This window comes from Tachypleus tridentatus, chromosome 2 (assembly GCF_004210375.1).
Source record: "Tachypleus tridentatus isolate NWPU-2018 chromosome 2, ASM421037v1, whole genome shotgun sequence".
Lineage (NCBI taxonomy): Eukaryota > Metazoa > Arthropoda > Merostomata > Xiphosura > Limulidae > Tachypleus > Tachypleus tridentatus.
Genome location: NC_134826.1, coordinates 133,351,001 through 133,470,621, shown reverse-complemented (window position 1 = coordinate 133,470,621; position 119,621 = coordinate 133,351,001). Strand labels below are relative to the sequence as shown.

Sequence of the window (119,621 nt, the reverse complement as noted above, 5' to 3'; positions counted from 1 at the left end):
TGTGTTATGTGAAAATTGCAACTACTTAGAATAAACAAAAAATTGAAAAATCCTACATTAATATGAAGAAATAAAGCCTACAAGGTATACCTCCTTACCACAGCTATGTAAAACAACGGTCGATGGGGAACTGTAACAATATTTTAGGATAACTGAAAGGTTATGAACAAAACTCCGAGAAGGAATATACGATTACATAGAAAAACTGGTGTAGTACAAGAAAATATTTCGTGTATTTTTACCTCTTACATGATATTCAAAATCTTTAATCTTGAGAAGGACGCTCAGTCGTATGAGCAACACATTCTTCTAGACAGTGCATTAGTTTGCGTTACTCTGTTTTTGACAGGTCATGTTTTGAGTTTGAGGCCTTCATGGACGCATGTAGATTGTCCATTGAGGAATTGCTAGTTTGTTTTTTTAAAAAGATATTCAGCATATCAAGTGCTTTCGCTTTATGAGTGAAAACTTTTACTATTTGTGAGATATGGATGGCAACGTAACTGTATAATGCAGCTCATTGGAATAGACGAAATACCCATAACATTTGGATTTAATATGCGTGTTTGTTTGATGCAGTTGGTTTTTCAGTGATACGGTTTGTTCTGACACTACAGATGTTCTAGTTAAAATCTACTACTTTTAATGTTAAAAGATAAACTTTCAGTTTTGACGTTTTATTTAGCTTTTTCTCCTTTTAAACTAATATTTTCTGTTTCCAGTTTAACTGCAAACCTGAACCGTTAAAAGTTCATTGTTATGAAGTAGGCTAGTGTTTCTATTAAATCAGATGGTTCTTCGTGTTACACAATTAGTAGAAGATATAGAAAATTATTTTAATTCAAAGCTTCCCATGAGGCTATCTATAATCTGTCCATCACATGGAACCAAACTCCGAGTCTTATCAATGTAAGTCTGTGAACTTTACCACAAACACACACAAACTGACGGTATAGATAATGTGTTGATGCTTCATGGAACAGCTTTTACAATGTTTAATTTAACGTAAATTTGTTTCTATTTAAAGTATAATTTGAATATTTACATCTTGCTTGACCTCTTTTTTTTCATTAATTTGCACATTTTATTTCAGAGCTTAATTAGGAATCTGAACTGTTATGAGGTACGTAATTATATATATAAAGGTACTTCCGTCTCTTCAGTTATTCACAGCACCCCAGAAACACTGGCTTATGTTTAATTGTTTCACTTAGCTTCGTTTTGTGTTTGTTTAGCTGTGCTCTGTGTATGTTTTCTTTGTGTAACGTATCGGCCCAGCATGGCCAGGTGGGTTAAGGCGTTCGACTCGTAATCCGAGGGTCGCGGGTTCGAATCCCCGTCGCACCAATCATGCTCGCCCTTTCAACCGTGGGGGCGATATAATATTACGGTCAATCCCACTATTCATTGGTAAAAGAGTAGCCCAAGAGTTGGCGGTGGGTGGTAATGACTAGCTGCCTTCCCTCTAATTTTACACTACTAAATTAGGGACAACTAGTGCAGGTAGCCCTCGTGTAGCTTTGAGCGAAATTTTAAAAAAACAAACAAACAAACAGAACATATGTAACGTATCTTGTCGTTCTCTATATCCAATTCAGTTGCAGCAAGTCGAAAAAGAAATCCATATTCTGTAATAAAGTATTTGTAGAATCTTCATTGTTGTAGGTCTTACTCATTCACTCAAAGGGAAGTCAGTGTAACTGAGAATACGACGATGGTCTTCATTTTGAAAGACTGAAATTGCAGCAAATTATCCTGCATAATATATGGTAGGCCTGGGAGCAATGGGTCTAGTGACCCTGTTACTTTGTCAGCAAAGTCATCCAAGGTCGCATGATTCTGGTTGTCGTCAGGAGTCTAATGTATATTGTATATATTCAATAACATTCTGTAAGGGATTTTTCATTTTTTAAGACATCTAACAGGAATGACCTAGGACTTCAGACACGAGAACCGCTCGAGATTTCCACTTTGACCATAAGTTTATCATTTAACCTTTTAGTTTCAGTTTAATTAAGGTATCTGTGATCTTAAAGTATATTTTAAATATAAAAAAGAAGTACATGTATTTACGCATTGTTCACGTTAACTTTGTACTATTTACCGTTTTTTTTTGTTTTTTTTTAAACCTCTGACTTTTTTTTGGTTCATTGAGAAAATAAACTTTTAACTATTTGTTGAATTTTGCTCTGATATACTCAAGGGCTATCTGCGCTAGCAATTCTTAAGTTTGAAATAGAAGACTAGAGAAAAAGCAGCTAGTCATCACCACCCTCCGTTATCTCTTGGATTAGTCTTTAGTATCGAAAAGTCGAAATGATCCTCACATTATAAAACATTGCAAAAGCTGAAAGAACGAGTACGTTCGGTAAGAACATTCGAACTATGACCCACAGATTCCGAATCGTGTGCCATAATCAACAGATTATGCCAGGCTCTATAAACTCTTCAATGCAAATATCACACATATTGCACTACAAGTAGTACTGATATGTCGTATCGTTTTTATAACTAAGTCAAAAGGAAATATTTCCTAAATAATATTTTATCAAGGTTTATTTTATCACTATTTATTTTTATTTGTGTTTTGGACCAGCCTCTGTTTCTTTATTAATATCATTTTGGATATGAAAAGAAAATCGAGAAAGTAACAATGAAATTTAATGTTTAACATTATTTGTAATAAGTGGTTTAATTTGTGACATCCCAACGCTACATACAGTTATATACAAAAAACCCTTCTCTTGGTTAGTAGCCTACATAATCACGTAAGCCTAATTAATAACCAAGTAATATTTCTATCATTATTATTATTAAATACTTATTAACATTACGTCTGATTAAATGTTTTAAACAGCGAGATACAAAACGGCATCGTCGGTTTAAAAGCAATATAAAAATCTTCTGTTAAACTAATATTAAATCTAAGAAACGTTTATAAAGTTCTGAACCGAAGCGTAAGTATAGTAAAGCCATTAAAGAAGACAGTTTGATTTTTGAATAATTTTAAACATGGCAGTAAAGGAGTTGACTACATGATACTCTCGTAATTAGTGTTACTAACATTACGACATAATAAAATATGTAAGTCGTTGAGACACCATATGTTGATTTTTTTAAAAAACTGATAAACTTGATAATACAGGAAGTGAAAAGTAAAAGTTGAGAAGAATATAAAAATATTTGCATAAGTATCCTGTTACGACGTTGGGAAATGACTGTGAGTCTGCGTAAAGCGGAAAACAACGTCACGAAGATAAGCCTAAACAACGTTATCTAACTCATTGTTCGTCATACCTGTATTATCAGTAACAAACCAAAATACTCGTTAACCCAACGATGTTATTTTAGTTTTGCCTAATAAATAATATCATTTTTTTAATAAAAATGATTACAAGTAAATAACTCTCTCATTATGTAAAACTCTGAAATGCTTTTGTCGAAAATTAATGGTAAATGTATTTAATATCAATTTTTTTTTAAGATACCTATATGTGTAACTTATGAGCAGTCCTGGATTTCCAATTCATACACACGAAATACATTGATGTATATAATCTATAGGAGAAGGAGTGTTGTTATCAAAGGACATGACTAACAATGTAAGTTTGAAGTAAACACGGTGAAACTTATTCTACATTGGTTAGCGAAAAGTGCTTGTTTGATATGTTGCATAATCTTATCGTATACAAGTCAATGCAGAACTCAGGAGTCTGCTTATAAAAGATATTAGTTTACTGGCACAAACAGTGATATTCTGTGGGAACTTAGCTTTTCTCACAACATGGCCGCTGTTATTGAAGGAGTCGAAATTAATCTAGAGGACTTCCAGCCCAATGCCAAGTTCAATAAATCCGCATTTCGCGACAGAAATGACTACAGTAAAGTTGATATCCACACGATAGATTTTGACAGTATCTATAGGACGGGAAACTTCGGAATTTCCCTTGGAAAAATCAATCAGCCTCGAGCTAAAAGATGGATCGTTTTTTATTTAGTTGTGTCCGCGTTATTTATCGCGTTGTCTGTATCCGGACTTTTTTATATTGATCACTACAAGAAAGAAACTCTAGTTCTTGTTATCAAGGTCTACACCTTAACGGGTTCTTCGTTGTGCATCCTGGCAGCTTGCCTTGGAACTTATGTTTTTTGGAGATATCCGAGTATAGAAAAACCATATCGAATGTTGATGATATTCAGAGTACTTTGTATTTTGGCTTTTATTATATGTGTGATGTTTGGTTGGTTGTTTCCGCTCGTAGTTGCACTGGCATCAGAGGACAAATTTGAGGGACTGAACGCAATTCAAGTACTTGGTATTAGAATTGTGTACGGAATCGTAGCTCTGTTCATGGTCGTTGAATCCGTTGTCAGTTATGCTTTTCTTTTCCATTGGTGGAGCGGATGTATGTGGCGAGGTAAAACCTATTCCGACAGGTGTAAATGCTGTGCTGGTTGTTGTGTGTACGATCAAGGTGAAGAGCTCGCGCCTGGCATCAGAGATCCACCGTCAACAGCCAAATGGCTCAAATTCGCTAAGACTATGAACACTGTTGGTAAAGTGTCGAATGCCGTCTCTTAACGCATTTTTAGAAACACATATGATAGAATATCCGGAATAATAAGGAAGTATACTCGAACGTAGTTAGACGAATTATTTTGAAAAATCTCAAACAAAATGGTGAGATTACTACAATCCGGTTGATATTTTCATGACATTATTTGGACGGTATAAAATATTTTGTCATTGTTTTGCGTAATATATTGAATTTTAATTAACAAATATTGAGCATTTTACAAAGAAATGAGTGTGAAAAGTGTTGGTATTTGTTGTAGTTTCGACATAACGAATTAGGTAAACAAAATTATTGTTTGTTTTATTTGTTTTTTTGGAATTTCGCACAAAGCTACTCGAGGGCTATCTGTGCTAGCCGTCCCTAATTTAGCAGTTGACTAAAGTAGTCATCACCACTCACCGCCAACTCTTGGGCTACTACCAACGAAAAGTGGATTGACCGTCACATTATAACGTAAATGTTTAGCAAAATTATTGATTTCAATAGACGACACTTAAAAATCAATTTATCGTTCTTGTCTTTAATGAAAATCAACTTTCCTTTGCTTTCCTGTAACTTAGAGAAATTTCGATTTAAAATGAACTATAAAAAAACAATTTATCCACCTTATATATTCTAATCTAAAGTGTTTTTTACTATTCATCAAAATGTACATTATTTGCAACTTTTTTTTCAAGTCAGGAGTGATTCATTTATCCGTAACGTAGAAAGCTTTTCCTTTCGAAAGCGCTAGAAATTAAATGTTCCATATTTTGTCATATTCTGAGTAACCCTACCTATTTATATATAAAATAAATTTTAGTGAATTTATTTACTTGTTAATAAAAATTGTAAGAATAATAAAAATAATTACTTAAATTGTTCTGTTACCAAGCAAAATATTTTATTGTATAAAATAGCTCTTTTAGAGGCTACCATTCTAAGACTGGCAATATTTCTGATTGATTTCTCGTAGGTGTAAATATACTTTATTATAGAAGGCCTTTGAAAGAATTTATTAAATGTTAAACATTTTATAAAATGTCAGTTACCAATGGAACGTTTTCCCCATTTGGAAACCAATCGTTTGTGTTCACGAATTATAAATTAACAGTGGTAGCTGTCGTTCCCATAGTTACTGTTAGATAATATTCTACGTAATAACATGTAAGATATGTTTCGAAAACGCCGTATTAAATCATTTTTTATAATATAATATGTAGAGGTGTTGAAATAAACATGACGTATTACAACTGTACTTTAAGCACAGTATGTTTCCTTACTTTATAACACCGTACATACTTTAAAAAGAAGATGAAGGTACGTGATGTACAGGGTGGCCCGTAAGTCCCTACCCATCCATATATCTTATGTATCCAGTGTATCTGTGTGCTGTCCTTCATTCTCACTGCATAATATTATGCGACGCCATGTTTTGTGAGACATTTTCCTCAACATAGCAGGGGTTATTGTTCCAAATGTCGCGGTAACAGCTGCCTTCAACTCATCATTAGTATTATAACGTTGTTTATAATAACATATGGATGGGTAGGGGACTTACAGGGCACCCTGTAGTTATGGAATATAGTGCACAACGAGATGTAAGCGTGTGACATTGTTCAGTAATGCATATTGTACTTTGCGTGTTTCCAGTGCGGACAACACAGGCCAACTGATACGTACTAGGCCTATCAAAAGTAAGTCTGATTTATAAATGTCCTACTACATTCGTTGGAAACAAAAATTACACTAGAGTACAAATTTGTAATAGTTATTTAATTCTTAATCCATTCATTATTTCTGAACACAAAACAACAACAAAATATCTTAAGTAAATTTTATCACAAATATTGAGCCATATTTATTTTCAAAGTTTCACCAGATTTCAGCGTCCAAACAGTAACTTCCTGTATTAGCATGAATAGTGTTTCGGATACGCTTGTCTCTCACCTTACCTTATTTAGAAGTGACAGGTTAATTAGAGGAAAGACATCTAGCTAACAAATCACTTTTGAACAACTCCTGTCAAACTGATAAGTGGTATTTGACTGTCACTCTTATGATGCACCCCATGACCTCAAAATGCTGAGCACGTATTTCTCGTAGTAACAGGACGCGAATCACGAATCGCAGGCCGGCACGTTAACAAGTGGTTTGTTTTCAACTGCAGCAGTCAAAAATATATCTGAAATACCATTTTACAGATCTGTGATCTGAAATTTTTAATGGGCAAATTAAGTTAATGATAAAAATAACAAATCTGTATTACAACATTACTTTATGACGCATATTACACTGGATTGATTTATAATTCTTTGCCAGCTTTTGGCATTCGAATTGTAATATTATTACTAACTCGTGTAATGCTACAGTGGAACCCCTCAGATTCGGTCACCCCTTGAAAGAGGTCATTCAATCTAAGTCCATTTTTTTTTGTTTACATAATCCCTAATTATGTACAGTGGAACCCCTCTAATCAGGCCAGTTTGTCTCAGTTCCGAAGGTGGCTGCTTTAAAGTGGTTCCACTGTAGTTGGATTTCTATTTCCTCATTTGACTCGCTTTCCAACAATGTTTCCACACCTCAATAAAAACTATGCAAAATAAAATTAAACGTACGCACAAATGCTAAAAGGTAAGAAGATAGATAAACAGGAAGAACAAAGTAATTATTACACAAGAAAACAACACCCCAATACATACACAAAAATCACAAGAAAACAATATCCCGTTCCCAGAAATAAACGCTAACACACGTGACTACCATAGTCAAAAACATAATCACAGAACTTATAACAGTATACACAAAACTAAACCAAACAACCAACTGTATTGATATGTTAATCAACATTCTGAAAAAATACATTATGCCTCATATATCACACATAATAACAACACTTAGGGGGCACCTGTTGACAACATGAGCAGTAACAACGAACATGTTACTGTGGATATCCTGCTAATAAATAGAAAAGTGACAATAGCAGGAACGTACTATTCACCAAACAAGCAACTAGACATAACATTACTCAATAGCATATTTTCCCACAACCAAAACTCTATAGTCATTGGAGACTTAAACGGTAAAAGTGTTAACTTTGGATGCAACTATACAAACAATAATGGAAGTCTCTTACAGTTTATAGCCATACTAAATGATAACACCCAAACACATACAGTGTATGCCACTAACACTAGTGACGTACTCGACTTGTGTCTTAGCACATACAATATGAGCCAAAAGCTAATAAAACTTCAGGTGGGAAAAGATGTTGATAACGACCATCTACCAAAAAGCTTCGTCTTCGATTCCCCCCCCCCATTAAAATACAACTGATAGAAAAGAAAAATTTGATTACAATAAAACAAATTGGTAAGACTATCAAAAAGAATTAGACAATCAATTGCCTAATAAAATTTTAGAAGTAAAAAACCATATTGGATTGGATAACTACTGTCAAACAATGGAGTGCCTTCAAAAAGCGACCAATAAAACAATACCAAAACAAAACCCACAAAACAACAAATAACACACGGAAACCAAACACACAAATAATAACCATAATCAAAAAACGAAGACAATTCATGATAACAAGAGACAGAGAACGCAAATAAACAATACAAGAACTCACATTAGAGTACAAATAAAACTACTAAAACAAAATAAATGGGACAATTTTTGTTCAAAATTAAACGATAAAACTGACCCGAGAAAATTCTAGACACATCTTAAACGACTCACCAACGACATTTCAGCCACAAAGAAATATCCTACACTTGTGTACAGTAATACAATAGCTTACACAAAGAAAAAGCTGAAGCTTACAAAAACCAACTACAGAACACATTTAAAACACATACTGATCCAGATATGAATGCTTATTTTTATAACAAAGTCACAAATTATATACTAAACAATAAAGAACAATTTGAACCAATTTTCCCAATAAGTATATCTGAGACAAATACAAGACATATAACAAACTATGAAGATATGATGCTAACGAAAGAAATACCCATACATGAACTTCTTGAAGCAATAAAAAACAAAAAACAAATCTCCAGGTGAAAATGAGATACAAGCCACCCTCCTAGGAAAGGGTACTCCAAAACTGTTTGACCACCTAAAAGCACTTTTTAACTTATCACTATCCTCTAGATACATACCAGTGTCTTGGAAGCTTGCTAATATATTAATGTTCCATAAGGAAGGAAAGCTAGCCAATAAACCTAATAGCTTACCGACCAATCAACCTGACAAGCTGCGTAGGCAAAATTCTTGAAAGAATAATCAGTAACAGACTCTCCACATACTTGGAGATATCTTTTAAATTGCCTTATGAACAAACTGGCTTAAGAAAATTTAGAACAAACAACTGAACACTTAGTCAGACTGAAGAGATAATAGATAACTTTAACAAAATCAATGCATTGTTGCCTACTTTCTTGACACTGTATGGCACAATGGTTTACGGTTCTGTATGCACGAAATGGGACTACCACGTGGAGTTATTTGCTGGTTATCTAACTTTTTGGAAAACAGAAAATGTGGAATAAATGTGGAGGGAATTTCTCTGAGTACTTCACTCCAGAAGCTGGTATCTCTCAGGGAGGGGTGGTTAACCCCATTTATGTAAACAAACTGTTATTGAATGATGCTAATCATGGATTCTCCTCACAGTTCCCTGATGATGTGGCAGTCTTGAAAAGTGCTTCAACACCAGCAATAGCAGCCACAAACATACAACCACAATTAAATAGAATAAGTGAATACTGTCAAAAATAGAAAATAAAAATAAATACAGCAAAGACACAACTTGTCGACCTTTGACTCTAAAGTAACATGGATTAACCACCTAAATAAAATCAAATGTAAAGTCTGGCAAAGAACCAACTATACTAGAAGTCTAACTGGCAAGTACAGTAGAGCATCAATAGACAATATACTAAAAATTTACAAAACATATATTAGACCAGTACTTGACTGTGCAGCTCCAGCTTGGATTAATGTACATGACAAGATACTAAAAACCAAGCTACAAACAATACAAAACACATTCATCACAACAGTATATAGAGTTACCAGAACATCATCATCAAAATTCATACACAAATATTCAAACATACCAAAAGTCAAGGATGGGTTTGAGGTTAAATTGTTCACACTTTTAAATATACATCCCAACTGAAATTAAGTTAATTACAAAATCCACACACGTGTGCATGTATATATATCTAAGCAGTTGACTTGCTACACTCTACTGTGAATAAATCATCCACAAAAATTGAAAAAGGTAATAAACACACAGCAAAGACAAACTGCAGATTTATATAAGGTCTACATATTTAATTTTCTATTAACAACACACATTACTCACCCAGAACTGGTATGATACTTCACTCTAGCCTCATAAACAAATCCTCTCTTGAGTGGCAGTAGTTTTCTAACTGGCCACCATGGTGGTGCTCAATGTATTCGAGCTTTAATTTTGGTAAGATTAGGAATTATTCTGATATTTTGAAGAAGTTGATCACAAAATCAGGCAAGTCCAAAGAAACTGTAGAATTCTCGGTTACAAGTTGAGACGAGTTTTTATTATTGTTACCTTATCAGGATCTATAGAGATGCCATCTTTACCAATAATATGACCAAAAAATTCACTTTTGTCCACATGACTGCATAATTTCCTGCATCCCGCGGTGTTTTTGCGGGATGAAAAAAGATGCTTCAAATTACCATTAGTGATAGAGGTTTGTTTTGTGTTGTTTTTTTAGAAGTTTAGTCTGAGTGACCGTTTCATACACATTTTCTGTTTCGAATTGAACAGAGTTTTTGAACCTAGATATTAACCGAAGATTCTCCGTTTTATAAAATTATTAGCTTTGTGTTTAGTACTCTTAAAAACTAGTAAATTTAGATTCAAATATTAGTCTTAACTTTTGTAAACCTTGTGCTTTTGATAACTTTTGAAAACAACTTAGAAAATATCAACAACTTTGGTCCAACAGTTGAATTTTGTAACTGTACATCTAGCGTGAATTTCAACCTTGAATTCACAACGTAAAGTTGAATTTCGGGATACTATATTTGAAACTATTATCTTGATTGTTTGTTTGTTTGTTTTAATTTCGCACAAAGCTACCTGAGGGCTATCTACGCTAGCCGTCCCTAACTTAGCAGTGTAAGACAAAAGGAAATTGAGCTAGTAATCACCACCCACCACCAACTCTTGGGCTAACAAATAGTGAGATTTACCATCATATTAATAACGCTCCCACAGCTGAAAGGTCAAGCATGTTTGGTGTGACGAGGATTTGAACCCGCGACTCTCATATTACGAGTCTAGTGCCTAAACCACCTATTCATGTTGGGCCACAAAAGCAAGCAAGCAAACCTGTTTCATTAAAAACCTGTACAGAAACAAATATTTCAAATAACTAATAAACTGTTTTGCAGCACTGTCCTATATTTTTTTTAGCGTTTTGAAAACGACGATTTTGTAACTTATGTTTAACTTTAATGTTTTTCTGAAGAAGAGGTAAAGGATTCGCTGAGAATCAACCTTTTTTATGCAATATATATTTTAATTACATCAGTTTTACATTCTGCCTTCTTTTTGGTATACTTATGTATACATACTTTAAAGAAAAGCAAGACAAGTCTTTGATAAAAATTTTTTTTATTAAATTCATGGAAGATCTGAGGTTACATTTCATGCAACTAGTTTACCAGCTATCTCTCTATCAGTCAGCAAGCACAGCATTTATACTTCTGAGTTCAGAATAAGAGGTCACAAACATACAGACTTGTTTTAAAGCAGTGAGTTCTTCCAATCTCTTTTAAGAAATGAAAGTTCTAATTTAACACAAATAAAATACTGAACAAAGTTCTAAAAAAATTACGCGTATTATTAAGCAAATAAAAAGTAAGTGTGCTATATGTAATATCTGGTTCTTAGCACAAGTATCTTCAATTCAAATTCATAATTTTCATGTATCACCAGAGTGGAATCATCTACCTCAGTTTAATATTGTAAAAGCATACCATATTTGAAAGGTTAAACTCATTTTGCAGCCTCAGAAATAAATACAATAACCTTTTGTATTAACTATTTAACTGTAGACATTAATATTTTCAGTATCACATTACTTCAGAAAAAACAAACATATTTTAACATGACTGGAGAAAGCTCAGTGTGATCAAAGCTTGTGAAAACTAGGAATTCCATTTGTTGTATTTTTAACAGCCCTCTACAGGCCATATTTTTATTGACTTTGTCTTCTGCAGCTTAAAAATTATCTTCAATTTTTAACTTATTTTTTCAGTTTTGCATAATACTAACCTGTCTAACGAACTTAACAAATGTTAAGTGTTTTGGTTTGAAAATATCTATATTCATAAACTATTTGGTAAAATAACTATTAGAATACTTCACAAGTTTTCAATTTTTCTCATTGATCTACACAATAAAAGTAAGATTTGCCTTGGATATGCAAGTAAGCCTAAACAATTCTTATTTGGTCATTTATACAAGCTCCACCTACTTTTTTAATATTTATATAAGAAAATCTCTCATACTGAGAGTCATACTGTTATAAGAATTAAAATATAATTTTTTGACAATAATTGTCTGTCTTTGATAAGTTAGTATAAAGCCAATTTTTTTTAGTTGATGAAAGATATTATAAATATAATTTTTTGACAATAATTTTATTAATAGAAATAAGAAAATGCTATATGCATTCAATTATTCAATTAATTCCAGCCTCAATAATAATAATAATAAACCAACTTCATTAATAACAATAATAAAAATCAACATTGTTAAAAATCAAAACGCCTTCCATCTTAAAATACTTGAAAGTAACTGTACAGTTTCACAAGTCTTCTAACAGAATAAGAGAAATATGAACGTCACTTCCTGTTCTAACAAATAGATGAGAAAGCTGGTAAACTAGGTAAACCAACATCACGTATACCTGGTTTCTGTCAATAACTTACAAACTCTGTACAAGATTAACTTCAGAATATATTATTCTACTTGATAAAACACTTTTCATACATGTATACATATTTTCATATTTTTGATGGGGTTTTAAAATACAAACTGCTGAGACTTTTCACAACAAGTCTTTCAAACTGACCAATAGAAAGTCGTAATCATAATGAGCAAGTGTTCTGAAGGCCACTCTGTTCAAATGACAAGTGAAACTGGTAAGGATGCTATCTTTATGTAAGAAGGACCACCATGTGGCAAGAAAACAGATTTGAAACATTAAGTTTTTAGAAATTAAAGTTTTATTACAAAAAAAAGTATGGATAGAGTTTATAAACCAAGTACTACTTACTTCACCAAGACAATCATTTGAGAAGACCAGAAAATAACTTGGAAGAAAAATATGAGTACTCTAATTCTGGAGAAAAACTAATAGCTTCTATGTAATAAATACTGAATGGAAGACTAAATAAAAATAATTAATCTACGAAAGTCACGAGTAAGTTTAATGTAAGGGTCACAGGATGCTACGAACTTTATAAATTCAACGAGCCCTTAAGTTACAGCAAAATGCATTGAAGAATTTCATCAAAGCTCCCGATCACACATTACATGTAAAAAAAAAAAAAAGCCAATAAAAGAAAACAAGTGGCATCCAATTTAACAGGCAGAAAATTTCAAAACAGCTTATAACATCTTGACAAGCTTGTCTAAAGTTCAACTCAAAAACTATCAATACTGAAATTTACAACATGAACTTAGCAATGTAGACATACTTTTGTTAAGACTACACAACGAATACACCTAAAATTCTACTCATAAACTTGAGTTGATAAAATTAATAGTTTATAATGATGAGGTTTCTCACTCAAAATTTCAATGTAGGATACTGCCTATGACATCCAAGTCTTTTAAAACTCCAGAATATTAAATATCTTCACTATTTATAAGATCGGCAAGCCTTCCTTCACCTTCTCTTTGTTTTTCTCTTCTTAATCTAGCCTATAAAAGAAAAAAAAAATATTTTTGAGATTTGCAACTTATAATTATCATTGAAATTTCTTCATTTAGGAAAATAATTTGCACATAAATCAAATAACCAACAAAATGCACATGAACCAGCACAATACCAAGATATCAGACAATTTATTTCATCTTGATTAATACCTCTTCAGCATCTGGAAAATAAGCCTATATTAGTAAAAACACCTAACCTAATGCAAAAACTAAGTACATAATCAACCCATGTTGGTCATCAAAGGGTTAAGAAACTGTATATAGTGAGCCAATGTGTATCATCAAATGGTTAAGAAACCATACAAAAATGTGTTGAGCCTTTTATATTATTTGTTACATTAGGCACACATACCAAATAATGTATCATGTACACAAAACAGAACATAATACTATTCTCCAGTGCAGAACAGAACAAATAATCTAACACTTAAGACTACAATTATGCAAATCACCATTTTATGTATGTAAAATATTTATTTTTAAAATCCACTGGATTATTAGTACTGATACATTCAAAGTTGGTAAAAAATTATGAATAATGATTTTATTTTCTATTTACTGATTTTGTAGGAACTTAGAAGACAGTGAATACAATACCTTTTCTAAAAAATTATGAACATTGTAATTATAAGATTTATGGCAGAAGAGGAGAAATGTTAATATAACCAAACTCCATGAAACAGTATAAAACGTTTCATAAACATTTGTTCAGAAAAACATAGAATACTATGTACCCATTATAATTTGCTTTTTTTAACTAAACCATTCACACCCTACTAATACCAAATTGTCCAAAGAATATAATACTAATAACAACTAAAAGTCTTTCAAACCTGTCTTTATGTTCCTCTGACGTCTTGAGAAACTTGGCTGTCCTTCCATTGCCAAATAGGAAAGAATCAGGATGAGGCTGTTCAATCACTGTTTCAGGATCTTTTGTAACTTCTCTAACAAAAAAATTTTGACTAGGCAACTTTGGCCAGTTTTTAAAGTCAACAGACTCACAGCCAGAGGGCTTCAGTTCATTACTTATCAATATACTTTTTCTACGATGGTTGATGGTAAATGTTGGGTCATCCTCTGCAACAGCATCTCTTTCATACACACTCAATTCTTCTAAACTAGATTCCACATTATTTCTCACATTTAGCAACACCATTTCTGTTGCCTGCTGTGAACAAGGGACACTACAGTAACAGCCAGAGTCATCTGAGTGATAGGAAGATGGCCTTTTCCTTCCCAGAGCTGCTTGACTAGAATCCTTCTCAGAATTGAAACAACTTTCTGACCTTCCTTCCTCTTCAAAGCAACAAGAGTACTGCTCACTGGCCTCCCATGATCCACTTGACTTGAAATGTGTACAGGAACTATGTACTTTGGCACTGGAAAAAACCTGACTGTGCTGCAAGAGTGGTATTAAAGTGGAACCTGAACTGAACGGCACAAACCCAACATCCTCATTTTCTTCCTCACTCTTCTCACAGCACGTTGAATTGTTCTGGACGGAACTCGACACTACAAGTCTGGCCTCAGCTGGTGGTTCTGGAGAAAGAGAGTTAGGTGATTCAGGTATGTGGCTATCTGACTTACAGCTGGAAATATGTCTTAATGTCTGCTGCAGTAATGTCGGAGAAGGAGCATGAGAATGGACAGAAAGCCTTTGAAGCCCTGTGGACAGAGATACTTTTGCAGATGACAAAGCCTCTTCTGGACTGATTGGGCTTGAAGGGGGAGTTGGTGCTCCTGATGGAGATGGAAGGTCATAAGAACAGCTGGGGGACAATATTGCTGGCTGTTCCACAATCTTCTTTTGTCCCTTGAAGAGAAAATGTGTATTGAAGGGATTCTGAGAGTTGCTATTGGGGACATAATGAGGGTCATCTTTTGACATTACTTCTCCAATGTCTTTTGGAGTCACACGAGGGGGTTTGATTTTACGAGGAGTTTCAACCGGTATTAGCTGTTGGCTGTCTTCACACCAGCTTCTTCGGTTACTAACTAAATAAAATAACCAGAACAGGAAAGAAATAAACACCTCTTAAAACAAAGTTTTCTTAGTATTCATCTCATAAACTCAATACTTGAAGGACAAAAATAATCCTCTGAAACTAAAGTTACTTATCTTAATATCAAAACATTCACATGTCTAATCAGTAGCTTTGTATTTTGTCTAACTATATAAACAAAAATGTTATACATTAATCTTTTTCATTCTTTATTTAAAACAAGAAAGGAATAACTTTTACATTGTTACATAGACAATACACTGTTAAATAGAAAACAAGTTATAAGAGTATCTTGTTAAACTGAAAAAAATAGTCTTTTTTTTTCTTTTATAAAGCAAGGAAATATAAAGGGCATATATTACGCAGAGAAAGTACATTTTTATCTTGTACAAAGAAAAATAAAAGAACACCTAGTAAACCAAAAAGTGACATTTTTTAACTTGTTACAGTGTGAAAAATAAAATCCAAACTTCTTCCTCGTATATAAAAAGGACACAGGAGTAACTTGTTACAAAAACAAGAATTGCTGCACCGAAGGAGAAATTCATTTCTTTTTCATCTTGTTACAAAAATATGGACATCACGTTATTCATAAAAAAGATTAATCTTAATGTTCACATAATTTTGAGATAAGAGAGGTTTTACTATCACCTGTTGATAGGTAGTCCAAGATTTGTACATCTCTTTCCAATTAATGAACTACAACTGCTAGACCTAACTTGGTTTCAAAGCTTTTTTTCTGTTTTACACATTTTCTAGTAAAGATTGGTTGGTTGATTTAGTGTTTTATGGCACAAAGCAGCTAGGCTATCTGTGCAAAATGTACAGTAAAAAGGTGAAAATAAAGTAAATGTAGTAAAATTCATAAAAGAAAATGAAAATAAACCAAAACAGCATGTAAAAACATAAATAGCATAAAACCAATGTTGACATCCAGTCCACAATGTTAAGAGAGAAACTACAGTAAGAGAACTTGTAAAGAACTTTCTGCAGCATAATGGTAATTATCACAACCTGCAAGGAAGACTAACAAGTAAGTACAAGAACCACCGTAAGTCACCTGAGTTGGTCTTTCCAGTCCTGGTTCTGGGTTATGTGTCATTATGGCCATTATGAAAAAGTAAAATAATAAAAGTTTTAAAAGACATGCAGCAAAATTGTAATAATAACTTGTCAGGATGACTAATGGGTAGTTCAAAGGGATAGTTCAAACAGCAGCGTTAGTCACCTGAAGTTCGCCTTTCCAGTCCTGGTGTTGAGATATTTAATGTTACGGCCTTTTTCTAATTTCAAATAGAATAAGAGAGATTGTGATTCTTAAAAGGGAGCCACAATAAAAAAGGTTTAATAAATAAATATCCAACACTTAAATGAGATTAAAAAGATCAATGGCCTTTAAAAAACTAAAAACTTTATCAAGGTGAACAGTGTCACTGTCACCAATAATACTGTCTAATGTTATGGGTAAACAAACCTTGGGACAGAACATGTTGAAAATGATGCCATCATTGAGAGTCATAACCATGGCAAAAAAGTAAAATGTGGCTTATTGTGATTTGAGTGTTACATAGACTACACACTGGTGCATCAGAACAACTTCCTCCTTCCGATCCTTACGGAAGCAAGACAGCCAAAGTCCAATATAGAGTTTTATTTGGAAAAGCTTGTTTTCGCAATGCTCACTCCAAGTCGACTGCCAGCTGGCACGGAGCTGAGCCTTGAATACAGGACCATAGTCCATGTATGGAATAGGCACTGCAGTGATAGTGCCAGAGCAGATAGATTTAGCTGCCGTGTCTGTAAGCTCGTTTCCCCGAATACCGACATGGCCTGGTATCTAGAAAAACTGGATATAAGTAGATGTTAATGAGAAATGGGCCAGTCGGTTTTAAATATCAGCAAGAACAGGGTGTGAACTAACGTAAAGCAATTCCAGAGCAAGAAGAGAACTAAGCGAGTCAGTATAAATAGTGCAGTTGGAGTACTGCTTAGCTTCAACATGATCCAAGGCAAGAGAAATGGTGTACAGTTCAGCAGCAAACAAAGAAGCTGTAGGGCTTCTGCGTGCAACCACCAAACCACAACAAACCATGGCAGAGCCCACAGAGTCACCTGATTTGGAACCATCCGTATAAATTGGAATGGAAAGATTGTTTGAAAAATGTTCAGTAAATAAAAGACAGTACTTCCAATTGGGAGTATCTGCTCTTTTCTGATGACTTAAAGAAAGGTCACATTTGGGGACTATAATAAGCCATGATGGGATGGACTGACCAGTGGATACTGCAATGTTATCCAAGGACAGACCCAATTCATCCAACTGTGCCTGGATGCAAAGGCTAAAAGGAGCAATGACAGATCGTCTGTTCTGAATAAGTATGGCCCACCAAGGAAGGAAAACGCATCCCCAAGTAGGATGCTTTGGTAAGGAATGAAGTTTTGAAGAATATAGTAAAGACAGTTGCAGACAGTAAAGGTGCAAAGAAGGTTTGTGAAACTCTATGTGCAAGCTCTGAACTGTGGAGGCGCATAAAGCCCCGGTGCAAAACCAAAGTCCTTGATGATGAATGGGGTCCAGCATCTTTAAGGCTAAGGGTCTGGTAGAGTCATAGACCAGTTATCCAGTCGAGTTTCGATTGAATAAGAGGACGATATCTTTAATGTAGAACATCGATCAGCTCCCCAACTGGTGGTAAAGAGGATACGGAGGATGTTCAGTGCTCTTGTACATTTGACCCGTAACTGCTTTAAGTGTGGTATAAAGGTCAGTTTATGGTCAAAGATAAGCCCCAAGAACTTGGTCTCAGAGACCATAGGCAGTGAAACTTTACTGATACGGAGTTCAGGTCAGGGTGAATACCCCGTTGGTGGCAAAAGTGCATGCAAACGGTTTTAGAGAGAGAGAAATTAAAGCTGTTTGCCGTGATCCACTTCAGTACATGATCGAGGGCAGTTTGTAGTTGCCGCTCAATATATCTCATGTTTGACAGCTGACATGAGATGTGAAAGTCGTTGGCATAGAGCCCGTTTGCAACAGTAGGAGGGAGTTGTTCAGTGATGGCATTTATTTTTATACTGAAAAGTGTGACACTCAAAACACAGCCCTGAGGGACTCCAAGTTCCTGCAGAAAAGTGCTTAAAAGTGTCGAACCGAAACAAACTTGGAATTTCCTGTCCATTAAAAATTTTTTAATAAAAATGGGTAAATGGCCCTGTAACCCATATATATGGAGGTTCCGCAAAATGCCATACCTCCATGTTGTGTCATAAGCCTTCTCAGTGTCAAAGAATATTGATACAAGATGTTGTCATTTGAGGAAAGCTTCTCTGATTGACATTTCAAGTTGAATCAAGTGGTCCATGGTGGAGTGCTGTCGTCAAAACCCACATTGGGTGGGCAAGAGAAGGTTGTATGATTCAAGGAACCAAACAAGACGAGTATTAACCATCCTCTCTAAGGTCTTACAGAGACAGCTCGTCAAAGCAACTGGACAGTAGTTTGAAAGAATCTTCAAATCCTTCCCAAGCTTAGAAAAAGGTAAGATACTAGCCTGGTGCCAGGCATTATGAAAAACATTCTCCTGCCAGATCTGATTACAAACAATTACAAGAGTATCAAGAGAAGCAATAGATAGATGGTGCAGCATGTCTTAGTGTACATCATGTGGTCCAACAGATGTACTGCCAGACCAATGAAGGGCCAGTTTTAGTTCCACCAGTGAAAAGGGAGGATTATAGTCAGTTCAAGAAAGACAATCACTTCAAAAGGAAAGAGGTGATTGCTCTGCCCGAGTCTTGATGGCCAATAAGGTGGAGGAACAAGCAGAAGTGCTAGATACCCACCAAAAGCTTTCACCTAGGGTATCAGTGATGCTCCAGATATCAGCCACTTCTTGGCCATCAGAGAGTAAGATCAAGAGGGGGACAGAATTGCAGTGCCCACAGACCTTTTGAACCCTGTCCCATATGACTTTGGAACTGGTGGTAAAAGATATGCTAGTTGTGAACTTAATCCAAGATTCCTTCTGGCTTTGACGTCTTACCCACCTAGCATGTGCACAGGCCAGTTAAAAAGAGATGTGGTCTGAAAGTGTGAAATATCTGAGGAAAGTATCCCAGGCCTGTTTTTGAGCCTCCCATGCCATGTGGCAGATAGGATTCCACCACGGACAAGAATATAGTGGAAAACGTGTTGAGGTTTTAGGAATACATTGAGCAGCTGCTTGTATAATACAGTCAGTTACTCCTGCCACACAGATGTCTACTGATGGCTGACAGACGAAGGGTGGATCAAGTACCATGAGAGTAATGAAAGTAGACCAGTCTGCTTGATCAAGCTTCCACCGGGGTATGCAGACGGGGTGGCTTCGACCACGGCGTCTCTCTCAAAAATATAGGAAAATGATCACTGCCTCATGAAAAATGGGAGAATAATGAAGGGGAGAAAACAGAAAAATCAATAGCAGAAAAGGACTGACTTGGTGCATGAAGATAAGTGGAAGAACCAGTATTGAAAAGAGAGAGGTTGTGATCAGAGAGCATATGCTCTACAGAGTGACCCCTCCCATCAATAACAGCACTTTCCCAGAGAGGATGATGACCATTAAAGTCCCCCAGGATTAGAAAGAGAGACGGCAATTGTTCAACGAGAACATCAAGGTCTGATTGATCATATGACTCTCCAGGCGACAGGTAGATAAAACTAACTGTGATGGTATGACCCAAGGAAACACAGATGGCTACAGCCTCCAAGGGTGTGTTGAGTGACAAAGACAGGGTAGGCACATGCTGATCAACCAATAGTGCCACCCCTTCATGTACTCATCCATCACACAGCCTGTCATTTCTGTACAGAGAAAACTGCCAAATGGTGACTGTATTAGCAGGTTTTAGAAATGTTTCTTGTAAAGAAAGACAAACAGGATGGTTGGAAGCAATCAGCGTTTTGATATCATCCAGATTAGATCATAAATCTCGACAGTTTCATTGTATCAAGGTGGCCATTTTTAATGGTATGTTGGTGAATTGGCTGGAGAACCCTTCTGTATATGACCACGTCTTTTTTCCTTACTGTCTTTATTCAGGGGAGGTCTATCAACCTCCATGGATCCTGCCCTGGGTCGATTGGGTAGGTCTTTGTTGTTGGAAGGGGATTCCAGTGACTGAGAATGTGAGCGAATGACTGTTTTGCATCTTGGGGTGAGAGAAAAAAGATGCATCCAAAGAAATGTCTATACCTGGAACCAAAGAATGTGAATCTTGGGGTTTGTTGGAATGCATAGGAGGAACAGAAATGAGTGTAGAAGTTGATTCATCAACTTTTTTAACCATGGAAATCAGAAGGATTTTCATTTGTTTTGAGAACAATTCTCTTGGAGGCACAGAGAGATCTGTTTGCACTCCCACTGTAATTGTGGAACGAAGTGCAGCAGCACATGTCCGAGATGAAGTGGTGGACAGCAATTTCCAAGCCACAGGATAAGTAATGTTATGAGTCATTTTCAAACACTGCACCTCTTTTTCCTCCAACCATTTAGGGCAAGAACGAAAGTAGAAAGGGTGAGAACTATTGCAGTTAACACAATAGGCATCGTGGTCCTTGCCACCACATCGAGCACATGTCAAGGAACCATGACATGAAGTCTTTGAGTGACCGAACCTCTGACACTGGAAACATCGGAGAGGGTTTGGAATGTACTGCCATATCTTACAATAAAGATAACCTGCCTTGATGGTGGCAGGTGCACATGGTGATGTAAATGTCAAAACGAGGATATTTATTGGCAATGTAACTCCATCTTTGTGGGTGAAGATGTGCTTCACTGCAGAAACTCCTTGAGTAGAGAAATCAGCAAGAAACTTCAAATACCTCTCAACAATAACTCCTCGGGATGAATTCAAAGTAGCATGAGGTGTAACCTCAATAGGTATATCCCCAATTGCCTTTGAATTCAAGAGGAGTTCACTGTGTTGGGATGTCAATGTTTCAACCAATTTGTCTCCAGATTGAAGCTTCTTTATTGACTTTGAAGAGCCAGCAAGTCCCTCCAGTCCCTTCTGAATAAAAAAGGGGAACATTTGCCCTAAAGGTTTCTCTGAAAGAGAATGTGGGATGAGAAAATGAGATACAACTGGTGGTACAGATGTTGATGATTGATTACTGATCAGAGTCTTCAAGACATTTACCTACTGACTGTTTTTTCACTATTTTATTTAAATTTTTATTAGGAAGATCCATAGGAAAAAAAGAAAATTTCAGTGCTCACTGACCCCACCCACCATGGAGCCCCAGGAGGGGACGCACTACAACATCAAGCATGGACAATGCAGCAATGCCACGGTTTCATGAGCACTATACCCAAACACCAGCATCAGACAAAATGTACTCAACACCCATTGAGAACTTCCAACACTGGTACCTGGTTGACTCTAGCCCAAGTGGACCAGCCGATTGACCCAAGGGGGGCCACCCAAAGGCTGCCCGTCCACAGGAATTCAAACCCAAAGTGGTGTGTTATGGTGGAATCCCTCAACCACAAGGATCATCTCCTCCCCTTTACAGGTCGCCATGCACGTGGGTGGATGTTTAGATCCCAGAGGAGGTAACCTGAAAGAACAGAACCTTCCCTGGGAGGTCCCCTCACCATGTTCAGGAATCCACACCGAGGGGTTCTATTAAAGAACTGTTTAGACACACTATCAACCATGTTTCTGAGTCTATCAATATTTTCAAGACTATCTACAAACAAATCATCCAATCTTCTGTTACTGCAAGTTGGTTCTAAATGAGTAACTCTGACCTCTTCACTCTGAAGAGTTCTCATATCAATCCAAATATGATTTACTAACAATTTTATTCATATTCAGTTATATCCTACAAAATAACACCATACCATTACAAAAACAAAATAAAAATTTTCTTTGTTTGTTTACTGCTGATAAAACCCCAAGTTGAACCCTTTACTCTAAGCCTAAGAAGTGGATTTAGGTCTTTATATTTTTTTTCTCGCTTCTGGTTTTAAAAAAAAATCATAATATTTGGCTAATTAGAGAAATGTCTCCTATAATATTTGAAAATATTTGTAATTATTAAGTAATTATTTGGACAAGACCATTAGTCTAACACCACTGAGCAAATTTGTTTGGTAACTAAAAATATCTGAACTGATGGTTTCATTGTTACGTGAAACTTATTTCAAACTACAACTTTATTACATGGTAAGAGTCTAGAGATGCAACTTCATTTCAATGTTAGACAACAATGAATGTCTAAGTGTATGATCTAATTAAATAAGCTAGTATTTTCTGCTCTTTTTAATTCTCTGTATATGGATTCAATCATTTTTACTGATCTTGTAACCACAAATCTATATATACTGCAGCTCTGAAGTAACTGGATGTATCTTCAGAAAATATGACCAGCTTTTAGTAAGCGTTAAAAATAATGTTATACACAATATATATGACTTTTTAAATAAGTACAATTACTAAATATTTTTTTGTGGATTGCCCTAGTGAAAGGTGGTTTTCAATACTTCTTTTCATTGTAAACTTTTCATATTTCGTTTTCAAAACCTCTATAACCTCTTAAATATTTTTTTCTGCTAAAACTAAATGTAGAAAAATAATTTTTATCAGAAGTTGAAAAATATGGAATAAATGTTTTTTAATTATTTTCAATAATTATTACAGACTTTTAAAAAAGATTAGTAATTTTTCATAATTACCTCAAGCTTGTAATAACAGTTAACATCTTTTTTTATTTAACTGTTTTTAACTCTTTTAACTATTTCTAACTAGCATGACAAAGCAATAAATTACTTGGCAAGAGCTTAGTGCAAATCATATTCACAAAAGTATCAAGTTGCATCATATGCTGGCTATCACGCACACGCTTGCCTCGAGAAGTTTTTTTTAATAATTTCTTATTTACATTTTCTTATTAAACCTAACATGTATCTCACTTTTACCTTTTAGTTAGTTTGTTTAAAAATATAGCAATAGATAGAAATATGAATAAAAATGCAAAGTGTTTAGTACATATTTTAAGAGATTTTGCACTCACAGGTACTGGTTTAGTGAGCTTTTTTTTTCCCCATGATGTTAGTTGTCAAAATTAATTCTTGTAGCTTTAAATTTTCATTTTAGTATGCAATAAATACATCAAACACTAATGTCTGGCTTTTTAATTAACCTACATAGATTTTTTTTTAAATTCATCACTTCTCAGAGCGGTGGCTTTAGTCCACAACTATTTAGTCATTAAAGTGAATTATCAGCTTTTACAATTACAACAAAATAGAGAATCATATAATTTAACTACTGTAAAAATTATTCCTCACACTGATTATAAAGACATCCAATAACCTTCCCACCAAAGAGAGAATTATAGACATTTATTTGAAATGTTGGACAAACAGTGATAAAGTTTGAAAGTTTGTATTTTGACTTATCAATATCTATAGCAATATGTTTGTTATTGGTTCTACAATCTAAAGTCCTTGTAACGGAAGAGAAAAAAAATCTACAAATGAAAAGTAACAGTACCACCAAATCATGTTAATCTGACTGGTGCAGGCTGGGAAGTTATTTCAATAAATTCTTTAAAACTGAATAAATTAAAACTCAGATAATATAAAAATTTATAAACTATAATTTGTTGTTAAATTTATTAATGTATGTAGATAGTAAAAAAGTAGTTTTAACTAAATTTTAATTGTTTCTCAATAAAAAAGTTATGATATGTGAACTTTGACCTGCACATATCCAGATTTAATAGTGTAAATCATTCTGCAAAATATATTTTTTCTCAAAAAATTCATAAACAATGAACATACTAAGAAATAAAAAAAGATTATGAACAAATGTATATATAGTGATGTCTTCATTATTATACACAAATTACTCAAAATTAAAAATAATACAAAACTAAGATTAAGCAGTTCTCACAGATGGCTTGAACACTTCTGTAGTTTTCTGTTTCATCTTCATCCCATTCACCATCAGAAGGAGCCTGCTTGGCTCTATAAGATACACCATTGAGTTGAGGTTTCTCAGAATAAACCATGGTTTCTAACTCTTCAACTATTGCTTTGAATGATGGACGATATTTAGGGTCAATCTATGCATAAAACAAGTTCAAAAATATAATTAAACCTAGTTCTTTACCAATTAATAATGACCAAGTAAATTAAAACTAAATACAATAGTTTTTACGAGCCACATAGTTCCTTCGATTTAAAAGACACAAAAACAATTTTTGTAACAAATAATGAAAATCAAGAAACAGTATTTTTCACAGTTCTTAATTCTAGTTCCACCAAACTATTCACTGAACTAGGAAATAACAAACACAGGCTTTTAAGAAATAAACCAAAACAGTACAAAGGTCATACAGGAATAATAAATACTCACCCTACAACAGTGTAATGCTAATTTTAAAAAATCTGGAGGACAGTCTGGACACGTCTTGCTGAAGGCCTTATAGTCTACACCAAAGTTCTAAATTAGTAGATTAAAAAACAGGTAATGATGGAGGATCCTTACCTAATACATATGTATATGCATGTCTTTTAAAAAAAATAGAAATAAGTTTAAAAATGTGTGTGTGTCTCACTAAAACATAGCCTTTTATCATCCACTTCCTTTCTCACGTTATTGTTTCATCCTATGATATGATGTTGTGGAAAAGACGCCCTCTACCAACAATGAGGTTTTTTTTCAATATTTTATATATGATTTAAAATAATTATTACAAATCTCTAACATTAGACAAATTAATATTCAACTGATAATAGTTTTCAGTCTGTAAGCTTAATCTCAACCATTTGCAGCTTTTATATACAAGTTAACTAGTTTAATGGTAGGTTTTTAAAACAGTTTGTAAACATTTACAATATAAAATAGATATTGCTAAACAAAGTATGAACATTATGTATGCATGCCATAATTAATAAACTTTTCTTATGTAATGAAAATATATTTATCTTCCTCTCTGTAAGCACAAATTTTCTTTAAAAATACTTCAATCAAAATAATAAACAGGCATTTATTGTCACTCTGAACAAGCAAAACAAAAACATTAGTTACATCTTGAATACTGTCCTGATATTTGACACAATTTAGGCACATTTGATTTCTATATTCCTCTTTTCCTTTACGCACACAAGTTTGGTTTATTTTTGAATTTCACGCAAAGCTACATGAGGGATATCTGCACTAGCTGTCACTAATTTAGCAGTGTAAGACAAGAGGGAAGGCAGTTAGTCACCACTGCCCAACTGCCAACTCATGAGCTATCTTTTACCAATGAGTAGTGGGATTGACTAACATGATAGTGCCTTCACGACTGAAAGGGCAAGCATGTTTGGTGTGACAGGGATTCAAACCTGTGACCCTCGAATCACAAGTTGAGTGCCTTAACCACCTGGCCATTCCAGGTCTTGCATACACATGCTTTTAAATTACAGTACAAAACTACTACACAAGTCTTAGATAAAACTATGATTTGCAACATTTAGTATGACTGATTGTTCAGGATGTTTAGTATGTCATAATATTATTGGTTTTTAAAATAATAATTCAAACACATAAACAATTTATGCAATACAGAACAGAAACAGATTAATAAATCAAAAGCAGCACAACATATATTAGCATGGCTGACTGTTCTGATAATGTTACGGATTTGCACAACTGATTTAGTCATAATGTTGTTGCAGATTCACACAACTGATTTAGTTACGATGTTGTTGCAGATTCACACAACTGATTTAGTTACGAAGTTGTTGCAGATTCACACAACTGATTTAGTTACGAAGTTGTTGCAGATTCACACAACTGATTTAGTTACGAAGTTGTTTCAGATTCACACAACTGATTTAGTTACGAAGTTGTTACAGATTCACACGACTGATTTAGTCACAATGTTGTTACAGATTCATGATTTAGTCCTGATGTTAGATATACAAGGCTGATTTAGTTCTGCTTGTGACACATTAACATGACTAACTTAGCTCTGATAATTAATGAATCATATTTTACAAACTAATTTCATACAATAATCACCAATAATGCCCATTAATTTGTAAACATCTGGCATAAAATTTTCCAAAAAATTAATTTTTCTTTAAACTTTAGATGCATAAGAACCTGGTGTCAATATGTCAAATTAATGTATAACACAAACATACATATTAAAAACTGTTCAGACAAGAGTATCTTATTTAGGTGAATAAATAAATTGAAAAATCTCTAGAACAATAAATTGAAAAAATACCAACATGTGTAAATAATTAAAATCACAAAACAAACTTTACAAATATATCTTATTAAAATGATTAAACTCTCAGCAACAATTAATAACACTCCACACATTACTTGAAAACAAAAATTTAGTTACCTCTGTTCTTGGCAAAATATCAGGGTCTGCTTCGATTCTAGCAATTAACTCACACAAAATGATTCCATAGGAGAATATATCAGCCTGTAGAAAACACAACCATTTTAGTGTTAGTTCAAAACAAACAGATAATAATAATAATATGACCCAGTGACTACAAAGAAAGAAAGATGTATTCAAACACAATGTAACTTCAAATTTTACTCATTTAAAGTGTTTTTCCCTGATATTGCATAAACATGGCTGGAAATAAAAAACTATTATAGCTACTATGATTTGATTTGCATCACCTGAAAAGTATTGAGAGCAACCTTTTGATATTAAAGTGGCTGAACTAAAAAGAATCAAAGCAGTAGATTCAAGATATAGTACTTTAACTTTGCTTTGTTTCAAAAGGTGTGATGTTAAAGTGACGGAAATCTAAGTAGTTTCAAGATACAGTACTTTAACTTTGCTTTGTTTCAAAAGGTGTGATGTTAAAGTGACGGAAATCTAAGTAGTTTCAAGATACAGTACTTTAACTTTGCTTTCATTGTTTCAAAGATGTGTTGTATAAACCTCACAATAGCCTATGATGAGCCTTTAATTTTTTCAGAACGGTTAGAGTAGCATAAACAAATCTTTTGCTAAATACAATTAAACTACAGAAATTATACACAAATTATTTTACTACAAATACATCTTCTGTTTTTTTCTAGATTATTTTTACTATTTTATGTACCCTTTTGTCTCATCTGACAATGATGTGAAAAGACAGTAAGAAGAAGACATCAATGTCAAATCTCCTTCGGTAGATTTAGTTTCAATGTATACTTCTGGCAGATGTGGAAACAGTTATGTGTTTAAACTAATATTTTGTACTTTTCTGTTCAATGATTGTTGCTAATATAATGCAAATTTAATTTCTTTCACTAAGTTAAGAATGGTAATTATTAGGCCTACATATTTATCTGCTCTAATGTAATACTACAGCAAATTTGGGGTCTGCTTTTGGGGAATCCCTGGAAAAGTGTTTTCATGAAATATCCAGCTTCCCTTAGGGATTGAATGAAACATTTTACCTTTGTGCAAAACCTCATGGCCAAGACAATTTCTTTGGCCCCATTTATAAGTCAGTGCAACCAGTGACTCAGGAGTTGTGCGATGCAGACACACACTGAACCTTATTATATACCCATATAATGTTTCTCTCCGACATTGTATTAGAGGAACTTTAATATGAACTTTAGTAAATAGTAGCAGCACATTTTAAACTATTACTTCAGTTCAAGTTAATCTATATTTATAAAAGTATTGTGATAAATTACTGTTCACTAAGTCTTTCTAAAAATGGTTTGAAGAGAGGGAACAGGAAAAATCTTGAGAATAAAATCTTATATTTACAACTGAACACAGAGCTCTCTGCATTAAAGAATGTGTCACAACAGACTCATATTTTTATAATAATACCCTACTTCTAAATCAGCTCAACAGACTACTACTAGCATCTTCAATTTGTTTCACACCATCTTTATTATTTATCAGCTACTTAGCTTTTTAAACAATGAATATTTTTAAAAAGAGTTGATTACAAATACTTTCCACTAATAACCTGAATTAATAAACATGATTACATCAGTCAAAGTTATTTCACAAAATCGATTTATAGTCTACCAATGCTATATTTCAATATCTTAATAAACTTGTGCATTCATTCTTCCAACTGACATTTCATATTTTACATACATATATATATAAACCCAAGTGACATTTTATGCAACATACAGACTAAATGGTCAGATATAACACTATGTAACACGTGAACTATACAGTCAGGTTAACACCTTACACGACTGATAAGCTACATGGTCATCTTTAACACCTTACACAAAACACAGGGTAAAAGGTCAGGTCAGGTGGACATTATAGTACATGAACTTGCCCAAAATTCTTGGTGTAGCATATTCAAATAATACTTTCTATTGGACTTTTGGTGTAATTACAGTAACACTGAGTTAACTTATGGTGCAATTATTATTTCATGAAACATGTCTTATTTTCCATAGTTTTAGACTTCAGACAACTCATTCTGTTGTAACAAGTTTTTCTTACCAGAATTCACTAAAGTTGTTATAAATTTACATTTAAAAAACAAAATCCATCACTTTGTTGCTGCATAATAAATTTTATTTTTGTGTTTGCTTAATTTATATATATGTTAATTGTGATAAATCTCACCTTTTCATTGTACCATTCCCCCTTTAAGCACTCTGGTGCCATCCAGTAAGGCGAACCAACAATTGGAAGTCTGTGGGCTTGATCACTGAAAGAAACAAACATATAAAAAAAACTTAACATGAATTTAAATAACAGCACGCATATCTCTGTCGTAAACTTCATCTCTGATGCCTTCATCGTTTACACCATTTAACTCCATGTTCTACACTCTATTCTGACACCTCACAGTTTCTCTCTTACATACTTATTAGAAACAAGAAAAGATAAATTATACTCCAGGATGCATTTATTGCTCCAAAGTACAGCACAATATTTCATAAGATGCTAGTTCTTGGAAACTGAAATAGAACTTCATCAACACACACACTCATCATGTGGTTAGATCAACATAAATTCATTTCTTTGGGTTGGTCATAGATGGTATAGCACTATCGACATAGTGATTTGTTTGTAGCTTCAGTTATTCACATTTCCTTTTTCTAGTTCTCATCAATGAAAAGTGATAGTTAAACTAATAGTTGAAGTCATAAATCACAAACTGATTTTATTTGTACACAAGTGTTGTTTGTACACAAGTCTTAAAGTGTTAAATGCTGTGTTTATAGTTCTTCAATTTTTAAAACACACAAATCGCAACAGAAATTAATATATTATGTTTAAAATATTCATGAATTATTATACAAAGTATTATAAGTTACCTTCAATTACGTGAAACTTTGCCTTAAAACTGTTACAAAATTATACGAGAACAACTTCATAAAACTGACTTGACATTGCATTACAACATTATTTTCGTATTTTAAGACCCTATACATTTTTCGTCACTTACTGTAATTTACAAGAAATATTAAATATTTAGCTACCTTATGCTCAACAAATCAGAAAACGACATAAACATCACAACATTTTTTTTTTTTCTGTACATAGAAATACAAAAAGAAAAACAAGATAACTGTAAACAACTATTTGAAATGAAAGAATTGTTTGCAACAAAAACTTAAGAATCAGTTAGAAAACAGATTTTCTTCTTTCACTTCAAAGACCCACCTTGTTCCATCTGGTATTCTTTCTGCTAAACCAAAGTCTCCTACAACAGCAGTCAGATTGGTAGCTTCTCTCTTAATAAGAACATTCTGCAAAAAATTCACAAATCAAAAGACTAAATTTAAATCACTCGTTTTCGGTTTCAAAACAATACACAGTCTTGAAGCAACTGATTTGATTTAATTTTCTTAAATGACAGAATAAATTATTAATCTGTATAATTATTCAAATAATTTTTTTAAAGTTCATGATAACGTAAAAGTTGGCTCTTGTAACAAGATATGCTCAGCTGTAGTATGCTGCCATCTAGTGGGTTAACATGATACCGCTTTTAATGCATTCCAAAATAGGCTTGGTCATGTTTACACGCTGACACAGTAATCACGCAAAGGTTGGCCTGATTTATTTTTTTTAACAGATGTTAAATGTTTAACTCCTTGGTAAGACGGATAAAGAAGTGGTTGTTACAAGTTAACAAAACATTCCAAACTGATAACATCCAGGTTTTTCACTTTCATGAAAATGGAGCAAAAAGTGTTCGAATGTTTTATACTTTCGTAAATCCAGCCACATCAACCCTTTAATTACACTACATATTTTTTTAGCCATTTCCATTCTGTGCTAAGTAGTACTACGTTCAACATTAATAGAATTTTCAGTACAAGTCCGGGACGTTCGTAGTAAGGCCACAATCACGAGAATCTTATTGGGAAGTACGCCCACCCGGTGTTTTAGTCATAATCTATAATAAGTTTGTAAATGGATAACCCTAGAAACTGGCACGTAAATCGCCAGACTCCATTGATTGTTATTATTACTATTTATTTACATCTGCTACATCCAAAACGAACTTATCCAGTATCTGATCTATTTTCAGAGCATGTTACCACACTTCTCTCATTACTTCAGAGATATTTAACAGTAACTGTTGATCATGAGTGAAACCTGTTGTAAACATACATTTTATTACCATTATTCAAGCTTCACTTAACCTTCTTAACTCAATGATAAATTACATGTTGAGTTTCACCAATAATTGTTTGTTTCTTTGAATTTTGCACAAAGCTACACGAGGGCTATCTGCGCTAGCCGTCCCTAATTTAGCAGTGTAAGACTAGAGAGAAAGCAGCTAGTCATTTTACCAATGAATAGTGGGATTGGCCGTCACATTACAACGCCCTCACGATTGAAATGTCGAGCATGTTTGGTGCGACCTCTCAAAAATTGATCAAAGACAGTTAATAATCGAGATCTTCCTTACTCCGTATTCGGAAGTCTTGACATTACAGGCCTACTAACAGTTTGTCTGGAATTAAGCACAAAGCTACACAATGGGCTGTGTCCGTTATGCCTACCATGAGTATCGAAACCTAGTTTCTAGCAGTGAGTCCACAGACTGAGGGCTTTACTTAAAAAGGACAGTTTCAATTACCAATCTGTATTACTTGTGTCATAACCATTTCCAGACCCTCAGATTACGAGTTAAGCGCCCTTACCACATGGCCATACCGGGCCTTTACGAATGAATTACATTTACAATAATCAGTTTAAGACTTCAACATACCTTGGACGTCAGGTCACGATGGAAGACGCCTCTTGAGTGAAGATAGGCCATCCCACGGGCAATGTCCAACGCAAGTTTCAACCTGACTGCCCATGGTAGAGTTTCATTCTTGTTAAGGTTTAACTGCTCTAGACTGCCTCCGTTGATATACTATAGAAAAAAACACCAAAAAATATTCAATCGTTGACGTAGTAATAATCAAATTTAATCACAGTTTTACAACTCTTAGATAAGAAAACAATAATTTTATCTACGCTTCACCGGACATTAGTGAGAATGTGAAAAAAGGCCGTATAAAAAAGGGAAATGTTTTACTTCTGTATAGTAACAATTACATTATGTAACAAACTTTATTCAGACCTTCTGTAAATGAAAACGTGCAAATTTGCCCGTTTTTACATAGAAAATAGGTTAATTTCTAAATTTCATTATCCAGGTCACAAAAGCAAAGTTTGAAGGGAATAATGGCCATTTGCTGTACTTTTACAACATAAGCAATTAAGAAATAACACATATTATCCAGGAACAAAATCTGTGTTACATAGTGTTATGTTTCAACACATCATGCTCGCCATCGACCCCCCAGCTAAAACGAAAAAATATTTTATTTAGTTGGTACATTAAATATACTATTGGTACACGCCCTTGATAGCTTGACTAGTTCTCCACACGGTTACAATGTGTTATAGACACCTTATGTCACCTACACTATGTACGTCTGGTGTTAAGAAAAATGGATATATTCTACTTTCTCCAGCACTGAAATCTGGAAAACTGTCTCAGGAGTGTTAAAGTATACTGAATTTTGGTACCAAAAAACACGATGTCTTAATCCATCTGCAACTCATTTGGTCTCATCCTGGAAGATGTGAACCTTGTGGACCCAATGTATGTGTGCTTGAGAGAGTAGGTGTGTAGAAACATAGTGGGAAATTATACGCGTCAGTGGAGAAACACGTATTCTAATATCGGAAAGCTACTATGACACGCTTCACGTTCCTTTTAACTTCCCATACAGTAACAGTTCGCAGCGACATCACACCTGTACTACAGCCATTTTGAATGTGCATACCGGTGTTTCCGCCTGTGGACGCGAGACCACAGTACCTTTTGTTTGTTTAGAATTTCGCGCAAAGCTACACGAGGGCTAATTTAGCAATGTAAGACTAGAAGGAAAGCAGCTAGTCACCACCAACCACCGCCAACTCTTGGGCTACTCTCTTTCCAACGAACGGCGCGATTGAACGATACATATAACGCCCTCACGGCTGAAAGGGTGTGACAGGGATTCAAAGTTGCGACCCTCAGATTACGAGTCAAGTGCCTTAACCACCTGGGCATGCCGAGCCTTGTACGTTTTACACATGCCAATAAGCACTAGTTAACGACAACGGTTCCTATTCGGAATAATCACGTATAATAAGAAAATAAGATTCTATAACGACAGGAAGAACCGATATATACAGAACTTAGTGGTACAGAAAGTTTGAACGCTACAAAAAGTATTTAAAAAGAAAGTTAAAACTAGAATTAAAATAATTTTTATCCCTACTTTCCCAAATCACTATAATAATGTTTGTCTGAAACAAAGTATGAATAACGTAGTCTTTATAAAATGTACTGTTTTTTATTCTACTTGTTTCATTTTTAATAGCTATATTTTAGTACGTGGTTAATACCAGGCGTGGGGCGCACTTATTCCCAATTCAACTTTTACTCATCAGAATTTCTACCAACCTACCCTCGAATCTAATTATGTGCCCAAGGAAGCGTATTTAATGATTCTGTAAAAGACAGGTGTATAATGAACGTAATTTTGTAACAAAGTTTGTTTTAAAAATAAAATTTGCAAAGCTGTTTCTCATTTAAGAAATATGCTTTTACGTACGCAATAGTTAAACAGTATTTTATAGAATTATACAATTTATATAATATTATAATTATTGGTGAAAATGAAATACGGTTAGAACCAACAGTACGTTCCCTTCTATTCACAAGTGCATGAGCATACTGAAAAACACCAATAATTTACCTTAGGTGCGCCCCCCGCTAGTCCAGCGGTAAGTCTACGGATTTACAACGCTAAAATCAGGGGTTCGATACCCCTCGGTGGGCTCAGCAGATAGCCCGATGTGACTTTGCTATAAGAAAACACAGACACAAACACACACTTTAAGTGATCTTGAAGTTCATTTTAGAATTTTTGGAAAGCTAAACGTCAGGTTATCTGCGTATAGTTGTTCCTAATTATGAACTGAGGTCTAAGGAAAATAAGCGAGTCAACAACACCATCGGAAACGTTTAGACCGAATAGTAGTAATTTTACCATTGGATTGGGTTGTTTGTTGTGTGTGTTTGATATGTCGTTTGCAGTTGTTGTTTTGAATTGAGCACAAAGCTACAAAATGGGCTATCTGTGCTCTGCCCACCATGGGTATCGAAACCCGGATTTTAGCGTTGTAAGTCCACAGACATACCGCTGAGCAACTGGGGGGCATGTCGTTTGCCTTCAGCGTTCTAATAAAAAGATGGCGTAAGTTGGTTCTTAAATATTTAAGGAAAAACTTCACTGGTACAGACGTCACTGCTTGTTAATATTAAAAACTTCACTGGTACAGACGTCACTGCTTGTTAATATTAAGACAAATCTGTATGTACTCTCCTTCATATTCTTTGAAGAGAAATCTCAAATTTAATTATGTCACGTAAAAGTACTCTGTAGTGAAAATGTGTAATAATGATAAGAGTTAAAGCAGCGTATAAAACGGTGATTATAACTACTGAGTAAAAGTAAGGATGCAGAATATTTCATCACCACCACATCAATTAAACAAGTAATAATGGGGTCTTTCGTTCCACGCCAGGGATCTTCAGGCCGGCTGGGATACAGTAGTGATTGAAACACCTTCTATACTACCAAATCGCTTATAAACAACTGTTACGATATGAAATGGATTAAGAATTATATTTATGTAACACATTAGAATTATGCAAAAGTTTAACAATATATTACTTGTTTTTTCGCCACATTTTATTATTATTTTAAATTAAATATTTCATCATTCACAAGAACAAGCGAGATAGTTGTCTTAATCCCGTAGCTGGTAGTCACTTATATGACCCCCCCCCCTCCGCTGATACAGCGGTAAGTCTACGGATTAACGACGCTAAAATCAGAAATTCGATTCCCCTCGATGGGCTCAGCAGATAGCACAATATAGTTTTGCTCTATGGAAGCGCACAGTTATATGAAATATACGTTCAAAATTTCGTAACTATCACCTATCGTCAGATATATTAATTAAAAATTGGCCACATAAAATTCGTTTTATTTAAATAAAATAAAAACTAATTACTTATCTGACCAATCAGAACTTTACAAATCGTTGGCGTGGTTGAAAATACACCAACTACAATCGCGCAAAACTTGTATTCGAATTAAACGATCAAGAAAACTTGTAACATTTACACGTTGTTTCAATAAATCTGTCCTAACAGTATCAATTATTTTCAGCTCTGTATGTAGTGCTGCATAATATGTACTAATACGCTGCTGGCCAAAATCTTAAGGCCAAAGAACAAAGAAAAAATATGCATTTTGTGTTGTTAGACTCAACGTTGGAAGTTGTCTAAACCATCCAGGTTAAAAATTTTCTCATCAGAGAACAAAACCGTCGTCCACTTTTCTACGTCCCATGTTTGGTGCTTCTCAGCAAAGTTTAACTGAGCTGTTTCGTGGTGTGGAAGGAGGCGTGATCTTTGAAGACGTTTACGGTTTTTAAAGCCTTTCCCTCGTAGATGCCGTCTTATTGTTCTTGATCTGCATTCTGTGTGTCCACAAGGGCCTCAATCTATTTCAACGATGGGCTGGTGTCTTGCCGGACAACCCGTCGAATCCTCCTGCTCAACGCCGGCAAAATTTTCTTGGGCCGACCACTTGAAATTCTCGTTCCGTATCCCTCAGGGTCTTTTGGAAATTTACAACAGCAGTTTTACAACGCCCAATCTCACCAGCGATGGCACGTTGAGAGAGACCTTGCTTTTGAAGCTCGACAATTTTGCCACGTTCAAACTCTGCCAACTTTTTAGCCTTTGCCATGTTTTTACCCAATGCAACACAGGAGATGTCAGTGGGAGATGACAACGCTAATGCTTGAACACACATGACTAAATTTCGTTAAGTGTTTACCGATTAACGCTTCGTTTCAGTATGGTCTTAAACTTTTGACCAGCTAGTATTTAGGCTAGTTTCATGGTGTTCACATTTTCCCTATTAAATGCTAAAAAAAGTCTTTTTTTTATTTTCCCTTTTCTTATTTTCATCTTTCAAAGCTCGACTCAAATAAGTGGTTGAGTCTAACAACGCAAAATGCATATTTTTTCTTTATGTTCATTGGCCTTAGGATTTTGGCCAGTAGTGTATTACAAACACTTTTTAGGATTACTGGAGCCTAAAATTAAACTGAAAACGACAGTTTTAAAAAAAAAGATAGAAGTAAAAACCAAATGGCCAAACTCTTTAATACGCCAGTATTCCAAATCAGATACAAGATGTTGCTCCAGTTTAAGTCCCCAAATAACGACACGCAGGCTATATGCCATTAGCACGAATCTGTACAAAACAAAATCACTGACTAACCTTATCTTCTCTACATGTAAAAAAAAAATTAATTCGAAAATAATTTTTCAAGTCTCCTTTACCGGTAAAAAATTGCATTTTTTTTCGCCCGTGTGCAATGTACGAAAAAGCGAAAACTATACAAACAAACTGCATATTACATAAATAATTACATTTATATTCTGATGACAAGTGGTAGATTTTAATATACGTTATGAACTCATGAGCTTAAGTTTTATTATAGCCAGTCATATTAACACTAATGTTAGAAAGGCAAGAATCATATTTTAACTAATTAATCTTGCTAGAAAAGCGAGAATCATAACTAATTTATCATGTTAGAAGGGCAAGAATCATAAACTAATTGATCATTCTAGAAGGGCAAAAATCATAAACTAATTGATCTTGCTAGAATGGTAAGAATCATAAACTAATTTATCATTCTAGAAGGGTAAGATTCATAAACTAATTTATCATTTTAGAAGGGTAAGATTCATAAACTAATTGATCATGCTAGAAGGGTAAGAATCATATCTGCAAAAATATTTTCTGAAACTAATAAGTGTGAATGTAACTGACTACATTGAAATTATCAAGCCAGATATCAGATATGAATATAACCAATGAACACTGATTATCAAGCCAGATATGAATATAACCAATGAACACTGATTATCAAGCCAGAGGTGAATATAACCAATAAACACTGATTATTAAACCACATGTGAAATTTGAATATAACCCACGACCTGATTATTAAAGACAAGTGTCTGATTCGAATATAACCAATGACACTGATTATTAAGCCACGTGTGAAATTTGAATATAACCCACGACCTGATTATTAGAGACAAGTGTCAGATTCGAATATAACCAATGACACTGATTATTAAGGCAAGTGTCTGATTTGATTTTATCGAGTGTACATGCCAATAAACTTAACTTTAAAAATGGGTCAACTTTCATATAATTCCCTTTGTTTTTTAATATACAATTCAGCTGTACGAACCTTATCTTCATATATTCCAAGAATTATAAAAGAATTGGAGACTAATTCACTGTGTGGAGCATGTATCTTGAATAACACAGTACATTTAGAACTACTTCAATGTGTTAAAAGATCATAACTCCATACAAAAAAACAACAACGGAATAAACAAGTTTGATGTCTTTAATGGTAACACTGTGTTTTTGAGGAAAACGGACATACATGGTAATCGCACGTACACGCGGGTTGTTCTCATCCAAATCACGGTAAAGTGTAATGACTTGTGGAGTTGACGCACGTGGTGTGCCAGCACGCTGACCAGGTGACAGAAAGAACTAGTACGTGTCTATACATAACACGATAATGAATTAACAGAAGTGAGAAAATCAGTTAGGTGTTTTACTCGCAATTTATTCATGGAATGATATTGTAATTTCTAATTCTACCTCAAAGGCACGTGGGCTAGACGACCAGATGAGATGTCAATTACAGTCTTCAACGGCCGATAGGTGGATATGTTTTTGGTTTCAAAAATTCTTAATGGTAGACATTTTACTGTTTCTCGATTATACAGTGGAACCCCTCAAAAGCAGCTACCTTCGGGACTGAGACAAACTGGCCTGATTAGAGGGGTTCCACTGTACATAATTAGGAATTATGTAAACAAAAAACGGACTGTGATTGAATGACCGCTTTCAGGGGTGGCCGCTTAGAGGGGTTCCACTATAAATATATTTTATTGTTATTCTCAGTGTTTTTAGCACTTTTTGACAATTGCTATCTGAAACATCACTTCTATATACATATCCAGTATTGTATATAATACAATACCATTATACATATGCAAGTAATGCTTTACACGTTTATATACAAACCCAGTATTATACATATTGTGAACTGTCGTGTTCGTTCTAGCGTTCGTCTTCTTCACTATTTGAAAAGCTGTGCACGCAGACAAAGCTCAACATTCACTTGTGAAAGACAGGAGAATAGACATGAATAATATTTATGCCAAATGTTATTTCACGAGCAGGATATTATATACTAAAGTATTAGAAATTAATAACACTATTATTGTTCACATTTCAAAATGTGACGTAACTAAAAAAAAAACTTAGATTTACTGTATGTTGTTGTTCAGTGGCTCTTAGCATGACTGAAATACTCAACAATTGCACTTCGTGGTGGGTGGTATAAGTAACTCTGAACTTTGACTCTGAGTGAAACCAAGAGGGCAAACATGATTAACGTTTTCAATGTTCATGAAATCATTTAAATTGATAGATTAACACAGAGCTTTTCCCGTCACTGGGGGCGGGTACTTTTGCTTGTTATACATATGATACAATATCTTCCTATATAAGTAACTAATACATAATATGTACATATACAAACCCAAAACTGTACCTAATACATTACGTTACTGAATACGTAAGCAATGCATGACTTGTACATAAAATCCAGTACTGCAGACATAATACACTATACTGCATTTGTAAATAATGCAAGAAACCTTTAAAATCAATCTACTCGCATTTAAATATTTTTTATGTATTACAGAAAACCAGTATACCAGCCACTCCTCTACACTCTGTGTATAACATCTCTGAAGTGTGATCTATACAATATAATACATTGTTTATTTACACCTTATAATAAACAATGCACTAATAGTCTAATTTTTTTTAAAGGCGTTGTATATTTGAAGTAACCTATGCAGTAACGCCTGCCCCCACTGCGTATAATATATGTATTCTTTGTAACCCGTGTATCCTACTTTTTCAAGCCTAAAAAATCTTAAATTCACAGAAATTTCCACCAATCGCAAAATTCTTCTCGATCTGAACACGTGAAACAATTTTGGTGTTTTAAAATTATCACATAAAATGTGTGTATGTGTAATTACTTTTGTAAATAAGCTCATGAAATCTTGTCCAACTGACCTAAATATTAAATTTTGGAACAAAGTAAATGCAACGTATTGGTGAAAGGTTACCTAAAACAATACGTTCTTGGCAATCGACCAAGTGCTAGTGCTTAGCAAGTAACTCTTGCATCGAGCGAGAAAATTTAAATTTCGAATAAAAAATATTTTTATATAACTGTACAAGTACATCATGACTTGATTCAGTAACGCACTCGGATATATAGTAAGGCTTACTTAATATGAATAATTTCTTTAAAAACCGCACGATTAATAATTTATGTTTATTTCCCCTATGCCTTCCTACATCTACCCTGTAAGAAGGTGAATCTAAAATAACCCAAGCTCGTGGGCTGTGGAGCACGTGAACATACCGTGGATTCTCTAGTACGAGGAGCTAACACACTTTAATAACCCCTTCTGCTCCAAAACTTCGACAAATCAATAAAGAACGGAAACGGCCAGATGCCAACTGGATCAGAAAGAGGTCAAAGAACTCTTAACATCTCGTTGTTGATGCAGGTTCGTCTCAATGATGCTCAAGATATTTATCGAATCAATACAACCCAGAAATTCGTTCAATGATTAGTTTTAAACACATAACATCACGACACAAGAAATGGCAGATAAATCATGTCTCATCACATAAATAAATAACAATCACATAGTTTAACAGACACATAAAAACGTACACATCTAGAAGTCCTAGATCTAATGATAACTGACCATCGTAACAATGCAAAAAAAATATCTCCGGGGTTCACAATCGAGGTTCGTAATCCGATATACATAATAATAATAAATATTTTGTTTTAAACCTCTTTGAGACTCTTTGGCGTCGTCGTAAATATAGAAGAAAAAAATTTGTTTAGTGTGAGCCAACATATACAAAAACTTGGCATGCATACATGTCTCTGAAAACCATGAAAATGTGCGTTTTTCCTTCGAGCACAAAGCTGCAACATGGGCTTTATTCGTTGTGCCCACTGCAAGGTTCGAAATTTGAAATAAATATATAGAATAAAACTTGAACTTAACAAAACATCTTTAAACATTAGTTAAATATTACAAATAATTAACTTTTTGAATGGTTAAAACTTAAACTTTTTATTATTTATTTTGAGCCTGGTTAGCTGGTTAGATGAAAGTACTTAATTTTAATTGGTAAGACTGTTTAAAACTTTGTTTTTTCGTTTTTAAAAGAATACCCATTACTAAAATCTTGCTATAAAACTTCCATAGCGTTTGAAACTTAGTAATGGCTAATGACGACGCGACATCTTTACTTTCATCAAGTCTCGAACAAACCAATTTCTGAACGTTGGTTCTGGTACAAAAATAATAATTCATGGCTAGATAAATAAGGAAAGATGTAATGGTTGTATAACAAATGAATGGATATCAACCATTTTCAAACCTGTGATGTATTGAGGTTACGTGTACACTGGTCAAGTGGAAGGCAGTTGGTTAATTAATTTACAAAGCACGAGATCAAGTACATTCTATTGTTTGAGTTCCTTTAAATATGTTAACCATCCCACGATCTAGGTTGGTCTTGTTACTTAACGAAACAAGAGTGTTCAGTACGTTTATTTTCTAGTAAATCTTACTGGAAAAAATTTGTTATCAATGCATATTGAATCTCCTTCGGAATCGTTTTTTTTTTTTTTCAATTAGTTCGTCTTTTACTGATGTCTGACTAAATTACCATATTGCTTGCAAGACGACTTACGTCTATTGCGTAATCTTAACGTCTTCCATATGCTTCATATTTCTCAACAATGTTCAGTACAGAATGAACGTTGCATCTAAACTGAGCCATGCGCAGCGCCCACACAAATTCATCACTTCGAAAAAAACAAATAAACAAGAAATATATATTATAGTACCTTACACAGAACAGCATGTTATTTTAAGTACATAATTTATTACACAAACGTCAAAGGCTTTAGCGTAAAGTATCATATTTCACTCAGTTAAATTCGACCATTTCTGTGTCACAGTCTCTTCATCTGTGGATACGTTGAAAGAACCAATTACCGAACCCCACACTTAAAAACGTACGTTTTTTTATATCTTCTTAAAAATACATGCAAGATGGTACGTAGAAAACATGGTACAAGTTAATTTACGATAAGATGACTAAGTCGTAATATAATGTACAATGTATGAGATCTCTCACTGGTACATCACAATGCAGAGCGGACATGTTATAACCAAATGTATGGTGTTACACAATTGTTCTCCATTTTTAACCTTTGCAATAAAAAAATAACCGAAATTAGTCATTACCCCCCCCCAATCAAACCTGGAAGACAAACGGTTTCCAAATAACTTTTATAAAAACGATGAAACTTAAAGCTTTATATTATTACAATAAAAACAATATTATTGTGTTACCCTTTAAAATGGTTCGGAACAGAAAACATTATCCATTGAAGTATCAGTAATCAAATTTTTTTTCAAAACTATATACACATGTATACATGTGAAACTAACATCAGGCAGTATCTACGTGTAGTGTTGTAAAAAAATGTTCATACTAAAAACCAGTTCGTATCCGATACTGTTTCTGTGGTTAAACGTACATCTCTTAAGATATTCGACCGCTGGTACCAACGATAAACCGAATAACCTTCAATTCTATAAAAACACTTTTGTCTAATTTCTATACATATGTTTCTCATTTTATGATGACAACCAACATCTGTTTATAGGAAACCACTGATCAGTTGGATCACATAGTGGCTTTTGTTTGTTTGTTTCTGAATTTCGCGCAAAGCTACATGAGGGCTATCTGCTCTAGCCGTCCCTAATTTAGCAGTGTAAGAGTAGAGGTAAGGTAGCTAGTCATCACCACCCACCACCAACTCTTGGGCTACTCTTTTACCAACGAATAGTTGGATTGCTTGTCACATTATAACGCCCTCACGGCTGAAAGGGTGAGCATGTTTGTTGCGACGGGGATTCGAACTCGCGACCCTCGGATTACGAGTCGAGCGCCCTAACCACCTGGTCATGCCAGGTCTCATACAGTGGCTAGCCCTGATAATTTTCAAGGTATAATTATGAAAGCCGTAAAAAATAATGGTTTTAAAAAAGTTTCATCCAAGCGCTCACACTTAACCTTTTGGGAAAGTGTTATTTCACGTGCTTTCTAAACACGTGCATTCCAAGAATCTGATTATTATGTATTATGTATCAAATTGTACCGACTTTTTTAGTAGTTACGAACATATTCCAAATTTTATGCTAAAGTAATTAAATTTATTTGTTGTGAAACATAAAAAAACGCAGTGGGTATCGAAACCCAGTTTTTAGCGTCAGAGTTTCCGCTGAACCGATGGGAGTGGGGATTACAAACTATATTAAACTGAAACATGCAGTGGTGGTAAAAAAAATCAATTATATACAATGAGTTGTGTGTGCATTACCAAACCAATACGTGAAGATAACAAAAGTTAAAAGCACAAATCAATCCACGCATGACCACAAATAGTATCTTATACAATTACGTATATGTAAGGACAACAGTTTCTGCTGTCTTAGTGGTAAAAGCAACGTCATGGGCGTTATAATGTGACAAGCAACGTCATGCGACACAACTAAATAGACACACAAGACTCTGTCGCTCTTTTTACTTCTCACGCGAGCATCGTTGGCTCCGTCAAGTAAAAGGCAGTTTATTTTAACCCATCCTTTACGACGCACATGTAACCACAAACTGAAAACCGTATATTTTAACCCATCCTTTACGACGCACATGTAACCACAAACTGAAAACCGTATATTTTAACCCATCCTTTACGACGCACATGTAACCACAAACTGAAAACCGTATATTTTAACCCATCCTTTACGACGCACATGTAACCACAAACTGAAAACCGTATATTTTAACCCATCCTTTACGACGCACATGTAACCACAAACTGAAAACCGTATATTTTAACCCATCCTTTACGACGCACATGTAACCATAAACTGAAAACTGTATATTTTAACCCATCCTTTACGACGCACATGTAACCACAAACTGAAAACCGTATATTTTAACCCATCCTTTACGACGTACATGTAACCATAAACTGAAAATGCAAGGTTGATTTATGAAAAATTGTCCTGATAACAATTTAAAATTACATTATCACTTACCTTCGTAATAATGATAATGAAACGTTGGCTCGAGTTTCTCTTACCTTTCTGTCCACCCGCTTCTGCATTACCTCAAACCATGGCTAAAAAATAAGTGTACCAGTCAAGTCAGGCCAGTTTAAATCGGCTCAAATAATGCAAGAGGTGTTTCTTCGTGGAACTACATAAACGCCCATCAAATCCTTGCAAGACTGTCGCTCTGTGTCAGTTTTGTTTTTCCCACACACCACACAATGATACAACAAAAACATACATTTTCGCACTATTATATCAATGAAAACCAACGAGAATTTTTAAAATGCCCATCTAACGCCCTCTGTTATCCTCCCCCACCGAAAGTATTACCCGTTCAATGCCTCTCTGTTCCGCTCCCCCAAACGTATATATTTAAAGTCGCATGAAGTATGCGTATAAATAGATCTTTGTCATGTCGTTGTTGCACAATAAAAATTTCCTCAATTTTTCTATCATTACTACTTTCTAAGTTAACTGAAGGATTTATTTTTTTGCTTTTAGAGAAGAACTTAGAAGCTTTGAAATGACAAAAACTAGACAATTGGAATAACTTTTCCTTATCCAAAGAATTAACCTAATCGTAGTATAGTGAGAGCCCACCATTCCTGGAACCATCAAGCCCAAAAATACAACGGGACAATTATTACGTCTCATTGATTGAATAAAAGGAACTGGTCAGAATCAAATAAAAACTGCTACAACAGGCTTGGCAAATATACCAAATCGTGTTACAACAGGCTTGGCAAATATACCAAATCGTGTTACAACAGGCTTGGCTACTCCACCAAATCGTGTTACAACAGGCTTGGCTACTTCACCAAATAGTGTTACAACAGGCTTGGCTACTTCACCAAATCGTGTTACAACAGGCTTGGCTACTTCACCAAATCGTGTTACAACAGGCTTGGCTACTTCACCAAATAGTGTTACAACAGGCTTGGCTACTTCACCAAATAGTGTTACAACAGGCTTGGCTACTTCACCAAATAGTGTTACAACAGGCTTGGCTACTTCACCAAATAGTGTTACAACAGGCTTGGCTACTTCACCAAATCGTGTTACAACAGGCTTGGCTACTCAACCAAATCGTGTTACAACAGGCTTGGCTACTCACCCAAATCGTGTTACAACAGGCTTGGCTACTCAACCAAATCGTGTTACAACAGGCTTGGCTACTCAACCAAATCGTGTTACAACAGGCTTGGCTACTTCACCAAATCGTGTTACAACAGGCTTGGCTACTTCACCAAATAGTGTTACAACAGGCTTGGCTACTTCACCAAATCGTGTTACAACAGGCTTTATTACTTCACCAAATAGTGTTACAACAGGCTTGGCTACTTCACCAAATCGTGTTACAACAGGCTTGGCTACTTCACCAAATAGTGTTACAACAGGCTTATTACTTCACCAAATAGTGTTACAACAGGCTTTGGCTACTTCACCAAATAGTGTTACAACAGGCTTGGCTACTTCACCAAATCGTGTTACAACAGGCTTGGCTACTTCACCAAATAGTGTTACAACAGGCTTGGCTACTTCACCAAATAGTGTTACAACAGGCTTGGCTACTTCACCAAATAGTGTTACAACAGGCTTGGCTACTTCACCAAATAGTGTTACAACAGGCTTGGCTACTTCACCAAATAGTGTTACAACAGGCTTGGCTACTCTACCAAATCGTGTTACAACAGGCTTGGCTACTCTACCAAATCGTGTTACAACAGGCTTGGCTACTCTACCAAATCGTGTTACAACAGGCTTGGCTACTCTACCAAATCGTGTTACAACAGGCTTGGCTACTCTACCAAATCGTGTTACAACAGGCTTGGCTACTCTACCAAATCGTGTTACAACAGGCTTGGCTACTCCACCAAATCGTGTTACAACAGGCTTGGCTACTCCACCAAATCGTGTTACAACAGGCTTGGCTACTCTACCAAATCGTGCTACGTGTACTTGAGACTAAATTCACAAGACTTACCTCAGTCAAAGCATGTAGCTGGCCTTCATGAACACATACTCCCATGAACCTATAGAAGAAAGAGAAACAACAGTTCATAACTTTTATTGATCTATATAAGAGCTTTAAGCATTCCTTAAAACATGTTCTTTTGCTAAGAGAATAAAGGCTGTGTAAACTTTACAATACGTGTACAGTAAACTAAATATTCATAGGCAGTTAATCTTCTAGAATCTAGAAGAACCAAGTTTATAAGCAGATATACGGAATAACCAAAATAAAACCTTTGGTGCAGTCCACACAAACCAATAGTGAGGTATTCCATAAAAATAATTATACTAAAACGTAAACCACATGATAACAATTACTATAGTAACCAAAGCAGGAAAGACATCAAAATACGTACAGAAGAGAAATACTCATTACAGACGCTTCAATATTCACTGTAATAACCAATGGAAAATCACGCTACAACACTGTCCACAAAAGAAATACAGCCATAAACAACATAACTACAGATAATAACATAAACCATTCTCGAGCAATGGAATGTTCGTTACAAAGAACAATGAGTTTCAACGAACTACAGCTACCATTCCAAAGCCCACTACCATTTGTTGGGGACAATTCTGAAAAACTGATTTCAGCGCAAAGCTGCACAATAGTCTATCTGCCTTACGTCAGCAGTGGGGATTGAGCCCCTTATTCTATCGTTCTTAGTCATCGAGTTTATCGACGAATCACCAAGGGACATGAGTATGTTTGGTTTGGTTTTTTTGAATTTCGCACAAAGCTACTCGAGGGCTATCTGTGCTAGCCGTCCCTAATTTAGCAGTGTAAGACTAGAGGGAAGGCGGCTAGTCATTACCACCCACCGCCAACTCTTGGGCTACTCTTTTACCAACGAATAGTGGGATTGACCGTCACATTATAACACCCCCACGGCTGAAAGAGCGAGCATGTTTGGCGCGAAGAGAATGCGAACCCGCGACCCTCAGATTACGAATCGCACGCCTTAACACGCTTGGCCATGCAGGGCTTTGGGACAGAAGTATCAGAAGGATATAAAATACACCTGAAAAGCATAAACGATCACAAGAACATGGAAACTTGATTCCATCTAGATTTGGAAAGCTGCATCTCTTGGTTAAAAGTGCAATGAGCAAACTGATCGTAACGTGCACTTACTATGTTCAAACATTTGAAACCTGCCGATCAATAGTTCGTTTTCACCAATTTTTTTTTTTTTTTATCTAGATCTGACAAATAATGGATAAAAACTTAAAATCGACGTTCAACCCCCCTTTTTCGATACTTCCTAAATTACAAACTGCAGAAGTCAACAGTGCACGTTACTGGATTATTTAATAAAGTCACCGTTACCCGTGTGGACAAAGTAACGGTAAACGGTTGTTTGTTTTGAATTTCGCGGAAAAATTGCACGAGGGCTACACCTGCACTCGCTGTCCCTAACTTAGCACCACCAATTCTTGGGCTACTCTTTTGCCAACGAATAGTAGGATCGTCCGACACTTGTAATGCCCCCAAGTCTGAAAGGGCAAACAAGTTCAGTAGGACGGAGATTCGAAGCCTCAGATTGCGAGTCGATCGTCTTAACCACTTGACTATGCCAGACCAACGGTTGACGTAAATATATCTCTTGCTGACTAGCCTCTAAACCCCGCTAAAGTGTACATAAATTGTCCTCTCTTTTTGTCGTTCGTGTAACAAATGCAAGAAAGAAGCTACTATTTACAGATTATTTAACAAATTTAATTTTGTGTTTACTTAATTAATACTGCATATATACGAAAAAAATTCTGGAAAATCGACCCGAAATAAAAATCTTCAAATCTCAAACATCACAAAACAAGAACGACAAAACTGTAACAGAAATTAAATCAACTATCTTTTTTGTGTTTTTTTTTAAGCGTCAGACGTATAAAAATAAAATGATACATCGAAACTTTGGCCTGAAACTGAACACCAACCCTCCTTCAGATGTAGGTGTCGTTCCAACCTTGCTTATTTATCGGCATATAAAATGTATTTAGTTAAAAATATACATTTATTAACGATATTATTTATATTAAATCAAACTCTTAAACTGAAACGCAGTCGTAATGAAAATACAACGTTTGCATCATGTTCCTAATCTAAACTACATCAACAGAAAATAGCAAATATCGAAACCGAAAACTACGACCGTGAGACGACCTTTGTATACCTATTCCGTAAACAACACGAGCTGCCTCCTGGCGACGATCCAACAATAGTATTCCAAGGGCAACATAGCAAATTCAACTGAGTACGTGCGTGATACATACAGCCCGTTATGAACTTCATGCACTCATTCCAAATGATCCAGTCCGTATACAATGATGACCATAAATCATATTATAGAAGTTAATACACTTAATAACTTACGCGTAAACACAGTTTGGTTTTGAATTTCACGCAAAGTTACTCGAAGGCAATCTGCGCTAATTAAGCAGAAACAGACAAGGGGAAAAGTAGACAGTCAAAACCACCACCAATCCCTGGGCTACTCTTTTACCAACGAACAGTAGGATTGACCGTCACATTATAAAGGCTGAAATGGCATGTTCAGTGACGGGGATTCGAACCAGTGGCCCTCAAATTGCGAATAGAGAGCCCTAATACGCCACCTACACACTTATAATTTGTGCTTCGCACAAAACACAGAAGATTATTGTACGACACGATTTCAACGCAGACATATCTATTAAAATCGGATTAGGAAAAAAAAATGACTTTATAATTGGTGGAAAAAAGTATTAGCTATAGCTAAACAGAACCGGGAAATGCGTGTGTTAAAAACGTAAAAGTATGAACTAAGTAAACAGGAGTTCTGTTAGGACTGTTGATGTTAATTCCAAAAGACCTGCTTGAACACTGAATGCTCTATTATCTACGCTCTGTTTGTGGTCTTAATCACATATATCATATTAAATTTTATGGCAGAGATGTATAAGTCACGTCTTACAAAGAGCACTCACAGGTTTACAGAGTAATCATACCGTCATCGCTCGAACACGTGCACCACGTGCGACTCGGCATTCCATTCTTAGTTTTAAAAAAGGTTAACTCAAAATTCTTATTATAACATTACACGTTAGAAATACTAAAAATAATTTTAATAAACACACGTTCACAGGATGGAGATATCAGGGGTTTAAATACCACAGAAACTGGTGATTAAACATTTCCCATACTTTAAAATTTTAATAAAACTCGTATGAATTCCGTGAAGTGGCTTTTAAACTAATTTTGTTAAATTTATTCATCAAATTACTTGTTTTTCAATGGTTTTCGTGGTTCCTGAAACGTACGAGTCCCAACAAAAAAGGGGGAATCACATTCTACCAATGCTACAAATAATCCCACTCGCTACTTCCGGGGCGACGCAACAATCCCACTCGCTACTTCCGGGGCGACGCAACAATCCCAATCGCTACTTCCGGGCCGACAACAATCCCAATCGCTACTTCCGGGGCGACACAACAATCCCAATCGCTACTTCCGGAGCGACGCAACAATCCCAATCGCTACTTCCGGAGCGACGCAACAATCCCAATCGCTACTTCCGGAGCGACGCAACAATCCCACTCATTACTGCCGGAGTAACCTGGTGGGATTATACATGTATGAATGAATGATTTCACATATATTTTATTTGGTCATTTCTTTACATTTAGTGTTAACTATTTATGCAACATGTGTACCAGCCAAACAGTGAACAAGATGGTATTTGAAGGGTTTTAAAACGTAAGCCAGTATACAAGTCACCAATTTCAATTTTACGCCAAGTTTATCACACGCATTCCTCGGAAAAACAAACTATGGTCAGATATGTACAACGATTCAGAGTTCATCTACTAAAAAAAAAAATGTAATGAAATAATCAAATATACACAAACTGACGAGAGATGACACACAGATCGCAATTTAATTATAAATTACTTATAAAATCATTATCACATATCGGATAGAGATGTGTAGTGACGTTCTTTTTTTAATTAAAAATAAAAATCTTTTTAGGTCATGTAGATTTTATAATTTCACCCTAGTTATTCGCCAACTTTGCCGAGTTCCTTGTAGGTGCGAGTCTAACACGTAAATATGGAACGGCATGAAAGAATTAGTCTCATAAAATGTAAAGAATGACATTATCTTGTCCGAACACTTTTCTACATTACTGTATACAACAATATTTACAGATATTCTATTGTCTTGGAACATTAAACAAAATAAACACAAGATCACATTTCACATCCGCAAGTGCTTTACAGCATGACTGGCACACATCATAATTACACAGTCATTACCACACCTGAGAATGTTAGGATGAGACAGTCGATTCATAAGCTGAACCTCACGAAGCATGTTCTGCCGGTTGCTAAGAGACGTATTCATTTTGAGTACCATCACTTGACTCGTAGTTCGGTGAGTTACCTGCAAATAAAGACAAGAATTACGTGTTAAAGTGAAGACAATATTTGCACATAAATGTGTGTGTGTGTTGTTACGATGCCGTATTTTTTGTAAAACTTGTTTATTATGCGCTGCAGATGTATTGCCATATAACTTAACATACCTAAGTGTTTTTGTTTTTAATCACACGTACTCTCTATAGCGGTGTTTTTGCGGGATGAAAAAAGATGCTTCAAATTACCATTAGTGAGAGAGGTTTGTTTTGTGTTGTTTTTTTAGAAGTTTAGTCTGAGTGACCGTTTCATACACATTTTCTGTTTCGAACTGAACAGAGTTTTTGAACCTAGATATTAACCGAAGATTCTCCGTTTTATAAAATTATTAGCTTTGTGTTTAGTACTGTTAAAAACTAGTAAATTTAGATTCAAATATTAGTCTTAACTTTTGTAAACCTTGTGCTTTTGATAACTTTTGAAAACAACTTAGAAAATATCAACAACTTTGGTCCAACAGTTGAATTTTGTAACTGTACATCTAGCGTGAATTTCAACCTTGAATTCACAACGTAAAGTTGAATTTCGGGATACTATATTTGAAACTATTATCTTGATTGTTTGTTTGTTTGTTTTTAATTTCGCGCAAAGCTACCCGAGGGCTATCTACGCTCGCCGTCCCCAATTTAGCAGTTTGAGGCTAGAGGGAAGGCAGCTGGTCATCACCACCCACCGCCAACTCTCGGGCTACTCTTTTACCAACGAATAGGGGGATGGAGCATCACATAAAACGCCCCCACGGTTGAAATGGCGAGTTTTTTGGTGCGACGAGGATTCGAACCAGTGACCCTCAGATTACGAGTAGAGCGCCTTAACCACCTGACCATGCCAGGCCTAATTACCTTGAATTGGTTAAACAGTTCCTACATGGTTCCACCAAGAAAGTGATTTTTTTGTATTGTATACAAGTTAATATATGATTTTTCTTATTATAATATATATCTATAAAATACTATAAAATTGTTGATTTCTCATTTTTCTTTTTACGTATTATATACAATACGGTAATACAGAATTGTAACAATATATACGTATAACAATTTTAAAAACACAATATTAGTGACTCTGAAATATTCATAACCTTTTTGTGATTCATATAAATTTATTTAAAACATATGGAACATAACACGGTTAAATACACGTACATTTCCTGTATACCAATTTACACTGTGGTAAAAAAAAATATTCAACCATTAGGTTTCATAGCTAACAGACGTAATCACATCGTATACGGTTTAATATTACTTGTACGTATTATTCAGAAACTATACTACGTAGTTCTTAAGAAATACTATACACCCAGAATAAGTTTCTTTGACGTCATTTCCCGTTGACCCCAAGTGCTTTGATCTACAATATGTGTTTCTAAATGAATCACAAAATGACCCTAGTCCGTTCCATCCAGTCCAAGCGACTTTAAACAACTGTAAACATTAAAATCACTTTTTCCCCCCGGCAAGTTCTTTTACATTAGGTTCTGCTGGTCTATCGTCGATACTGGAAAATCACAGTGACTCAATCAGTAGTGTCTTTACATACAGATTTACAATAATCACAATTCACTTGCTTAAACTAATTCGTATCGTAATAATAATCATGGTATTAATAGCATCTAGTCAGTCTAATGAACCAAGTTATAGAGCGAAAGGCCTATTGGACACTGGGTGTTGGAGATATAGTGTGGTTGACATATTGTAACGTGTTCTATCCTTTCTGTCATGGTTCTTATGTTTCCTTATTCAGTTTATTTTTTTTATGTTAACACTGATTATTTATTATTATTACTACTTTATTTTTGTTTTTAATTTTAACTTTTATATCATTCACAAAAACTGAAGAACCAGTTTTCTCAAAGCTGGGGCTCTAGAACAAGACAAGTTTCCTGGTTCTTCAGTTATTGTGAATGATATAAAAGTTAAAATTAAAAACAAAAATAAAGTAATAATAATAATAAATAATCAGTGTTAACATTTTAAAGAAATAAACTGAATAATACTGTATTTCCTTACCATAAAAGCCAAATTTGTGTGTTTTGTTATAGCAAAGCCTCATCGGGCTATCTGCTGAGCCCACCGAGGGAAATTGAATCCCTGATTTTAGCGTTGTAAATCCGTAGACTTACCGCTGTACTAGCTGGGGGCACCACATCTGTAAATAACGTAAATATGAATAGAAAACAATTATAACTTATGTGCCTAATACGGTTCAAATATCATCAGTCATACATATACACAAATACATGTGTATCACCTTGAATAGTACTGTCTGCCGTATTTTATTTATTATTTCTTTCCCTGACATGGGGTATTCGTCCTAAGCTGCTAAACGTGAAAGAGAATCAATAATTCCTAACTCCAAGAATGTGTAAAAAAAACTACAGAGAAAATGTTTGTGTTGAAGAGATAATAGTATACACAGGTATAAAAATAAGAGATAATAGTATACACAGGTATAAAAATAAGAGATAATAGTATACACAGGTATAAAAATAAGAGATAATAGTATACACAGGTATAAAAATAAGAGATAATAGAGGTATAAAAATAAGAGATAATAGTATACACAGGTACACAGGTATAAAAATAAGAGATAATAGTATACACAGGTATAAAAATAAGAGATAATAGTATACACAGGTATAAAAATAAGAGATAATAGTATACATAGGTATAAAAATAAGAGATAATAGTATACATAGGTATAAAAATAACACGTTTAGTTGTTTCGGATTTCTGGCTTTTATAAGATAATTTTGGAGAATGTTTAGAGATACTCTTATCGATTAAGATTACAAATTTGGACAACGTCTACTGATTACAGAAATGTACCTGAATTACGACTGGAATTTTTACTGAAAAGATTTAGATACTTTGAAGTGGTTGAAAAGTTAACTGTAGAAATAAAAATCTGAGACCTAGTTTTTCCATCTCACATGACACATAACTGTTTGCAATTTCTGTCTGTTTTCAATAAACCTTCATTACGAGGGGTAGTTTGTTTTGTTTTTCACAGCAAAGCTACATCAGACTGTTTCCTGCGTCCACGGAGGAAAATCTCACCCCTGAATTTAGTAGTTGTTAGTTCGAAGAGTAACTGTCCCATTGTAGGGGGCTGAGTGTTTTTGTTTTTGAGTTTTGCTACCTGCGCTAGCCGTCCCTAATTTAACAGGGTAAAACTAGAGGGAAGGCAGCTAGTCATCACCACCCACCGCCAACTGTTGGGCTACTCTTACCAATAAATAGTGGAATTGACCGTCATACTGTAACGCCCCCACGGCTGAAAGGGTGAAGATCTTTTTTTGTGATGGTGATTCGAATCCGTGACCTTCAGATTACGAGTCGAGTGCCTTAACCGCCTGGCCATGACGGGTCACGTTAGAATGAAGAACACTACGTTTGTGACATGCTTGTCGTTCAATGAGAAGTTTTGATAGAAATGTTCCCATCTATACGTGAGTTATGCTTGAAGACCACCTTTTGACGATTTAATAATACAGCGTGGCCCGTAAATCCCTACCCATCCATATGTTATTATGTTATATTCAATTATGCATGTATAATATTTTTTTTTTTGTTCAGAGAAATATGGCCGATGTAAGCCCATTTACACTTGAAGAGCGTATTGTGACAAGTACATGGGTATATGAATGAGTGACAGCACACAGATACACTGGATACATAAGATATATGGATGGGTAGGGACTTACAGGTCACCCTGTAGTTTGGAGTGTCAGAAGTAGCAGGGTATAATAAAATTACAGATCTTTAAAAACAGGTGGTTAATTCCCAAGGGTGACTGACTGCCTTAGTGTCGGATATCTTATTTTAAGGTCTGATACACACGAATGCACATACATAGACGTTATATTAAACTGACTTAAAGCTGCAAATCACAATAGCGATGAGATAGGGTGAGGTGTATTAAAATTAAATTTTGAAATTTTTTTTATGATTTGTAGGTAACGTGATACCACTGGAAAATGATACCACATTGAGATTCACGAACATCGTACCACTATTTCTGAAACAGTCACTTCAAAGTTTAAAAAACAGATACCAGAGAACTCATTACTCAAGGCAGCCTAATCATACATAAACGGCCGTGCAAACATGGGGACATTACGTGACGTTTGTACTTTGCTTGTTCGAAAAGGGTTAAACATAAGGTGCAACCGCAGCGAAACTATTATGTAAAATTAACCACAGAAGCATGAATATAAATGTAAAAATAACACCTGTCAAAATTATCAGTTATTTCATCAATGATATTTGATGAAGCTGAATATAAGCTCTGTATATCGATGAAATAACAGAATATTTATTATTTTGTGATCTTGGTAACCACCACCCACACATACAGATTAACGAATCTTTTGCAAAGAAAAAAAATTACTGACGTAGAACAAAACGCGAGGTCTAACAAGATATTTCAAAAGCAACTAATAATGTGATATTTGAAAACACGGATTAAACGTGGTGTTCCAAACATTCACTGTGGTTAACTTTAATTTTCAAACTTAAATATGATCATGATGTTAGATGTAATATTCCAAACGTTCACTGAAGATAAACTATAACACGAAGCTCAACAACATATACTCGTGTGTGTGTGTGTGTGTAGCAAAGCCACATCGGGCTATCTGCTGAACCCACAGAGAATCGAACCCCTAATTTTAGCGTTGTAAATCCGTAGACTTACCGTTGTACTGGCGGGGAGGGGCACATTTTTGTGACCATAGCTCAAGTTTATCGGATGGTTGAATGTAATGTCCTAAAGACTGATGTTTGAACAAGTATATGCAAATATATATTTGTTTCCTTGGTCTAAGCATAGGTGTACTTAACCTTTGACCCACAAAATAAAGATAAAATGTCTTGAAAGTTATTAGGGAAGGTTTAAAAGGTAAACTGTTCCATAGATGTGGCACACGAAAATACGGCTTGTTACTGTAGAAAAAAAAAACGTTTAAAACTCGCCTCACATCGCTTTATTGTGTGGCTACAACATGGGTTGTTTTTTGTGTTTTTTTTTTTGAGCGACTGACTGCTTGCTAAATACGACTTGGTAATTTGCCTCATGAAAGCTGAAGTAAGTCACTTCATAATAAAAAATTGAAGAAAACAATTATAATTATACCATGATATTACAAAATATGAACATTTTTTCGTAGCTCTAATGTATAGGATTTTTTTTTCATAATACCTTGTATACTCGGATGCTGAAAGACAATTCTCCAGCGTTTTATTTTAAAAGCATTCCGTTTAAGCAAATATTTCAGAAGCGTCTCTTTCAAGGACAAATTTCCGAGTTTGTTCGCATGAACGGCGCTGTATATGCCATTAGAATGTTTACTTTTATTCCCGGCATACACTAAGAGAAAAGCCGAGACAAAATGTTACCGGTTCTATCACTACCAAGGCCTGAAGCCGGATGTGAAGTTATTTAAAGAATACCTCTGTGGTACCAGTGGTTGTTTTCCTATTTTCATGCACACTACCCTGTGCATGTATATACATACATAGATACATGCTTTGGGCTAAAATTATCTAATGTAGTAATTTACTACGAAGTATATGGAAGTTACGTTAGTATTTATGAAATTACTCATACATGTGCTAACGCATCTTTCAGTTACTCTGCATCTAACATCATATATGTTTTGTATCGTCGGATTTTTCTTTTATTATTATTGACTCCCAGTTTGTATCCATACACACTGGTAAATATAAATATACAAGAGTCAGAATTTTGTAATCAACTTCATTAGATTGAAGAAACTAAAAACGTATTAATCCGTGATGACGAGAAAACCCACTTGAAGAGAAAAATATACATGTACAAACCGCTGACCTGACGATGACCGACGTAGATCGAAACGTTGTTCGCTCCTCTACATAAAAATTTTCTCAACCAATACCAGCCGTTTTTACATGTATAAAAACATATTAGTTTTGGTTTTGCAGTATTACAGAGTGTATTTGCCAGATTATAAACCAGATACTATACACAACCAGCATTACAGGCTGTAGACAAGACACCACACAGCCACCATTATAAGGTGCAGACAAGACACCACACAGCCACCATTATAAGGTGCAGACAAGACACCACACAGCCACCATTATAAGGTGCAGACAAGACACCACACAGCCACCATTATAAGGTGCAGACAAGACGCCACACAGCCACCATTATAAGGTGCAGACAAGACGCCACACAGCCACCATTATAAGGTGCAGACGAGACGCCACACAGCCACCATTATAAGGTGCAGACGAGACGCCACACAGCCACCATTATAAGGTGCAGACGAGACGCCACACAGCCACCATTATAAGGTGCAGACGAGACGCCACACAGCCACCATTATAAGGTGCAGACAAGACGCCACACAGCCACCATTATAAGGTGCAGACAAGACGCCACACAGCCACCATTATAAGGTGCAGACAAGACGCCACACAGCCACCATTATAAGGTGCAGACAAGACGCCACACAGCCACCATTATAAGGTGCAGACAAGACGCCACACAGCCACCATTATAAGGTGCAGACAAGACGCCACACAGCCACCATTATAAGGTGCAGACAAGACACCACACAGCCACCATTATAAGGTGCAGACAAGACACCACACAGCCACCATTATAAGGTGCAGACAAGACACCACACAGCCACCATTATAAGGTGCAGACAAGACACCACACAGCCACCATTATAAGGTGCAGACAAGACACCACACAGCCACCATTATAAGGTGCAGACAAGACACCACACAGCCACCATTATAAGGTGCAGACAAGACACCACACAACCACCATTATAAGGTGCAGACAAGACACCACACAGCCACCATTATAAGGTTTAGACAAAACATCACACAACCAGCGTTACAGGTAAAGATAAGATGCCACACAACTACCAGCATTACAGGTAAAGATAAGATGCCACACAACTACCAGCATTACAGGTAAAGATAAGATGTCACACAACTACCAGCGTTACAGTTTGTGTACAAGATACCATACAACCAGCATTACAGGTTGTAGACAAAATACTAAACAATCTCCATTTCCAGTTGACAAGCTGTCGGACGATCAAATTCCAGTTGTAAACAAAATATCATACAGCCGCCAGAAGTCCATAAAATGTCCGAAAAACCAACGCTAGAAGCCTTATCTTAGTAATCTTACCCTAAAAAACCCTCTGCGTATACAATGAGACACAACAGGCGAATTCAACAGTTTACCTCAAAACATCTAATGCTAACGTGTTTTAGAGTTTAGCGTCCTGCTTTACAACAATAACAACTGTGTTAGATTCACCTGAGAACACCAAGATGTTCTAACTTCGAAGATGGATTGGGCATCGACCTCGTCCACCAAATAACACTGGGTCAGTTGAGAAACGCCCTAGCCACGAGAAGGGAACGTCTCACAGAGCGCCTTGCAAAAACTGTATTGACCGTGCATGTTTGCTATTATGACAGATTACAGTTTAATTTTTTAATTTCTGAGCTATGGTAATATTTTTGACATTTTCAAACTAGAAGCTGTGATGTGATAGTGGGACGTTTTAAACAGAAGTTTCGTGACGATAGTTTGGAGTGTGTTCAAACCTTGCCTTAAAAGGACAAATTCCACTTACACCATTTCTTAAGGAATTATTTACGGGTTCGTAAAATGTATGTCACGAGTTTCTCAATCTTAGGGAAATATTCAAACGTTGAAAATAACTTCATAGTAGAGTCTAATGTTCAAACATGGCTTAGGAAATCGGAAACTTAGTTTACCCTTCTATTAGGGGCGTTAATTTGTTTGTTTTTTACAATTCAAGTATCACATTCCATTTTGTGAAAATAATAATCACATTACATTTAACAGATATATTACACGTTGTTTATTCAACTTACACGTGTTTCAAATGGTAACAGCAAGCAGGAAATTAATATCTAACGGAAGTCAATCAAGTCGAAGATTGTATTCAGTGACCCCTAACTCAATGAATCCAAAAATATCAATTAACGATAAGAAAATGTTTACAAATATGATATAACGTTCTATCTGGCCCAGGTCAGCTTTATGGCAAACTAATGAACAGTTAACCGCATAAACAGTAACAAAAATTATACTAAGTGTGAACTAATAAAGTAATCAAATGGCTAATTAACTCTATTTAGTCCAATATTTTATATAGTACACGATAAATGTGTGACCTACATACGAAATTATGCCCAATGAAACACTTGTAGAAATGTGTTCTATTGGGTTACGATGTTTTCTTCATTTCTGTCAGCATAAAAACTATAATGGGAACCAATGTTAGTTATCTACTATCTATCGCAAAAACAGCCGTTTCTAATAAAACTTTTCGATAATGTTTTCATGAAACTAATATAAACTACTGTTAACGTTCATACAAATAATAAAGATTGCAGTTTGGCTACTTTCTTCAACCTAAATTAACTGAGTAACACGAAACAGATACTGATAATCCTGTTGCAAGTTTCACCCTAGTAAAACGGTTAAACTGTTGTTATAGAGCTACAAACTGCATGCGCTAAACCAAAAAAAGCAAACACAATAATCGTCTCTAATGGGTCAGTGGTACAATGAGGGACTTCAGTGCTAAAATCAGAGGTTCGATGCTCTGCGACGAGCAGTTTGTTTCGTTGAATTCTGTGTAAACGTTACTCGAAGGCTATATGTTCTAGCCATCTCTGGTTCAGAAGTGAAGTTAGAAGGAGAGAAGCTAGCCAGCACCACCAACCGCCAACTCTTACACTAATCGAATAGCGGGGTCGACTTTAACATTATAACGAGCATTTTTGGTGATGGAATTCGAACCAGTGATCAACAGATTGCGACTAAAGAGCTATGGTCACCAGAATATGTCAGACCCTCAGAAGACAGAGCGCAGACAGCCCACTGTAGAGCTTTGCGTTAAAACAAACAAAAACAATAAAAATTTTATTGTTGGCAATATTGGTTAGGTTTGGTTTGAATTTTGCGCAAAGCCACGAAAGGGCTATCTGCGCTAGCCGTCCCTAATTTAGCAGCGTAAGACAAGAGGGAAGGCAGCTAGTCATCACCACCCATAGCCAGCTCTTGGACTACTCTTTTACCAACGAATAGTGGGATTGACCGATACATAATAACGCTCCCACGGCTGAAAGGGCGAGCATGTTTGGCGTGACGAGGATTCGAACCCGCGATCCTTGGATTTCGAGTTGAGTGTCTTAACCACCTGGCCATGCCGGGCGACAGTATACGACAAAGCATTAGTATTTCAATACGTTATTAAAGTTTAGGTTCATACGTGGAATTTTATATCTACATATAAATAATGCAGATCTTTATTATCCTTACGATTGTGTTTATTAAATAAACTATAGCCTGAACATTTAATTGGGCATTACAGAAATGCACGTATTTTAATATAAACACACGCAACAAAATGTGTTTGTTTTTTTTATTACCAAGTACTACTTATCATTTAGAAACGACCCAAAATAAGAATCACAATACGAATAATTTAACACGTGCAAACGGAATTATTGGAATATAAAAATAACTCCAGTGCAACGTTTGAAGTAGAAATGTCTGTTATACAGAGCGGAACCGTTAAATTATTGACCAGTGGAAGCATGACATTGGTTAAAGTACCACTTTAATACAGACATTTGATTACACATATCTTTTGAAAATATATTCTGAAATGTAACTGGGGAAGACCTACAGTGTGCTACCAGATATGAGTCGTGCAAGTAGATCTGAGTTGTTATCGGGTATTCTCTCACTTTATTTTGTCTATCATGATCTAGTGATAAGGACAATCGGTTCACAACTTCAGGGTCAGGGGTTTTAATTATTTCCCTGAATGTGCTCGTTTGTTTTTGTTTTAATTTCGCGCAAGGCTACATGAGGGCTATCTGCGCTAGCCGTCCCTAATTTAGCAGTGTAAGACTAGAGGGAAGGGAGATCGTCATCACTACCCACCGCCAACTCTTGGGCTACTCTTTTACCAATGAATAGTGAGATTAAGCGTAACATTATAATGCCCCCACAACTGAAAGGGCGAGCATGTTTGGTGCGACGGGGATTCGAGCCCGAGGCTTTCAGATTAGAAGTTGAGCACCTGGCCATGCCGAACCTTACAGTTTTATACTTTATATAAATGTAGTTAATGTGTCATTTAACAACAAAGCCACTTATTACCGTTTCTTATTACGTGACTGAGTATGTGTACTATTTATTTACTAAAACTTGAATCGAAATGTTGGTGAACTTAAAGTTTAAACGATTCCGTTATCTTTACAGAAAACTGTTCTTAACCCACCGACAATAAAACTACTTTCACATACACACAAAACTGATAATAATTAATAATAAAACTACGACACAGATGTTAAACGTACGGATATAAACATTCAGAAATCTCGCATATGATTTGCTTAAAGTACAAAGCTACACAGTGAGCTATCCTGTGCTCTGTCCACCAAGGGTGTCGAAATCCGGATTCTAGCGTTTCAGGTCCGCAGAATCCCGCTGTGCCACTGATGAGGGAGGGAACAGAAACTTCGTAAACTAGACTGTAACACGTATAGCTAAAAAACAAACAAAACCGCTAATGTGATTGTTGCTGTCAAAATTTTCCTTAAATGCTACACAAAGGGTTACATGAATATAGCCCTAATTCTCAACTGATAGACTACAGTGGCAGTTAAACAACAGCTCTCACCTCTAACTGTTGGGCTACTCTAATATGTGGAATCTAACCATCCCTTTCCAGTGCATCCACAGCCCCAAAGATTGGGCTTGGTTTAAATTTCGCGCAAAGCTACTCGAGAGCTATCTGCACTAGCCGTCCCTAATTTAGCAGTGTAGAACTAGAGGGAAGGCAGCTAGTCATCACTACCCACCAACTGTTGGGCTACTCTTTTACCAATGAATAGTGAGATTGAGCGTAACATTATAATGCCCCCATGGCTGAAATGGCGAGCATGTTTGGTGCGACGGGGATTCGAACCCACGACTTTCAGACTACGAGTCGATTGCCTTATTTAATCACCTAGACATGCCAGGCCAAAGCCCCAACGAAACAATAAACTTTTGGATTCAAAGTCCGAGCATGCTAGCCACAACCGGCTCAACAACAGCTAACCACGATTTTCCCCGTGGCATATATACTAAAATGTACAGTAACACACAAACATGAAGGATTTCTACCTACTTCCTGTGATACACATACCTCTCAAAAAGGGTAATTTTGTAGTCGAAATAAAGTGTAACGGATTTGCTGTTATACATTTGTTTTAATACCTGTGCGTTTGTTTCAGTTTGATGCATATCACGTATATTGTTGGATGTGTATTCTGCAAGTCCCGCTTGTTTTATAAATTTGTAGAAGAAGTCTCATGAAGTAACAATGAAAAATATACGTTATACAAAAACGCAAGTGTATCTTCTAATATTGTTGAACTTTAGCGAATCTCGCCTAATCAGTATATAAAAGATAGCCATCGCAACACGCGGAGGTATTAATAAAATATTTAGTCGCTACAGTCAGTATACTGTAAGCCTCGGAAGCTATCATTGTGATTAACACTTATTAATCTGAAAACTTACAGAATTTGAAGAGTAAAGGTTTATTGATTTCAAACATTGCAAACCGTTCAACTTCAGTGAATTAACTTCGGACGTTAAGTTCAGCGGAAAAAAACAACAAAAAAACTCATGCGTGAAAAAGAGCTAGCTCGCATTCCCATCAAGTGAAGTGTATCTGTTCATTAACATAAGAGTATTTTGCGCCTCGTGAACATGGACTGTCGATGAAATATTCAGTTCGAGACTAGATAGAAGACTGAATATTCTTTGTGAGTTTGTACACATTTGTGTATGTATATAATTATTTTTAATAACTACCTGTAATAACCGTTATTATAAACTGTATTTTTATATTAAAATATATTTGTGTTAAGAAAACTGCGTATCAATTTTGTTCACAAATATTATAAATCTGATATACATTAATATTTAATTAACTTCTATATTAATTTTAGATTAATTCAAATCTTAATACATTGGAGACTCGTCCGGACTAAATTACAATACATAACAGGAGAAACAATTCCACTTCAGTCTTTTTTCATTTAGTCTATTAGTTCGTTATGTATAAACGCCAGGCGCTTAGTACTTTTCTACAGAATTAAAACTTTGAATGTTTTGCTTTATCCTGAAAATTATGCACCTTTAGAACAGGTCTGCAAAATTTCATTCATTAGTTTCTGTCTACCTGTTTTTAGTTCTAGAGCTACATAAAATTTTTTGAGCAAGTTTTACACCAGCTGCAGCAGTGAACGCTGGACTTAGCGCTTGCAACGCAAGCTTCTAACAACAACAGCCAGCAACTCCGCAGTTTATTTCTGTCGCAAATTTTAGTTATATAGTAGCAGCATGAAGCAATGAATCCAATTTGCATCTACTTAGCTGAGGCAATTACCTAGTTTGCTTTAATTGCGAACAAACATTTATTATTGAAAGTACGCACGTCAGCAACGAGCGAGAAAGAACATTGATTACTTAAAAAAAAAATCTTCCTCTTCAATCAATCATTCTCATCTCTAGAATTCATTTTACATATTTCAGCTCAGAGTTAGTGTGCCACACAGCTGGTTTGGCGTGTTTTGAATTTCGCGCAAAGCTACACGTGGGCTATCTGCGCTAGCCACCTTTAATTTAGCAGTGTAAGACTAAAAGGAAAACAGCTAGTCATTACCACCCAGAACCAACTCTTGAGCTAATCATTTACCAAAAAACAGTGGGATTACCCGTCATATTACAACGCCTCCACGGCTGAAAGGGTGAGCATGTTTGATGGGACGGGAATACGAACCTACAACCCTCAAATTGCGAATCGAGCGTATTATCCACTGTCCACGTCACAGCTGCTTCCACTTCTTTCTCACACACTATCATCCTTAAACGTAACATAGTTTCCACTCTCATGTAATATACTTGATAATGTGTATTATATTAGCGATAAACTGATCTGCATAATAATTTCCTGTATTAGTTGATTTCCTAGTCACAACATAAATGATCATAGTTACATCAAAAAGTTTGATGGTAAAAACACAGAATTCGGAATTCTACTTTAGCTCAAGCATTGGATGATATCTCACAAGATAAACACAGTCGAATAAAGCAACTAGGCATTACTCACATCCTATCACAATATTCTTGTGCTGTAAAAAATGAACTCACATGTAGTTTTGGCTCCTAATTCACCTAAGAATTATCACCGAGTTACACAGAACAAAATATAATATGATTTAAGCTGAACGTTAATTCAGTTTTACAGGACTTTAATAAAATGATGAAATGTAAGTAACGTCAAGTTGCTTCATTTATTACATTTGAAAGACATCGCCTACTATTTGAGCAAAAGCAGAATTTTAGTATTTTCGCCAAGCATTTTTAGATAGATCTATAATCAGGTTGTTGGACTGGTAGAATTTTCACAGCTTACACACTGTTCACCCCAACAGCCATTTAAACTCCAAGAAATACTGCTCGACATTGAAGTCTCTTTCAGGTTCGCGTCTGTACCACTCAGCTACGTTGTAATTACAAGTAACACACACACACACCAGAGGGCGTACAATACACAATTAAAGACAGAATGGCACTGTTACCAAAATATCATATCTGATAATATTTTCACTTTCTTAAACATCGTTAAGCAATATATATATATATATAACAGAAACAAACGACGGAAATCCAACATAAGCAATTAAGGACAAAAACAAATCTTGAGCGCCAAAATGAAACCTAAAAGTTTCGTTGCTGCGATGAACAAAAAATAGGCGTACTTTTATAACAACGATTTGTAACTTCATGAATATTATTTTGAATGCTCCACTTATGACGGGACCCGGCATGGCCAGGTGGGTTAAGGCATGCGACTCGTAATCTGAGGGTCGCGGGTTCGCATTCCCGTCGCGCCAAACATGCTCGCCCTTTCAGCCGTGGGGGCATTATAATGTATCGGTCAATCCCACTATTCGTTGGTAAAAGAGTAGTCCAAGAGTTGGCGGTGGATGATGATGACTAGCTGCCTTCCCTCTAGTCTTACACTGCTAAATTAGGGATGGCTAGCGCAGATAGCCCTCGAGTAGCTTTGTGCGAAATTCAAAAACAAACACTTATGACGTCACGTGTGTTTTTCTTCTTCCTTGGAGCTATTCATTTGTCATCAAACTCTGATTTGTTTGTTTTATAACAAAGCCACTAATTCTTTCTGTCGTTATTCATAACGTAGGTAGGTATTCAGTGTTTATTGACACAAAGCTACAAGTCTATCTGTGCCAGAGAAGATGTGGTACAGTATAGGTATAGGGCAATTAAGGTAAAAAGTAAAATATGTAAAATTAGGAACTGCCAGGAAGACTGAAGTAGGAAGTACACCATTACCGTCAGTCACCTGAAGTTGGCCTTTCCAGTCCTGGGTTCAAGTCAAAATAAAAATTGAAATATGTGAAATAAATCGTGCTAAAACATTAATATGCGTAAAAGAAATCATGCTAAAACACTATAAAGTCCGATAAAAACCTTAAATTAAGTGTAAAAGACCAATGGCTCTTTAAAATGTACAAACATGAGTGAGATGGGCAGTATCACCTCCAGCATGCGCCAAAGTCAATGGCAAACCTGCCTTACAAATATCTTTAAAATGGTGTCGTCGTTCTAGGTTGTAACGACGGCATGATAATAAAATGTGGATGATTGTGATCTGACTGCCACATAGACCACACATTGGTGCAGCAGTACCAGATAAAAGGAAGTGGTGGGTTAAAAAACTGTGACCAATGCATAGCCTTTCCAAAACAACCTCCTCTTTTCGATCCTTACAGAAGCAAGAGGGCCAAAGACCTAGAGAAGGTTTTATTTGAAAAAACTTGTTATTGTGTTGCTCATTCCAGGTTACCAGCCATCTGATTTACTGTCTAGATTTGATAACTGGACCATAGTCCATGTATGGAATGGGTACTGAGATGATAGATCCAGAATAGACAGACTTCGCTGCTCTGTCGGCCAGCTCATTCCTACAAATACCACCATGATCTGGTATCCAAAAGAATTGGACGGAGACAGATGAGAAAGATGGGCCAGTTTGTTTTCAATATTGATGAGAAGATGGTGGTGACTATCATGGAATGATTCCAGGGCCAATAGACAGCTGAATGAATCTGTATGTATTGTACAATTTGTATATTGCATTATTTCAATATGCTTTAGGGCAAGAGAGATGGCATACAATTCGGCAGTGAAAACAGAAACTGTAGGGGGAGGTCTGTGTGCCACAATCGAACTGTCACAAACCATGGCAGAGCCCACTGAGTCACCCAATTTAAAACCATCTGTATATAAAGGAATGGATGGATCTTATGAAAGATGTTCAGCAAAAAAAGAGCGATATTTCCAATCGGGTGTATCTGCTTTCCTCAGATGACTCAAAGATAGGTTAAAATTGTACACAGTAATTTGCCATGGTGGAATAAACTGATTTGAAGAAACTGCAGTGTTATTCAAGGATAAATCCAATTCTTCTAATTGTGCCTGGGTATGAAGACTAAAAGGAACAATGGCAGATTTTCTGTTATTAAAAAGTGTGGTTCAATGGGGTTGGAAAACACAACTCCAGGTAGGATGCTGTGGTAAGGATCGAAGTTTGGAAACATACATTAAAGACAGTTGCAAATGGTGAATATATAGAGGGGTTTCATGAGATTCCACATACAGACTTTGCATGGGAGAAGTACAAAAAGCTCCAATGCAAAGCCAAAGCCCTGGTGATGGACAGGATCCAACATTTTCAGTGCTGAGGTTCTGGAAGAACCATAAACAACAGACCCATAGTCAAGTTTGAATCGGACGAGGGCACGATACATTTTGAGCATGGAGTATCGATCTGCTCCCCAAGAAGTAGAAGAGAGGACACGGAGAATGTTCATTGCTTTTTGACATTTGATACAAAGTTGTTTGATATGCAATATAAAATTTAATTTACAATCAAATACAAGACCTAAGAACTTTGCCTCAGGGACGACAGGAAGTACAACATCATCAAGACGGAGTTCTGGATCTGGGTGAATTCCCTGTTTGCGGCAGAAATGTATACAAACGGTTTTAGAGAGTGAAAGTTTAAAACCATTTGCCGTGGTCCATTTCAGTATCTGACTGATTGCAGTTTGTAGCTGCCATTCAATAAACCTCATGTTTGATGATTGACATGAGATGTGAAAGTCATCAACAAGAAGACCGTTTGCAACTGTAGGGGGTAGCTGTTCACTGATGGCATTAATCTTTATAACGAAAAGTGTAACACTCAGAATATAGCCCTGAGGAACTCCAAGTTCCTGTGGGACAAAATGAATAAGCGTTGAGCCCACGCGGACTTGGAATCAGAGTTTCATCAAGAATTGCTTCATGAAAAGTGGTAAGTTGCCATGCAATCCATATGAGTGAAGATCTCATAAGATGCCATATCTCCATGTTGTATCGTAAGCATTTTCTAAATCGAAAAAAAAACAGTAACAAGATGTTGTTGCCTTAAAAAGGCTTCTCTGATTGATGTTTCAAGGCGAATTAAGTGGTCTATCATAAAGCATTGTCTTCGGAACCCACACTGAGTAGGTGAGAGGAGGTTGTTTGATTCAGGAAACCACAGAGGCGAGCATTGATTATCCTCTCTAAGATCTTACTGAAACAACTTGTCAAAGCAATTGGATGGTAATTCGAAGGAATCATTGGATCCTTCCCAGGTTTCATAACAGGGAGTATGACAGCTTGTTGCCAAACATCAGGATAAACATTTTCCTGCCATATCCAGTTAAAGACAGCTAGAAGAATAGTAAGAAGTTCTGGGAAAGGTGGCGTAACATCTCATAATGTATATTATCAGGTCCAGCTGATGTATTGCCAGAGCGACGATTTGCAAGTTTGAGTTCCATCAGTGTAAGAGGGCAATTGTAGTCATAGGGATGGTCAGTTGAAAAGGAAATAGGCAGATGTTCCTCCTGTGTTTTAATGGCTGAAAAGGAAGGGGATAAGTTCGAAGAGATAAATACACGAGAGAAGAGTCCCCAAGAGTATTGGCAATACTCTGTGCATCTGCATCTTCGTGGCTATCAGATACTAAGATAGAGAGGGGGCAGAAGTATATCTTCCACTCACCCTCCGGATCTTATCACATACAACTTTTGTGCTGGTGGTTGGAGAAATGCTGGATGTGTATTTAATCCAAGATTCTTTCTGGCTTTGACGTCTAACTTGCTAAGTGTGTGCACGGGCTTGCTGAAATGCAATGCAGTTTGAGAGCGTGGAGTATCTTCGAAATTTATCCCAAGCACGTTTCTGAGTTTTTCATGTTATAGAACAGGCAGAATTCCAAAAATGGCGGGGATGCCGTGGGGAACATGTCGAGGAATGCATCGAGTAGCAGCTTGTATAATATTGTTGGTTACTGCTGCTATACAATCATCTATGGATGATTTACATGAGATGGCAGGATCAAGTTCCGAGAGAGTAGTGAAAGAAGGCCAGTTGGCATGGACCAACTTCCACCATGGTACATGGGTCGGGTGGTACTGATCACGGCCAATCTTTCATGAGATGATGGGAAAATGATCACTACCTCGTGGATTGATGTCAACCTCCCAGGAAAAGTGAGTGAGTAGCGAAGGGGAACAGACAGAAATATCTATAGCTGCAAATGACTGACTGGGTGCATGAAAAGATGTGTGAGAGCCAGAATTGAATATAACCAGGTTGTGGTTCAGAAGCATATGCTCTATGTCGCGCCCTCTCATATCAATACGGGAGCCACCACAGAGGAGATTATGCCCACTGAAATCTCCCAAGATTAAAAAGGGGGTTGGCAGTTGCTCAATGAGGGTATTGAGGTCCGATTGATTATAAAGCATTTCAGGTGTAAAGTATAGAGAGCAAATAGTGATGGTACAACACAAGGAGACACAGATGGCTACAGCCTCCAAGGGTGTGATCAATGACAGGGACCGGGTGGGCACATGCTGATCAACCAGCAATGCAACTCCCCATGTCCCCGTCCTACACAGCCTGTCGTTCCAGTATTATGAATAGTGTCGGATAGCAACTGTATTTGTAGGCTGTAGAAATGTTTCCTACAAAGAAAGACATATGGGATGATAAAAGTCAATCAGATCTTTGATGTCAGTCACATTTGATTGGAAACCTCGACAGTTTCATTGGATTAGTGTGGCCATGTGTAATTATTTCAGAGAAGACGGTAAAGAGTTCTTCTGCTTACTATTTTTCTTTATTGGATGTGGGTCTATCGCCCTCTATGGATCCTGCTCTAGCTCGAATGGTTGGGTCTGAATTTATCTGTACACGTACCAATGATTGAGGGCGCAGACGAATGGTTTGTTTAATGTTTAGGGCATCAAGAGAGAAAACCCCATGAAAACATCTTGACTTGAAGAAGGTGAAGTTCAGCAATGACTGGAAGGTGTGGTTAGGACAGAGATGAAAGGAGACATTGATTCGTGAACTGTGTTGATTTTGGTAAGTGTTTCATTAAGATTTGCTGGTAAAGATTGTGTAGGGGATAGGGTAAGACCTGTTTGGACTCCTACTAGTAGTAGAACGGGTTACAGCAGCAGAAGTTCTGGTCGGAATAGGTAATAATCATTTTCGATCCTCTGTGTAAGTGAGATTGTTAACTGTCTTGAGACGTTGTACTTTTTTTCTTTTACCCATTTAGGGCAAGAGGTAAAATAAGAAGGATGCGTACCATTACAGTTTATACAATGTGGTTCGAGTTGGCATTCGGAGGCATTATGGTCTTTACCACCACAACGGGCACAGGTCAGGGAACCACGGCAAGATTGTTTTGAATGACCAAATCATTGACAATGGAAACATCGTACAGGATTTGGTGTATAAGGTCGCACCTTACAATTCAGATATCCTGCTTTTATTTTGGTGGGAGGACGTGTGAAGATTCGGCGAACTGCTGTGACACCTTGGCTGGTGAGACCTGTGAGGATCTCCGATTCAGGGACAGTCCTTGATTCTTTTTCAACTATGACTCCTCTGGAAGTATTCAAACTGGAATGAGGAGTAATTTCAATGGGTATGTCCCCCAAGGCCTTTGATGTCAGGAGGAGTTTGGAATGCTGTGATGTAGATGTCTCCCGAACGTAGCTTCTTTACCGATTTAGGGGAGCCAGCAAGCCCTTCTGAATAAAAAATGGGGACATCTGCCCTAGACGTTTGTCACTTAAGGAATGCAAAATTCAAATCGCGGAACAGATTCGAGTGGTGAGTCAGGCTGTATAGATTCATCAGTGTGCGGTCGTTTTCCAGTAGTCGGGTTTTTCTCGATGGTTTCAAGCCAAATGATCCTGGGGAGCCACCCCAAGACCACCTGTTTACAGGAATTCAAGGCCAAAGTGGTGTGTTGGAGTTGGGCCTCTCAACCACCAGGATTCTCTCCTCCCCTTCACGGGTTACCAAGCACAGTAAACATGCAGGTGGGTGTTTAGATCCCAGAGGAGGTAAACTATAAGAACAGAACCTTCTCTGGGAGGTCCCCTTACAGAAATCCACATCGAGGGGCCGTTATTCGTAATCTTGAGCTGTTGAACAAAGGTAGTAAAGCAACGACAGCCAACATTCGCCACCAACTCTTGGGCTACTCCTTACCAACAAATAGTGAAACTGACTGTCACATTATGACACATGTTGGGGACCAGGTTTCGAACCTGCGACAAACAATTATAAGTCGATCACCCTAAACATCATAAACATTATTATCTGACTCCGCAATAGTTCCTCTAATTAATCCGAGACAGACAACAGAAATTATCTTTGTATGAAGTTCCTGAAATGAGCCACTCCACGCACTTTTCTCTCGTCACAATAAATTCTAAAACAACTATACTGGTATAAAGTATTAGCACAAGAACAACTGGTTCTAAAATGGGCTTTAACTAATAACAAAATGTTAAGAGAAAAGTGCTGGGCTTAGACCATGTTTTCCCACGCAGTATTTTAACCCTCAAGTTATCGACCTTCACATAACGTTCGCATATCGACCAAGTTCACGTATACCGTTATCATGTCATTTATAATTGTTTCATCTGTTACAACTCCTTGTGACCAAACTGAGTGAAATCACCCATATTCAATACACAGATATTCCCCACACCAACTAGTGGGATTAACCGTACTACTGACGGTATTTGTGTACTTTGTTTGTAACTCGTGTTACTGGGGTCACTGTACCCAACCCGCCCCCATTAACAGTTTATTCAACGACCGTCAGCATTACATGGCTGAAAACATTATAGGTACCCAAATTTTTCTTTTATCTTGTACCGTATGAGGTTACTAACATTCAAAGTGTTAATAAATTCGAATAAACTTTTTATTCACAGAGTAAGTTTTACAGTTACACACACAAACTTATCTCAACATATTCCAGTAATAAGAACTATAAACCACACTTACACCAACTTGTACGCAAAGAAATTAATACAAATCCCAGTACCGAAGAATCCTGCCTCATTTAAAAAGAAACTCATTACCACAAATCATGTTTCATTTCTCACGCGGGTAAACGACGTCAAATGTTGTACGACTTCTGGTTCAGTTACACTCACTTCCCTCCAGCTGACCAATGACCCAAAGCAACAATGTCCTTGATAACTTACCGCAAACAAAAACTTGTATTCAAATACAACGCTCCATGTTGTTGATATTAAGTCTTAACGTTAGAAAAAAACAAACGTTGCGAAAGTTACTGAAGTATATTATAAGGCTATATATCGGTCTAATTGTCACGGATTCTTTTGTGTCGCTCTAATGCTGTTACAATCTATGCCCCCAAACTTTCTTAAATTTCACGGTTACGTTTAATAACGCCAATTATTTAAAGAATGTCACACAGTTGGCTAAGTCTTCATATTTTATAATATAGGTTCATATTTTAAGAGTTTTTAAAATCTAAGCTTTTGGCCTTTGGAACGAACTGTCTTCTGGTGTGGTGGGTGCAGTTAATATAAGAAAGTTTAACACAAAGTTTCATAGCTACCTGAATCGTGATGACTCTTGGAAAGGTTTAGTGTTTATAGTAATTAACGAACAGGGTGGCTCAGATGCATCAAAAGATCCGTTAATGTCCTTTAATGTTATGCTATATGCCAAAACATTTCAATTATAGTATAACAATGATAATAAATAACAAACAAATACAGTAGGCAGCATACAAAGAGCTAACTAGATACTTGTATATTTCTCGGCTTTAGATGACTTATGAAAATAATACTAATCAAAACTTGTTTTAACAAACAGCCAGTAATCGACACTGATACGCGCACTTGGTTTGTCGGTCCTTTTTAATGTGCGATGAAAGAAATCGTTACCTGGAGGAATAACCGGGACTTTCGTTTTGAAAGACCAGGGCTATTAATAATGTACAGGACAAAGAACATTCAAATATTCAATATTCATACGACGTAAACTGATCAAGCGTTTCCGACGCGTTGATTAATAGTGTTTGTTTGTCGCTGTTTTTTAGCACAGAAATACACAATGGGCGATCTGCGCTCTGTTCACTATAGGGAAGTGAATCCCAGATATTATCGTCCACGAACTTATCTGGGAACAATAATAATTAAATATAGGCACCACGGTTAATGTGGTTGTGCTGTTTTGATAAATGATTAAAACTATTCAAAAGTCTTAACGAACGCTAAACTTTCCGTGTGAGGAAAGGTTTAGAATAATCATGGATTAAATTGGAGTGGAACGGTCCGCCTACTGAGGATTCAAGCCATCAACGTTCATGGTCTTCCGACTGATATATCAAAGTGAATTACTGAAGATAGTTCTACCTTTCAAAATCCCAGTTTAACCACTGACTACGTATAAACTAATGCTAAACTTTCATGTGAAGAAATTATTAGTATGTCGTAATGAATGGTAAACTTTCCAGTGAGAAAAGGTTTGATATCTTTTAACGAACGCTAAACTTCCCAGGTAGAAAAATCTCAAGTACAAGTAAATTAATCTTTACAGGAAAACCAACAGAACCTTCTACACTTTCCAACGTAATTGTATTTCCAAGTTTATGTTACGTATTTAAAAAGTGGGAAAGAAAAGAACATCCATCCATCCATATTGTACCGCTTTGTGAGACAGTAAAGTACGAACGAGGGCCAAATTAATGGATATCCATGTTAATAACAGACTGACTCAATCTGTGTGTCCCGGGTTTGAATCCTATCATCGAACATGTTCGCCCTTTCAGCTGTGGGAGCGTTATAAAGTATAGTCCATCCCACTATTCGTTGGTAAAAATAGCCAGAGAGATGGCAGTGGGTGCCGTTGACTATCACTGTCAACGACTAGTGCTGATAGCCTTCGTGCGAAATTTAAAACAATATTAACCCTAAAACGCTAGCGTGGATTCCATACAATCCCATGCCACCTAGTGTTAATGACTGATAATTTAAAGCTAACGTTCTAGAGTTAAAACCTTCATTAAAACCAGTGTTGATAAGTGTAGTCGCCCTGAATCTCACCAGATAACAAAAATCAGGTTAAAGATAATCGGCCTTCCCTCTTCCAGGTTACTGGGCCACAGAACTTCTATTATCTATTTGACTATAAAAACCCGTACAAAGCACAACATATTTATTAAAATTTCGGGATATCACAAAACAAGAATTTTAAGTTGATAACCGGGAATTCACTAAATATTTTTTGTGTATTTTCTGCCGAGGGAATCGAACCCCTGATTTTAGCGTTGTAAATCCGGAGACATACCGCTGCACTAGCGGGGGGACCTAAATATTCTTCAGTTCATCTACTTATTGATGTTTTGAGATACACGCGTAACCAAACTATTCAACAAAGTAAAGAACATGAAAAGTTGAAAACACCACAGAAATGTGAGGACTCACGAAATGTTTCGAGAAAACAACAGCAGGTGTAACTATGAAGTTCACGAATCTCTAGACAACAAATTGTATAAAAAAAACTAATTTTACAAAAATATATTTCAGAAAATTAATTAATTTCACGGAACGCCACCTTTAACATTTCGACAACAAACTTACTGTTAAACTAATCTCTTCGTGTACAGCGTGTTCTAAGTTTGCTCTTCACTATATGCAAACTTTATCTGCGTGACATTTTCAATCGACTGTTTTTTTTACGTCTGAATGCGAGTATAATTAATAATCTGTAACAAACGTCAAACAGCAATCCAAGTATGCATAGCAGGAAATTCTGCATGTCCTCGCCTAGATTTACAAATTGGGCAGAAAATCCACATGACAGGAAATCTAACGTCATCACCGATATTTAAAAGTTGTGGCATGTAAAAGAAATAAAATACAAAATAACTACAAAATGTTAGATGGTTAATAAGCAATACGCAAAGGCAAAAAGCTGGTTTTGTTGCACTTTGCATAATATTAAAAGCTTTACAAAAAGGTTAATCATGAACCACGAGAGTAGTTCATTCATAATCCAGATCGCATGGAATTGCACAAAATTCTTATGGAACGTTCAAGCAAATCATGAACCACAATAGTGATTTCATAATTCAGATCGCAAGGAATCGCACGAAACTAATAATGTTCAGGCAAAAAGCATCTTAATCAGTAAAGATTCATTTTAAACGATATTTAAAATCCTTTACTATTAACTGGTAATATTGTAAATATATAAAAATGCACATAAAATACACGTTAGACTTACAAGGAAAAGTAAATCCATTCAAAACGGGTCGTTTGTAATTAATACTTTTTTGTCAGCCTACAAGAGAATCGGTTTGGTATGTTTCATCTAAACCTTTTGTAAAATATTAAATAAGGTACTGCGAAAGTCAGATTTTAAAAGTCGATATGTTTAGTCTGTATTTTACATCAGCTAAAAACAGTCATAACTCTAAGGTAAACGATGTTATTACCCCTTGAAGTTGGCTTTCTTACAAATATCTGGTGTTCCTTTAAAACCTTAATACAAGGTGAAACATGAATCATCAGGTAATAACAAAAGAACGTTAGATGACTAGCATGTAGCCACCCAATGTTTCTCACATCTTCAAGAAAACAACACCTATATTATACATGAAGTGATGGAGTACAAAAAGCAATACACATAAGATGAAATTTTATTACACACATCTGTAGAATAATTTCTTCAAACCACACGAATATTTTCCATGTGAAAAGGGTTCTTTTCTAATTTTTTTTTGCGCTTTGTAGTTGTCGTGACATATATTTGTTCATATCATATATACAGAATTGTGCAAACGTGTTCTATTTTATAAGGCTGATTATTCCATACTATTAGAGAATGCAAGTTTCAACATTATGGTGATGCTTCACTGATCCATGTTGACAACCGAATGAGCTAGGGTGAGAATAATTATCATTCTTCAGAATCACCATATTCTTGTACCAAGGGTATATCATAAGGGTTCTGCTTAAATGAACATATTGATCAAATTTATGGTCTGAAATCAATGTCATGGTGCAAAGAACTAGCATATGATAGGATATAAGAGTATATTCTAGAATAATAGTAATACGTAAGTGATATAATAAATCGGAGACTCGTCACGACACAGATTGAATCTCAAGCGATCAATTCAGCCTTACACCCACTACTATTATACTGGTACAGGCACGTTGATAATACAATTGCTGGACTCGCATCTACAGAACACACACTTAGTTTTTCAACCATGTTAACTCCATACACCCCAACATTAAGTTCACCTGTGAACACGAGAAAAGATTTCTCGAACTCATGATCACAAGAACCGGTACACAATTCAAAACAGAAATCCAGAGGAAAATCATCCATACTGGATTATACATTCCCTGGGACTCAGCACATGAAACAATACAAAAACGTAACATACTAAACAAGAAACCAAAAATCACAAAACTATTCTCACCGGATAATATTAACCATGAAATCAATACGATAAAACACTTCATCAGCCAAAACAAATTTATTTCAAACGCTGTTGAAAAAAATTATAAACAAACACCTAGACCAACAATAAACCAAAAACAAACTATAACAAATTCAAAGAAAGAACTATAGAACCTTACACTGCTGCATACCATATAATCCCGATGTTAGCAAATATATATATATTTCGAAGAAAACGTTCAACGAAATATAACATTCCAGTAAACACCATGTAAAAAAAACAAGTCCATACTATGTAAAAATTCACTGACAAACACAACACTAATATTATTTATAAAATACAATGCAACAACTGCCACGACCTCTATATTGGAAAAATAAGCAGAAACGATAGAAACCAGATTCAAAAAACACACACAAAAAAAAAAACACCACACGTTTTCGAACACTGCAACTCAAATAAAAACAACATAACCATAGAAAACAAACAGATATTACGTAGGGAAACAAAAACAAACGCAAAATCACCGAAGCCCAACTTATACAACAACTAAAACCAAAATTAAACCAATATAAAGAAACACCTTCATACCTACAGTGTAATGATTAATAACCTAACATCCATCTGAAACTCCTTACAATCCCGTACGCGTTTATACTCTCGTTCCTAAGACGTATGTTCGACGACGGTCAATTACAAACTCTCTTTGTTAACGTGAACATGACCTAAAGAGGTCGAAACTGTGTTCTCAGTGATGTAGAGAAAACCAACTTGTAGAGAAAAATATATGTGTAATAACGGCTCGTTTGGGTTGAGAAAACATTTTACGCAGAGGAGCGAACAACGTTTCGACCAGTTGGTCATCGTTTTCTTGTAAACCTGACGATGACCAAAGAAGGTCGAAACTTTGTTCTGTACTTTAATTAAAGTTTTAATACCCATACCAGCCGTCCTGAGAATACAAAATTTCAACAAATCAAGTTACTTCCAAAAGAAATTTATGAGTGTATCAGAGACATCTCGAGTAAAGTCCCAAAAGACACTTTGATTAAATATTTTGCAACAATTCCCGAAAGACTGTCTGCAGTTATTAAAGCAAAAAGGGAACAAAAAATATTAACTATATATTTGCTGAACTCGAGCACTTCCACTGATTTTCTGTTATACTAAGCGTGTAAATTAATGCAATTATAAAGTTTCATATGGAAATTTATCTTTCAATGTGCTTTGAAAGTAACATGAAATTTAGCTTTTGACTTTATCCTAATACTTTTACACAGCACTGTCGAGAAAATGTATTTATATTAAAACTTAAATGCTCCCTATATTCTCAAAAAAATCTCTACGACAACATCTAGTTGCAGCTTAGTATTTTATACCTTGAAATAATGCGATCAAATAGCCATTAGCTACAATAAATCATCATGAGCCGTATCGCCTAGCTTCTAGCTAAATTTATCATTATTACAACGTATAAAATCAGCTCTCATATCAAACGTATCGCATCTTCCATCTTTAAATTCAATTACAGATTCACACAACGACCAAGATGATAAATAAAGTTATCATGTCCTCAGTTTTTTCATTGATAAAGAGTATAGAACATGAATGGAACCAAAGAACCTATCTTCAGTGACCATATGCATTTCACAATTTTAAAAACTTCGAAATATATCACTAACTATGTCAGAAATACTTTGTTCTGTTGTTTATTTTGGGCAAAGCTACTTGAGGAAATATCTGCGCTAGCCGTTCCTAATTTAAAGCAGATAGGCTAAAAGGAAAGTAGGTAGTCAACATCAGACAGCGCCAAAGCTTGGAATACTATTTACTAATGAAAAGTGAGATTGACCCACATGTTATAATGACCCCAAGGCTGAAAGGGCGAGAATATTCGGTAACGTGGGATCCGAACCCGCGACCCGCAAATTGTGAGTTTAACGTCCTAACAACCAGGCCATGCCACGCCCACATAATCCTAAGGCCTTGGACAACTGCTAACGAACGATCCAATCAGTTTGTGATTTACAAACATGCATGAAGATTCGATTTTGAGAATCGGCAATTACTTCGGTCGGTATAAAAAGAAATCTGTGCTTGTTTCAAGTTTTAATTAAAATACGCTGAGAAATGAGTGAATTAGCGATGCATGAACATAATCTTAGGAAATACGTCGTGCAATTAATTATGAACTAAATTATTTCTTCATGACACTAACACAGATTTCTTTAAAAATGATACCAACTAATTATCTCAATATTTCTGTCAAATAAACTAGATCAACAAAATATAGTTCCTGGACCAGTGCATAGCACACATCTAGAAGTCAAAGATTAATCACTCAAACATGAAACCACTACATGGTATCAAACTACTGAAACGCTACAAAAAAAACTAACAGGTTCAAGACTTCACACTTCGCCTAATCTGCAGTAGACGTAAGGTATTTTTTAGTTTAAAAGTATGAATTTTTGTTGCTGCTTACTACAAATACTAAGTATTTCTGAGATGTTTGTAGGCAGGCCACAGGTGAGGGGAGAGTACCTTTTTTTTTTTTTTGCATTTTCTTCGTTCAGTAACTGAACTGTTGTTTCTGAGCCATGACAAACTAGTGCGCATGCGCAACTATTCCCAGAAAAATTGGTGTCACTTCAAATAATACATTTAAGTTTTATATAATTTAAGTTCAATTTTGATTTCCTTTAAAAGACAGTCCGGCAGTGTTTCGTCTTCGATGCTCCTTACAGACTTTGTTATTAAACGTTTTTAATCATATGATCGTCCACGAACAGACAAGGAAAGGCTTACATGTACCACTTCAATAATATCTAATAAATTAGTCTGATGACAAAATTATACTTTACGTACCGGTATAAAGTTACACTACCACTCTCAGCGAAGATGAATGATTAGCTTACTGTATTACCACGTATAAACTTTTCAACAAAGTTTGTAAAATCGACACGTAAAAAAAATTCAATGGAGTATTTCGAAAAATATTCTAATACATCAATTGTTGTTTATGGTATTCAGAAACTGTTCAATATATTTCGTACAACTAATGTGTAAAAAAACAAATTATCTTCAATTTAACTTTTCAAAATTGGATGAGAATTAGATTCAGGCAAATAAGGTAATGAATTTTTTCTTGATTTTTCCAAAGAGTTATAGATACATACTACATGACACTAAGTTTAGACGTGGGACAAGAAAACTTTGACTTTACAAGCACATACTTTGTTTTTCAATGAGTTTACATTGTCTCCGTTTCCTTTCTAACGAACGTAGAATGAATCAAATATTATTCAAAAAACAGTGAAACTTCCTTTGGATCAACTCATAAATCAGAAAGGTCTTTTTGAAAAGTTTTACAAGTGTTATGCCCCAATGAACAACAATGCAGAAATATAAATAAAAATATATTTTTCTTCTGATATTATCTGAAGATAACTACAACTACTGAAAGTAATCTTTTTCTACATTTTATCCAAACCATCCTATTTAAGTTACAAAAAAAAAACTTTATTACCACAGATACTCTACGTAACATCTCAAACACTAGTCAGTTTCTATCTGAATATTAAAATCACCTTTGGAACAGTCACATTTTGAGGAACATGTTTTAAGATTAATTCTTTGAGTAGGTATTTTGTTAACTGTTCAATCTGTTTCTGAGAAATTTAGAATCAAAGTTTTCTTCTTCCCAAATTTTAAAAGTGCACATATTCCACAAACACAAAAACATTTTCTATCAAAATACATAATCATTCAAGACTTAAGCCTTACTGTTTTTTAAAATCTCTCTCTTTTACATGTGGGGTAAATGAGAGTTCACATTAATGTACCAAGTATATTATCTCTTGGAAATAGCATCAGATACGTCAAAAGAAATACGTGAAGGATGAACATATTTCCGTTATATTTTCAAGTAACTTTGAAAACAAACTTCCATAAAATGAAATTGTACTTACCTTGAAAACTTCTGAAAAAAAACCTGAACCAATTTTTTCACATGTAAAATCATCCAATCGATTTAAAGCTGCCACTGCATGTCGCAGAGCTTGACAGGAAGATCCTGTGATTCGAGTTGAAATAGTCTTGTAGGGAAGCTGATCCCCAACAGTACTAGGGTCCATATTTCTTGTGTCACCATGAGTAAAGTTTCCTGATGCAGCTTTATGGGGCTCCAAAGGGTGAGGATGACACACTAAAGCTTGACCAGATAAGGACATACTGTAACAATCACATTAACATGAGAGTCCATCTGGACAGAGAAGTTTCAGATGCCTAGTTCTGCTAGCCCATTCCCAGTGTCTACTTTCAACAAATACAGAAGCCTTGAAGAAAAATGTTACAACTTTAAGTTATGCACTATTCAGAAAAAATACAGATATTTATATCTGTGATAAAATATAAGCTCAATTCATAAGACTTCTCATTTGATAATTATTCAGAAGAATATCATAAAACCATATCTATAAATAACAAATGCATTTCTCTGTCTGAAACTTCTCTCAAATTTCTCAAATTCTACAAATATCATATTGTTAGCAAGTTCTTTATCTGAAGAAAATAAATTGCATATTGGCTTTTCCATTTAGAGCCACCTTACCCATTTTTTTTGCTTAGTCAAACTTTTTAATGCAACAAGTGTATTATACAATGGCAAAATATTTTCATAATGTGACAACTGGCTTTAATTTCAAATTTAATTTGTGTACTTGCAAGGTATTTCACACAAACACTTAACCCACATGTAATTTCTTAAAAGAAATTAACCAGCTTCATCAACTACTTTAGGTTTAAAATACACACGCAGTCCATATGCTTATTACTTTGTGAACATACGTTCAGATGTTTCTGCATAGTTACCTAAGTTTGCTTTCACAAGTTCATCATAACTTTACCTTAACTTTGCAATAATTTAGCTTTGGCCCCTCTCACAGGCTGTTGTAAACACCTTGTAGCTAAGTTTTTCTTTACTATGGGTTTCATTTTTTATTTTTGTAAGATTCTTTGTTTCAACTCATAAAAAACATACACTAAATGCTCGTAACTGTTTCACGCTCTGTTCATTATTATAAATGCCATTATTTTATCATTATATTTAATAAAATTCCATGTAAAGTAACTTACATGTGTAGTTTTATCAAATAAACTTAAGCCTATGCAAGAGTGTTTGACGACATACATTTTTTTTTTAAATAGATTTGGATTTATCAATCTAATACATGATAAAATATGAAATATTCAAGCAAAGGAAATGAAAATTACTGCAAACATTTTATGGGTCACGACTAGTATAACTCAATTATTTAAATCTGATGATCAATATGTGCACATCGTTTCTCCATGAGTATAAAACCACTTGTATTATATGCATTCTAAATATGCATGTGCATTGCAAGTCATACATATTTTCACATGTTAGACCTATTGTAAAGTACAATAAATATTCTAATTTCACTTCCTCAATCTCTATAATGGCGTACCCATTTCTATTAGCATAATAATCCATTAGTTTATATTCTTACTTTTAAACTTTATAAATTATATTGAAATAAAGGGAATAATAATAAGAAACTCTACAAATTTTATGTTTATGTATAGAATATTTATACACACAAATTAACTTTACAAAAACCTATCTTCCTGTTATTCAAAGTTTCTTTGTAGGTATGCTACTAGATAACATATTGTGGTCTCTATACAAATCCAAATACATGAAATATAACTCTAAAACCACCAACATAAAACATATCCTTCTACCAACTGATAAAAGACGAAAAATTAGCTTTATAAGAACAAACATTCTTTTGCTCTGACTGGTCTAAACTCACCTAGCACACAAGTGTAAATGGCAGTGTTGATGTTAATTGATAATGCTACACTTGGCACATTTTACTACGTAGATGTGAGTCACACCCAAATTTTGCATAGTTTCATACTTTTAAGATCAGACAACTTTGGGTAACACAATCTCACTGACTCTAGATAGGTGTTACATTCAGTCTTTCCAAACATAAACCCAATTACAATGGTTTTGGTGAAACTAACACAGCAAATTATCTGTATAATGACTTACAAACCATTGAGTTTCTTCAAGGCTTTATAAGCTGCTATTAAAAGGCAAAAATAAATGTTGTATTTGTTTATATCAATGATAAAAGTTAAGAGATAAAAATTACCATATAGTGATTCAGTAAGTCAAGAAAAAGCTTGAAAATCTACATAGATGGCAATCAACTGAGAGGTTAAATGATGAAATCTCTTAAATCTCTTAAGCACTTTTATGTTACTAAATAATTATTAATAAATAACCTAGTAAATGTGCATACATACATCACTGCTAATTTATATGAATGAGAATAGAAAAACAAATGAAATAAACCATCTCATGAACACATTTACAGAACATGTTTATGTACAATTTATCCGATTATGCTAGTTATAGAATAACACACAGTAATTCCATGTGTAAAACTGAGTACTTGAAAGGACCATTACTACCACATGGAGATGGACTGTTGGTGGTACTTTTTAACTGATGAATCAACAGCCACATTAATTAATTAATAAGCACAGCATTCTACAAGCAAAAACATCAATAACCTGAAACATTATTTTTGATAAATTAATTATCTTTATGATAATGGATTTAAACATACTTTTACTTTATGGACTGTTGGAATAACCAAAAAGAGTAATAAACATAAATGCTAATTTTGATTATTTAATCAGTTTATATGACATTATTTAATGTAGTCACTACTCTTAGGTAATAACTGATATCAATTAAACTGTCCACCTTTACAAAATATGATCTATGCATACTACCATATTTTTGTAATATACAGGCCAACAAAGGCAATCTGTGTATGAGCAATATTTCCACAAATACCTTAAGTTTCATAGGAACTATACCTATGTACCAAATAGTTTTATTAGCAGTATATCACGAGAAATATTTTAATATTAACAATCTTCTAAAAATGTATTTAGTCTCTTACTGAAATTATTAAAATTTAAAAAATATTTATACATCTGGCATGTTTAAAATTAACAAGATAACTCTTTCCACATCATGAATAATTACTAATGTCTAGACTTATGTTTACAGGTATTACATTACAGTTTCACCACCTTGTCTTTCAACAAATTTATACTTTGGATAATCTCTTATTTCAAGATAAAATAATCACACTTTGCAAACAGTTGAAAAGTGTAAAAAAATCTGTACAGAGAAAGTAGTGCAAGTAAGATAAAGAAACCTTGAAAAGATTTATTGATTTAAAATAGAGGTTTATAGTCAAATTAACAAATACTTAAACACTAGTTTTATTGATACCACATTGGAATATTATTTTACCATTGATTTCTTTCATCAAAATGTATTATTTCATAAGTTATGTGAAACTATTGTATAAAACTATTAACTGTAAGGCTGCTTTGATTGAAATTGACAATGTAGTAGGTGATTTCTTACTCAAAAATTAAGTAATGTGACAAATAACTTAATCAACTGTTAGTTGAAAACAACTAAATGCTGCAGCTATTAAAAGGAATTAGTATATGTTGGGGAGAGGAATGAAGCAGGCTATGAAACAAATATCAATGTAAGAAAAACACATAGGTTCAAATAGTCTTAACATAAAACCCTATTATTGAACACTTTCAAAAAGTGAACCTTAATATGCATTTTACCAATTTTGAACATGGATTTTTCTCAACAAATTTTTTTACAGTAAATTAAAAATATTCAATCTGAACAAAGAACAGCAGAAGACATTTTCATATTTTCATTTACTAGATTCCTTTGTGAAATTTTAAGAAAACTTGTGGTACAAACATTTAAAATGTTACATTTTATACAGTTCAAACAATATCACTGTTTCTCACCAAACTGCTACATATTGTTTGTATTTGATATAAACAAATTATGCATAAATGTTAATGCTTTACACAACATAATCAAAAGAAATGTTTGGTATGAACATATAATACATTACTTCTTATATTTTATATACTTTAAATACTATTACTAAATTTTACCAAAATTTGGGGCTGAATACTGTACCAAACTTACAGTTTGACAAAAGTAAACTCTCTCCAAAAATAAAAACAGATTTTTGTTTCCACAAGTAAAGTTTGTAAGATTTACTTCACCTTTCACTGAAGCCATGTGCTACTTGAAACTTACATGAGAGATCAGTATACAAAAATACATAGACATACACTGTTGTTAAAGATTTTGATCACAGATAGAAGTTTCACATGGGTAATGATAATTCTACTGTTAATGCATAATGTGAATGTATATATTGTATTGTAACCATAACCATGTTACCCCAATGAGCATGTAGTAGCAAGCACTTTTAAATCAAAATCAACAGTACAATACAAATTAAGTAAATTGAACAAATCATAAGCTTCTAGGACAATAAATATTTATATTTAACAAAATAGTACAAATAAGAAACATCATAATGAAACATAACTTCATGCAGATTCGTTTCATTAAAATTAAACATATCAGTAGAGGAAAACTCAAGAAAAACAAAAATGGATTACGTATAACATCAAATTACAGTATGGAGCTTGACATAACTACAGATGTAAGTAATCTATAAAGATGAAAAAGTCAAACTTCCATAGCAACAAATAAACATCTCATAATTCTGTTACACTATTTTGATGACATCGTGAAAAAAAGATTCTTGCATACAACCAACAGCCGGCAAAATTATTCAATAATCACTTCTAACAAGTCAGCTAAATTGAGAGGTACACATCTACAATAATAAAGTTAAGACCCAGTGGTCTAATTCTTATACTTCATTCCCAGTGGGGGTTAATCCTGTAATTTATGCAAAAAGCCTTTGTATATTTTTAGATCATGTATTCATTCAGAAAAGACACAAACACATACTTAAAAGAGGAAAAGGAAAAAAGAGGCCAGGTTATGTACTACTTATGACAGAAGTTCTATACAAAAACTGTAGTCGGAAAACACAAGTAGACTCTTAACCCACGACAATCATAAGCATGCTACTTTTATAAATTTACATATAACTGTTACTCATATTCAAGGGTACTCCAAGAAAACCAAGTAATGTATCAGCAACTGAAAGCTTCACAAACATCAATAAAAGACGCTTGGTTTTGCTAAGTCTAAACACAAACATCAGTCAAGAGCTTAAGGAAATTAAAAGAGTTTTAGGAAAAGAATAAAACAGTCCTCAAGTTGTACTTCTAAAGAGTCCAAACAAGCCACAGTTGTAGAGGAATTTTGGGTTTTAAATATAATCTATTTTTTACATACATGTTCCTGGAAATAACCAGAAAAGACTTCAAAGCCTACAAGTTTAAAATAAGCATTTCGATAAAACAGACAGAAGCTCTTTAATAATGGGCCACACAAAGAAAGACCTCTCATAACAATCACAACTACATCTTAAAATATTTTTATTCCAGAAATATGAAACACTGCAAATACACATGATTTGAGGACTTAAGCAGCAAATTAATATGCAAGTTAATACACTTCACACTAGTTATACCAATTTAAGAAATTCAAAAGAAAGCCAGCAAAACAAATTGAGTATTTTTGGTTTTAATCTTTTTTTTTTCAATACAAAATCCTTGCAAGCATATTCACTTTGAAAACAATCCTCAACTAATGTAGTTTAATTTGGAGTGACATACGTGTTCAAAAAGTTTAGTTATAAGACTTAAGTTATGTGATTAAGTTGCAAACAATTTTCACATCTTAGACATTTTGTTGTTAAATTAAAGATTAAATGGTAAACTTATAGCAACCAATAAAATACTTGAGTGTCAAAAAAACTTTTATATACTAATTTACAAGCAATTAAGTAGTTATAAATAAGTATAATGTTAGTAAATAGGTTACCAAATATAATTCCTTGTTTAAGTCCTTGAAGCTACACGTATAAGGAAAAATAAAATAAAATTTGGTATTTGTTTTCTCTAGAACATGGTAAAATTGAGGATTGGATTCATTCAGGTGTTAAAAATTGTTAGTTACCCAAGGGGTTGTCTCTTAGACAAAGTGAATGAAAATTTTGGAGATTAACCTAGGTATTCAAGTCTGTAAAAATTCAAGATCTCAAAGTTTTGACATGACTTTAAGACAATGTCTCTTAAAAATCATAAACTTACGCTGTTTTAAGCATTAGTTTGAATTCACTTAAAATACTATTGGATAGGAATACATCTAAATTATCTTTTTCTTTAAAATTATCTTATCATGTTTCACAATAATATAAATGGAAGTTGCAACAACATGATTGTGGTTAATAATTCCACATCCATTACAAGTTTTAAATGGTGATAGATTTTTTATCCTTAATGTTTGTTGGTTTAAAACAAATTGTTTTTGTTTGTTTTTGTTACAGTAAGTAAACTTTTGAGATTTAATTTCATTTAAACAACAACATATATACAATATAATTAACATTTCACAATCACCCATTGATATTATATTTCATACCCAACAAGTTTATTTCATGTGTCCTTTTCTTAAAATACACTAAATAGAATTACTATGAAAGCTGATATGTTATTTCAGAAATGCAGACATAATTATATTAATAATAAAGGGTCCCCATGCATGTTTCTCACTTAAAAGTCAGTTTTTCAATCCTAGTACAAGTCTATTTTCTGTTGCTTTTGACTTGTTTCTTTTTTAAAAAACTCTTTTTATAATTTAAAAGAAATGTGTTCACTTCATCTTTTAGAAAAAACACCAAAAACACAAAATCCCAGGTTAAATTTTATTTAAAACACTAAAAATTAAGAAAGATTGGTAATAGTTTGATACTAAAAGCTTGTCTGAGTTCAGCTTTATACTTTTTTATACACTAATGTACAAGCTGATTTATTTTCCTTATACAAAGGTACAGGTCTTCCAAAAATGTGCATTTAAAAAATTAATTACCCTCAGCAGTGAAGTAATACAACAGGACTGGAGGGAGGCCAACTTGCCTTACAGTTTGTGTAACATACATTTTTTCTCATTTCATAAAGGTATAAATGCACTTAAATATATGCAATCTATAATAAGGATAAACCTCCTAATTAACTGCCTAACTGTTTTAGCTCAGTGTTAGGCATTTTCCTTCAAATCATGTTTTTATAGAATAACAGTCCAACACATAAGCATTTATAAAAGACAACAATCCTATTAAACTGGCAGAGAGTTTGATGGTGTTTTAAATTTTTAATACATGTATTCACACTATTTAGTTCCTTCAACTATAAAATGCCTCAAATCTTTCAACTTTACTGAAGAACGTAACTGATATGTTTTTACTTCTTTCTCAATACATCTAAAGAACCAATCCTAGTTTGGAATATCTTTCAGTTTGCATTCTCTTGTTTTCATTTAAACATACAAAACAAAATATTTTTATTCATTAACTACAAAAAACGTTGAAAAAGCAGAGATTGGAACAAAGACCAACTTATAATATAATCGTCAGTAAATATGAAGTTCCTACTTATAACTTATCAAGTTATAGAGCTAATAATCTATAGCCCTAGCTAGCACTAGAAACTTCTATTCAAGTGTTCTAATTATAATTTCTACAGACATTGTCAACTCGCATATCTTACATAAACTTGGTCATTAAACTAAAACACCTAAATATATATATATACATCTTTCTAAGAAATAAAACTGCTAGTTCAGAGACCTATTACTTACATAGATGACTTGATTTAATATGTTTTAGCATTATCGATAGCATGTCATGAACTCTTAAAACTTAAATATATATATATATATTATGTTATTATGTGATAAAATATACGTATCACTATATGTTGTTCATATATACATATGAATACTTAATTACTAAACACTTAACAACTAAACCTGAGAGCAGACTTCAGGCCGGGTACGAAGTCCTATTTACAACTCGCACACAGTAGCATACCTGATCCCCACTTGTACTAGTAGTAAAACAATAAATATTGCACTGCACACTAATTTGCTAATAATGTTCTCTCAAGTTAATACTATCAGTATTACTAAGTAGTATTACACCTAGGCGCTAGTTGTTAAGTTTCTTACCTTGCTTTTCTTTCATTTTGTTTGAAAAAAAAAAAATCCTCACATTAATTTCTCAGACTCCAAATATTTAATTATTTTATGCAACAAACAGTATTTTGAATAGTTATTTTCACAGATATTTATCATAACAATAAATGTACGGTACTTGTGATAACTCATCACATCACCTAAACACAGAAAACAAATTTTACTTCCACGGTTTCTCAAACTAACGTTACAAACCTCTCTCCGACCAACACAAACTATTACATTTAAGAGTTACATATATTCGAGGAGCCGTGAAGCTGCTTGTTATTATTTACCAACTAGATGACGCTACAATCGCACTAAGAATTAAGCAAAAAATGTAGCCTCATACAAAATAAAATAAAAATATTATTTTTTATAATTGATTTTCAGTCAATAAACGCAAGTAATAATAAATAATTATTTGGTATTAATATAAACTTTTGTTATTTTTTACGTTGATAAATGTATATTTAAAATTCAAAATGCCTGTTAAAGACGCAAAAGAACGAAAAAATGATCCTTTTTACAAGATAGGCTTTCTTTTTTTCAAAGATTAATGATTTTTTTAAAACTAGCTTTAAAAATCCTGTTTTCGTAGTTTATACTTTAAACAACATTCATATATATTAGTAATATATTACCAACCGGTACTTTGTCCTTTTGACTTTATGTGCAAAGTTACACTATGAATCGTCTGAGCTTCGCTCATCGAGGATATCAAAACCAGATTTTTACCATTATTAGACTTCAGACTTACTGTTCAGCCACTAGAAAACAAGAAATAAAGCAGCTTCTAAAATTCGGAAGTAATGCAAGTTTCTCTCCTGTAGATGTATTATAATGCTAAAAGAAAGCTTGTCAAAATTCGCACACATGAAAGCTTTATGCTTAAAAACATTATTGTTATTGTATTGTATTCTATCATTGTGCCGATTATTTTAGAAAACTTAATGCCAAGTCCAGTTCACGTTACGATGGCTAATTAATTTCTTTTTTCCATAATGCTTAGCCAGATTCATTTCAGCACAAGTTTCGTCTAAGTTCACAAACAACATTTGATCAAAACTTTCGAGTTTAATGGTGCGCCTAACTCACAGAAACACAGCTTGCAGAATTTCTCTGCTAAACGACGGAGTAATCGAACAGTTGGGGTAACACTGTTAACACTAAACTGAAACACTCAACTTGCTTCTTGAATACACCAAATCATCAGTTGCTTCACAGGATTCTTATATTTATGTCGTACCCTTATTTCAAAATAATTCAAGAAGTTTCTTGATCATAACATCATATTTTCTCTGGAAAACGTCTAATTAAAACATTTAAAATATAAAATATCTTGAATACATGAAGTTTTGTAGGTACTTGGTACATTTCTATTCAAAAACTTTAAATAGCAGGTATACGTTTTTAAACAGCAGGTATATGGAAATAATGAATGTAAGAAAGGATTAATTAGAGGTTGTAACATGCCAGAATGTGAATCTAAAGGTCCATAGCTCATGTCCTGCTCCTACAAAAGTGGTCCGCACTTCAGCCCATATGTGAATTCACAGGTTAAATTGATTTCAGCAAACAGTGTAAGATGTATTTGCTTTATAGTTAGACAAACAGCAGGATAGATCGCGAACTAATAGTAATTTGTCTAAAATGATTGAGTTTAAGCTAATAAATAGAGATAGACAGATTTGCGATAGAAAATTAAAACGATATTTATTTATCAACAAAAACAGAGTGTGCATACTCGCATTAAATACTGTACAATTTCCTCTCATTGGACTCGTGAATAGGTTAACTGATTTTCTTCCCTCTGAAATATCTTTACATGAACCAATTCATTTGAGTTATTTTTTGTTATGAGAAACCCACTTGAAATAAAAATGTATCTAAGAACGGTTGGTATAGCTAACCTGAAGATGACCTAGGAAAGTTGAAACGTTGTTCTCTGCTTATCAATAAAAGTGTTAATACCCATATCATCCGTTCTGATATATATTTTTATAATTCACTTGAGATCCTGTTAGTGATAAGTTAACATACGTAGCATAATAAATCGGACACTCGTTCGAAATAAATTACAATATGCAACATTATTCAAAATAGAGAAGTTGTATTCTCAAGCCAGATTATGCCCTACCACTGAAGAAAAATGCTGTTGTTTACATTCTTTTACAAAGTACAGCAATAACCACCACTAACAGAACAGTGTTATCTTTAGAGAATTACATAGCTAGCTAGAATGAAATTAACGGTTTTCAGAATCATGTGTTAAACGAAACCTGCATAGACTCATTCGAAACATTTTGACACTAAACACAAGAGGTAGAGAAGATAACGCGTGGATATAATATAATAATGTCATATACCACCAGCGGGATTGAAATGGACGCAAACTTTGGGTAATTTTCTCATGAAAATAAAAAATCAATTAACCAATACAAAATTTTATTAAGCACATATTGAATACTAATAGACATGGTGTTGTAAGCTGTATTTTCATTGGTTTAATTAAATGTTAGCTAGTGGACACACGACATCCAGCTTATGAATAGTCCTTGAATATCTGGATCAAGTGGCGTGAAAAAAATCTACCAAATTTTACGATTACTTACAATTAATATGATTCAACCAATCAATAAAAAATAACCGTGAGAGTAAGTTTTTTCTTCTTTCTTTTTCCAATTAGTAGAGTGAAGTATTTAGTTTAAATCGATGTTTGTTCAGTTAATCGATAAAAATCCACGAAATTATACAAGTAAATTTACCTTTCACGTTATTCGTAGCATAATTAGTGTTATTACGATTTTAAAATCATTATGTAATTAGGCCAACAAGTTACAACAGTTTGTAAGTTATAGTATTTATAGAAAACGTTAAAGAAATAATTTATTATTATTAGTTGACTTCCAATTATTTTCTCGAAATAATTGAAAAGAATTAACCAGATGAAATAATAACCTAAAAACAATATCAAAATAGGATAAGGATAACAAAAAACCATAAACCTTACATTGAAACTTGGGATTATGTGTAATAAAGTAAAACGTTCGCCAATAGCTCGCAGAAAATTTGCCGTAATTTTTCAGTCATGTCTGTTGAAATAGTGGTTTTTGCGAGTTATCATACGCTTCTCATTACAGATCTTCGACAAATTTTCAGTAATCGAAGGTGGGCCTGATATGGCCTAGCGCGTTAAGGCGTGCGCTTCGTAATCTGAGGGTCGCGGATTCGCGCCCGAGTCGCACCAAACACGCTCGCCCTCCCAGCCGTGGAGGCGTTATAATGTTACGGTCAATCCCACTATTCGTTGGTACAAGAGTAGCCCAAGAGTTGGCGGTGGGTGGTGATGACTAGCTGCCTTCCCTCTAGTCTTACACTGCTAAATTAAGGACGGCTAGCACAGTTAGCCTTCGAGTAGCTTTGTGCAAAATTCATAAAACAAACAGTAATCGAAGGTATTGTTTCATTTCCCTGTGTTCTATATAGCTTAACGACTTTCTTAGCTGATGGGTTAAACATCCACACTTCAACACTAAATCCAACTATTCCATTACAGTAACCAAATAATTTATGGTTCGTTCTCTTGATTACACGGCTTCCCTTCAATCTATTTGTCCGAAATTAGGGGTGTCTGTTGCAAGCAGCCTTGGTGTAGCTCTGCACAAACATTTGGTACAAACAAATCAGCAAAACCTTACACTTCAAAGCAATTTATTTTTCCGTTGATTGGAGCTATCACCAGTTACTTTAAAAAAAATTCAGTGCCCATAGGGCTGGAATTTTCAGCGTTTCAGTACTATTGATCATACTTTTCTATTCCGATTTTAAAAAAATATCACCTGAAGATTCTGAGCATTGTCAGATAGAGTTGGTACACGGATCACGTGTGTCAGCACTTAGCGACGCCTCTGTCATTGATTACAAACTGTTATTTGAAACAGACACCAGTTTGCGATTCTAAGTTATGGGTTATAGGAAATGTTACGTTCTTGGTACATTGAACACACACACAAAAAAAAACACTTGAAGTGCAAAAAGTTATGCATTTTCTTAACTTTTTTGTACGATCATTGTTTTTAAATTATTTGAATCGTAACGAATAAAGATATTTAAAGTTTTTGCATATAAAGTACATTTCACCTTTTTTTTTTTTTTTTTTTACTATTACAGCCTCTAGATCGGAAATTCTTAACCAGTAGTCTAAAGACCCTTAAGGGCTTCAGGGTTCCGTGAACCGAAGACAAAAAAAAATGTTCCTCCATTATTTTGTGTTTGTATTTTTCTGAGGAAAAGATCCCTAGCTTTCGAATTAGATTCACAAAGAGGTCCACAACTTAAAAAAGGTTAAGAAACACTTTTGTATCCACAATCGGCAACCATTTTTAATCGCGGGACTCTTTTGTTGAGAAAATTTAGCTTTGTGTTGGACCAGTGATAGTAATATAATTGTTATTACGGGACGTATTTAAAGGTGTATTTTTACTTACATACAACAAACAAAATTAACAGTTTTACCAGCTTGAATATTTTCTCCTTAAATGGATTTTAATATTTTCAGTAGCTGCAACTCTTTCCTTCACTATCTTTGTTCTTCTCAACCAGCAAACAGATTTGAACCGAGCAATGATTGTGCCCTCACAATTTGTAATGGAAAAATACAACTTTTGGCGGGTCAGCCATGGTTGCTGGCCACTGCTCTGGATAATAATTGTTACGAGCCAAAAATACAAGGACTCTTTAGTGACAGACGAATGAACATTAAAAAAAGTGCTCCTAACTGGAAACTTAAAATCAATATTAAAGAACCAGCTGAGAACAACGCTGGATCTCAAACTGTGGTAAGCTTGTGCTTGAGATGGGTAAAGAGCGAAAACTTCAAAGAATCAAATGTCATATCTACTCAAAAATATTGCAAAATTAAATTAATGGAAACAAATAATTTCTAATATATATAAATAAAGGCACAAATACCTTTTTTTAAAGTTATTTAAAATGTTTTAAACCCTTCAAATGCATATTTATCACTGAAATTTTTGCATGTCAAATGTACCATTTAAGCAGTTATATCTGTTTATTAATAGTTTTTTGCACTTACTATCGATTCACAAATCTAATTAGTTTACATTCAACAAACTAAAATGTCCACTATTTTATAATGACTTTTCTCATGTATTTGATTCATCAGCAATTTTACGAGTTTCATGATGTATCCATTTTCAGACCTGATGACTAGATGTGAAGGAAAATGAATGCTTAGCTGTTACACCGGAAGTTTTTAATATGTATCAGTAATTTTAGTTATTCCATTTACTAGTCTGAGCTGTTGTTTAGAAAAACAACTTAAAGTGCAAAATAAGTATTATGAAATTGATTCCCATCTGATAAATGATGTTGACAGATAATTCTAACTTGTATTAAGAATATTTCAAATATCATTCATTTCTGGCTTCTCTTTTTTATTTTTAATGTTTTAAAGAATGAAAGACATTGTACATATCTCATTGCACTCACTGTCAGGTACTATAAGAATATTCAGCTTAGACAGATGTCTAGACTTCCGCTAGCCATCAGCCACATTGCTATTGGCGAAAAGAAACAGCCTGTGGCTAAAAAATCTAGTGTTTGTTTCGCCACAGTGGCGAAAGATAATTTTTCGGTCTTGGATGGTTTTCCTTTATTTATTCTCCTCAAGTTTAGGTCCTAACAGCTTTCGTGATTTTTATCGCCATCCACGCCATTAATGATGACAAATGACCCAGCGAGTTGAAAAAACAAGAAATGTCTTTAAAAACTACCACTGACTGTAATCTATATTTTCTTTATATATGTATTTTTATTATTTCAGGGATGACAACTAACAAATTAAATTTTAAAAAAATATTACTTAGTTGTGCTAATGATTTCTTTTATTTTCATTTCTTATGCTACATGCTTGATTCTGCCACGGTACACAAACAGTAATTAGAGAAAACCTGACTTTCATCAAACCAACGTATGGTCTGTATCAAAGTGGAAATTCCAAATTTCGTTTGACATGTGTTTGAATTGAGATCATGACAACTCCTACATCAGATAAAAAGACGTCTAAACAGTTAGATATATCAAGTTCTTTTCAAAAGGAGGCCGAAGCAACATCAACTGATGGAGGGAAATCCACTTCCAAAAGAAAAGAAAAGACAGCTCTGAAGAAACTGAAGCTTGCAGGAGTGAACAGACTGTCGGTGTGAAAAAAAATATATACCAGAGGTTTTCACACAGTTGTTAAGGAAACTTGGTTTTCACAGTTTCCTTGACTGGAACAGGTTTCCCAACAAAATACATTTCATTGTAAATTATGCAGGGACAAGAAGACGACAAATATTTATACCATTGAGAAAACTGCTACAAAGCCTAAAAATGACGACTTGGTGAAGCATGCAAGGTCAGAAGATCATCGCAGTGCAGTAGCATCAAGTTTTGAAGAAGGACATGTCAACTGCTGCTGTGAATGTGTACGTGGGGTGTAAAGGTGGCATTCAGACATAGGTGGCCACATTACTTGTACAAGCAAAGGAAGCCATCCCAACTGTGAAGTTTCATTCCCTCCTTTCACTACAAGTATTCAATGTCAGAATATTCTTCATTCTAGTATTAATAAGATACTTTGTTTTCTACAGTATTTTCTTAAAACAAAAGTCAATTTGACAGTTTTCCAAAAGTGAAACATTTTGAAAATATCTATCAAAAATTAAGTAGCAAGCCAACTCTTCCAAATATCTTTGTTTATTACTTTAATTGGTGATCTTATTTCAAAACACAAGTTCTAATATATTTTTTAACAGGGAGTGACCTCTCTAAAGAAAATACAGACTCAGTCACAAAGTGGAACAGAGAGCTTCATATACACCCACAGCCAGTCTCTAGATGATATGTACAGTACCCAAAATCATGTAGTTCAGGATGAAATGCAGGCAGACTTTCGGGCATCGCCTTTCCCATTTTTTTGCTCTTGAAGCAAATGAAGCAACTGATGCAGGAAATACCTCTATACTGATAATTTATATCAGGTATTTTTCATCATTATGTGAGGTTACAAGTCGATTCCTTGCTGTGCGTGAGCTGACCAACACTGTGGCTGATTCTATCTACAACACAATGCTCTCAGTCATGGCAGATCGAGAATTGTTTGATGTTGACTTGGTTGGACTTGCAACTGATGATGCAAATGTTATGGTGGGCATAAAAACAGGTGTTGCTGCAAAATTTAAGGAGGAATGCCCCTGGATAATAACAAGTCCTTGTTTGGCACACAGATTACAGTTGGCAGCTAAAAAGGCAGTAAACCAGGTGCCATACCTTGTGAAGCACATTTCAATTTTGAACCAGTTTGCAAAAAGCCTGAAATATTCTCCCAAGTTGTGTCGAGTTCTGGAAGAGAGTAAAGCATTGCATGGAGAGAAAAGCAACAAAATCAAGCAAGTGTTCTTCACACGATGGCTTTCTTTTAATGATACCATCCAAGCACTAGTCAAATGTATTGCATCTGTGATAAGCTGCCTGAAGGTCGCAGCAATGGAACGTGGTACTCCAGGCTGAGCCTTGCTACATGGTCTAGTCCAGCAAATGCCATGTTACAGCTTTGTCACGATGACATTTTTTGGCTGACGCTGTTGGCATTCTTGGACTTTTGTCAAGATCTCTAGAGAGAGCTGATTTATCTTATGATCAGGCTAAAGCAATTATTGACGGTTCAATTCTGTCAATTCAGTCGCTGGTACACATCCCTGGTCCTCACACATAGACTGCACTGAAGGAACTTCCACAAGCTCCTGATGCCAGTGGTTACACTTCTTACAGAAGCCATGACATCAAAGATATTAATAAACAACATGAAACGTACAGATCAACTGCTGAGTCATTTGTTGAAGAGGTGGTCACAAAACTACAAGTAGCATTCCCAGACACTAACATCATGTCATTTTTTTCAATATTTATCCCATGTCACAGCAAAGCAGCATCTGATGAGGATAATCTGAAGAAACTCATCCAGCACTTCTCTCCTTTCACCAATGAGGATGAGGCACTGACTGAATGGCTGCTACTAAAGAACATAATGGGACAGGATGCTCACAAAAACAGAAACATGAAGAGGTTCTACAAGGAATACATCAACCAGACCCATCAAACTTTTCCAAATCTGTCTCAGTTTGCAGCAATTGGATTAATAATTCCAGTTACATCTGTTGACTGTGAGCAGGGAATTAGCAGGTACAACATCAAAACAGATGCCAGGAGCAGTGGCCAACACAGAAATGTTACTGAACTTATCCATGGAGTCCAAACCTTTAGATTATTTTAACTTCAACTCTGCATTCAGATACTGGGTCACTCACAAAGACAAATGTGGGTACCATTCCCTGTTGAAGAGATGTGCTTCGGAACCTCAGGTGTCAACTTCTACCACATCTTCTGTTATGAATGATTTGGCTGAAGAGCTGCCATTGGATTTATCTACTTACTAGTCATGCTACCGTATTCTAGTTTGAAGTTTGTTTTTCTTGTGTGTTATTTTGAGAAATGTATCTCTTTATTTTCCTCTTTATCATGTTTATTTTGTTTTTTTTTTTGGTGGGGAAGATTGCTGGGGAATAAATAATAGTACAAAACTTAATGTCTTGTAGATTTTCACATAATTACAACTATTTTTTACTGGATGGAGTTGATGCATATTGGCTAAAAGAAAATTACTTTGTTTAGCCACAGTGGCTAAGAGAGTTATTTTTCTAGTGGAAGCCCAGGATGTTTACAAGTTATGTTTGTTATCATATTTGCAAGTAATGATCTGGCCATTCTCTTACTGAAGTGTGGATATAGAGTAATGAATGTTCTCAGTCGCAGGTGTTCAAAGCTAGGCTGTTGGGTACAAAGTTAGTTACCCATTGCCTGTTCCATTGAATCCTTTCTCGTCTTTGTTAGCCTAACTATACCTGGAATATATGATAAAGTAATATCCAATTTCCACCTACTGATGCATATCTCTTATGTAATATCAATACCTGATTGTTTTGTTAAATTGTCTAGTCCACTTCACATTCAAATACCTCTCTTATTTTCAACACGATCAATCAGACTAGATCACCAAGTTCACTTCATGTGCTAGTATTTATCTGATTTTGATATGATTGATGGAAGGTTGTTGTTTTTTCTAGAGCAATTTACTTTCACTAAGACTTGTTGCTTAAACTACACTATTACAATAGTTTCATGATAGCTAACATTCACTAAAGCTCTTAGCCTAGAAACTTGAGTGTCTACTTCTTGGTTACTCTAAGCCATTCCTCTCTTCTGTGTAACAAAGGAAATAAAGTATCTGATATTTGATTTAATTTTTTCTATGAAACACTTACTTAAGTAATTCATTAAAATCAACAACATGCATACATACACAACAACTATCATTTAAAAAACAACAGAAGTGTGTGTGTGATGAATCTAGTATCTTGTTTTTGTTCAAATGTTAACAACTGAGCAATAGTTCATTTGAAAATTATTTCAAAAAGCTCCACGACATTCTGATCTTTCCTGTATTGATTAATGACTTGTCTAATAAGAATTTCACAGAGGTCATTAAATTTAATAAAACAAAATGCTATAAATTTAATTCACATTATAGATGTGGGACACTGGTGGTCAATGTTTTCTGCAGAGTTCATTAAACTTAATAAACCAAAATGCTACAAAGTTCATTCATGAAAGTAAACATGGGAAACTGGGAGTGAATGTTGTCTACAGAGTTCATTTAACTTAGTGAAAAAAAAAATTATAAAACTGTATCCATCATAGAAGATGTGGGATACTGGTGATCAATATCATCCAAAGTTCATTAATCTCAATGAAATAAAATGTTGTCAAGTCCATCCCTTATAGATGTGGGACACTGGTGATCAATATCGTCCCAAGTTCATTAATCTCAATGAAATAAAATGTTGTCAAGTCCATCCCTTATAGATGTGGGACTCTGGTGATCAATATCGTCCCAAGTTCATTAATCTCAATGAAATAAAATGTTGTCAAGTCCATCTCTTATAGATGTGGGACACTGGTAATCACTATTATCCCAAGTTCATTAAACTTAATGAAATAAAACATTGTCAAGTCCATCCCTAAAAGATGTAGGACACTGGTGATGAATGCTGTCCCAAGTTCATCCCTCACAGATGCAGGACACTGGTGGTGAATTGCTGTAAGAGCTCTGTACAATAATATTTACAAAACAAGGCAGTAAACTGAGATCAAGGAAAGACAACAGTTGTTACACACTCAGCCCTCTCTCATCTCTTACTCTCTGTGACCTCCTCCTTCTAGAGTTGCTAGTCTGCTTGCAGTGATAACAAGTAAACTCATCTGGGATGTTGTTTCGACGAATTTGGGCACAGGACAGGTGCAGCCACGTAAGACACTGAGAACATTCAATCATGGGTCTTCCAGCAAATGGCTTCATACAAAAACACGTAATCATGTCCCAAGAATCATCATCTATCAACAAAAACAATACATAATAACATAATGTTACGATTCACAACAGTATTTAAAAGGGCGTACATTGTTCATCACTATTTTTGTCTTTAGTACTCTTTTTTTTTTACGTTTGAACATACCATTTGCATAAAAGAAATAATTAAAATATACTATATATGTATGTATGTATGTATGTATGTGTGTGTATACTGCTCAAAAAAATTAAAGGAACAAGTACATATTTCAATATATTTTTGTCATAACTAAATTTATGTATGAAAAACATCTGTTCATCTACAAGTATTTTTTTAAGCTTGCGAGTGAAGTTTAAAGCAACTCAAACGAAACTCACCTCATTCAAGGAGAATACAACTCAAGATACCCTATATAAGGCTGTTACGTGAAACTGTGCATTCCTCATTAATTCTAGAAACAAACACCAATGTGGATCCTTTGCAGCTCGGTTTGTCAGTGCATATCTTCATCTTGTGCACCCAAGCTGTCAGGCACCATCTGATTGAGAACGAGGTGGCTAGGGCAGTCCAGATGCTGGAGGATGGCCAGACCCAAAGAAGTGTGGCACAACGTGTCAGTGTGTCACCAAGTGTCATCAATCGACTTTAACAATGCTACCAGGAGACGAACTCTTATGGCAAGAGACCAGGTCGAGGTTGTCATTGCTGCACAACAGCCAGAAAGAACCGCTAAATCGTGACAACTGCTCTGCGGAACAGGTTAGCTATGGCACGGTCACTGCAAAATGACCTTCAGCATTCCACTGGAACCTGTAGGTTGACACAATCATCTGTAAGAAGGATGCCTTAGGGCCAGACAGCCTGCAAGAGGTGTTATTCTGACAGCACACCACCATGCAGCCAGGTTGGAGTTTGCTTGGCAGAACCTGGACTGGGAACTTCATCAATGGGCCACCATGCTGTGGACAAATGAGAGCAGGTTCACCGTGTCTCATGATGATAAACGTGCAAGAGTGTGGACACACTGAAGAGAGTGATTTTCTGCCTGTAGCATTGTGCGAGTCGATGATTATGGAGGAGGTTCTGTAATGGTCTGAGCAGGCATATGCTTAGGTGGCCACACGGACTTACTCGTACTCGACAGGGGTGCTCTAAACACAATGATATGGAGATGAAATTCTGGAACCCATTGTGAAGCCTTTTGCCGGTGATGTCAGCGATGGGTTCATTCTCATGCAGGTTAATGTGCAAGCCCATGTTGCCAGACTGCATATGGACTTCCTTGACAAGGAAGGAATATACTTTTGAGTGGTCTGCCAGATCTACAGATTTAAATCTGACTGAACATTGTTGGGATATGTTGTCGAGGCATGTTAGTAAATGCCAGCACCCTCCTCAGAATGTACAGGAGTTCCAAACAAGCTTTGGTAGACGAGTGGGTTGCCATACCCCAAGATAACATTGATAGACTGATTCAAAGTGTGCCAAATCAGTGTCAGGAGTGTGTCACAGCCCGTGGAGGTCACACTACACATTGAATGTTTCAAACATTTCTTGAATAAATGCATGTAAACTGTTTAAAGCATTGTTTCATATGGGATACAAGTTTTGGTGATACTGATCATTTTTTAAAATTTTATTTCTCCATGTTTTACCATTCATCACATACTAAAAAATGGATACAGATGGAACTGAAATGAGTACAAATTACCTAAAATAATAAAAATATCACATTTGGAACACCGAGATAAATTACATCAGAAAACATACTTGTTCCTTTGATTCTTTTGAGCAGTTTATATAATTTCCATCTGAATTTTTCAATGACTTTGTTTCCCTATTAACATACAATTTCTATACAAAAGAAAATGTATCATTTTATTCTTCAAGGTTGTCCCCACATGAAGGAAAAAAGGGAAAATTTATATGTACCCTTAAATTTTGCAAAAAAAAATATTAAGATAGCAATTCATGCCATTAGATAATTACTAACAACAGTAAAATATTATTCTACAGAATATTTACACTATATAAATAGCATACATAGTGCAACTTATAATTTACACTAATTATAATTACAAATTATAAACATAGATTACACTGGTTTACAAAAAAATTGAGGCAAGCACAAAAATAGCTGTTTTAACCTAATTTGGGGGTGCTGAATTCAGATTTGAAATCCGTTTTTACTCATCACCTCTAGTTTTTTAGATATGCATACTGTACATTTTGTACACATACTGTACATAAAGGCGTATATGCATTCAGGGTTAATTTCTAATAGTGTGTGACTTATGTCTTCTTTTTTAGTTATTATGCAATAAATGTAAGTGATAGCATTACATTATATATATAGCTATATATCAAGACGGATTTTGGCAGTTAAGCGTAGCCAACACGTCTCAATCAACAGCCAGTAGTGCACTGGCAGTCAGCGCAGGAGGTTGGTGTCCCTCGACAATTGTGTTACACAATCTTTTGGGTATATATTTGTATTACAAGTTCCAACGACGCACATAATTATTATTGCCTTACATATGATTTAATTTTACTTTGTTTTTTTTCAGATTCTCCAATGGCTTCAAGCTCATCAAAACACCGAGGATGCCTCAACAAGGCCAATTCTTTCTGCTACGTGTGTGGGGACTTCACGACAGTTGCACAGCGTCGAACCATCACTTCCCTCCTCAGAACTGCCTACTTTCATTATTTTGACTGTAAAATTGGTGATCAGGACAAATCTTGGGCTCCACACATCTGTTGTAAACCCTGCTACAATGGACTAACTGCTTGGTTTAATGGCAAGAAAGCGGCTTTCAACTTTGCAGTCCCAATGGTTTGGAGAGAGCCACGAAGCCATGCAGATGATTGTTATTTTTGTCTAACAAATATAACTGGTTTCAATGCATCTTCTAGAAAAAAGATCAAATATCCCAACCTTCCATCTGCTATGAGACCTGTTCCCCATTCAGATGATCTTCCTGTCCCAACACCTCCAGTAAATAAGGATCTTCTTTCCTCATCAGATGAAGAAATGCCTCCAAGGGAAGATTCTGCCAAGTCAATCTCTTCCGAAGATACTGACTCTTCTTATTCAGGAACAAGTGGCAACGAGCCACACTGGATCACGCAAGAAGACCTGAATGACCTTGCTCGTGATTTGTATCTGTCAAAACAGCAGTCAGAGCTCTTGGCTTCTCGGCTTAAATAGTGGAACCTAGTCCAGGAAGATGTAAGGATCACTAGTTTCAGGAATCGGAACAAAGACCTTGCTTCATTTTTCGACATGGAAAACAAGTTGTGCTACTGCACAAATGTACCTGGCTTGTTCACTTTCCTTGGTTTGCCACATAATCCTTCAGACTGGAGTCTTTTCATAGACTCTTCCAAGCGAAGTCTCAAGGCTGTGCTTCTGCACAACGGGAATAAATATCCCAGCATTCCCACTGCACACACTGTCCATTCAAAGGAGTCCTATGACAATATGGAGCTTCCTTTAGAAGCTGTTAAGTACAACCAGTACCAGTGGAGTCTGTGTGGGGACCTCAAGGTCATTGGTCTTCTTATGGGTATGCAAGCGGGCTTCACAAAGTACTGTTGCTTTCTCTGTCTCTGGGATAATCGAGCTGTATCCCAGCATTACAAGCAGAAAGACTGGGGGTCTAGAAGCACTTTCGTTCCTGGCGAACACAGCGTCAAGGAGAATCCTCTGGTTGACATGAAGAAGGTGCTTCTTCCTCCTCTTCACATCAAGCTTGGTTTGATGAAGAATTTCGTGAAGACCATGGACAAAAATGGTGCTGCCTTCCAACACTTGTCTACTGTGTTCCCAGGTCTCAGTGCTGCTAAGCTCAAAGAGGGCATCTTTGTTGGACCTCAAATCCGAGAAGTGCTGAAGAATACTGATTTTGAGGAGCTTCTTACCTTAAAGGAACTGAGAGCATGGGAAGCATTTAAGTCAGTCTGTAGTGGCTTCCTTGGTAACACACGCGTACCAAATTACCAAGCCTGTATTGAGAAGTTGCTAAAGACTTACGAGGATATGGGATGCCGAATGTCACTCAACATTCATTTTCTCCATTCCCACCTCAACTTCTTCCTTCCAAACCTTGGAGCAGTGAGTGATGAGCACGGAGAAAGATTCCACCAAGACATTACGAAGATGGAGAGCAACTACCAAGGCAAGTGGAACCCAAGCATGATGGGAGACTTCTGCTGGATGCTCTTGCGTGACATCCCGGAGGCAAAATACACCAGATCATCTAAGAAAACACACTTTTAACTGTCTGCGGTACTATGAATTGTGTACATTGTGTCATCCAAGTATATTTATTCCGTCAATGTTCTTTATCTATCCTATTTTATCTGTAATAAGCTGCTGCAACTGTTGAAATAAGCACGTATATACTCTGTATATACTAAAATGAGACTATTTAAAAGCCAGAAAACTAGAGGTGATAGAGCAAAACTGTTTATAAATTTGAATTCAGCACACTCAAATTAGTAAAAAACACCTATTCACATTCTTGCCTCAGACAAAAAATATTTTTTTGTAAACCAGTGTTATAGATGGGAACCTATAAACTTTGTTACCTGTAACAATAAAGTTTTAGCAAGTGGATCACTACAACAGTTGCTTATATGTTCAAATGTAATATATCAGTTGATACATAAATACTAATCTGTAAAGATAACCGGATTAATATAACAGGGAACAGTCTGCTGGAGGAGGGGAGGCTCCCTTATTTAGACTTGTAGTTAACTCTTAACTACTCAAAATACTAACAGCAACATCTTACTACTTAAACATGTTTATGAGTAATTAACAAGCAGAAAATATACCTTTGTGTTTACTCATAATAATTAACAGTTAAGAACTAACCTCACTGTATAAAGTGTTAGATTTTACTCTGCTAGTAGAGTAACATTTCTACTGTTAATACATGTAGAATTAGTATGTTAAATATTTGCACAATATTTACAGTTCCACACTTAATTTTTTTTAACGTTTGATTACTTAAGTCATTTTTAGTGTAATGTGTCATGTGACCTCTCACCTAAACCGCACAATTTTGCACAGGTATATCCTATAAACTCTTGAAACATTAAATATTTTAGAGACATTTCTAATTGGTGTCAGTAATTTTACTAAAATGTTTAAAATGATAATAAATAGTTCCAAATACATCCAAATTCAAGTAAACAAAGGCCACATAACTTTAAAGTTTACTAAGTTCAGTGCTTTACCTGACTCAACATCTGTAGATTTTATGTTGTCCAGAGAACTGCTACTGCAGTTGCTATCTGAAGAGAAATTGTCAGGTGTACTATCCAAACTTTCTGAAGGGCTGGCAGTTTTCTGACAAAGTTCCTATTAATTAAAAAAAGTTACAGAAGATAAGAAGTCTGCAAAAAAAATAAATTATTAATCAAACACAATATCATTCTTTCTGCACATTCTAACTTCAGTGTTTATTAATCCAGGGTTAAGTGCAACATTAAATTAGTTTTTGTGCTGTTCACATGCAGTTTTTTAGAGAAGATTTAGCTTTGAAATTCACAAAATATTCTATCCTCAGCATATTAATCATGATGTGACACTGAAGCATTTTTCTAACAAAACTTGTATAAAAGGTTTGTGTTTACTCATGATAATTAACAGTTAAGAACAAACCTCACATGGTTCTTAATAGATATGTTAAGATTATACAAAAGATTAAGTAATCCTAAATATGTTACTTAACACTCTACAAGAATAACATCAGTGCAGAGAAAAACTGACAATATTCCAATGCACATATAAGCTTTAGTACTGATTCAAAGATCACAATAATAACAAACAGTAAAGGCCACACAGGTTTTATACTTTGAAGGAATTATGCTAGTATTTTGTTTACTTCTAGAATTCTTACTTTACAAAATGTTTTACAATGCAGAGGTACAAGTCCAGATTAATATTTTATTTCATAACATAACACAATTATTAATGTTGGATGGATAAAAACGATGGGTCCTAACTGTTCAAGTGTTCAGCTAAGATAGTCATTAGAGAGAGGTCAGTGCAAATAAACAAAACCAAAGTAAAATACATTTCCTTTATCTTTTTCCGAACTTAGGTGTTAACTGAAAAGAAATGGTATTTTTAAGCAAACAGTAAAACCTGCTGATCTAAGAACCATAATTAATATAGAAAATAAAATTAAAAAATTCATTTGAAATCATACAGGAGATTACATACAAACCTCTTTTGATATCATACAAGGGATTACATACAAACCAGTGTATCTATGTATGTCTTCACTCACTGAATACAACAAGTTATTCACACCCTTTTAATTTTTAAAGTTTATTCAACTGCTGCATATTTTGCACTAATTATTACATTTTTCATTAAGTTGGAATCTAATGACAAACTACTGATTAACAGTCAATATAAACATTGGGGAAATTTATTAATCCTTTTAGCATATAAATTCCTTTTTACTAATACAACGTATCTCTGACTCGAACTGAATTTCATCTTCTACCTATTCATGCTCTAAGATCCATCCATTATTTCTCCTTCTGAAAGGTGTTCATCTATTCTAAAGCATCTGTACCTACTTCCTGTTACTCATTGACCACCTTTTAAATTAATAGTAATTCACTGAACTAAGCTTGAAAATTAATGTTAGAAAAAAAATCTGTTGTGAGGTGTTCTATTATTGGATGAATTCTTTAAATTAATTTTATAAAAAATAGTGTAAGTACCATGTTAGTTTTCCTGGATATCCACAAACACCACATATTTCGTAAAAGTCACCACCAACAGATGGAAGCACATGTTTGTACTGTAACACTAGATTAGGTGGTAAAAAACGAACATGACCTAATATTGAATTTTCATTTATTGATTAATATAGAAAAATGTTTTGAGGATTAGTATTCTGTTTCTAATACAATTCATTATTATTATTTAAACAGTTTTAAATTAAATGTTTTATGGAGTCCATTTGAACCCTGGAAGAGTGACAATGAAACATTTTAAAAGACTAATGCAGAGTGAAGTCCATGTAAGCATAACAAACTTTCTTTTTGTTACCCACTTCAAAGGAAGTTATATGTCTAAGTTGACACACAAGCTTCATATAAACTATAAAACTAATATTTAATAGAAATTTACTTGACTGATAAAAATGTACCTAACTTACTGATTAACTTTACCCGATCAACAATTATTTGACCTTGCAGGCATCAACACTGAACTGTCAATCACTGTCAACAAGTACTTGACCACTCATTCATTTGTTACCCATATTCATAAATCATGTTTCCTTTCTTTGATATTAAAATTACCAGATTATTATATTATCATAATTAGCAGCTCCATCTAGAAAGCATCTAAATTAAATACAAAAAATATAACTTACAATAATATGTAACTAAAACACACACTTCTTAAACTTATGCCCCAGTTACACATTCCTAAACTATTTCATTTCATATTGTCTGAAAATATGTTAAAAGTTTAAAATTTTCAAATATATGAATTAAATATTTGTATGAAAAACTGATGGCTCAAAAACACAAAACTGACCTAATGAACATTGTATTTACATATATATTTATATGTAACTATATTTCCATAAAAATACCTGTACATAGTTTCAACATCATCTGCATACTATTTAGTAGTTATTTTAAACAATAAAAAACTGTATTAGGATTAGAAATATTCATGTAGTTTTTCACTGTTTAATTTTACAGTTGCATTAAAAATATTTCTAAGAAACATTAGCAGCCTCACACTTTTTTCACCTCACAAGCACTTTTGAAATAACATACATCTTTGGTAGTTGTATTTCCCATTGATTCTTCGGGGAACTTCAAACAGATGGGAAATTTAACATTATTAACGTAGGTTTCTCCATAGAATTACTACAATGATATAATAAAAAAGGTTTTTATGATTCCTGGTTTATAAGAAATCACTAACACACTCAACCAATAATAACTGTTATACTACGTACACTTTAGTAGGTTGGGATGAATAATTACTATTACATTTACCAAAAGAAACAAGTATTAGGCCTATTATGTTTTTAAACATTATATTCCTAATTTAGTCCTTTATGAATCTTCAAGAACTAGAACAGTGTATAATAATTGTATTCTAATCACAGTATATTTATTACATCCATTGTTAATGTTTCACTCAATACAGAGCTCTTCACACCAACTGGGATAATACCACAAACAGTAGTAGTTAGAACACTATATAAGACATTTGGTACAATAACAGTAAGTGTGTGTACTATTCTTACAAGCCAGCAAAGAACAATTACAATAATGTTAAAAATAAAAACAAAAAACTGAAGCACGTAGACATTCATTCTCCCATGTGGCACAAAAACACTTGTGAAATTTCAGTAAATTAACTTTCTCATTACAAAGACATCACTTTACTTAGTATGTATTGCATGTTTTGAAACTACGTAAGAAAAGGTAACCAATACTGCCAACTTCATATAAAAATAAAGGAGCCATCAATGGTCTCAACAGTTAGTAAATTCAATATTTTAAAATAACCTGAGAAAGAAAGCCAAACAGCACAACTCCCTTGACAACTGATGTGAAATGTGGTAAGCTCATTCTTAAACTAAGAAGGGAAAGAAAGCATTTATAAGGTAACTCTTTAAACTTGGAATAATTCACCAAATCAACATTATTCAAAATGTTAACGAGCACTTCTTTGACAAGCATGATTCATGTAAAAAGTTTTCTTCTATCACTTTTTCTCGATATGTAGGCAGCACAAGCAACGAAAAGCATTTCTATTAGTTTGCTTGTTTTTTGCCACACCTAGACTTTATGAAAAATTTTCCTTTCTGGTTGTTGGAATTCAGTGTGCACTATGTTACTTTAATTTTGCATATTATTCACACATCAGCCAGTTTCTAACACAACACTGTTCAGGGACAACAACTGAGCCATCTCAGTAGTCCCAACTACTAACCTAAAACAATTTTTTTTTTTAACTCAAAGCCAGAGTTTATCATTCATATAGTGACTAAACTACATCTTAAACTGACTTAAATTTACTGCCCCCATGGTAATCACTGCAGATGTCAAACATCCTGTTAAAAAAATAAAATTGTCTTAGCTAAAGGTAACTACCCTAGTCCTACCATTCTCATCAATCAGTACATAAAAGAATAATACATAAACACTATCAATCACTTTTACAGTCTTAACTCTTTTCACAATAGGTTCAGTTCCTAGAACCAACCTTGTAAACCATTTTGTGCTTGTTACAGTTTTCACACTATAACTTTTAAATTACTAAGTGTATGTTAACAAAAGTTGGTAAATTATTGGTAAGTATAATACTTTCATATGCAAAATATTAATTTTTTAAATTAAATGTAAAGGTTTGTTAAACAACATTTTCTTGTGCCATGTTTTTCTTTTAGCATGTTGCCTGTCTAACATGCAACATAATTTTCATTTGAAGATTAAAATGCTTTTATGAATCAGGAAATTTTCAAATTCCACACAAAATCTTTAAAATGTCCAAATAGTTGAATGTTTCTTAAGAAAACATTTGTTTATCTATTTTCACTTACAAAACTCTGTACAAGTTTGGTAGAATTGACCAATTTCATAACTTCCATAAAAATTAAGAAATAAATGCAGTAAACTTGATTTATCTTAGTATAATCAAAGATATTTCACATATTTAATTACAACAGATGTTAACTGAAAACTAAAAAGAATCAACTTTTACCTCCTGTTTTATGGCCTCATAGTTTTCATATTCTAAAATGAACTGACAAAATGAAAAAAAGTCTTCAACTGTTCGTCTTCTTTTAGTAGGTGGTTCATTCTAGAAAAAACACACAAAACACAAAGAATTCTTTATTATACCCCAGCCACAAAGAAAGTTGTTTGAGTGTTAAACAAGTTAATAAAAGGATAAAGTTCCATGACTAATTACCTAATATCCTTCATAGCTTGCTATGACCAGCTTCACAGTAAATATCAAAGACAACCATTCAATCAGTACATCAAATTACATAAATATAATAGTACTGTTTATTGTCTATCCATATTACTACTTCATAGAGTATGGATGGATCTTCACCTAAATCGTCAAGGAGGTTCTCTGTATCCATGGGAAGATACAAAACTACTCTGTGCTGCATTTTATTGTTTGTATGGACATTTTTGCATTTTTTTTATAATTACATGTAAGAGAAGCAACTTTTCATGTCTTAAGATAACCTATCATTAATTTACGTAACTTCTGTCCAGGGGACAGGTACTTTAAATAGTTCTTAATAGTTTAGGAAATTGTGTCTGTCACGTCAAGGTGAGCTTGAAGAAATCATATGTTGGGGAAAAGGCCTAGTGAGTAATACACAGAGCAGATATAGTGAGGCTGACATTATACATCGTTTAATAACACCTCTGTCCCCACCACTTCAACAAATTAACTAGATGTATGGAAAGAAAGTAGAGAAAACCTAAAAGGGTGATTTGCAAGATTATCTTAAAAAATACATCTCTTATTTTACAAAAAGAAGAGTAAGAAACATTACTGAAGTTTTATGGAAAGTTTATATATAAAGGCCTCAAATTTGTTTGTATCAACTTCTGAAACATAACAGGTTAAGAAGACACAAGTTTAATATTTTATGACAGATAACTTTCCTAAAACTTTCACTTATAGGTGAAATGTCATCAAAAATAGAGGCAACCAGCACCTCAAAAAAATGTTAAGAGAATATTCAATGATTTTAACCTTTCTTTTTTGTGTTAGAAGTAAGAATATAAAGACAGCCTATAAGAACCAAATGGTTCCTTGTGGTCAAAATTTTATGGTGAATATAAAACTTAAGATTCGGCAGTATACCATCTCAGTTAACCATAATGTAAAGCTACCATTTAATATTTTTCATATTTGTTTATAACCAAGAAATATTTACATTTAGTGTTTCAGAAAAATACAGTCCTACTTCCAAACAATACAGTTTAGTTTTTATCATCTAATAACTAAGGTGTTTGAAAACTGATAACAGTAAACATTCTAATAAAAATCCCAGTTTCTTTTAGTAACTAATGTTCCTTATGAAATAATATTTTCTGATCATGCAAGAAAAATGTTCTTGCATAATTTCAAAATTTCAAAAATGTAATTACTGGTGATAAGGCTTAATCCACTAGACTCTTTGCACTTGTCTTTGACAAAAAACTTTAAACTAATAATTAACAAGACATACTTTGGAAAAGCCATTTAAAACTTGAGCAATCCTGTATTCTTCATACAGGAAACATGATCCATTTGCAGAAGTCACTTGGATAGATCAACTTATTTTGAATTTGGAAATTAGACTTATTTTGATAAATTACCACTAACAGAACAGCAAATGTGTTATATAGCCTTTAGCTCCGAAAATGGATACCCTTTATGAGTCAGGTAAAACTGCCTATATTCTATGTAAAATACAGTTGAGGGGCTCTATAGTAATAATGGGACTAAATGCAGTTTGTAAAAATGGTTAATAATTGAATTAATATTAGCTATCCCTTTCTTAGCTGATAATCTCAGTCTAGTTTAAACCAGCTTCAACATTCTTGTTTAAAGAAAACCAGCATTTTGGTAGAGGTTTAATTATTTATAAACCAACCTCAGATACTGTTAATGGCCTTACTTCTTCGTATGTTGTTCCACCTCCTAATTAATGAAAAATACACTGTATGATATAACATATAGCAAGCATGATTAACAGTATTTCATCATTCATTCTGAAATGATCTGACCTTAACTGAAAATTAGCAAACAATTCTTAAATTATTAGGCAAATTGCAATACATATATTACTGATATATTAGAAACTACAAGTTAACAAAAAATAAATAAATAAACCACACTTTGGGAATAAAAAAAATAATAACCAAAAGACTATCAAATAGTGTGACATTTTCATGTGTCCTCTTCACCTCAGTCCTACACAGTTTTCTCTACTTTTAGGTATTTCAGCCACAATAGCTAACTTAGATGTATCCTTTCCAAGATAAAAACAACTTGTAAAATTAATATGAAATGAATATTGTTTAATTCAATGCAATATTGCCATATGCATTACAGACAATCACAATGCTTCTTAAGATATACTTACTTTTTGGGTACCTTTTAAATTGGATTTGTCATTTTGATCACATGATACTCATAATTCTAATGGACACAGCAAATTTATAATAAGAATAATGTTGATATTATTATCAATAATATTATTACTAGTAGTAATAAGTTATTTAAATTAAATGCAATCACCTAAATTATTAATTCTTTATCAGTTCATGACCTTATCTTTATTACCTAAATATTAGAATATAGATTTGTACAAATTGTAGCATTACTAAATGGTGAAAAATTAGTAATGTTCTTTGAAACTGAATGTGTAAAACTGTTTACAATACCTTTAGTAAAAAGTTCTAGAAAAACCTGAAATTATACTCACCAAACAGTAAAACATTTGGTTAATACTAACAGTAAATCTGTGCAACTACACTTATACAACTTAAGTATATTACGATATATAATACATAATTTGCAGCTTATACAAATTACACTGATTTAAGATTCTAATGTTACTTGTTTTATAAAATAACCGATTTAGATTAATAGTAATACTAATATGTTAGCTTAGCCAAAGTAGTTTAACCCTTAAATTTAAAACTAAAATTAAAAATGTTAAGCGTTTAACCGTCCCTCAACACTTACAATTTAATCCTTAACTATTATTATTATTTTCTAATTTCTATTGACGCTAAATTAATAATATTCAACATTATTAAAACTAAAAATCTGAAAACTTAAAAATAAAACAATAAATTACACTTACAGAAACCTACCTTCAAACTTTAAATCCATAATTGTAATTTTCAACTGACATTAATTCAAATAAAATGAGATGCTGTATACTAAACTTTTTTCAAATCTTTTTTTACAATAACTTACTTAAAACAGGACTTATTGTTAACTGTAATACGTATGTAAAATGAGATTAGTCAAACTGAGATCACTTTGTTCAATTTAAATTAGTACTAATACAACACACTCTATTGCACTAACACACGACCTAAATTTTAATGATAGGACATATACTTGACGTCCGTCCCATGACGCCCTTATAATATAAAAAAATTCCTTAAGCAAGTAAAAAGCATAGTGTTTTTTTATTTAATGAACAATATATATATTCATAAATATACGAAGAATATTGTAAGTATAAACAATTTATATTTTCTTTTGTACATTATCTTAACAATACAAGCTGTCATTTTGTTATTTCATAATTCATCGTCCAGGAACAGTTTTCATTTCAAACACATTACCATAGATCATACTTAAAGAATCTGAGACTAATAACGAACTGTAACATTTTAAAAATTCAAAAAACAGTTAAAATGGAGTGAGAAAATATATCAAATAAAACAACACTACACTGTTAACGTAGCATCAAACTGTGAAATGTTTTCCCTTTTTAAATATTAATAATAGCACTGTTATTTTAGGTACTTTATATCAATTGAACAATTGTTAGATAGTTTGCTTTAACACGAGTCTCTTCACGGTATGGTTCATATTTTTTAAGAAAATAGGTGTTTTATTTTATATATTTTTCCTCTCTAATATTATGAAGTTTTCATATGTAAGGACTAGGCTGGCAAAATTCAATCTTTTGAGTGACAGTTTGTGTGATGTTATATCATAATAAAACAAAATTAAGACACATTTTTTACAGACAATATGGCAATATTTTATGTTTACTGCCATTTTTACAAGTATGAGGACTTAATAAAAAATATATTTTTTTATTTTCTTCGTGAAAACCTACACAGTTGGATATATCACTTTTTCACCGCAACGAATCAAACCGCAGATAACACTGGGGAACACTTTTTCAGTAACTTTGAGTTGCATTGGATATTTTAACTGATTCTGAAGGAGTTTTAGGCGCTGATTTCAAATCTGAAATTAGTTTTTCTCTACAAGCTCTAGTTTGTATGCAATTTGAGGTTAATGAAATTGTACAAATGTGAACTTGCGTAAACCATCTATAAGCATTTTCACGTCCATATATATAGATAGCTTCTAATATTTTGATCATTCTTCTTTTGTTTCAGATCAAACATGGCTTCCAAAAATAGATATCATTGCAGAAACAAGCCTGATGCCTTCTGCTACATATGTGGATGCTACACACTCAATCGTCAGAGACGTAACATATCCTCGTTCGTCAAGCGTGCCTACAAGGCATATTTTGAAGTTCATCTTGGTGATCAAGACAAGCAATGGGCTCCTCATGTTGTGTGCCACAATTGTGAGGAAATGCTTCGAGACTGGACCAAAGGAAAACGCAATGGTCTGCCTTTTGGTGTTCCAATGATTTGGCGCGAACTCACCAACCATGTAACTGACTGTTATTTCTGCATGGTAAACACAACGGGTGTTGGGAAGAAAAACGGACATAAGATTACGTATCCGAACATTCCCTCAGCTATTCGGCCTGCTCCGCACTCTGAAGAAGTTCCTGTTCCAGTTTTCAAAGGCTTGCCTTCATTGGACGATAAAGACATTGGACATGATAAAAGCGAACAAGACAGTTGTGACAGTGAATTGTCAGAAAAGTGTACACAATCGGAGAACTGTTCTTCAGACACTGAACCTTTCCCCGTCCCCAAGCCTCTTCCCCAGGCTGAACTGAATGATTTAGTGCGGGATTTAGGTCTTTCAAAGAAAGCAGCAGAGCTTTTGGCATCAAGATTACAAGGCAGAAATCTTGTTGATCACTCTGTTAAAGTATCATATTTCAGAAAGCGTGACCAGCTTTTAGTGATCTTCTTTTCAGAAGACAGACAGTTTGTTTACTGCCATGACATCCAAGGGCTTCTCAAAGAACTGGGTGTACCTTACTATAGTCCTGCTGAATGGAGACTCTTTTTAGACAGTTCAAAACGCAGTCTAAAGTGTGTTCTTTTACATAATGGGAATGTTTATGGAGCAGTACCTGTCGGTCACTCAGTGCATTTGCGGAAAGACTATGATGATATGAGAATAGTCATGGACTTATTAAAATATCATGAGCACAGTTGGATCATTTGTGTAGACTTAAAGATGGTCAACTTTCTTCTTGGACAACAGAAAGGTTTCACCAAGTTTCCATGTTTCCTCTGTATGTGGGACAGCCGAGCACGAGACAGACATTGGGTCCAGAAGGACTGGCCTATTCGTGACTCCCTTGAAGCAGGCATGCCAAATATCATACAAGACCCAATTGTAAGCAGAGATAAGATCATCTTTCCTCCTCTTCACATCAAATTAGGTTTGATGAAGCAATTTGTCAAGGTACTGGAAACCGAAGGTGAATGTTTACAACACATCATCACAGCTTTACCAGGGTTATCATTTGAGAAGATCAAAGCAGGCGTGTTTGATGGCCCACAGATTCGAACCCTAATTCGTGATGATCAGTTTGTTGCTAAGATGACCGCTTTATAAAAGGCAGCATGGTTATCCTTTGTGGCAGTCGTTCAGAACTTCCTTGGAAACAATAAGGCGGAGAACTACAGTGAACTTGTGAACAGAATGCTCTTCGCTTTTCGTGATCTCAGGTGCAACATGAGCATCAAGCTTCATTTTTTGAACAGCCACCTTGATAAGTTCCCTGACAACCTGGGGGCTGTGAGTGACGAACAAGGAGAACGATTCCACCAAGACCTGAAGGTCATGGAAGAACACTACCAAGGGTGCTGGGACAAAAGTATGATGGCTGACTACTGCTGGAGCATTAAACGAGATTGTCCAGATGAAGTGTACAAACGCAAAAGTTACAAACGCAAATTCCTACCTGAATAAAATACACAAACAAATTGATAAGCCATTCCTATAATTTCCTATAATAACGAAAAATTAAAAAATAAATAAAAATGTCAAATTGCATGAAATCTGTAGCTTGCAGACAAAAACCGACTTCAGATTTGAAATCAACACACTCAAATTGATTATAGAAAGGTCTTTTTTTAAATGCAACAAAATGAGTGTTCCCCAGTGTAATAGTAATATAAGTAAATAAACTTACCGGAAGTTACAGTAGAAATTATGATTTGATTTTATTATTTCAATATTTGTATTGATGTGAGCAATAATAAATTTCGAAAGTTTAGTGAGGGTTTGAAAAATATATAATATTCCTACTCTCCTGTATTTGTCCGAAGGGCTTATAATTCATGGCTTCTCAATAAGATATTTCACGCCAATTTTAAGATCCGGATTTATAAGAAATATAAGATATTTCCAGAAATGTATTAGTATTTCGACAATTTGCACTAAAATATTGCGAAATAAGAGCAACATAAACTATTTACATGAATAGGAAAGATTTTAGAAATAATAGTGACACTTTTTGAGAAGTTAAACCGTGTTTTAGTGCAGCTCTCATTCAACGATCGAGGTTCGTGTTATGTTCTTTTATTTTATTTGATAATATAGTGATAGCATGTTTACCTTCTAATTGTTGGTTTTCGTAGCTTAAATGACAAGAGATTCTAGTTTTTAAACATGGAAGCCTTCCATGGAGTGAGGAATGACGCGAAAAACTGGAGGTATGCACAGCATTAAATTCGTTTAGACAGTAGTTAGTAATGTTACTTGTGAGCTTTAGTATCACAATGTTTTTATTCAACTGTAAAACCCCTTAGCGGTGGAGCTGATAACATATACTTGTAGTTGCACCTCGGCTACGTTAGCTCCTGTACTGCTAGTGAAATATGTAATGGATATTGTTTGTCTTTAAAGCTGAAGTGCTTTTATAACCAGGAACCTGTTTTCAAGAGCGTTTTATTTGAGTTTGTTGACGTAACTATTTCATAATTTTATTCTTCATAATATTTGAAATAGGACTTAAGTAGGGTGTGAATAAAGTAACAGTTTTCATTGAAATATATAACAGCATAACATGGACTATTGAGATTTTCAGTATGAGTGTAAATTATAATTATTTTATTTAGGAACAATAATGTAAAACAGTTTCTTCGTGAGGACGAGAAACACACTTGCAATAAAAATGCATCTGAGAACGACTACCTGGGTATTAACACTTTTATTGATAAGGAGAGAACAACGTTTCAACCTTCTTAGGACATATTCAGGTTAAGAAGAAAGAGTTTGAATGTGTCCGTCAACGGTCAAAGGAACACCTTTATACTGGTTTAATTTTGGTTTTAGTTGCTATGTAAGTAAGGCTTCTTTGATTTTGCGTTTGTTTATATTTATTTCCCTACGTAATACCTGGATGTTTTCTATGGTTATGTTCTGCTTATTTGATTTGCAATTTTCAAAAGCGTGTGAAGGTAGTTTTTGTCTTCTTTAAATCTAGTTTCTATTTTTTTTGCTTGTTTCTCCAATATAGAAGTCGTGTCAGTTGTTGCATTGCATTTTATAAATCATGTGGGTGTTGTGTTTGTCAGTGTAGTTTTTACATGGTATGGACTTTAGTTTTGTACCTGGTTTTTGAATAAATTTGGTGTTTACTAAAATGTTGTGTTTCGTTATAAGTTTTTCCAAATGTTGGCTATTTTTTCGCTGTGTGGAACATATGGTATGCAGCAGTTTAAGGTTTTGTAGTTTGTTGTATCTTTGGATACATTTTTGTTGTTTGTCACTGGTCTAGGTGTGTGCGTATAATTTTTTCCATGGTTTTATGATGAAATTTGTTGATGTTGAAGAAGTGTTGTTTTATTTTGTTAATTCCATCGTTAATTTTATCGGGTGAGCAAAGTTTTGTGGCTGTGTTTATTTGGTTTATTAATATGTTGCCCCCCGTTAGTACAGCGGTATGTCTCCGGCTTTACAACGCTAAATTCAGGGGTTCCATTCCCCTCGGTGGGCTGAGCAGATAGCCTGATGTGGCTTTGCTCTGAGAAAACACACGAAAACACACAATCTTACTATGTTGAGTTTTTCTTCTGTTTCATGTGTTGAGTCCCAGGGAATGTATAATCCAGTATGGGTGATTTTTCTGTGAATTTCTGTTTTGAGTTGTGTATCAGTTCTAGTGATTTTTAGGTTACGAAATACTATTTGTTTAGATTTTTCTTGTTCACAGATGAACTTAATGTTGAAATGTATCGAGTTAACGTGACTGAAAAAATTAAGTGTGTGTTCTGTAGATGTAAATCCAGCAACTGTATCATCAACATACCTGTACCAATATAGTGGTGGATGTAAGGCTGAATTGATCGTTTGGGATTTAATCTGTATCACAAAAATGTTGGTTGAAACTGGTGACACGGAATTCCCCATACTTAGGCCATTTATTTGCAGAAAGTTTTGGTTATTGAAAATAAAGTTAATTTTGGTGGTATTGAATTCTATAAAGGTTGTTAATTGGTTGCTGGGGATGTGTATCAATGGGCTGGAGTCTTGGATATAAAGTTCTGAAGCTTTCTTACAGGTTTCAGTTGTTGGGACTTCTGTGAAGAGGGAGATTACATTAAAACTGGCCATTAAGGCTTTATGATTTAGTTGATTAAGAATATATTTAAAGTTAAAAGAGTCTTCGAAAAAGAAGCCAGCTGATGTTACATATTTAGAAAATGCCCACGTAATGTATTTACCGAGGTTGCAGTTAAATGATTCGTAGGTCGACGTTACGAGTTGTAGTGGACATTCAGATTTGTGAGGTTTGGAGGTGCCGTATAGTTGTGGTATGTGTGAGTCGGTCTTTCGTAGGCAAGAATAAATGTTTTCTGAAATTGTGTTGGTTTTTCATTTGCAATAGTATTTTATGTAACTGCTTTCATATGTTTTTGTTGGATTTGTGTTTAGTAGTTTAAATTTGTTTGTATCTGACAAGATGTTGTTCATTTTTTGAATGTATTCATTTGTGTTCACAATAACAGTATTGCCTTTATCTACTTTCAAAATTTTAATGTTGTTGTCTTGTTTTAAGTTGTTAATATAATTAATATCTTTTTGTGTGACGTTGTTTTTAAGATTTCTATTTTGTGTAATTATGTTGATAGTTTTGTGTGAAACTTCTTTGAAAGAATTGTTTAAGATACTGTTTTGAGGTGTTTCAGGGAAATAGATGTTTTCAGTTCTACCTAGAAAGATAGGTTGTCGGTGGAATTGTTGTATAAGTTTCCTACTTTTGGTGGTTGTTTTTTGTTGTTTTGTTGGTGTAAACATCAAATTTATTCAAAAACCAGGTACGAAACTAAAGTCCATACTATGTAAAAACTACAATGACAAACACAACACTAACATAATTTATAAAATACAATGCAACAACTGGCACGACTCTATATTGGAAAAACAAGCAAAATATAGAAACTACATTTAAAGAAGACAAAAAACACCTTCACACGCTTTTGAAAACTGCAAATCAAATAAGCAGAACATAACCATAGAAAACACCCAGGTATTACGTAGGGAAACAAATATAAACAAACGCAAAATCAAAGAAGCCCTACTTACACAGCAACTAAAACCAAAATTACACCAATATAAAGTAACACCTTTATACCTATAATAATTAATAACCTAACATCCACCTGCAACGCTCCCTACAATCTCGTACCCGTTTATACCCTCGTTCCTAAGACATGTGTCCGTCAAAGGTCACACTCAAACTCTCTCTTTCTTAACATGAAGATGATTTAGGAAGGCCGAAACATTGTTCTTTCCTCATCAATAAAAGTATTAATACTCATTCCAACCGTTTTGAGAAAACAGTTTATTCTAAACACCCGTTTATGTTAATAACTTCTGCCTTAAAAAGGTTTTGATTTTCTTATCTCTTAAATGTTCTGTACAACAGATTTTAAGCAAAAATTGGAAATGAATCCCGACACTTCAAAAACTAAATATATATACGTGTATATTTAAATAAGTTACTAATTTTACTCTTGAAGTTAAGTGTCTTTTACAAACAAACTTTAAGAGTGACAGAGAATACTGATTGTTAGTAAATCCTCGTGTCTATTGGTAGAACCCTCTAAGACCGTCCAGCAAACATTGTTACCCTCCCTCAGGATCTGATGTGAGCCACCTTGAGACCACTTCAGCTTAAGAGCGGTAAAATGGCAATTTTTTCTTGTCATTCGTTGCGTGGTTACAAAGACAGACGAATATAGTATTGAAACATTGAACAAGTTTGTTTGTTTTGGAATTTCGCGCAAAACTATACGAGGGTTATCTGCGCTAACCGTCCCTAATTTAGCAGTGTAAACTAGAGGAAAGGCAGCTAGTCATCATCACCCACCGCCAACTCCTGGGCTACTCTTTTACCAACGAATAGTGGGATTGACCGTCACGTTATAACGCCCCCACGGCTGAGAGGACGAGTATGTTTGGTGCGACAAGGACTCGAACTCACGACTCTCAGATTACCAGTCGATCGCCTTAACCCACCTGGCTATGTCGGGCCTACATTTAACAAAATACATTTTGTAATTACACTGTATGTTTAAAACACACACATTTTAAAATAGTTTGTTCACATAATATACAATGAAAATCATTCTTTTATTTTTTATTCGTGTTGGCAGGAGAGGAAGTGTGAAAATAATTATATTAAAGTTGGTGACATTGTAGCGCAGTTAGAAATGTAATAAATTAACGAGATATACATTTTAAAAATATTTTAATGTTCTATTCCTTTAGTTTATATGGTACCAAGCTGTCATTTTTCACCAACTACTTAATTTGAAGGAAGTTGATTTGCGTGTTTTCTCTCAGTAAAGATATTCACTGTAGTAATGATGTAAATAGTCTAAGATAATTAGAATTGCATATATTTTTATTTTAAAAAATGTCATTCAGATTTTGAATATGAAATCTTTACCCTTAAAGTAACGTCACACATCTGACAGATTTTTGGTTACACCACTGTACAGTACTACATCATTGCAGAGTGCAAGCGAAGTAAACTACCCATGGTCGTTACAATTGGGTAAAACAGCGTACAAAATATATAAAAACCATTTTCCATTATTTGTATATGTTTATAAACTTAGAGAGTTTTCTTTTATTCTGTAACTCTAGTTTAAGTTCCTGTGTAACAAAAATTTGTGGAAGTTCTTGTTGATAAATTTATATTAAAAAGTTTGTTTATCTTGTTGTTGTTTGCTGTTTTGAATGAAGCACAAAGCTACACAACGGGCTATCTGGGCTCTGCCCACCACGGCTATTGAAACACGGGTTTTAGCATTGTAAGTCCGCAGATATACCGCTGAGCCACTGGGAGGAGTTTCTGTTGGTCTTTTGTAGGTATAGACTCTTAGTTCTGCAAAAGTCTAAATTTGCAACTGACATTTCCACATGCCACTATTCTGTTGTTTAGTGTAAGTTACAGTTTGTCAGTTATTATTGAAAAACTTTATCCTGAGTAAAGGATATAAAATCAACATCTTTTGTCCCATCTTCCTTTTTCTTGATCTTTTCCAAACTGACAGTTCTTTCCTCTTTTCTTTCTATTCAAGAAATGAATATTTTAATTTTTACTCGAATATTTTGAGAGATTTTAGCAGATGAGAAATAGCACCGATATTCATTTGGGAGTTTTGTAATGAACCTCTCTAGCAGGACGCTCCACAATTTTGGCTTTATCCCTGTTTCTAGTTGTTCCAATTATAGTATACGTGCGCTTGAAATTTTCAGAGTCATCAACCGTAATAAGAATGAGGAATTGCATTATGGTTTTATATTTCATTTGTGAGGATCATACTGCATCTGAATGGACGCTCCCTCTCGTGTTTGATAACCTCTTTATCATCGAGAACTGGAGTTTCTCGGGGATGGCTTGAAGACACTTCTACAAGTGGGTTCAAGTTGAGAAAAACACATAAAACTTCTGCACAAAAGTAAAGAATAAATAAGCTTAAGTACAGCAGACCACAGCATATTGTCCAGACAAATTAATTAAACAGATTAATACAGCATAGTTTGCTGGGAAGGAACTCTCTTTTTATTAAATCTTGTATGCCAAATTATCTCCCGCTTATAATAGACGT

At 34.6% G+C, this 119,621-nt stretch overlaps 2 protein-coding genes and 1 long non-coding RNA gene across 5 annotated transcripts; 1 reads left to right on the top strand and 2 right to left on the bottom strand.

Moving 5' to 3' along the window:
• The first annotated feature begins 5,848 nt into the window (after positions 1-5,848).
• LOC143245149 (uncharacterized) lies at positions 5,849-13,509 on the top strand. Its single transcript, XR_013025485.1, has 2 exons — positions 5,849-6,253; positions 10,695-13,509. It is a non-coding gene; the product is annotated as an uncharacterized LOC143245149 (long non-coding RNA).
• Positions 11,219-87,413, bottom strand: LOC143245148 (dual specificity testis-specific protein kinase 2-like). 3 transcript variants are annotated; one of them, XM_076491131.1, is made up of 12 exons: positions 87,079-87,413; positions 78,953-79,318; positions 49,819-49,940; positions 45,486-45,534; positions 31,802-31,951; positions 30,241-30,326; positions 29,194-29,278; positions 26,977-27,060; positions 24,990-25,076; positions 24,525-24,696; positions 14,403-15,567; positions 11,219-13,554 (listed from the first exon to the last, which is right to left on the bottom strand). In XM_076491131.1, the coding sequence occupies exons 2-12, from the start codon at positions 79,211-79,213 to the stop codon at positions 13,545-13,547; spliced, it is 2,271 nt and encodes a 756-aa protein (XP_076347246.1). In that variant the 5' UTR covers positions 79,214-79,318; positions 87,079-87,413; the 3' UTR covers positions 11,219-13,544. The 3 variants fall into 3 exon arrangements, with proteins under 3 accessions (XP_076347246.1, XP_076347247.1, XP_076347248.1); XM_076491132.1 differs by having other exon boundaries at positions 78,953-79,194; positions 87,079-87,344; XM_076491133.1 differs by lacking the exons at positions 45,486-45,534; positions 49,819-49,940; positions 78,953-79,318; positions 87,079-87,413 and adding an exon at positions 43,531-43,665.
• Positions 87,414-96,698: 9,285 nt separating this feature from the next.
• On the bottom strand, positions 96,699-110,741 carry LOC143245147 (uncharacterized). The gene is made up of 5 exons (XM_076491130.1): positions 110,457-110,741; positions 109,229-109,275; positions 107,326-107,424; positions 102,807-102,930; positions 96,699-97,602 (listed from the first exon to the last, which is right to left on the bottom strand). Exons 1-5 carry the CDS (start codon positions 110,473-110,475, stop codon positions 97,379-97,381), a joined length of 513 nt encoding a protein of 170 aa, XP_076347245.1. The 5' UTR covers positions 110,476-110,741; the 3' UTR covers positions 96,699-97,378.
• Positions 110,742-119,621: the final 8,880 nt, after the last annotated feature.

Excerpts from the sequence above, each read along its gene's own strand:
- LOC143245147 (XM_076491130.1), bottom strand. Across the intron at positions 102,931-107,325 it reads ATGAGGCCATAAAACAGGAG|GAACTTTGTCAGAAAACTGC; the intron begins GTAAAAGTTGAT and ends TTTAATTAATAG. Across the intron at positions 97,603-102,806 it reads ATCTACAGATGTTGAGTCAG|ATGATGATTCTTGGGACATG; the intron begins GTAAAGCACTGA and ends TTTTGTTGATAG.
- LOC143245148 (XM_076491131.1), bottom strand. The coding sequence starts at position 79,213 with ATGTCCTTATCTGGTCAAGCTTTAGTGTGTCATCCTCACCCTTTGGAG. Across the intron at positions 24,697-24,989 it reads TAGCATTACACTGTTGTAGG|ATTGACCCTAAATATCGTCC; the intron begins GTGAGTATTTAT and ends TTTTATGCATAG. Across the intron at positions 15,568-24,524 it reads CAGAAGTGTTCAAGCCATCT|TTAGTAACCGAAGAAGCTGG; the intron begins GTGAGAACTGCT and ends TATTTTATTTAG.